This window comes from Scomber japonicus, chromosome 22, assembly GCF_027409825.1.
Source record: "Scomber japonicus isolate fScoJap1 chromosome 22, fScoJap1.pri, whole genome shotgun sequence".
NCBI classification, from domain to species: domain Eukaryota; kingdom Metazoa; phylum Chordata; class Actinopteri; order Scombriformes; family Scombridae; genus Scomber; species Scomber japonicus.
Window position 1 is genome coordinate 27,328,087 of NC_070599.1, and position 144,179 is coordinate 27,472,265.

The 144,179-nt window shown below is 37.9% G+C and overlaps 8 protein-coding genes and 3 long non-coding RNA genes across 13 annotated transcripts; 5 read left to right on the forward strand and 6 right to left on the reverse strand.

Annotated features, from left to right (window-relative positions):
• Positions 1-16,582: 16,582 nt before the first annotated feature.
• On the reverse strand, positions 16,583-20,151 carry LOC128384188 (uncharacterized). 2 transcript variants are annotated; one of them, XR_008324063.1, is made up of 3 exons: positions 20,090-20,151; positions 17,517-17,606; positions 16,583-16,773 (listed from the first exon to the last, which is right to left on the reverse strand). It is a non-coding gene; the product is annotated as an uncharacterized LOC128384188 (long non-coding RNA). The 2 variants fall into 2 exon arrangements; XR_008324062.1 differs by lacking the exon at positions 20,090-20,151 and adding an exon at positions 19,015-19,103.
• Positions 20,152-20,743: 592 nt separating this feature from the next.
• Positions 20,744-22,764, reverse strand: LOC128383658 (Fc receptor-like protein 5). The gene is made up of 5 exons (XM_053343248.1): positions 22,734-22,764; positions 22,054-22,089; positions 21,177-21,449; positions 20,859-21,098; positions 20,744-20,766 (listed from the first exon to the last, which is right to left on the reverse strand). Exons 1-5 carry the CDS (start codon positions 22,762-22,764, stop codon positions 20,744-20,746), a joined length of 603 nt encoding a protein of 200 aa, XP_053199223.1.
• A 31,834-nt stretch (positions 22,765-54,598) lies between these two features.
• Positions 54,599-55,201, reverse strand: LOC128383659 (Fc receptor-like protein 5). The gene is made up of 2 exons (XM_053343249.1): positions 54,973-55,201; positions 54,599-54,894 (listed from the first exon to the last, which is right to left on the reverse strand). The coding sequence occupies exons 1-2, from the start codon at positions 55,199-55,201 to the stop codon at positions 54,599-54,601; spliced, it is 525 nt and encodes a 174-aa protein (XP_053199224.1).
• Positions 55,202-62,784: 7,583 nt separating this feature from the next.
• On the forward strand, positions 62,785-67,388 carry LOC128384147 (sodium channel subunit beta-3-like). 2 transcript variants are annotated; one of them, XM_053343736.1, is made up of 3 exons: positions 62,785-62,955; positions 64,561-64,917; positions 65,756-67,388. In XM_053343736.1, the coding sequence occupies exons 1-3, from the start codon at positions 62,895-62,897 to the stop codon at positions 65,977-65,979; spliced, it is 642 nt and encodes a 213-aa protein (XP_053199711.1). In that variant the 5' UTR covers positions 62,785-62,894; the 3' UTR covers positions 65,980-67,388. The 2 variants fall into 2 exon arrangements, with proteins under 2 accessions (XP_053199711.1, XP_053199712.1); XM_053343737.1 differs by lacking the exon at positions 65,756-67,388 and adding an exon at positions 65,251-65,571.
• Positions 67,389-75,798: 8,410 nt separating this feature from the next.
• LOC128384151 (sodium channel subunit beta-3-like) lies at positions 75,799-77,726 on the forward strand. Its single transcript, XM_053343740.1, has 3 exons — positions 75,799-75,882; positions 76,633-76,989; positions 77,327-77,726. The coding sequence occupies exons 1-3, from the start codon at positions 75,831-75,833 to the stop codon at positions 77,521-77,523; spliced, it is 606 nt and encodes a 201-aa protein (XP_053199715.1). The 5' UTR covers positions 75,799-75,830; the 3' UTR covers positions 77,524-77,726.
• A 3,075-nt stretch (positions 77,727-80,801) lies between these two features.
• Positions 80,802-82,422, forward strand: LOC128383660 (Fc receptor-like B). The gene is made up of 5 exons (XM_053343250.1): positions 80,802-80,967; positions 81,099-81,134; positions 81,700-81,963; positions 82,042-82,281; positions 82,418-82,422. Exons 1-5 carry the CDS (start codon positions 80,940-80,942, stop codon positions 82,420-82,422), a joined length of 573 nt encoding a protein of 190 aa, XP_053199225.1. The 5' UTR covers positions 80,802-80,939.
• Positions 82,423-82,595: 173 nt separating this feature from the next.
• On the forward strand, positions 82,596-86,429 carry LOC128384191 (uncharacterized). Its single transcript, XR_008324066.1, has 5 exons — positions 82,596-82,688; positions 82,845-82,922; positions 83,924-84,013; positions 85,903-85,955; positions 86,271-86,429. It is a non-coding gene; the product is annotated as an uncharacterized LOC128384191 (long non-coding RNA).
• Positions 86,430-90,054: 3,625 nt separating this feature from the next.
• Positions 90,055-97,274, reverse strand: LOC128384189 (uncharacterized). Its single transcript, XR_008324064.1, has 3 exons — positions 97,259-97,274; positions 90,298-90,377; positions 90,055-90,261 (listed from the first exon to the last, which is right to left on the reverse strand). It is a non-coding gene; the product is annotated as an uncharacterized LOC128384189 (long non-coding RNA).
• Positions 97,275-97,354: 80 nt separating this feature from the next.
• Positions 97,355-98,595, reverse strand: LOC128384146 (selection and upkeep of intraepithelial T-cells protein 7-like). The gene is made up of 3 exons (XM_053343735.1): positions 98,491-98,595; positions 98,027-98,383; positions 97,355-97,826 (listed from the first exon to the last, which is right to left on the reverse strand). The coding sequence occupies exons 1-3, from the start codon at positions 98,552-98,554 to the stop codon at positions 97,588-97,590; spliced, it is 660 nt and encodes a 219-aa protein (XP_053199710.1). The 5' UTR covers positions 98,555-98,595; the 3' UTR covers positions 97,355-97,587.
• Positions 98,596-110,438: 11,843 nt separating this feature from the next.
• Positions 110,439-121,192, forward strand: LOC128383662 (Fc receptor-like protein 5). The gene is made up of 9 exons (XM_053343251.1): positions 110,439-110,553; positions 111,115-111,150; positions 111,566-111,826; positions 111,905-112,144; positions 112,202-112,363; positions 118,691-118,726; positions 119,240-119,275; positions 120,561-120,821; positions 120,900-121,192. The coding sequence occupies exons 1-9, from the start codon at positions 110,523-110,525 to the stop codon at positions 121,190-121,192; spliced, it is 1,356 nt and encodes a 451-aa protein (XP_053199226.1). The 5' UTR covers positions 110,439-110,522.
• Positions 121,193-125,143: 3,951 nt separating this feature from the next.
• Positions 125,144-131,156, reverse strand: LOC128383663 (sodium channel subunit beta-3-like). The gene is made up of 3 exons (XM_053343252.1): positions 131,102-131,156; positions 125,339-125,668; positions 125,144-125,256 (listed from the first exon to the last, which is right to left on the reverse strand). Exons 1-3 carry the CDS (start codon positions 131,154-131,156, stop codon positions 125,144-125,146), a joined length of 498 nt encoding a protein of 165 aa, XP_053199227.1.
• Between the last annotated feature and the right edge of the window lie 13,023 nt (positions 131,157-144,179).

Here is a 144,179-nt window from a genome sequence, read left to right on the forward strand (position 1 = left end):
TTTGATTATTTTAACCCCGCCTACATGTTTGACCTTTGCTTTGTGATGTCATCAGGCCATCATCACTACTATTATAATTACTATAAAAGTTATACGTGTCATTAATATTGGGTTCTTTTGGATGCTGCTAAAGGGAACTTTTTCACCCTCATGCAACCGCCTGAGCGTGCGCGTGTGTGAATGTGCGAGCGAGCATATGCGTTTGTTTTTGGGTTAATTTAGAATCATAATCTGAACTTTGTTTCACTTTATAAAACTGATTTTACTGTTTTTTTTTCTTTTAATCGTCTGTTTAGTTTCGTCCTTTTTAAAATTCTTGAACCCTCCTCACAGACTGGCCCCGCCCCCTCCCCCCCCCAGCATCTGTGACATCATCACAGCATGACGTCAGGACTGTTGAGCTGAGGCAGACGTGATGACATCATGGATCCAGCCCAGCTCCTATTGGCTCAGTAGTAGTTGTGTCTGTTGTTTTTTCGTTGTATCAGGAACCAATCTCAGGCTGTACCTGCAATAAACTGTCAGTAAGAATAAAAAGTAAACGTGACTCACCTCGTTCTTCACTCAGCTGAGTAGTGCAGCGACGGAGAGATCAATGCACTGAAAATGAAGAAAGCAACAACACAGCATGAAAAACAACCACGTTCTGTCCCCGAGGGGCAGCTGGGTGTATAAAACAGAATAAAAACACAAAGCACATCAATATGAAAACATCACATAAACACTAACCTGTTTCCATATGATACCTGTATGCGTATAGTAATAAGGTGTCTGTGATTTGGGTGCTCAGGTCAGCGGAGGATGAAATAGTTTGTTTTTGCTGCACAGAGTGGTACAAATAAGATCAGAAGATAGAAGTAGGTTCATCTGGTCCGTAGCATCCAGGCGGGGAGTTCCTGTCCACTGAAAAGAAGCCAATGCGGAAGTAACTTAGAGCTGCATTCTATCAAAAGGCCACCAGGGGGCGACCGTCTCTATACAAGTCAATGGAGAATTCACCAACTTCTCACTTGATTTCTAACCTCAGTAAACGTTTTCAAAATGTGTTTATGGTCTCAATCGCTAGTTTAAAGCCTTCTTCAATGCAGTATGATGTTCATTTGGGACATTTTGGCCTCCCTGATTTTATATGTGATGATAAAGCAGGGTATGCATTAGGGCGTGGCTACATCCTGATTGACAGGTTGATTGACCAATGTCCTCAAGATCCAGCCCTCTCAACCAATCGCTGCCTCCCCGCTCCGCCATTGGTCCCGCCCATACGTCCGTCCATGACTCCGCCTCATGCCCATATAAGTAGAATCCGTGTTTTTATTTTTCCCAGCATGCACCTGAAATTTTCAAGATGGCGCTGCCTAGATTAGATACTATTGGCTTCCGAGCAGCAGTCCACAAACCAATGGGTGACATCACGGATGTGAAGTCCACTTCTTATACACAGTCTATGGTAGCTTCTCATATTTGGGGTTCCTGAATGGTAGAAAGAAAAAAAAATATATATCTCAGACAATACTTTATCAGATTATTTGTTAACTCTAATGATCACATTCCATATATATTACTATTAAACCCCATACTACTGTCACAGATGCCTTAATGAAAAGTTAATAAAAATATGCTGATAGTGTTTAACAAAAAACACTGAAATCTATCTATCTATCTATCTATCTATCTATCTATCTATCTATCTATCTATCTATCTATCTATCTATCTATCTATCTATCTATCTATCTATCTATCTATCTATCTATCTATCTATCTATATCAGCATGAAGCAGGACATTATAAGAGCAATAACTAGCAGCAGTATAAAATGTCGATGTGAGACTTTCTGCTAAGTTTAACTGAACATTGTAATTTACGTTACTCTACGTTAAAAGACAAAAGCATCCAGATGTAAAAGGACTCAAAGGCTGAACACAAAAATAAGGTTGGTGAGATTAAAAATATTCAGAAAAAAAAAGGAGGAGCAGCGGTCAGATATCAGCTAACACACTTCCTGTCTCAACCACTGTCAATCAAACACACACTTACTGGTATCCAGAATGTTTCCTCCCTCTTCAGTTCCTTATTTTCTCCCTTCAGCAAAGTCGGTCAGTCTTGAGCTGAGTGTCTTCATCAAAATGCAGCTCTTCATCGTCCTTCTCCTCTTCTTCTTGTTGTCTGACGTTGCTATGGTTGCAGCGGTGGCCGGTTGTCTCAGTGGCAGAGACAAGGACCACCGACCGCAGGAGAACTGCACAGCGGCCGGTTACAGCGACGTCACGGCCGAATTCGAAGTCACAACTAAGGTAACGGTCAATTCCAGCTACAGACTTATTAGAGCTGATACGATTAGTCGATTAATCAATGAAGAATTCACTGATTCCAGCTCACTAGATGTGAATATTTGCCATTTTCATACTTCTAAGATTATAAAATGCTCATCTTTGAGTTTTGGATTGTTGGTTTGACAAAACAAAACATTTTGAAGAGTGGGGTCTCTGTGTGTTTGGGCAATTTACTAATATTTTATGAAACGCACTGTAGATGAATTGATCATGAAAATAATAGTTAGTTGCAGACTTACTTTTCAGACTGTGGTTGTGTTAGATCACTCAACACTGATCAGAAGAAGCATTTGACTGACGGAGGAGACGACAGCAGAGACAGAAGCTTCCTGTTTCAGACAGATAAACGACAATCTGACAGCTCTATATGCTGCAGTCTGACTTAACAGGAACAATGAGAGCACATCTCTCCCTGCACCGGCCCGTACGGTTTAGGATCGTATTGCCTCCCACTCATAACATGGGATGTGTGGTTTAAAAGGTCAGGGAGAGTTAGAGCTAACCCATCAAGCTCACTCAGGTCCGCAGACCAGTTAGTTCTGGTTGGTTCCATCAGCGCAGCAGCTTCAGCCTTGTTTTAAGGCTTTTATCATTTTGATTGTACAGTACTTTGGTCAACTGTTGTTTTTAAATGAGCTTTATAAAAACCTTTGACTTGATGTTGAACAAAAGTTTTTCTTCTTTCCAGGTTCTGTTGTTTCCCAGCAACGTGTTCCCCAGTCTGTCCTGGTCGTCCTTCCAGATCTTCACTGAGCTCTATGAGATCGACCTCACTGGAAATCAGGTGTTTGTCTTTCTGCAGCTTATAAAATAAATTAATATTAAATGACGACTAATAAATGAATTGATTCTGTTTGTAAATTTCTTCATTTTTGTGTTTTGTTATTCCTGTTTAGTTGTGATTTTATCTTTTTGTGTATGTTCACAACTTTCTGCATCTCACTAGGTTCCAGAGGTGACCCCCAGCTCGGTGCCGGTTCTGCCCACCCTCAGCGTTCTCCGGCTGGGGTCGAACCGCCTGACGTCCCTCTCTGACGGCTCCTTCTCCGCCTGTCCTGCTCTGACTGAACTTCATCTGGGAAACAACGCCATCAAGTCTCTGAGTGACCAAACCTTCTCTGGACTCAGCAAGCTGGAGGTTAGCATGTTAGCACCAAATTATGGAAATATAAGATTTTCTAAAATCCTGTCTCCAGCCCTGCGTTAAGGAAACATTACATCAGTATTTAGGACAGGTATCATGTTTCTAATTTCAGAACTTGCATCATGACTGAAAATGGAAAATCAGACTGAATAAGAATGTAGCATGTTAGCTTAACATTCAACCTAGAAAACACTATAATGTCTGAATGCTAACACTTTCCTGTCCTACCTTTCAGATCCTGGACCTGTCGTCCAATCATATCAGGGTGCTTCCCCCGCTCCTGTTTCAACCCCTTCTTGCCATAGAGACCCTAATCCTGGAGAACAACAAGGTGGGGGAACAAACACACTACGTATATCTGAAACAATCATTGTGCAAAATGAGAGAAGGTTCAAAGTTTTATTTCATCGTAGCTGACCAGTGGTCAGCGCCGCAGCAGGTATTAACACGCTGGTCTGAAACTGGCAGCTCTTCAGTCAGAACGGGAAGCTCCAGGTCTGAAACGTGAAGCAAATGTGTTCGTAAGAATGCAGTTTTATGTTCTCTGCCACAAATTTTAAGCTATACAGCATGATGTTCAGTTTGTACATTATAGCTCCATTTAGAGTAAATAGAAATAGGCGAGGCTACCTTGTAATTGACAAGTTGACACCACAGTGACTATGTTGACATTACATTCTATAATCCCAAATTAGAATAAGAGTATAGATGTAACATCAGTGTTTTCAGTTCATAAAATATACCTAACAAGTGTCCTTATAAATTAGCAATAGCATCGAGCCTGAACTTCAGCGCAGGATTGCGCACAATTTAATTGATTACCGCAAATCCAACACTTATAATGCAAAGTAAAATCCCCCTATATGAAGCATTTAAGGGGGAATTCCCCCCTATTTTAAAAAATGAATTTCAGGCCCTGATTATCACAATTTGCCATAGATGGTAAATGCACTGTGCTAACCAAGTTAGCAGCTAGCATTATCTAGCTGCTCTACCCTCTAGACAAATAAGGTCACTTCTGGTTAAAAAACAAACAAGATGGCAACGATCAAAATTAACTTACTTGAGGCTTCAAAGTTGGGGTCCATAAATTAGTGGGTGACATCACGCTGGCTGTGTCCATTAATTTTCGTACAGTGTATGAATCAAATGTATCTGGAGGCCTTTTTAAAGTCAAAGTCTCAGGGTTTCTGTTTTCCTTCCAGATCAAAGTGGTTCCAGACAATTGGTTCAGCCCAAAGGAGGAGGTGCCATACGTCTACCTCTCGGCCAATCCCTGGGCATGCTTCTGTTCGCTTGGTTATTTGCGGAAATACCTCGACGAGTATGACTACAACATCTACGTCCGGGACGGCCCCAACATCATGAATGAAGTAGAGAGTGTGGTGAGGAACACAGACTAAAAATGAGTAAAGATGCCTTTATACGGTTTATCACACTGAAAGACGTCTCTAATACAGTCTGTCAAACTGCTCGATATCAGTTTGAGACTGTCAGATCGAGAGATGAATGTGAATTGCAGTGATGAAATGGAAATGACAGAACCAGTGAACGAGAGCAGAGGTTGGTTATTTCGTAGTCACGGGTCGTAGCCACAGTCACATTAGGTGCCTGACCGATCACCTGTTTTGATTTGCACCTTTAATTTTAATATGTTTAAAAAGTGTTTCCTTTTGTCTGAGGTGTAAAAGGAGTTTTGTGGATAAACCGACTGAATGAATAAATGATGACGTACATGTTGAGGCATCAACTGGATAATTAGCACCAACTGCTTTTTATCTCCTAATATTCACAGAGTAGGAGTGGGTGGAAAAAGGCATGAATTAATAATAAATTGTTCGGTTAAAATTTGAACCACATTCGTATGGAAACTTGACTACTGAGAGAATTTAGTCTCATATTTCGGACTGTCTTTGAAAACTGCACACTGTCCATCGGTGGATAAGTTTCTCAGTGACAAACAGGAGAACTGACAACCAAATATTTCAGCATCTTTCTCTAATGAAGGTCAACTCTTGTCTCAGACATGTAAGAATCAGTGTAAAGGCGACTTAACGGTAACAATAAACAGATGAAGTGAAAAGAAACATTTTATAATTGTGACCACTTCCATGTGAAGCTTGACATCTAGTGGTGAAAAGCAGCAACTGTTCTTCTCTGAGACCCAAGAGAGTCTGTAACTGAAATGATGATAGGACTGGATGTTTCTGAGGAGTTCTTGAAATGTTTCTTTTGCTGACTGGTTTTGTGATGGCTGCTTGTATTCTGCTTTTCAGGTGTGTGACTCTCCACAATCTTATAAAGGTAAACCTGTGGTAACTCTGGAGGAATCTGACCTGTGTTCAGCTGGGACAGAATCAGGTCCACCTGGAGACTTCGACCAGCTCGCAACTACCTATCTTCCTTACGCGGATACTACCACTGCTGCCACCACAGATATTCCCACTACTTACAGTCATACTACTGCTCCTGCTCCTACTACTACTACTTCTGTTCATACTACTCCTCCTCCTCATGCTACTTCTCCTACTGCCCCAGCTACACCATCCAACGTGTACCATGAAGTATTCACAACGTCCTGGTACCATATCGTCACCAGTTACATTGAGTGGTCAGAGGTCAAAAGTGAGGTGTCACGGATTGGGTCACAGGCTTCATCTACTCGTCCAACTTATCCTACCATCCAACCAACAACTGAAAGTCTTGATTACACGACGATTGCTGCTAAAAGACAGACAACGCAAGCTGCTCCTACGACTGTACCATCAACAACGCCAAAAGTCCAAGTAGCTACAACAACCGCCGCTACTGAGGTAACCACCGTGTCAGCCCCCGCGTCGACCCCTTCATGGGTGATCGCTAACGTTGCAGGTGACCAGCAGCGTAGACGCATCTTTGGTGCAGCTGCAGGCGTGTTCTGTTTTTGGCTGTTTGCAGGAGCCTTGTTGCTATGTGTGGCGGCAGTGGTGTGCATACTGGTGACTGTGGCGAGGCTCATCATCTGGTACAGGAGGATGTACAAACCACTGAGTGCGATGGTGGCGAGAAGAGGAAGAGGAGGAGGTGAGGGAGTGAGGCTGTTAACATACTGCACAAGGGAGGAGCAGGAGGTTGCAGCAGCAGCAGCAGCAGCAGGAGGAGGAGGAGGGGTGATGGCGCTCTATCGCTCCGTGCTGTTCATCTCCAGAGAGGAAGGAGAAGCAGAGGAGAAGGAAGGCGGAGGGAGGAAAGTTGTTACTCTGGAGCCAGCAGGAGGAGGAGGAGCAACAAGAGAGGAGGAGAAAGAGGGAGGGAGGGAGGAGAGAGGGGTTTACAGGAAGACAATATACCGTATGGTAAGCAAACAGGAGGAAGTAGAGGGATGGACGGATGAGATGGAGGAGCATCAGGTCAGTGCAGAAGATGGAGGGAAGCAAGGAGGAGTCATGGAGGCTGGAGGAGTATCCAGGAAGCGCTACAGTGTGATTCTGAGAGAGGAGAGGGAGGAGGCAGGGGGAGGCAGGGAGGAGCAGAACTGGGTGGTGGGAGGATGGGAGGTAAAGAGAGGAGATGGGGAGGAGGAGCCCAGGAGCAGCTGGGGGGAGTGGCTGGCTCATTACTTACCCAGCATGCCTTGGGGAGTGACCTTACCTGAGGATGAGGGAGCTCAGTGATGTACCGCAAATGATCTCACATCTTTGATCTTCAAAGTCCTGCAAAAAAACCCAAAAAAAACTCAATTATATTTATCTTTAAATTCATATAACAGAAGTGTGTAAAGAGCTGATTCTCTATATTTATCGTATTGTCAACAAATCTCATGATTGTATTCAAACCAACAAAGAGTGGATCTATTAACAAGTGGTCAAAATGATGTGTTCACTCTTTATAATGAAGGACTAAAGAGTTTGGTTATCATGTTTTCAGAGTAGTTCTGTTTTAACCCTTTATAGGACACTCATTGAAAGGAAGGAAGGAGGGAGGAAGGAAAGGAAGGAAGGACGGAGGAAAGAAGGAAGGAAGGAAGGTAGGAAGGAGGAAAGAAAGAGAAGGAGGGAGGGAGGAAGGGAAGAAAGAAGGAAGGAAGAAGAAAGGGGGATGGAGGAAGGAAAGAAGGAAGGGAGGAGAGAAGGAGGGAGGGAGGAAGAACAGATGGAAGGAAAGGAAGGAAGGAAGGACGGACGGACGGAGGAAAGAAAGAAGGGAGGAGAGAAGGAGGGAGGGAGGAAGGACAGATGGAAGGAAGGAAAGGAAGGACGGAGGAAATAAGGAACGAGGAAGGGAGAAAGTAAAAGAGGAAGGGAAGAAAGAAGGCAGGGAGGAAGGAAAAGAAGGAAGGAAGGATATTTTGGGATATTTACAGAAGTTACCAAATATAATTATTTGCCCAATAAAGGGTTAAGGCCGACGCTACTGAGCATGTGCAGGAACGTGGTTCTGTTTTCAGCTTCACCAGCTTGTCGTGCTGCAGATCACAACCTCTTGACTTTACACTGAAGTTATACCAGTGGAGATTCAGTTCATGTGCCTTAAACTTGTACTCATTTTCTGGAAGTTTATTATTTAAAAGTTGATTTTTAGGACAGTTTGCTTCGGGGGTGGAGCGATTAGGAACGATCTCACTCCTGGAGGCGGCACATTGAGATTATATAACAGCTAAGGAGTGTTTGCTGTGACATAATCACAAGATACCTCCTCAAAGAGTGAGTTATAGTCTTTACAAAATGGCTACCAAATATTACAATATAGAAATCATCATTACAACCCAATAAAAACTGATTTCTTCCTGGCTGCATACTGTGTGATAATCTTTTAGTTTCAAGTTGCTTGCTGTTATTAAAATACATCTTTTCTTAAAAACAACAAATGTTCAGTTATTGTTCCTTCTATAAAGATGTGATGAATGTATGTTTCTTGTATCAATGACCTGCAGGGGTTTTGTATATGTTCTTGTATTGCTTATCTATCTAAGTTAAGATTAAACATGTGTCTTGGTGTTTGTGATGTGCCTCCATCTATGTGCTGCTCTACAGATCACAACCAATCAGATCAGGCTCCATTAAAATGTCAAAGAGCACCAGCATCAGGAAATAAACTGCAATATTCTGATCATTCATATTTCATGGTTTAACATTAACAGATATCACAAACAATGAATTAAATCAAACAATGTTGGAACTGTTTCTTACCAAAATCCTGAAAACTTTCTATAACTTGACTCTAAACTTAAAGTTTTAATTCATTTCACAGGGTTCAGATTAAACTCACACCTGCTAAGAAATCAGTCTGCTTGTGCCGCTTGTTTTGACTTTTTAGGCCACAATAGTAAAACCAAAAAGAAAAAATGTTGGTTTTATTTGTTTTTCTGCGATGATAGCTTCAGCTACATTACTGTAACTGACTGACAGGTTAATGTATGAAGAGCTGACAGTTGGAGAATCCGTGTATCATTCGTTCTTTCTATTTTCGATTGGAAAACAAAAATCAAATAATGAAAAATTGACTGGTTATTTTGTTTTTTATTATATAAAAAAAAAAAAGCCTGGTTTTTCATATTTCAATTTTAGGCTCAGATCAAAAATACGAAATGGAAAAACGGGCAACAGGACTGAATTTGATTTTAATATTTAATTGGTCAGCCATGGTATTGTTTCGAGGATCAAAGTGTGTGACTCTAAAGGAGGAGCTGAGAACGTGAGGGGGGGTGTGGGAATGTGTGGGGAAGACAGGAAAGGGTGACAGCGTGAGAAGAAGTGACGGATGACCAATTAAATATTAAAATCTAATTCAGTCCTGGTGCCCGTTTTTCCATTTCGTATTTTTGATCTGAATCTAAAATTGAAATATGAAAAAACAGGAATTTTTCGAAAAATAGAAAGAACGAATGATACACAGATTTTGGAGTGTAATTATTTGGCGTCACCATAAACTGGATCTGTGAAAGAGGGACGTGGGAAACAAACTAAGCAGTGTGATGAGCTCTAAATGTTGTGAAGTGTTAGTTATAATCAACACGATGATGAAACAAGGGAAGAAATGTCTCACTGTCATCTTTCTAAAGCTGATGAATACACATCATCATGGTCTACTTGTATTAGTACTGTGTGATGATGAGCTTTATGTTTGTGCTGGAGATGAATGTGTTGTTATAAGGGTTAGATTCATTCCACCAGCCTGTGTGATAATAACTTTGACTTGGAAAGACCTGAAGCTGCTGTTTCTTGTAGTGTTATAGAAGTAGAACTGTATAACAAGCTCTTCTCAGTAAATGTTAGTGTCTCACCTCTAGTGAAGGACTTCTGTTTCCTCCTCAGTGGCACCAAACTGCTGACAGCTGACCTGAAGTCAGACTAAGAGGTCGACTCAGTTCCTCTGAAATAAAGACACGGAGAGATAAGAAGAAAAACATCCACACAAACAGAATAATATCAATGTTCTTCAGATTTTCATATTGGTAAAGGAAGTGCTGGGTTCAGTTAAATAGAAGCTGTCATGGATGAATTATAAGAACTGGACACAGGACTAAACATGGCACCTGCATGAGGCAAGTAAAGGTTTGTTCCTGCATTATTAAACCTACTGATTATGTGCAGTCGTGTTTCCCAAAAGTCTCCCTTACAAATGCCTGAAAATATAAATACTTTTCGGGCAGCAGGAGGATTTTTTGCTGCAATACCACAAATAGCCACCGGGGGAAAACTGTCTGCAAGGCTGAGTGACGGCACCATGTCCGGCTCTTTAAATACATCCATGGTCTCAATCTGGGACGTCCTGGGGCACACACACATACACCAGGTTTATTAAGTTGATAACTATGCTCCATTTATTGTATTGTAAGTTTAATAAAACCTTTGTGAGTAAAAAGTCACACAAAAAAAAAAGGTACTTAAACAACTTGTTGAAGATATTTTCTGCAGTGTCCCACATCACTCAGTATTTTGATGTTTCTGACACATTAGATTTCTTTCCAGTGAGATATTACTCAGTTTACTTTTCTGTTATAGTTATATTTAAAATATAAATCAAGTCTACTGTTTTTTTTTTTATAAACAACTCTAAAAAACAGTTTATTTAGTAATGAAAAAGAACCAATAAGAACATTGATAAAGAATATAAAACAGTAAGCTGTATTGATCGAATCCTAAGAAAGCGTCCACAGGTGTGACTGATGAATGTTAATATGTTGATACAGGTTTGGTTAAGTTTATGAAAAAATTATGAAATGATCATAGTAATGGAAGAATATTACTGAAAAATCTAAAACACAGCTAATTAGGCAAAAGACAACAAGAAGAGGTTTGAGGGTCATCTAATAATCTTATAACTTAATTAAAATGTATAAATGCATGTTGGAGCCTGTTAGAATGAAGCTGATGTGACTAAAAAGCTGCAACTTGTGTTTAATGATGTTAAAATTGGGCAGCAGATGAACAAGATAAAGACAAGAGCAAAGCTAAGACACTAAGAGTTTCCAGGATGTTACATTTAAGACTTTTTAAGCCACTTTGATCTGATTTGACACTGAAACAGCTACACAGTTCATAGAGAAACCACCAACTGTTACTTACCTGGACACCGTCAGCTGCTGGATGTCGATGTATTTCTGTTTTAAAACCCCACAAACAGCACGAGACACCGTAGAAACAGCAGCAACCTGGATAATTATACACAGACACAAAGAAGAGACCATATTATATTATACAGGGAATATTAGCTTTTTCTGGCTGAATAAATATTAATGCATCATATAAAAAAGTAAATAAATGGCAACAAGAATACTGAGCTTTCATGTTTAAGTGAGATTGATTCAATATTCAAGAACTTTATTTGCCTTTTGTGCTTGTGCACATAGTAACTCTTGTGTGGTTGTTTGTTCAGAGAGTCAAGTTAAAAAGACACCCAAGAAAAACACATAAATCTATAAAACATATACTTCTCTAGAAATAAAAAGAAAATGCGTAAAACCCTATATAAAAAAGGGAAAGTGAGAGCAGTGTAAATGGCACAAAACCCTATATAGAAGATTGCACTTTAAATTGCACAAGTATTTTACACAGGCCCAGGAGACAATATAATATAATAAAATATAATATAATATAATATAAAATGAGGTAAGGTGAGGACAGGACATCAGCTCAATCATTTAATTAGTAAAATAGCTTAAAAAGCCAATAAAAATAGCTGATAAAGACCTGATCAGCCACAGTCAGTAATCAATACTTAAAACACAAATTAACAAACCAATAACTCACATTAGTCAATCTCATCATACTTTAGTAGTAGTCTAGTGTTTCTGTAGTGGTGACAAAACGTTAAATAGTAATATGTAAATGAGTAGTCTGAACTAAGCTGAAGCTCATGTGCCCCATTACACCAAACTCCCTTTAAAAAAATGACAAATTAACAATTAATTACGTGTCCGCAAAAAAACACATAACTCTACTAAAACTATATAAAATGTTTCATGTGTCAACAGTCTTTTTGTCAATTCGGCATCAATATAATCCATAAAAAAGCTAAAAAATCTGTGTACAAAGCTTAAGCTTCAGCTCGCTACCAGCCTCCGTTGGTAAACTGCGTCGTTTTAGCGGGAGAAACAGGCGAGAAAGAGAGAAGAAAGGTTCATAAATTAAAGATTAATCATTAATAACGTGCTGGTTGATGAATTAGACAAACGCCGAATTAAACACACACTCATGAAACTGTTAATTCATCGTCTATCATGTGTTTGACGCTATTTGAGGAGTTAATAATGTCCTGTTTAAAGTTTAATGAGACTGAAGCCGTCATTAAAAGGCGGTAAGATGACTCAAACTACTATTAAAATGCGGTTAAAGAATAAAACCAAGCATTTCTAGATCTTTTAGGACTTTAAATTCTGTTGGACAAGTGAAAAGACATCAAGGAATAAAGCCGCCTTTGAAACGTAAAAACTACAACCGTCATTAAACACCATCTCAAGTCCTTTTAAGGCGCCTAAACGGTATTAAATCCCTGTTGAACGAGTAAAACCATTTTTAAAATGCTGTTAACAGACTAAACCCTTTTGTTAAAATGGTGTTTAAGCATTAAAACTGTTACAGAAATGCCGCTCAAGCACTTAAACAGCGATTGAAATGCAGTGATTTGTGTGACGTTATAAGAAAGCTAACTGAAAAACAGTCATTTTTCAAAGAGTCCAGTCTAGTCTTATCTCAAAATATATCTACCTGTCACCAGAGTGGCTTCACGCGTGATAAATGTCAGTAAACTCATATTAATATTAACTTTAAAGCAGAAGTTACCTGGAGCTCGGCAAGAAGACACTTGACTGAAAGGTGGCTGATATGTTTGTAAAGGGCGGCCATCTTTAACGGTTCTTTGTAAAATGGCGGCTGTTGGTGTTTGGCGAAGATTTTTGATTGAAATTAAATATTATTTTATGTATGTAAAATATATATACTATATTCATATATATTAATATGTTATCAAATTATATTCAGATGTCTGTCACTCATATTTTTATTTATTTAGCCTATACTTATTTTCTTATTTACTTTCTTGAAATATTTTATTTATGAGCTGTAATATCTGATTGTTTGTATATTCTTTGTTTATTCTATTGTATATTCTGTCCAACAAAAAATAAAGAATCTTGAGAAAGGGAACCCAAACTGTGGAAAAAAGAGGAGGAAGGATTTATTTTCACCTCTGCAATAACTTGATAGTTTGAAATTAATATGAATTTTTGTGTTTTTTTCTGGTTTTATTTGCTTGAATGAAGCTTATTGCCTACATAAACACTGTCATTCCCATTGCTTTTCTTGGCAGTGTAACAAATTACTCCTCACCAGGCTTATTTCAAGTGTAACTGTAAATTTATTGAGTCTTGAGAAATAAATAAAAGACTCAAATGTCATAGATTTTTGAAAATACTGTAGCCTACATATTGTCCAAATCTCAGGATGATATACAGAGATGTGTCAGTTTAGGATTACATTTTTAATTTTGTTACAAATTTGCAAAAGTTACACAACAACAAAAACAACATGTGTTAAAATTAGAAAACAAATGCAGTAAAAGAGAATAAAAGACAAAAATGACAAGTCTCACGTAAAAGTATTGGACCAAGAATTGAACATTAATTAGGTTAGGTCTTCCTTGTGGAAGTCTACAGACGTCTCAAATCTCAACTAGAATTCTATTGGTTTTCATCTGCTGCATAATAAACATAATAACAAGAGACTGAACTGCACACAATATGGAAAAAAGAAGAAATACAAGTATATGACTAGATTAAAATAAATAAACCAAACAGATCATAGAAAACCAAACATTATGAATGCATGTCTCATTAGCAGCCAGCAGGTGGCAGCACAACAGAAACAGGAGTTTCCGCATCATCATCAGAGAGACAGAGGAAGAAGTACTCGGATACTTTACTGCAGTTGAAGTGCATATATATTATGAGCTTGATGTAGTTCAAGTATTGCAATAAAAGTAGTGGTTTTGGTTTAAAAACAATAAATCTTAACTGACATCCTGATTACAAATTTAACAGAAGAGAAACACAAAAATGAGTGAGGTTTGTCCCAGAGCTGCAGTGTCTTAGTGATTATATTATCATCATGCTGCTACACACAATAAAAACCTGTTTGAATTTTAATCAACAATAATTTTAATCTGGAATCTGAACTAGTTTCATCTGACGTATGTTTCTAATTTTTGGTTGTTTAAGGTGTTTTCTTTTTAGCTCTAATTTTAGAATGTTATTATCAAAATATAAAGTTTTAATGTGATATATTAACCTGTAATTCCAGCAGCGTTTATGATCCTACCTGTGACCAGCAGGTGGCAGCAGAAACAGCTTGATGTTTGATTCAAATCTTAAAAGTAATTAGAGTTCCTAGTATTAACAGTCTTATTTTTCTGTTTTATGATTCAGTTCAGTTACATGATCAGGTTCCTGTCATATCTAAACTAAAAGAAGCAATTAACGATCAATATTATCGATTACAGCTGTAACAAACAGCCACAGTTCTGACTACAGACCTCATCATCTTTCCATCTCGACAGTAAGAGGAAATCTGAAAGCTGAAGACTTATTTTCAACTTTCCTTCCTTGTTCCTTTCTGAACTTTTACAGCCTTTCATGCATATGTGGTTTCATGAGTATAACATACATCTGTGGACATCATTAATACCGGCCTGATCGATATTTATTTCATCACATTCATTTTGTAGATGTCCAAAGTAACTTACGTTTTCACATATTTTACTTGTAACCTACTAATCGAACAAACCTCTGCAGCTCTCTGACATTTAACGGTATTTTACACTCAAACCCAACAAAGTCCATTTATATTATATTATTTATTTATATGGAGCACAATTAAATAGCTACACCAGACAAAAGTGCTTGACAGAGAGATTAACATTATGGCATTACTTGGTTACAATCAAACAGAAACACAGGATCATAACAACAGATTCATAAATGTGATAAAATTAGAACATCAACAGCATTGCACAAACAAATAAAATCCAATCAAATAAAACCAGTGTGTGGTCAGCAGGTGGCAGCACATCACCTCATCAGTAACAGAGGAGCTTCAACATGATCATCACAGGAAGTAGTACTCAGATACTTTACTGCAGTAAAAGTACCAACACAGCAGAGTACAAATACTCCATTACAAGTAAAAGTCCCGCATGAAATATTAGACAGGTTTTAAAGATATAAATGGAGGGGAAACAATTCAGATATATAACCTGGTGCCGGTCCATGCAATGTTATAAAAACATGGAAGCGAATCTTAAAAGCAATCTGGACTTCACCAGTAACCAGTAATAAAGGCCAGTACAGGGGAGATGAGGTTTCTCTTCTTGGTACCAGTGAGGAGTTTTGCTGCTGCTTTTTGAAACAGCTGCAAGTGAGATCGGGCTGACTGATTCCTACATAGAGAGAACTTAAGTATTCAAGCTGAGAGGAAATAAAAAAGGTGAATTATAGTCTCCAGATCTTTAACGGACAGGAATGACTTTATAATAACTCTGTGACTGATGTAAGATGGAAGCAGCCAGTACTGATAACTGAGGGCATTGAATGTGACTGTGGAGTCATCTGCAGGCCTGAAGATTAGGACCTTAGTTTATTCAGTATAATCAAGGATTTTATGTATTTAAGGTAATTTAGGATTGAGTAAACACTGCATGTAGGACGAAGTTTCAGTGGGAGGTACAGCTGGGTGGCACTGATGTAACAATAGTAAAAATAGACCCAAAAAGAAGCATATACAGAATAGGGATTAATATGGAGCCTTGTGGTACTCCACAGGAGATGTGCAGAGAGCAAGAGGACAATATTAATTATTACCAAGGCTTACTGTTCTTGGAAGTAGGAGGTTTGTGAGAAAAAGTGAAGAATTTGTACTTACTGACTATATTTATAGTAGAAAAAGATTAATTACATGATGATTAAACAGTTTCTAAAATAAACCAGATGTTTTACAGACTGAATTTTCTTCATGTTTCATTTTTAAAGAATCAAAACTCTTCACACACTCTGTGCTGAAGCTGCTGAACGGAGCTCCTGCTGTTTGTAGTCTGCGGTTTGTTGCACTGCAGAGCTACAAATACACAGGTAGTGAGAGATGCGTGTTGATTGGTTACCCACAAACAAACCTGAACAAGTTAAATTTTCCATCTGAAACCCACAGAAGCACACGGACAAAAGAAACTAGACCAACGTTTATTGATCCAGTAAACAAGTTAATGCTGCAGCAACAACAGCATGCTACAAATATATATTACATATTATACATATAAATAACAGTAAAGTTAACTATAACCCTAAGTGCAAACCAACAAGCTGGTCATCACTAGATCACAAACATCTTAGTAAAGATGTGTTGCTGTTTTACTGTTTTCACTTGATCAACAGTGATACCTTAATGGATACAAGGTATTCAAATATGAAGACGGTCTTTGACTGAAATGTTGTGTTGAGCAAGTAAAGACAGTGTGTGATCGCTCTCTTTTTCACATGAGGCTACGTCACCAACCCACCTGCGAAGATGACAGTTTTGCAACAGTGTTTTTGATGACTGTTTATTCACTAAAATATCTGAAAATGAAACTCTTTGTTTTTCTGTTGCTGCCTGAGTGTAATTTAGTGAACAACAACATGAAGTATATGAAATCTATAAATGAATGTACTACTGTCTGAGGGGCTCTGGAGACCAGTAACAGGCCAGCTGGACGTCAGTGGTTGGACTGGTGTGAAGGTGTGGAGGTCTACCTCAGTGAAGAGTAGACAACCTCTGGCTCTAATGGAGACACTGAACACACACAGTTCAAACTATATGAGACACAGTTGTAGAAAAAACAAAGTTGTGAAGTGTTTTTAGTTTATATATAATATTAGCTCCTACACTTTCACAATGAAATGGTGCTATATTCTGCATTTTGAATGTTAGTATTGTTTTTTTGAAAATGAAAACACATCATGATAATTTATCCTCTGCAGGTCACAGAGCTGTAAAACAGTGATGTCACTCTGTCAGACTGAGTGCTGAAGCTTCATATTTGACTCTCTGTCCGAGTTTTAGTCTGAGAATCATTTTCAGCTCAGTTCCTGGAAGCGTTTCTGAGAATCTCGATGAATAAAGGCTCAGATATTATCACACATCAACCCACCAACCCTGACGGCCACACCGCCACTTTCCACTACGTAAACACTACTTCCTGTGTCGTCTGTAGATGTTGGTGTTTGTCTTATTAGTTTGAGGTGAATTGTCCAACATGAACACAATACAAGTGACAGAAAGCATGCAATATAAACTCATATGTTCTTCATACAGCCATGTGTGATGTAACTGATCAAGAATATGAGCCTTAAAATTATATCTGGTAATTCACAAAAAATATGCAAAAAAAAATCATTTTAATAGCGTCTCGTAATAGCTGTATTATCTTTAACCCAAAACTAGAACTGGTTTGGACATTTTTAGTATGTAGTCAGACTGTGGTTAGCTTAGCTTAGCATAAAGACTGGGAAATAGGAAAGGTAAGACAGAAGTACCTCTCTTCCTGTTTGATTTGACGACTATTTGTCCATAACTGACGTCTTCTGCTGTTTTCACTGCTGAGTAAACTGCAGCTGGATCACTCTCTGGAAGATAAAACACATTCATATTAACCAGGACTGTTAATGTACATTTAAAATGCATCAGAGTATTTAGATGTAAATGTTTTTCATGTAGCATTATATTCAGATTTAATAGCCACTACAAAGCAGATGGTTTATTTTCTATCTTCTTAACATCAGTTCTTTGAAAATGACCAAGTGTAACTGGAAAGTTTTCATCTGAAACAGGAAACTGGACGACCTCAGAGCTGCTCGCTGCTATTAAAACACGTTTGCACTTTAACCACAAGGTACTAGTCAGACAAACACATTGCCCCCACCCATCAATCACACTGTAGTGAGAAACCTCACCAGCTTCATACTTCACTTCACTGGAATCAACAACAAGAAGTGGTTTTATATGCAGAATTTAAAAACACTGCAGAAGAAACTCAGCCGAGGGCCGTCGGACTGCTGAGTCCATCTCCTCGGTTACACCCAACCCTCGACCCTTTATAATGAGCTATTGTTTCTATGTGTCATTTTTCACCTCAACTCACTAAAACATGTCAGTGAATCACAATGAACCTTTATTATCATTAATACACACCAGCCTGCTGCCAGTAATACCAAATGTGGATTTGAGAATAGTCCCCAGTAAATGCACTATTTCCTCCTACAGAAGAACGACATCAACCACCTCTTACTGGAAAGGACATTGAGGGTTTTTAAAAAAATGAAAGTATGTATTTGTGAGTGTTCAATAGGAACCGAGGACACAAACACAGGATAGTGAAAGATGGACTAAAACACTATTGGTTCTGATTTAATGGCTGTTAAAAAATATAGAATAACACTAGATTACTTGTATATTTCACTCTATTTAGTGTGACAATAAAGAGTGGAATTAAAGCAAAATTCAGGTGATTTGCTATAGGGTTAGGGTTAGGGTACAAATCTCATGTTTGGATTTTTAATACAATTCAGTGTTGTCTGCCTTACACAGAACTACTCTCTGCAGAGCTCAGACACTAAGACGCTCTAACCTCCTATCTAAACTGAACCGTTAGTAATAACCTGACAGACTGAATTCAGGGTGAAACTGTGTCTGAAGTTGGACCCAGAGCAGATGTTTGATTCTCATTGGCTGTCTTTCTAGCTTGGTGGGGTCTTCCAATAATCACCATTGGCTGATGGGAAGCCAGTGAGGGATCTTTGAGAGCACTCCTGTTAAGCACTTTGTTTTAAAGAGTTGTATAAATAAAGTTAGGAAAGCCTCACCGGCTGAGTGAATGAGATGACATGTTTGGTATCGATGCCATGAATGTGTGTTATGGTTAATTATAGAATCTCACCATGGTTAGCGTAGCTTAGCATAAAGATTGGAAGTAGGGGGAACAGTTAGCCTGACTCTGTTCAAGGTTCAGAAATAAAGACAGAAGAGCAGCTTTACCTCTCTTCCTGTTTGATTTGATGACTATTTGTCCATAAGTGACGTCTTCTGCTGTTTTCACTGCTGAGTAAACTGCAGCTGGATCACTCTCTGGAAGATAAAACACACACAGAAAACATTACTGACAGCACTACAACTGATGTAAGTATACTAATAGTATATATACCACTGCAGTACTAATCACCATTCAGAACTATTTAAGCTCTACAATCAATAATATTGCTACTTTATGTATAGTATGGTTGGAATATTAGAATATAGATGAAGTGTAGCAGCAAACATCAGTCCTGCTGCTGTGGAAGAGAAACTAACACATGTGACACATTTATTTATTTATTTAAAGCTTCTAGCTTTTATTAAAAGAATGTGTTAACCATGAGATGAACATGTCTGCATGTCACACGGTTTACAAGATCATTAACGTTACAGCTGTCCATTAGTGTAAATATTAAGATAAATGAAATAAAATATAAGAATGTTTGTGTCATATGAAGCTGCAACAATCAAAATGTCATAAAAAAGTAAGAAGGAAGTTCTCTTCATGTGATTATTGATCACGTAATAATGTTTCAATAAAATATGATTATAGTTAGATAATGAGCTGAGTATATGGACGTGTGCTAATATGTACATTTATAAACTGTTTAGATGATAAATGCGTTTTCAGACTCTGCAGTGAAAGGTGTGCAGGACAAACTGTCTTCATCAGAAACAGGAAGTTGGACGACCACAGAGCTGCTAGCGTCTGTTCACTGATTCACCACAAAGAACAAAACACACTGAGAGCACATCACACTCTGTCATTGACCAGAAGAAACCAAACTATTGTCTGAGACTTCACAGACTAAAGAAGATTAAATATGTTTTATTTAAATGTATCATGAAAACTATGTTAAAAGGTTCATGTTACTGTTCAACATCTAACGTATGGAAATATATAAAATGTGAAAAACTAAATAAATAAAAATGTGACTGACTGAAGGTTACTCTCAAAACCCAAATTGGTCCTCACAAAGATACACACACACACACACACACACACACACACACACACACACACACACACACACAGTACCTCCACTCCGTCTGATTGGCTGCTGACGTGATATTTTGACGTCACTGTATGTGATGTCATCAGTGATGTCATCTTCTCCAACTTCCAATTCAGCAGTGGGAAGATAATCTTATAATTATATGAGAATAAGAATGTTATAGAATATTTAATTTAAAAAATGCTTGAATTTGTACTTTAAATGTGTAAATAATTTGTATGACAAAATATATTTTAAATATTATCATTCACATCAACAGAAACACAAACAGTAGAATGACTTCATAATAAAAAAATAGTTAATTTTCACAATTTTGGAATCATTTATTCTCACAAACTAATCCTAAAAGTGAAATATTCATTGTAAAGTCTGTCTGACCTTCAGGTTTCCTCTGAACACATCGTCTCACCAGTAGAACCAGTAGAACCAGTAGAACCAGACCACAGACAGGTGGAACAGACCACAGCACAGAGAGATGAGGAGAGGAGGATGATGAAGGAGGAGAGGTAGAGGGGAGGGGAGGTAGAGATGTGGTGGGGGGTTTCCCTGAAAGGAAGCAAAGCTAATTATTAAAAGGACATACATTTGTAAAATGTATAGGAGCAGTGAGCAGCCACTATGCAGCAACGGTGATCAACTCCAGATCTATGTCATTGCAGTTTAAGTAAATAATATAATTATTGAGACTGAGGTTTTGAAGCTGAAAGAATGAGTGAAAACATAGTAGATGTTTTATGTTGTTTTTTACCTGCACATAAACACATAATATATATAAAGCTTTAACTTCCTCACCTGTGACAGAGATCCAGCTGGATGGAGACTCTCCATGACCGCTGCTGTGACACTTGTAGAGGCCTTCATCAGACTTGGAAACATGGTGGATGGTCATGTGACCTGCAGGCTCAGTCCTGATGAGGGAGCCATCTTTATAGAAACCAGCTGGGAGGTTGGAGGTCTTTGTTTTACAGTGCAGAGTGACATCATCTCCCTCCATCACAGGGAGGACAGGACTCTGCAGGATCACTGGTCCACCTCAACACAGAGACAAACTACAGCATTTCATCATTTACACTCAGCTTCATCAATACTAACTCCACAGTCTGATCTTACCAGTGACAGTGATGTTGATGCTGTTACTGGTTGCTCCCTCTCTGGACTCACACCAGTAAACTCCACTGTCTGAGGGGAATGTTACACTGATTTTACAGGAGGAACCAGCTGATATTCCCCAGTCAGCATCACACTCTTTCCTGGTGTTTCTGGTTGTGTTCCTCCTCAGCTTCCATCCAGCAGAGCTGTCGTCCTCCTCACATCTCAGAGAGACAGCTTCTCCTTTAAACAGCTGAGATCTGCTGGGACTCACAGTCAGAGAGGCTGAGAGGGCTGAAATGACAAAGTGGTGATATAAAAAAAAAGAAAAAGAAATATTATATATTTGTTTGCATTTTAAGCATCAGTCTGGTGATTTTCTATATTTGTTTTCTTATCAATAAATCTATGGCACAGAGGAATCACACATATACCAGGCTTTGATACACACACAATACTTGTTAGTAAATCAATTCATTGTTGGTTTGGATCCAAACATGAGATTTGTTGATAAGAAGAAGATCACCAATAACCACAAATCACTGCTTTAGAAAATGCTATTAAGTGAAAGAAGAAAGAAGAAAACTCCTGAATGTACATTCAGGAGTTGGTAATTAAAAAAGTACAAAGCTGTATTTAATAAAAAAGAGTGTAAAGTCATTTTCAACCAATGAACAGTTTATCATTTCTATGTTGTTAAGCACATAGCATATGTGTATACCATAAGATGTTGGGAATGAGTGAAGATTCTTTTATTAAACTCTTCTCAAAACAGACAATAAAAGCATTTGAATAGAAAATCATCATAAACAGAAGAGTCGACCCTCTAATACTTCAGCTTCCAGGTCCTCTCAGACAGAATCAGTGACTTTCAGACTGACAGAAGAAGTTTACTAACCTCGGTTTGTTGTGCAGCACAGCAGTGAGCTCAGACCTGAAGAGAAATGACACAAAGACCTCTATGAAGTTGAGCCTTTTCTCATCACATATAAACAACACATTAGCAGGAATATATTTGCTAAATTAGGACACTCTCAGTTGCAGTGTGGGCTGCCGGTCAGATGATCTACTTGAGGAAGAAGTTTTTACAGACTGCTGAAGACTAAAGAGAGAACAAATTGACACTTTTCGAGAGAAGCTGTAACTTAAAATAACTAAAGTCTAAAAGCACACATGCCATTTATTGTTAATACAAAAAAACAAGAACAAACACATCATACTAAAAATAACACTACATGTAGTCTAGCTAGTCGAAATGAAGTCATCAACTCCAAGAACTTTTTAAATAACAAATTATTTAAATTTATATTTTTTATAGATATATGAATGTATGATATGAAGACAGATCAGACTGAGTACATGTTGTTCATCCTGAGTCTCGAAAGATCTTGTTACAAAAACAATTCAATAGTAAATTAGTTTATCTGCTGACAAAAATACTTAACAGCAGGTTGTTAAAGGTTCATTTTCAGCTCAAATTCTCAGTTTGCTCTGAACGACTCGTGAACATTCAGCATTGTCACTGTGATGGAAACGTTTAAAAAGTTCATGAAACACAAACACACAGATTGTACTTACAGAGCAGAGACTGCAGAGAGGTTTTCATCATTTTCCTGCTTCATGATTTGTGTTCAACCTCTTTATGTTTCTGACAGTGACATGTAAAGCCCGCCCTCTTCCTCTTCTGGTGCTACTGACACGCAGCTATACAACTGCTGCTTATTATAACAGAGGGAAGATGCAAGTTAAGTAATTAAGTCAAATTAGTCTAAGATGACATGAACACACAAAATATGTTAAACAGTGAACTAGTTAAATTGAACTTTTCCTCCATCTATCATCAACCTGAGAGAACTTTTTGACTCATCATAATTGAGAAGAACAAAGTCTGCTAGCAGACAACCAGCGGACCAGGCAGTCTGACATAAGGCCTGCTGACCCGGACCATCCTCACCCCGCCCGGACCTGCGACGCTCTCTGAGATCTTTCACTTGGTGTGCATAAGCGTGGTTCTGAAGACAGATAGCTGAGACCCTCCATCGATGAAAGTAGGATCCAAATATTGCATTAATCAAGGGTTGATGTCAGATCGGGTAATTCAAATTTTCTTTAAAAGTAAAACTCAGTAAAACTTATAAGTTTTATAGTTTCCATCTAACTTTTCATCATCATCATTCATTCAGTATTTAATCCTGATTATAAAATGCATACTATAATCTATTGACACAGAACACAGGATGTATTATTCTGGCTTTGATATGACATCAGCTTGATTCATTAAAACCTGAAAAGGATTAATATGATCAACACATAGTTATTCTACTTATTCCATTATAGATAATTGATCAGTGTAACACTTTCTCACATTAAGTAAACATTTTCATACCAAAATTTGTGTTTATGAAAGGAGATATTATAATCACAGTTCTTCAAATACACATTTATCTATGATCGCTGTAATAGCTGTTACAGTGGAGGTCTCTTTAGGTAATTGATAATAATATAAGTAACTGGTATTGTTTAAACCATACTTTTCACTAAGATGTTCTTATTTAAGTTTTTAACACTAATTTTCTCACTTTCAAGCTCTGTGTGGTTTCAGGAGACACAGAGGTGGAACTTAGGAATGTACCTTATAATTAATGACGGTCGAAGGACGATTATTTTCTAAATGCATGTGTCTTTGATTTCTCTGTTTACAGTCAGTGTTATACACAGGATAATAATGCAGTTGGGAGAAATTGACTAACTAGATTTACTTGCCTACTTCAGTACAGTCTGAGGTACTAGTACTTTACTGTAGTACAGTTAGAGGTACTTGTACTGTACTGTAGTACAGTCTGAGGTACTAGTACTTTACTGTAGTACAGTTAGAGGTACTTGTACTTTACTGTAGTACAGTTTGAGGTACTAGTACTTTACTGTAGTACAGTTAGAGGTACTTGTACTGTACTGTAGTACAGTCTGAGGTACTAGTACTTTACTGTAGTACAGTTAGAGGTACTTGTACTTTACTGTAGTACAGTTTGAGGTACTAGTACTTTACTGTAGTACAGTTAGAGGTACTTGTACTGTACTGTAGTACAGTCTGAGGTACTAGTACTTTACTGTAGTACAGTTAGAGGTACTTGTACTTTACTGTAGTACAGTTTGAGGTACTAGTACTTTACTGTAGTACAGTTAGAGGTACTTGTACTGTACTGTAGTACAGTCTGAGGTACTAGTACTTTACTGTAGTACAGTCTGAGGTACTTGTACTTTACTGTAGTATTTCCATGTGAGGTACTTTCTACTCCACTACATTTATTGAACAGCTTTAGTTACTTTTCAGATGCAGATTTGACACAATGGAAAATATAACAAGCTTTTAAAATACAACACATTGTTAAAGATGAAACCAGTCAGCAGTGTGTAGTCGGCTCACATTTCAGATGTCTATGAGTTGTTAACAGCTCCACCAAATACTGATTCTTCCCTCTAAACTTCTCACATGCTTTCATTTCAATAAATGTTCAGATGATCATACTTATACACATACTTTGTACATCTAAACTAGTTCTAGTTTTGGGTTAAAAATACTACAGCTATTATGAGATGCTTTTGAAATGAATTTTTTGCATATTTTTTTCTTTCTGTCACATGTATTGTGTTCATGTTTACCTCCAACTAATAAGACAAAAACCAACATCTACAGACGACACAGGAAGTAGTGTTTACGTAGCGAGGTGGAAAGTGGCGGTGTGGCGGTCAGGGTTGGTGGGTTGATGTGTGATAATGGGCCTTTATTCATCGAGATTCTCAGAAACGCTTCCAGGAACTGAGCTGAAAATGATCCTCAGACTAAAACCGAGTCGAACAGAGAGTCAATTATGAAGGTAAACTAGCTAACTGTACATAAAGTAGTGTAAACTAGCTAACTGTATATAAAGTAGTATAAACTAGCTAACTGTATATAAAGTTGTATAAACTAGCTAACTGTATATAAAGTAGTGTAAACTACCTAACCGTATATAAAGTAGTGTAAACTAGCTAACCGTATATAAAGTAGTATAAACTAGCTAACTGTATATAAAGTAGTATAAACTAGCTAACTGTATATAAAGTAGTGTAAACTAGCTAACTGTATATAAAGTAGTGTAAACTAGCTAACTGTATATAAAGTAGTATAAACTAGCTAACCGTATATAAAGTAGTATAAACTAGCTAACTGTATATAAAGTAGTATAAACTAGCTAACTGTATATAAAGTAGTGTAAACTAGCTAACTGTATATAAAGTAGTATAAACTAGCTAACTGCATATAAAGTAGTGTAAACTAGCTAACTGTATATAAAGTAGTATAAACTAGCTAACTGTATATAAAGTAGTGTAAACTAGCTAACTGTATATAAAGTAGAGTAAACTAGCTAACTGTATATAAAGTAGTATAAACTAGCTAACTGTATATAAAGTAGTGTAAACTAGCTAACTGTATATAGAGTAGTGTAAACTAGCTAACTGTATATAAAGTAGAGTAAACTAGCTAACTGTATATAAAGTAGTATAAACTAGCTAACTGTATATAAAGTAGTATAAACTAGCTAACTGTATATAAAGTAGTATAAACTAACTAACTGTATATAAAGTAGAGTAAACTAGCTAACTGTATATAAAGTAGTATAAACTAGCTAACTGTATATAAAGTAGTATAAACTAGCTAACTGTATATAAAGTAGCGTAAACTAGCTAACTGCATATAAAGTAGTATAAACTAGCTAACTGCATATAAAGTAGTGTAAACTAGCTAACTGTATATAAAGTAGTATAAACTAGCTAACTGTATATAAAGTAGTGTAAACTAGCTAACTGTATATAAAGTAGAGTAAACTAGCTAACTGTATATAAAGTAGTATAAACTAGCTAACTGTATATAAAGTAGTGTAAACTAGCTAACTGTATATAGAGTAGTGTAAACTAGCTAACTGTATATAAAGTAGAGTAAACTAGCTAACTGTATATAAAGTAGTATAAACTAGCTAACTGTATATAAAGTAGTATAAACTAGCTAACTGTATATAAAGTAGTATAAACTAACTAACTGTATATAAAGTAGTGTAAACTAGCTAACTGTATATAAAGTAGAGTAAACTAGCTAACTGTATATAAAGTAGTATAAACTAGCTAACTGTATATAAAGTAGTATAAACTAGCTAACTGTATATAAAGTAGCGTAAACTAGCTAACTGCATATAAAGTAGTATAAACTAGCTAACTGCATATAAAGTAGTATAAACTAGCTAACTGTATATAAAGTAGTGTAAACTAGCTAACCGTATATAAAGTAGTGTAAACTAGCTAACTGTATATAAAGTAGTATAAACTAGCTAACTGTATATAAAGTAGTGTAAACGAGCTAACTGTATATAAAGTAGTATAAACTAGCTAACTGTATATAAAGTAGTGTAAACTAGCTCCACCTCCAGCAGCTACAACAGTAACGTGCTGCTCTAACACTGATGCTTCACTATTAATAATCTAATGATGTCATATAATAATATATCACTACTTTTACTGTAATACTGCATACTACATCACTATAAAACTGCAGTACTTTTACTGTAATACTGCATACTACATCACTATAATACTGCAGTACTTTTACTGTAATACTGCATACTACATCACTCATAATACTGCAGTTCTTTTACTGTAATACTGCATACTACATCACTATAATACTGCAGTACTTTTACTGTGATACTGCATACTACATCACTATAATACTGCAGTACTTTTACTGTAATACTGCATACTACATCACTATAATACTGCAGTACTTTTACTGTAATACTGCATACTACATCACTATAATACTGCAGTACTTTTACTGTGATACTGCATACTACATCACTATAATACTGCAGTACTTTTACTGTAGAATTGATTCTTGAAGCTCTGTCTTTGAAAGCATTAGTTTTTTTTCTCATTGCTTAGGAATTATATTTGAGACTAGGTCAAACTAAACCATTAAACATCTCTTTCAAGCTATTCTTGGAAAACTCTTCAAACTGTTTAAAAAAATGTGTTTTGCATCAATACAGTCGCACAAACCATATTTTCCCCTAAGTGCAGGGCAGCAAACTGTCAATACAAATACAAAGATATATATACATTTTTTTCAAAATGATCGAATATCCTCAAACAACAAAAGTGAAGTAGAAGGGAAAAAAATGTGTTAGAAAAGAAAATAACAAAAAAGAGGGGTCTGACTATAAAACTTTATCCACATCACAACATAGGGCTCAAGCTGATTTGTCAGTGAACTGATTTTCAAAAAGTGTTTTCACATGTCACAGTTAGTGTTTATACATTCAGAAAAAACACTGTAAGAACATAAAGTAGAGATGCACGACAGCCTCCTGTGGCCGAAATGAGCATTACAACATCAAACACTTGGAAAAATGATGACGACAAATCACTCGTCAAAACCCTTCGTCAGTTCAGATACAAAATGGATCATCAAAACTTTTTTCTCTCACATGCAGTGAAGGATCGTAGTATGTCTTCCACATTATGTAGCTGGAGGTGACTGTAGTCTGGAACAACCTTTAATTCTCAATATGAATCAATAACTGATCAATGTTTAGTTTGTCTGTTTTCTCTGGAAGTCATTGATCATGTTGATTTTTAGGTCTGTAATTCACATAAAGCCAAACTTGATGTGTATTTTCTTCTCTGCATCAGCTGTAAAAATGTTTTAACTTCCAACATCTGATTGTTTTAGATGTAAATTGTTTCAGCGTGTTGACAATCATACTCAGAATCTACTCATCTCTTTAAAATGAGTTTTGGTCTTTATTGTTATCATTATTTGTATCCTCCAGGAACAATATGGAAATGAGTTTTTATTAAACTGAAGTTATGACACAAACAGTAAAAGGAAACCTGATTATTTACTGAGTGCGTGGAGCTGTGGAAAGCAGGGTGGGGACACAGCCTGAGTTAGCACCGCCCTGCTGAACTCAACAAGAGACTTCCTGCTGCCAATATTCCATTCACCCTCAAACCATCAGAGGAGAGAACATCAGCCCACATTTAAATTGAGCACCAATTAAAATCTGAATTTGTGCTCAATTTAAATTTGGTCATTTTTAGCTGATTTTTTTCTCTCCTCTGAGACTTTGAACTGTTGAAGGAACAGTTTCTGTCAGCTTGTGAAATCTACTCTGAAATCAGACTTTGTGTTTGAAGTTGGACTGTACGACTAAACTGGACTTAATTTGAGGGCTTCCGCGCAGAGTGAAATATTACAACTGAGAGAAGAAGAAACAACAGATGCTGGTTCTATGGCTGCGTCACTGAACACTGCACTGTTCCTCTTCTTCTGTCTGCTGCAGTCTGGCTCCGCTGCTGGTAAGCTGTGTGTGTGTGTGTGTGTGTGTGCTAGTTCTTAATTTAAACTGTGTGCAACATCTCAGATATAATTAAAAAAAAGCTGAAATCAGCCATTAAACAGTCACTACAGTGCTGTTGTTTCCAAGGAATGTGAAAGAGAACGTTTTTCATATTTTGTCATTTCTGAGCTGTAGTTATGATGTGGTTTACTACAGTTAAAATTGAGCTTTGTTTCCACCGCCCGACAATATCCCCAGTCGAAGTCAGCAGTTCTCCGCCCTGCTGAAAACAACCTGAGCTAAGCCCTGCTTCCCCGCCTGACGGTTTGCCAGAACCTCTTTGAGGCCGTCCGATAATCCTTCCTCCTCCCATGGTCTCACCGAACTCCTCCCACATCCGGGTTTTTGCTTCAGCTTCAGTTTAACAGCCTCCTTTACTGCTGGTGTCCACCAGTTGAAGACCTCACGTACAGACTCCGCCAGACGCTCTCTGTTCTCCCTCACTACTCGTTTAGGCTTCCCAGGTCTGTCCGGCACTCTTCCCCACCACCTGATCCAACTCACCACCAGGTGGTGATCAGTCGACAGCTCCGCTCCTCCCTTCACCCGAGTGTCCAAAATATACGGCCGCAGGTCAGATGATACAACCACAAAGTCTGTGTTCATAGAGAAGTGAAACCTCATTGTATTTTATTAACTATAAATATTTATAATATTGTGTCCTGCTGTATATTTACTGAAGGAGACTCATTGAATTGTGATATCAATGATCATGTGATCAGCCTCTGTGAGCTGAACAGCAGAGGCAGGTTTAGATAACAGAGACAAAGATGGAAACCTCACAACCAATAATATTCTTCACTTTGTTTGTTGGATCGCGCCCCCCACTGACAGGATGGTGACAGATTTTGTGGAGACAGTAATTGTTGATGCTTCACCTTTTCATTTTTTAATGTCTTGATCATTTGTGCTGTGTTCATGCATATGGCATCACATTCTCCAAGGAAATTCCTTTTAATGTTTTTTATTTTTATTTCAACCAATCACTTATAATAGATTTATAATAATCTGTGTCCTTAAGAACAGAGTGTCCCGATTAAAACTACATTACATCCACACAGGAAGTAATGGACCATTAATGTGTGTTAATGGTTCATTACATGATAAAGTGTGAGCTGGTCAGCTGCTCAGCCCAGTTTAACCAGAGAGACTTTTCTGATCTACATCAGTGGTTTAGATCCTAAAGTTAAACTGGAGCTTTGTTTCCACACTGTGTGACTGTCAGACTGGACTCCTCCTTTCCTTCCTTCCTATCCTCCTTTCCTTCCTTCCTTCCTTCCTTCTCTGTGTGACTGTCAGACTGGACTCCAGCATTAGAGCCAAACCTCCACTTCACATCACAGCAGTGATGCTGATGAGTAAAATGTTGCTTTAACTCACAGGAACCATGGTCAAAACCAGAGTCTATATCATCTATATTCATATCTACTATATAATGTAGAGCTGCCACATGTTTCCATCAACAACACTAATGGATGGAACTGCCTAATGTAGTGAAACTCATCTTTTATTCATCCTTCAGAAGTTAGAAATGACTCACAGAATGTGCAAATAGAAGAGTTCAGTTCACCTGTATTAATAATAACAGCAGATTCTGTATTTATGAGCAGTTTGAAATGACAAACATCACATTTTATACCAATACTGAACATTCACTTGTTTTACTTTTAATGATGAAAATAAAAAGTGAAGAATTTTAAAGCTGATTTTTCTCCTCTGGATGTTTTTTATTGTTCTTTAGACCTAAAGATAACAGCACAACCTGGAGATGATGTCCCTCTGCCATGTCAAGCTCCAAATAACATCACCGTATCAGCTGTCGAGTGGATCAGATTTGACCTTGAGAGACTCGTCTACTTGAAGATAGGCAGGCACCTGAACACAGCAGACCAGGATCTATCTTATGTGAACCGTGTGCAGCTGAAGGACGATGAGATGAAGAACGGTGAACTGTCTCTGATTCTGAAGAACGTGAACAACAACGATGAAGGAACATACGAGTGTCGATATGTAGAGGAGAGTGGAGGACGCTGGAAGAGAGCTGATCAGAGGAAACTCATCAGCATCGTCCAGCTGGATGTTGAAGGTGAGTTTGTAGATGTGAGAAATGATAGCTCCACATTTGGACAGGAGTATGATCACATTTTCACAGTTCCACATGTTTTGTTCTTCAGGCTTCAGCACATTGACTTGTAAATAAAATAATGGATACCACATTAAAGTCTCAGCTTTAATGTGACTATTTTTACATCAGTATAGAAAGAACTGTGAGGGAAATAAAACCCTTTAACACAAACATGTGGAACTGTCCAAATACTTCTGGACTGTACCTGACAGCTGATACCTCACACCTGTTTCTGCTCTGTGGGTCCAACAGGTGGAGACCCAGAGGATGGAAAAGACAAGCGTCAACATCTTGGAGTAATTCTGCCAGTTTCTCTGATTGTCTCTGGTCTTGTTGGTCTTGCTGTTGGTCTTGTGATCTCCAAGAAACGTAGAGGACGTTCAGAGAATAAATCAGACCTGCCTGTTGATGATCCAGATGTTCTTTAGCAGAGAGTGAAAACAGTCAGAAAAACATCACTCACATCATCTCTGCTATTCAGGTATAAAAACCCCACTGAAATTCAATACTGTATCAACTTCTACTATCAGGTGAAACGATTAAGAAAAGTAATGTTAGAAATCTTGTTTCAGTTATTTTGGGAGGTTCAGGTGTGACTTCTTATTTAACCCCCTCCGTGGATTGCCACCTTATCGTGGTGGAGGGGTTTGAGTGCTCAGAGGATCTTGGGAGCTTTACTGTCTGGAGCTTTCAGCTCCTGGTAGGGTCTCCCCTGGCAGATTGGTCCCATGTGATGAGTGAGACTGAGAGCAATCCATAATAACTTAAATCAAGAAGTTACCCTGAAACTAACCTCAATATCTGACTTAAGATTTCACTCTTGGTAGATTCACAGAAGTGCCTTCAGCTGATTGGTCAGATTCTTCAGAGTCTTTTTAAAATGTGTTGATGAACTGTCCGTCTGACAGTGACGGAGCTTTCTTCATCACAAAGAGAAAAATCATCCAAATGTAAAAGAAAGTAAAGTTTAAAAAGACAAAACTGAAACTTTGTAATGAGATTAAATAATAAATAATGTTAAACAACACTTTTTAAAAGAAGTTACAAAGGGCTTCATGAAGCTAAGAATTAGCAGAAAAAACACAAAAACCTGAACTAGAGTAGATCCAGTAAGAAGAAGCAGTGAGGTTAATGCATGAAAAGAAAAAACTGAGTTCAGTAAAAAAAGTTTCTGCTTTTTTTCTGATTGAAATCAAAAAGCTTGTTTTAGTCAAGGTAAATGTTCTGTACTTATAAAGCTCCTTTCTAGTCTTAACCACTCAAAGCGCTTTACATTACAACTTATTCACTCATTCACACACATTCATACACTGATGGTAGGAGCTACCACACAGGGTACCAACCTGCTCATCAGGAGGAGATTAACCATTCATTCTCATTCACACACCTTTAACTCAGGTTACAAAGTGTTTCACATGGAGATGGACTCACAAAGAAAAAGAGAGAAACAAACATCACACACAAACAAACACAGAAAGCAAACAGCTGAGGATTTAAAACACGTAGAAAAAGAAATGAAATATAAATGTAGATTAATATCAGTAATAAAACTCAGCTGTAAATGTTTGATTTAAATATCCTGAAAACAAACAAACAGTGTGAAGCTTCTTCATACTTTGATTCTCAGCTCGTCTGATGATGATTCAACATGTAAAACTCTCAACTATAAATATCTCTATGTGACTGTAAATAATCTGAATTTAATGAACTTTGTGGAGAAAAATATGAAATATAGAATTCTGTGTTCAGATGTAAATTAATAATGTGAGAAATGATTGTGATTTTTATATTCCATTGTTTCAAATGTAAAACTCTGAACTATAAATATCTCTACATGGTTAAAAAGAAAGTTTCTTTGTAGAAACGTGTTTATAAATGAGTTCAATTTAATGAACTGTGAGGAAAACGCCACAGATTTGTTGTTTGGTCCAAATCTGAATTAAAGAATGAAATAAGTTCCACACCAATCTGAAAACCCTTACCTGACCAGTAACCTGTGTGTGTGTGTGTGTGTAGGGTTTTATTCTGGGTTTTATTTGCACATGGAAATGAACTATCAGCTAAACAAAGCATTTTTCCTCTTTCTGGGTTAATGTTGAATAGCAGTGTATATTATTATTGACTGTTTGAATTTATCATTAATGCTTTACATATTTGTTTTTATGTAAAATAAATAATGGTAATAATGTTTAAACAGTCTTGTCTTCTGTTTGATTGAAATACTTTAATATCTGTGACAGAAAACATTTAGTTTATTCTGCAGGTGAACTTTTGTTGCTGGGTTAGGGTTAGGTTCTTCACATTGTTTGTTAAAGTGCTCCATGAACAAAAGGGTCATATTTTATAAGAATTAAATATAGTTTTATTCTTACATGTAGTTTTATAATGTGATGAGATTCAGCTGCAGAAGTGAATCTATAAAAGGATCTACCAGGAACTCTCTGAGCCGTTGATCCTGTTGGTTCACATCTCATCTTATAACCTGCCAGTAAAAACAAGTTCAAAACTAAACACACCTGAACCTGGCAACGCCTTCAGCTCACGTTGCTTAAACACAATCCAACATGTAATTATCTCCTCTGATAATCTTTAGGGCTTTACTTATAACAGAGTTCACAGTCTGAGTCTCAAAGCAGGTTTATACATCCTGATAAAACTTGTTATAAATAATAAAATATAACTGTAACCTTTATAATCAATGAAAGGCCTTTCAGAGCAGTGTACATTCAGACTGTGGTTACATTCAGTGGGTGGAGCATGAGGTTTGATTTCCTGTAAACATGTTTCACCCTGTTCCTGTTCCACTAAACGAGGAAGTGCGTCAGTTCTTCCTCTTTCACTCAAACTAAAAGCTGTTTAAACTTTAACTCACATGATAAACTGCAGCTCATTTATTCAGCTCAGTCTTTAATGTTTTTCTATAAAGAAGAAGTTCTGACTGTGTTTCAGGGTTAGTGTTATAATATGATCCATCTGCTGTAGACAGATTCATCACTGCTGCTTCGTGTCGAGGGTTTGGATCAAATGACTCGCAACACAAAAGTCTCCCATGTGTCATGTTTCCCCCCGCGCCCTGAGTTACCACAAACTAAAACCTTCTACTGTCATGCATTTATAGACATGAACTCATGATGATGAGTCCATATAAAGTAAAGCAGAAGTGGAGCCGACCAGTCCAATCAGCAGAGATGTTTCCTGTTTCTGTGACTCTTTATAATGATCACAGTTTAACAGCTGCAGAAACAGTCAGAGTCTGCTTGTAGCTTTCTATCATCACTGTCTATAGTATCTATAGTATACATACTCATTCACTGCAGTTGAGTCTGTAACGTGCTGTGAACTCTGCTGTCCCACAATGCAATGTGCAGCACAAACAGACAAAGTTAAAGTTGGATTTATGCCTGTTTTAAATCAGCTGTCTGAGTCTTTCTGCAAGTAGAAACATGAAATGGCGGCGCAGGAGGGAAATGTTGTGGTTTGAAACTTAACAGAGCGGCAACTCCCTCTCCCTCTCTGAATCAGGAAGTCCTTTAGTCTGTCCTTTTTAATCGCTAACTGACTTTAAACAGTATTGGCAGAACCTCCACAGATATATTATCAACATAAATGTATAAAAATAGCACTAAAGGAAGAAATACATGTGTGTCTATTTACAAGTCATATATATAATGACATGTCTACATATAAATAGTGTGAACTTTAGAGGTTGGTTCCAGTTTACTATGAAACTAAAGCAGATTACTGTGATGTGATGTATTTACTGTGCAGAGGGTTAGGGTCAGGGTTAGGGTCTGGATCTGTGTCTTTCTCACAGGAACCATCATTGATTAGTTTTCTAGTTACTGATCAATACTTCCTGTATCAGAATATTCTGATCAAACTTAAAGTATTTCATTGGTCTAGAGCTGCATGGATTTTGTGATCAGTGGCTGTGGATCATTGAACCTTCATCTTTGCTTTATTTATCATATCAACACCAGTTTGATGTGTCATCTGCTGACTGTTTAGTGTCATGAAGACCTTCAGTCATGTTGTGTTTACTGTGTAAATGAAGAGAATCCATCAGTGTGTTGTATCATAACTTTGATAAGAACAGTTTCTATTTTGAAGTGTAACTCAAGGACAGTGGAGACGCAGTGTGAGACCCTGGTAGAGTTGTACTGGTTTCACTGGAAACATTAATAATATAGATTAAATATGTTTTAATGAAAAGAGTCACTCATTGTCTCCTCAGAGGGAAAACGGGCTTTCTATATCCAATATAAAAGAGGTCATTCAATAGGTATGCTTTGTATCAGGACAGCTGTGGTTTTAACAGAGCACCCCCCCCCCCCTTCCTCTGTCTGAATCAGGAAGCAGTTCAGTCTGTGCTTATGTGACTGCAGTTCATGGTATTTATTTATGTATGTTTTATATAAAATACCAAAGTTCAGATGAAGCTCTGACCTCAATACTTTATTAATACAATGCAGTTATGAAGCCATCAGTCATAGCAGTTGTGTGTTGGTGGTTTTGGTTCTGATGACACAAAAGTCCCGAGTATCAAACTCTCCTCTGCAGCGTGACAGTCATCACACGGAAATACCACTGTTCCACTGTGGTGAACACGACAATGTTCTGACTGTTCAAACTAAGATGGAGGCGACTGTCAACGTGACAGTTAACACACACTGACAGCCACGTTGACTTCCTGTTTTCTTGTTAGTGGTTTATTTGAAGCTCAGACTGCAAAGGTGTTACTTTTTGTTTCTCCAACTGCAGATGTGTTAACATGGAGTCTTTTAAACCTTTCTGTTCATTTCTAGCTTTATTTCATCAAAGATTGTCTCCTGTGAAGAGTCTCCACTCGACTCATTTAGCAGTTTTGTATCATTTTTCTGACTGTGTCCTAAATCCACGGCCTTGAGTCTGTCGTGTGTTTAAAGAGGAAAAGAGACTCAATTCAGACAGTTTGTAGACTAAATACTGTGGATTGAATCTCATCAAGAGAAGAAGAAAAACAGCTGTAGTCTGCTTCATTTGTTGTTTAGTGACTGACTGTCCATCTTTGAGTGTCTCTGGGCCCCATCTTGCACTTGGCAGCGTGGCGCATGTGTCTTTGTTAGTTTCCTGGTGCAGTTGTCATTTTCTCGCCCTGCGCCCACGTTGTCTAAATACCAAATGCACTTGCACCAGTCTGCGTGTCTATGTGGTCAGGTTCATTGGGGGCGCGTTGCTATTCTGAGGCAGAGGAAAGCGATTGCGCTACTGACCAAAAAAACCAGGTCTAAAGTCACTGGAGCATATGTTACTGTTATTAAAGGAGCATCGTCAAGAGTCCAATATGCTCCTAGATAGACGACACTGTGCCTGTTAACACACACATGCTAAACATCACTAATAAAAGAACCACAATGTGAATTTATATTAGGATGACAATCAACATATTAAAATAAGTCGCAGTGACTCCACTATGTATCAGAATCAGTCAGTGGCAATAATGATCAATGAAACTGTCAATGTAGTCATGTGACCAATCCTGGTAGATCCTCCATCAAACTAACAATCCGCCAAAGTGACAGCGCTCCTGGATATTAAAGGGAGATGACACTGGTTTAGTGCGTGTTACGCCCCAAAACACGCTAATGATTAATGAGGGGACTTAAGTCCCTTTTAGACCATGTGTCTGACGCACTGACCATTTTCCCGCCGTTAAAATAGCAAAAGTGGATTTTGATTTGGCCCAAACGCCATGCGCTATAGATCGTTACAATGGGGCCCTCTGAATTTGAGTCTCTCTGATTGGTCGATGTAGATCATGGAAACTTTGTCAGGTTATTTATTTATTGTGTCATCAAGTTTTAAATGTCATTTATTTATGTTTCAGTATCACGATGATCTTCAGATGACTCATGTTTATATGTAAAGAAGGAGAATCATATTACAACTGTGTAAGTGGAATTTTTCTGAAGGTTTTTCAGCTCACATCATCTGATCTGTGCTGATGTTTATGTATAATTAAACTGATAGCAGATCAGTCTGGTTAGAAATGAATCCTGTTTGTTTTTCACAGTAAAATACAGAAACTCAACATGAATCAGCCTTTCTGGACCAGAGCTAACATACATGACAAACTCTACATAGAACATGTTATCTACTGTATGCTGAAAATGTGACCTGATCACTTTCATCTAATGACATCAGTGATACATTCAGCAGCAGATCGTCAGATTGAAAACAGAAACAGATTGTCTTCTCTTCCTGTAATTTGGGTTTTACTCAAAACACAACAGAAAGCAGACAGCTTCTGTTAGTCATACAAGGAGAGTCCAGATAAAATGTCCAACATCTGCTCTGACAGCTGCTGCATGAAAAGGCTGCAAGCAACTATTATTCTCTCCAATAATTCATTTTGTTCATTTATTATTTATATTTTCATTGAGATTATAAAATCCTGACCACTACAGACAGACAGAAACTTAACGTCTCTGACAAACATTAAAACACGAGGATGAACTTCTTTCTCCTCATAAACCTGATCATCCTGAAACCTGATCAAAGCATCATTTGAATTACAAACATGGAGGCAAAGTATTTGCTCTCAGTTTGAATATCTGACCTCGTCTGTCCTGAGGGAGTGATTATATCTCTGGGTGTTGGCGGCGTTTCTGGTAACCGAGAACAAATTCTTGACTCTCTGCCAACATACTCTGCCAATAAGAGACAAACATGTTTACTGATAAAGAGAACAAAACCGAAAGGAGAGACCGTTTTAATAGAAATAAACTGCTTAGTAGTTACTTAAATACACATTTGAGGTACTTTCAGATATAGCCTATTGGATTCAAGTATCTCCAAGTTGACCCACTGTAGCCTTCATCTATACCTAACGACAGTTTAGAGGAAAATATAGTACTTTTTATTCTTCACATATATAACTTAAACTTAAACATTATAGATTAAATTACTCAACTGCAACTGACCAACTACAACAATAATGCTCTGTCTATACATTCATATATTAATATCTGAATTAAAAGTCATTATTTTGGAACATTTTCAGTGTTTCTACTTTCATGATCTGATTCTTCATCTTCTATCAACACACTAACACGCGTAATGCTGTTCCTATGTTAGATATAATAGTCTCATTCTCTATTGTTCAAAGAAAAACAAGCTCTAACTTGCTAGACAGGTGTGTTTTGGTGTGTTTATGGCAGTAGTTCTGTTAGAGCACTCAACCTTAAAGTTTGAAGTTCATTCTCCAGAGCTCAGTAAATACCACAGATCACATGACAGATTGTAACATGTGTGTGATACTTCATTATTTTCAGTAGATATGTATTAAATCTCCTCACTGAGAGCTGACATCATGTTACATTTACACTGAAAACTTAAATGTACGACACATCATGAACGCAGCTCAACAGTTCTGTTTTCTCTGAAATCACGTGACAGGAGCTGTAGAGGATGTTGTTGTCTCTCTGTGTGTTTTGGCGCCATTTTGTTCCCTGAGAACAGACTCTCTGCCAACATACTGAACAAACACACTAATCATGTTTACTGATCTGATCACACTGGGAAAATACAGAGAGCAAAAATGAGAGGAAAGGAAGTTTTAGGGCTTCCCTGGATGTTTGAGAATAGTTTGAAGAACATTTTAAAACTCTGAATAAAAGAGAAGTGAAAACAGTAAGTATCATTTCACAGAAAACGAGAGAGAGAAAGAGAGAGAGAGAAAGAGAGAGAGACAGACAGACAGACAGACAGACAGAGAGAGAGAGAGAGACAGAGAGAGAGAGACAGAGAGAGAGAGAGACAGGCAGAGAGAGAGAGAGAGAGAGACAGGCAGAGAGAGAGAGAGAGAGAGACAGAGAGAGAGAGACAGAGAGAGAGAGAGAGAGAGAGACAGGCAGAGAGAGAGAGAGAGAGAGAGAGAAGCTCTGTAACTCAACCCCCAGAGACATTCAGATAGAGAGTTAATATTTATTCTCTATCAGTCATTTGTGACCTAATACTACTGATTATTCACCCTCAGTAAATCCCTCTGTGTCCTTGTTTTAGTAAAAGTGAATCCAGAGTTTGAAGCTGCTCAATGAGACACTTATATAAGATTGAAAGGTCACACAGGGTGGCTTTGTCTTTGTGTTGTGAGTTCAACCACACCCATGAGGAAAACTTCAAGCTTCAACCACACCCGCATGTACGATACTGCAAGCTTCGGTTTTATTTTCTTGTAATTGAAATACTTCAGCTGCCAAACTCATCAACTTTTTCAACATGAAGCTACATGCTCTGTATTTCATTTCAATATCATTTTGGAGTTTGTCCAATTAAAGGTTTCATAACTCATGTTTACTTGCAGGCAAACATGCAATGAGAGAGTTTGTCACGTGTTCATGAAAGGTTGTTTCAATAGTTTGATGCATGAAGATATTCTCTCTGCTGTTTAGTCGACCTGTTGCAGATCAGTGTTCTCACAGCACTGATGATGCTTCTTCTTCTTCTGCAGAAATTATACACATATTTAATCCTTTTGTAGATTAAAGGTCAGACATTGAAGTGGAGCTGACGATCATCTGCTGTTGTTTAAATAGAAACTCCTGTGCTGCCACCTGCTGGCTGTATTTTATATCATAAACACTGAGAGCAGCAGTCCAGTTTACAGACACTGAACTGAACATCAGCAGCAGCTTAGCAAAGCATTTTATAATTAACATCAACAGTCCTGATGTCTAACTACAGTTTAAACCCTTCATACCTTTAAATATCAACAATTAATAAAGAAACAAACTGATGATAATAAAACATCGATGTCATTATTAGATATGAGAACATTTTTATTGTGTATTTTGGTTTTATTCTAACAATAATGTTCCAACATGTTTCTGAAGACAACAAGAGAATCTGCTGCTGATCAAGGCCTCGTTTCTTATCACTGAGCTGATTGAACCAATATATTCTACTACTGAGCTTATTAAATGATCAAATCCATCATCACGTCTTTCACGATTTAAAGGTTTATACAGGAGTGACTGCAGGGCACGATACATACATCACATTATTCACTACTAAAGGACAGGTTCACAAATTAATGTCTGCCTTAAAACTACAGCGAGGAGCTCATATCAGTCATTCATGACTTAAAATTAATAATTATCCATCCGCAGTAAGTCTCTCTGTGTTCTTGTGTTTGTCAAATTCAATCCAGAGTTTGAAACTGCTCAAAGAGACAGAAGAGAATTTATTTAGTTGTGTCAACACTACCTTCAATATTTTGAATATGGGTGCGCCTGGATAACATTCATTAAATACACAAGTACTCAGATCCTTTACTGCAGTAAAAGCACCAATACATGGAGTAATGTACAAGTACTGCATCATTAATACATGGAGTAATGTACAAGTACTGCGTCATTAATACATGGAGTAATGTTAAAGTACTACATCATTAATACATGGAGTAATGTTAAAGTACTGCATAATTAATACATGGAGTAATGTTAAAGTACTGCATAATTAATACATGGAGTAATGTACAAGTACTGCATCATTAATACATGGAGTAATGTTAAAGTACTGCATCATTAATACATGGAGTAATGTTAAAGTACTGCATCATTAATACATGGAGTAATGTTAAAGTACTGCATCATTAATACATGGAGTAATGTTAAAGTACTGCGTCATTAATACATGGAGTAATGTTAAAGTACTGCATCATTAATACATGGAGTAATGTTAAAGTACTGCATCATTAATACATGGAGTAATGTTAAAGTACTGCATCATTAATACATGGAGTAATGTTAAAGTACTGCATCATTAATACATGGAGTAATGTTAAAGTACTGCATCATTAATACATGGAGTAATGTTAAAGTACTGCATCATTAATACATGGAGTAATGTTAAAGTACTGCGTCATTAATACATGGAGTAATGTTAAAGTACTGCGTCATAATACATGGAGTAATGTTAAAGTACTGCATCATTAATACATGGAGTAATGTACAAGTACTACATCATTAATACATGGAGTAATGTTAAAGTACTGCATCATTAATACATGGAGTAATGTTAAAGTACTGCGTCATTAATACATGGAGTAATGTAAAAGTACTGCGTCATTAATACATGGAGTAATGTTAAAGTACTGCATCATTAATACATGGAGTACTGTTAAAGTACTGCGTCATTAATACATGGAGTAATGTACAAGTACTGCGTCATTAATACATGGAGTAATGTACAAGTACTGCATCATTAATACATGGAGTAATGTTAAAGTACTGCGTCATTAATACATGGAGTACTGTTAAAGTACTGCGTCATTAATACATGGAGTAATGTTAAAGTACTGCATCATTAATACATGGAGTACTGTTAAAGTACTGCATCATTAATACATGGAGTAATGTACAAGTACTGCGTCATTAATACATGGAGTAATGTTAAAGTACTGCGTCATTAATACATGGAGTAATGTTAAAGTACTGCATCATTAATACATGGAGTAATGTTAAAGTACTGCATCATTAATACATGGAGTAATGTTAAAGTACTGCATCATTAATACATGGAGTAATGTACAAGTACTGCATCATTAATACATGGAGTAATGTTAAAGTACTGCATCATTAATACATGGAGTAATGTTAAAGTACTGCATCATTAATACATGGAGTAATGTTAAAGTACTGCATCATTAATACATGGAGTAATGTTAAAGTACTGCGTCATTAATACATGGAGTAATGTTAAAGTACTGCATCATTAATACATGGAGTAATGTACAAGTACTGCGTCATTAATACATGGAGTAATGTTAAAGTACTGCGTCATTAATACATGGAGTAATGTTAAAGTACTGCGTCATTAATACATGGAGTAATGTTAAAGTACTGCATCATTAATACATGGAGTAATGTTAAAGTACTGCATCATTAATACATGGAGTAATGTTAAAGTACTGCATCATTAATACATGGAGTAATGTTAAAGTACTGCATCATTAATACATGGAGTAATGTAAAAGTACTGTGTCAGTGTTAGAGTAGCTTGTTCCTGTCGTAGCTGCTGGAGGTGGAGCTAGTTTGATCTACACAGTTTTCTCTGATATTTGGTTTTTGGTGAAATGTCTTTTTGTCCTCTGTCATCACTGGTCAATATCATCTCATAACCTACAGAAATGAAACCATGTGAAGTGTTTCGAAACAACTCATCAGTTGTGTTTCAGATTAGGGTGTGTCATTATTCAGAGAAACCTCAATGTTGAGACTAGCCAACATGTTTTGCATTTAGTTTTAATAACATTTTGGAGTTTGTCCAACTAGAGAGAAGTTTCATAACTCATGTTTACTTGCAGGCAAACATGCAATGAGACAGTCTGTCACATGTTCATGAAAGGTTGTTTCAATAGTTTGATGCATGAAGATATTCTCTCTGCTGTTTAGTCGACCTGTTGCAGATCAGTGTTCACACAGCACTGATGATGCTTCTTCTTCTTCTGCAGAAATTATACACATATTTTATCCTTTTGTAGATTAAAGGTCAGACATTGAAGTGGAGCTGACGATCATCTGCTGTTGTTTAAATAGAAACTCCTGTGCTGCCACCTGCTGGCTGTATTTTATATCATAAACACAGAGAGCAGCAATCCAGTTTACAGACACTGAACTGAACATCAGCAGCAGCAGCTTAGCAAAGCATTTTATAATTAACATCAACAGTTCTGATGTCTAACTACAGTTTAAACCCTTTATACCTTTAAATATCAACAATTAATGAAGAAACAAACTGCTGATAATAAACTGTAAACGTCATTATTGTGTATTTTGGCTTCATTCTAACAATAATGTTTTTTTTTTTCCATCTGTCTGAAAAGCTGAAAAATGTTCCTGAAGACAAGAAGAGAATCTGATCACGGCCTCGTTTCATAAACACATCGTCATGCAAAGATGAAGGTAATATTAATGTTGAATGAATGTAAATAACTTACGGTACTTACGGTGGCCGGGAAGTGCACAACATTACAAAATGTCAAACACTTTTACACAGTTTGAGACTAACTTACATTTTGGAAACATTTTAAACAAAACATAAAACAGAATTACCGTGTGGAGCGAAGTGAGCGGCGACAGTCTGTACCACCAGTATGTTTACTCAGCTGTTATATAAATAATAATATATACTATACGTCTATAATACAAACTAGCTGCTAGCTCTCATGCTGTGTTTTCTTCTTCTCTCGACACTTTCACCTCTCGTCTCTCACTGACTCCACAGCACCACCTGGTGGCGGAATTTATACAACGTTTTACTCATGAATTGACCAACAGTAGGCTATAGCGTATATTTGTTTCTTTGTAAAAATGTACACAAATACTTAATAGAAGGCTTTTGTTATGGATTAATTTTCAGCATTTAACTCAAAACACAAACACACGTTACTGTGCAGAGAGGTTTTCATCATTTTCCTGTTTTATTATGTTTCTGTCACCATGTCAAGTCCTTCCTCTTCCTCTTCTGCTGCTACTGACACGCTGCCGTAACACTGCTGCTGGTTTCAAATCATTAAAAACTATGATAAATAATAATAATGAAATATATTTAAAAAAAAACAAGAATTATTTTATTCAATGCTAATAATATATCATTAATAATACTTGATTCAACCAACATGTGGATCGTCAAACAACACGGTGGTGACTCAAAGTGGAGGAAAATCAGCCCATATATTACATCCATGACAAAAGACTGAGGCTGTAGGCTGAGAGTCAGGCTGGAGGATAACTACATGAGAAACAGGTTTGGAGCTAGCAGGTGAGCAACAACTTCAGGTGCTGGAAGCTCAGCACATGAATGTTCCTGGGCGGGCAGTAGGGGGCGTAGTGGAACCAGGCAAGGAGAATAAGGTGAAGGACAGGCAGAGTACATTACATTAAAACTAGGGCTAGCAAATGATTAATATTTCTTTAATTGCGATTCATCGCTGAATTTCAATAGTTACCAGTGTATCTTGATTGGGAATCAAAAGAAAGTTACTTTATGAACTTTGACTTTGAATAAATGTAGATAATTATGAATCAATCATTGATCAATGTTTATTCTGTAAGTCATTGATCATGTTGATTTTTAGGTCTGTAATTCACCTCAAACCAAACTATTTCTTCAGCTGCAGAAATGTTTCCATTTAACTTCAACATGTGCTGAAATTAGTTGTTCTTAACAGTTTTGTGTCAGTTAGAAGGCCAAAAATACTGGAAATGGTTTATATGCTAAAGTAGATCTGAATATTTTGGATACACAGTGTTTAATGTGTAGTTGAGTGTTGATGTTAAAGATTATAACAGCAAATGAAAAGAGATATATTTATTGTTTTATAGTTCATTTTTTAATGTCCTTCTGTATTATAATTTGTATCTAGGACCAATATGGAAATAAGTGATTATTAAACTGAAGTTGTGACAGAAACATTTACAGGACGTGTGATGCAGAGTGCAGCAGTTAGTGCCACCCTACTAACAACTAAAGAGACTTCCTGCTGGTAATGTTTCATTCACCTTCACATCGTCAGAGGAGAGAACATCAGTCCAGATCTAAACTACTGCACCACTTGTAGACTGAATTAATGCACAACTTAAACCTGCATTTTCATTTATTCTAGTCTTTGTGTTTTTCTGGTAACTTTTAGCTGATTTTTTCTCTCTGAGACTTTAAGCTGATCCGTTTCTGTCAGCTTGTGAAACCTTCTCACTCATTTTACTGTACGACTAAACTAAACCTGAGGACTTCAGTGCAGAGTCTATTTTACAAAATAACTGAGCACAGCAGATTCTGGTTCTATGGCTGCTTCACTCATCACTGTGCTGTTCCTGTTCGTCTGTCAACTGCAGTCTGCTTCTGCAGGTAAGATGATCGTGTGTGTGTGTGTGTGTGTGTGTGTGTGTGTGTGTGTGTGCGTGTGTGTGTGTGTGTGTATGTGTGCTAATAGGTGAACAAGTGAATTACTTTCCTTTTGTACTCTCTGTATTAAGCACCATTTATTTTGTATATAATCAATATTTATTGATTAGTTCTTAATATTAACTTTGTGCAACATCTCAGAAATAATGATCAGAGTAAGAAAAGCTGAAATCATTAGACAGTCACCACAGTACTGTTGTTTCATCTGTAAATGTTCTGTGTTCATACAGAAGTAAAAGCTCATTGTATTTATTGATTGTAAGTATTGATAATATTAATATAATCTGTTGTACATTTACTGAAGGATGGATGTTTTTTATTGTCCTTTAGAGCCAAAGAAAAAACATTCACTACAACAGATAACAGCACAACCTGGAGATAATGTCACTCTGCCATGTCGAGCTCCAAACGTCATCATAGTAGCTGTTGAGTGGATCAGATCTGACCTTGAGAGACTCGTCTACTTGAAGGAAAACGGGCACCTGAACACAGCATACCAGGATCCATCTTATGTGAACCGGGTACAGCTGGAGGACGATGAGATGAAGAACGGTGAACTGTCTCTGATTCTGAAGAACGTGAACAACAACGATGAAGGAACATACGTGTGTCGCTATAAAGAGAAGACAGGAGGACGCAGGAAGAGAGCTCTTGATTTCAACTTCAACCCCAACTTTATCTTCAACCTGAATGTTAAAGGTGAGTTTGTAGATGTGAAAAATGATAGTTCCACATTTGGACAGGAGTATGATCACATTTTCACAGTTCCACATGTTTTGTTTTCGGGTGATTCTAGGATCAGAACTTGACATTCAATGCTCAGTGTTTCCCACAGAATTTTGAGAGACTTTGGTGGGTGGACCTCAATCTGACCCTCTAGGAGAATATTTTTTGTACATTTTTAAGTCAAATGCAGGAACGTGCACATGATTATAGAGGGGCAGGGGCTCAAAGTCAGAAAAGGACAGCATGTGCTAAAAAAAATAAAGTGCTAATAGAAAGGTAACTACTTAGCTGTGTGTCCTGTGTAGGTGAAAGTGATATGAAATTGCTCTTTCTTTTGTGTCAACAAACTATTGTCAACATGAGTTCATTCACATTATCAAAGTCACAATAAACTTTATATCTAAACCTCAGACCTGTAGTGAGGGAAATATGATATTCTCTCTCTCTCTCTCTCTCTCTCTCTCTCTCTAGGCCCAAAGAAAAAACATTCACTACAGCAGATAACAGCACATCCTGGAGATGATGTCACTCTGCCATGTCAAGCTCCAAACAACACCAGCATAACAACTGTTGAGTGGACCAGATCTGGCCTTAACGGAACTGTCTTTCAATCCATGACCAAAACAAAACACGAACATCCATCTTATGTGAACCGGGTGCAGCTGGAGCACAATGAGATGAAGAACGGTGAACTGTCTCTGATTCTGAAGAACGTGAACAACAACGATGAAGGAGCGTACGTGTGTCTCTATGAAGGGATGAAAGGAACTGATCCGATTAAATTCATGAGCATCGTCCACCTGGATGTTGAAGGTGAGTTTGTAGATGTGAGAAATGATAGTTCCACATTTGGACAGGAGTATGATCACATTTTCACAGTTCCACATGTTTTGTTCTTCAGGCTTCAGCACATTGACTTGTAAATAAAATAATGGATACCACATTAAAGTCTCAGCTTTAATGTGACTATTTTTACATCAGTATAGAAAGAACTGTGAGGGAAATAAAACCCTTTAACACAAACATGTGGAACTGTCCAAATACTTCTGGACTGTACCTGACAGCTGATACCTCACACCTCTTTCTGCTCTGTGGGTCCAACAGGTGAAGACTCAGAGGATGGATACTACAAGTATGGATTACTTGCATCTGTCATTCTGAATGTTGTTGCTGTTGTTGTTGGTTTTGTGATCTACAAGAAGCTTAAAGGACGTTCAGAGAATAATTCAGACCTGCCTGTTGATGATCCAGGTGTTCTTCAGCAGCTTCAAGAGAAAAAACAATCTATAAACATCACTCATAACACCTCTGATACTCAGATGTAAAAACTCCACAGAAACTGAAAACTGAAAAATCAATTAAAGTAAAACTGAAGAAAAGTAATGTTAGAAATCTATTTTCAGTTATTTTGGGAGGTTCAGGTGTGATTTCTTATTGAACCCCTTATCATGGTGGAGGGTCTTCATCACAAAGATAAAAATCATCAAGACAAAATCATCAACTCAAAACTTTGAAAAAAAGACAATTAAAACTGAAACTTTGTAATGAGGTTAATAATAAAAAGAATTCACAAAGAGCTGTCCAAAGAGAGAAACCTGAACTAGAGTAGATCCAGTAAGAAGAAGCAGTGAGGTTAATGCATGAATTAGTGAAACAGAGAAAACTAACAGAATAAACTGAGTTCAGAGAAATCGATTGTATAAAAGTTTGTTTTTAAGAAAGATTGAAAAGAGGAAACAGACGAGCTTTAAAAGTAATGATTGAAATATAAAATCAAATGTAAAACGTTCAGGAAACCAGAGCAGAGATGCTGAATCAGCAGTTATGTGACTCTGATTGGACTTTATGAGTCATGTGACCGCAGCACAGATTGATTCATTTGAATGAAAAAGAATAAAAATATGTTGTTTATATTTAATATGAACAAAGACACAAAGTTCATCATCCAGGAATATTCCTCAGTTGTTAAAGAGGAAAAGTTTCATTTCTATTTGATTCTGATAGAAATCAGAAAGTTTGTTTTAGTCAGTAAAACTTTCTTTAACTCAGGTTACAAAGTGTTTTACATCGAGATGAACTCACAAAGAACATATAAACTTGAAATATATTTACTTGATTTTATACATTGTATTTGATTTTATTCTTTTTTAAATCTTTGTCTATTTTTCTTTTACTATATACTAGTTTTACTATTTTGAAATGATTATTCTTATTTTCCGTTGTTTCCTTTTCTTTCCTCTTTGTTTTTTTGCTCTGCGCTCCTCTTATGTTTATATGAAGCAAGTTATGATTATGTTTATTATTAATAGTAGTACAGTAGTTTGTTTTTCACTCATAATCACTGTTCTTCTGTTCATGTTCTTCTGTTCAAGCTTGAATTTAAATGTTTTACTGTTTGAATTTACTGAGGTAAGGTTTTTGTTTTTAACAAACTTTTTCTGCAGTGTTTGAAATAAAAAGGAACAAAGCAGAATTTCATTGTACTGCCATGTAATGATAATAAAAGCTTTGAATTGAGTTGACAGTTTGTTAAAGTGTTTAAAGTAAAACCATCTACTGTGATGCATGTTACACATGAAGTTACATCAAACACCTTTAATACAAGTTAATGTAGTTCAAAGTGTTTCAGTCTACTGACAAACTGATAATGAGACAGACCAAGAGACAACATGAAGAAAAGAAATAAAAGCAACTTGAAAAATAAAAACTGATACCACTGCACACAAGAGAAAAAGGATGATAATGTTTAGAAAATTGAAATAATGTACGATAAATAATAGAAAATAAAAAATAAATAGAAAATAAATAAATAGAAATAAGAGAGAAAGTTACTTTAGTTGATTCAGTGTCAGAAATGTTTGTTTTCATTCTCTTGCAGCTGCTGAAAAAGTAAAGAGTAAAAAACTAGGTTAAAATAGATTAAAAGGACAAAAGTAAACATGAAATCAGACAAATCAATAAGATAAAATGTATAGAGTGATGATGATAATAATAATAATAACAAAATCACATAACAATAAAATAAAATAGAACAAAAACTGTTACAGTAAACCAGATGAGTCAGTTTCACAGCAGATAATAATATAGTTTAAATATGTTTTAATGAAATCATAAATTAACAGAGCCACTCATTGTCTCCTCAGAGTGAAAAAAAGACACCAGTCTGGGCCTCTCTCTCAGAAGAGACTACAAAATGGAGGAGCAGGAGGGAAACAAGGTTTGAAAGTTCTGTCTTTAACAAAGCTGCACCTCTCTCTGTCAGTTCAGATGAAGCTGTGACTGTTGTTCTATCAGATTGATCTGAACTCAATACTTAATCAATACGATGCAGTTATGAAGCATTATTCATGTCAGTGAACTCGTTTCAACTGTGTTTGTGGTTTTAGTTCTGATGACCCAAAGGTCCTGAGTATCACCTCTGCAGCATGAGAGTCCTCACACGGAAATATAACCGTTGCACTGTGATGATTGTTAACGTGACATTGGACAAACAGAGAGCCGGATTGAGTTCCTGTTTTCTTGTTAATGGTTTACTTGAAGTTGGTTTACTCTAACAGCAGATGTGTTAACATGGACTCTTTCACTTTCTGTTCATTTCTAGCTTTACTTCATCAAAGATTGTCTCCTATGAAGAGTCTCCACTCGACTCATTTAGCTGCTTTGTATCATTTTTCTGACTGTGTCCTAAATCCACGGCCTTGAGTCTGTCGTGTGTTTAAAGAGGAAAAGAGACTCAATTCAGACAGTTTGTAGACTAAATACTGTGGATTGAATCTCATCAAGAGAAGAAGAAAAACAGCTGTAGTTGGCTTCATTTGTTGTTTACTGACTGACAGACTGTGTATCTCTCTCAGAGGAGCCATCTTTGATGAGGTCATGTTTGTTTCCTAGTTTCAAGTTTTCCTCCTGATCCTGATCCTGACTGTATCAGAAGATTCAGCTTTGTTCTGTTGGTGCTGAAAGTCCCTTATATTGGTCGATGTGGATCATGGAAACTTTATCAGTTTATTCCTTTATCTAGTTAACAGATTTGAATGTCACTTATTTATATTTCAGTATCATGATGATCTTCAGATGATGAAAATGAAAGAGAGCAGTAGCTCTTTAACTGCACCCACAGAGACATTCAGATGGTTATTTAACTTTGAGTATCTCCAAGTTGGCTCACTTTATAGCCTAAATCTATGACAACTGAGAGGGAAATATTCTACTTTTTACTCCACTATTTCTTTGGGATTTTTCACAGATGAACAGAAAGGAGAATATAAAAACAATAGAAAGTAGTTGTGAGTGATCACCTTTATCTGATGATGAAACTTTTTGATCCTGATGGGAGTGGTCTCTAAGATGACAAAGCCCCATGCATAGGGAACGAGCCCTGAAAGGTTTGATGAGTGTGATAATGATGTGACTCATATGCTATGACCTCCACAGTCACCACATCTCAATGGACGTGGTAAACAGTGTTCTCCATCATCATTAAAACACTAAAAGAGTGAATATAATTTGGAAGAAAGGTTCATCCCTCCAGTAGAGACTCTAGGATCAATGCCAAGGAACAGTAACGCTGTTGATTACGAGACATGGTTATCAGTCTGTATCATCTGCTGTTGTTTAAATAGATGCTCCTCTGCTGCCACCTGCTGGCTGTAATATTTATCACACACACTGGTAGCAGCAATCCAGTTTGAAGGCACTGAACTGAACATCAGGAACAGTTTAGCGAAGCATTTTAGTTCTGATGTATAGTTTGACATCATTTTAAACCCGTCAAACCCTGAAAATATCAACAGTTGATAGAGAAACAAACTGCTGATAATAAAATGTAAACGTCATTATTAAATCATTTATTGTGTGTTTCATTCTGACAATAATGTTTTTTCATGTGTCTGAAAAGCTGAAACATGTTCCTGAAGACAACCAGAGAATCTGATCACGGCCTCGTTTCATAAACACATCTTCAGGCTAAGATGAAGGTAATATTCATTTTATATTATGTAAATGTTAATGATGTATATTAATGTAAAAAAAGAACTGAATGTCAGTATTTTCATCCCCTAAAGGAAACATTTGTCTATGTCCCATCAGATCATTAGTACAGTGAATAAGCCAATATAAATGAAGAATATTCTTTGTCTTTTAACTTTTACTCTCTTGTTTACTTTACTTTACTCTGCTGCTTTTTACTTCTAATTAATAAAATGAAACTGACGACTCTCAGTAATGATCACAGATTATCGAGTGACTCCTGAACAGTCTTAAGAAGCTGCAAGAGGAACCAAAAACTACACGTTTTTATTGTTTTTGTTCATTTTTAGGTTTATCTTCAATGCAGATGTTTTTTGTTGAGTAACATTAAAACTATAACTCACAAATTAATCAAACAACTCATCTGTCAATTTGTATTCTATAAATTAATCTGTCTTAAGTCTGATTTTAATCTTCTCTCCAGTGTTTATGATTTAAGAACAGCTGATTTTTTAAAAGTCTTTGTTGTTGTAATAATCATTTCAGCCACAAGAGGCAGAAGTGCACCACATGTTTTAAACAGGACTAAAAGCATTCAAGTTTTCTGTCAGGTGAGTTTTAATTTCTCCATTCACTCTAAACACAAGATACATATATAGTGTGTTAGGGCTTTATGTAACATAACTTTATGTCTTGTCATGTTTATTTTTTGGTCACCTGGAAGAACCTGGAAATTGAATGTTTTTAGTCCTATAAAGAAGATGGATTAGAGGTACACTACAGCCTCTTGTGGCCAAAATTATAAATAATAACATCAAACACTTAATAAATGATCCTGACTTGGCAAAACCCCTTTTCACCTGTTTTTTAAGTCATAAATACAGAAGAGAAACAGTTTAGATCAGACTTTTTTCTCACTTATCTTCAGGGCTAACGAACTTGGACTGCAATGTGTGACCAACTCCTCATTTTACCAGAGATAATACAACTATTATTTTGTAGAGCAAATTAGTATTTTACTGTTTTCCCAATTAACTGATTGAATGTTCCATCTGAAATATTTTCATATCAAACAGTAATGTTTTCAAATTCCATTATGCTCAACCAAGAGTAAAAAAAGCTAATAATTAATTCCTGAGCATATTTAGGTTTATTGGACAATCGTTGCAGTTCTACATTCAGTTACAGCTGTTCTTGTTAGAGACTCAAAAGGCTGCAGTTTTGTTAGACAAACGTCTGATGAAATAAATAACATATGTACAGAAGTCTGCAGCCGGCAAACCAGCAGCACGACGTCAGTGGTCAGACTGGTGTGAAGGTGTGGAGGTCTTCCTCAGTGAGGAGTAGACGATCTCTGGCTCTGGTGGACACTCTGAAAAAACCCACAAAGAGTTCAGAGAAGATCAGACGCGGTAGTCCAACTTGAATTTTATTGTTGGAGGTTGTTTTTTGTCAGTTTTGAGTGCAAGGATTGCAGTAAACAGCTAGCCTGCCTCTGTCCAAAGGCAACACAATCCACCTACCAGCTCTGTGAATGTTGTTTGATAAAGTAGGACAAACGCATGATGTCAGTTCTTTTCAAGCTTAAAAGACATTATGGCATTACAGCTGGAGACGCTGCACAGCCAAACACATGTATCTCTCATCAGATTATTCACTATTAAAGCACAGGTTCACAATTTAAAGTCTGCCTTAAAACTTCAGTCAGGAGCCCACATTAACTTTGTTAGAGGTAATCATTCCTCCTGTTCATACTGGCCATTAAGAGATCCTTCCCTAATGGAGTTTCAGTGTAAGTGATGGAGAACAAAATCCAGTCTTTAGTGTAAAACTGTATTTAGAGTTTCTTACCTGTCCTACATCTGCTGCTGTTTGGTTTGATGACTATTTGTCCATAATAGACGTCTGGTGTTCCTTCTATCACCGAGTACACTGCAGATGGATCGCTGTCTAGAAAATAAAACACTGTTATAGGACAAGTTCACAATTTTTCAAGTGTTGAAACAACAGTCAGGAACCCAGATGATTCCTCCTGTTCATACTGAGCATTAGATCCCTTCATAATGTTTACAATGGAAGTGATGGAGGACTAAATCCACAGTCCTCCTTCTGTGGAAACATGGATTTAAAAGTAGATCTGAAGCTAATATGAAGCTTCAGCGTCCAAATGAGTCAAACATCTTCATCTTCTATGTTTCAACGTTCCAGTGTTTTTAGTTCTTTTTGTTACTATACTTCCACCACAGCTCAACAGGAAACACTAAGAGGGAATCTGATGCTAAAACGACTGTAAATGTGTCAGATATCACTGATATGACTAACTCACACTGATGAAGCTCAATAGAAGATTATCAGATATTGAAATGACTGTGTGGAAACACTGATACAGTCTCTTTTAAGAGTCAGTATGAACAGGATGAATGTGGACACCTGACTGCTGGTTTAAGACACGTTAAAACAATTGAAAGTTTTCCTTTTATAATGCAAACCAAGAAACATGTTATGCAAAAAACAAAACCCAGAACATTAATACAACTATAATAAAAACACACTGACATCATTTTTATCATGTAAAAACAAGATAAAGGAAATCATGCTGCAAACAAAAGTGTGAATACTCCTGTGAACTTTTAACACACTGCAGTGCAAGAATGAGGAGGCCCAACTCAGCAGGAAGCTGGATGACCACAGAGCTGCTTGCTTCCGCTGACACACTTCAAATAATAAACAGCCAGCATGTGTTGAGATGTTAGAAAAAGCTTCTGTTAATGGTCAAGTTGAAGTATTAAGCAACACATTTCATTAGTCATTTGCTCCACTGTTGATACAAAAATGTAGATATTAGCTGCTGTACCTCTCATCTCGTTGGTTTCACAGCTGACATCATCTTTTCTCACCACTACTGAATAAACTGGACCTGTGTCGCTCTCTGGAAGACAAAATGAATATTAAACTAAATATTATTACTGCAACTGATACATGTGCTGAATATTTGTAGCAGTAATAAGGCTAATAATGACTAAAAAATAATAAAATGGTGGTAAATGTGTTCAGTAAAGACAAGGATGATGTTACACATTATAGAGACTTAATGTGAATATTTATTGGTTATTCACATTAATCAAATAGCATTTAAAGTGTCAGTAATAGGTTTTAAAGTAGAGTAGAGTAGCTGCCCTGTGATTAAACCAGACTGAGACTAAATTCAACTGAAGCGTTTTTAAGAGGAAACAGGAAACTGGAAGGTAGCAGCACGTCTGCTAACTCAGACCACAAAGTAAATTTAGACATATACATTAATGTGTAAGATGAAACGGATGAGAGTCAAAGTGAAAACTAGTCAACAACAAGTGCAAAATATGAAACGTTGAGTGAAAAGTCACTTTGTAGATTTTAATACACACAAAGAAACATAACTTCTGTTTATATAAAAGACAAAATATGGAATATAATATTACTAAGTATGTAATAATATAATATAACTAATAATTGCATGAACACTAAACCTGCCTGTGACATGTTGAGTTTGATGTCCAGGATTCGGTGTCTGAGCTGCAGGTTTCTTCCGGATGCATTGTCTCACCAGTAGAACCAGTAAAACCAGCAGAACCAGACCACAGACAGATGGGACAGACAGCAACAGCAGGAGGAGAGGAGGAGAGGAGGATGAGGATGTGGTGGTGGGTTTCTCTGTAATAACCAAGAAATTATTAAAAAATTACTATAAACGATTGATTTCACTGGTTAGAAAATACAAAAAAACAAAAACAAAGTCAAACAGAAGATTAAGTCGTTAATTCTGAAGAACCTTAAACTTCATGACTCACATTCAAAAGCCTCAACTTCTGTCTAGAAAAGCTGAGTCAATCATTGTTTCCTTTCTGGTCTCCATCTCTAAATTCAGATTTGAAGACTTATATTCGCTTTGATGTCTGCTGTGTGGGCGTTGAGTGACAGCTGTGAATGAACTGAATTGCACATAAATCATAACTATATGTATCTTTAAGCTCCTAAAGCTTCTTATGAACTCCCCGAATCAACAAATGATGGAAATTCCAGATGTAGAGTATGAAATAAGGAAATAGGAACTCAGAGTGTCTTTGATGCTGACCACATATTTTCCATGTGTGTGTTTGGTGTTTCGTTGTTCCTTATTGGTGCAGAAACCAACTTCAGGAGCAACAGCAGCTGAAAGTCTCATTTTTACTGACAGTCAGTGGTTTGACCTTTCACCTCGCTGGATGTCAGTTCACTGTAACGTTACTGCTTCTTTGGCTTGATTTGACTTGAACTTCCTCACCTGTGACAGAGATCCAGCTGGATGGAGACTCTCCATGACTGCTGCTGTTACACTTGTAGAAGCCTTCATCAGACTTGGAAACATGGTGGATGGTCATGTGACCTGCAGGCTCAGTCCTGATGTGGGAGCCATCTTTATAGAAACCAGCTGGGAGGTTGGAGGTCTTATTTTTACAGTGCAGAGTGACATCATCTCCCTCCATCACAGGGAGGACAGGACTCTGCAGGATCACTGGTCCACCTCAACACAGAGACAAACTACAGCATTTCATCATTTACACTCAGCTTCATCAATACTAACTCCACAGTCTGATCTTACCAGTGACAGTGATGTTGATGCTGTTACTGGTTGCTCCCTCTCTGGACTCACACCAGTAAACTCCACTGTCCAGTGGGACGATGTGGCTGAATTTACAGGAGGAACCAGCTGATTCTCCCCATTCATCACACTCCTTCCTGGTTTCTTTGGTTGTGTTCCTCCTCAGCTTCCATCCAGCAGAGCTGTCGTCCTCCTCACAGCTCAGAGAGACAAACTCTTCTTTAAACATCTGAGAGCTGCTGGGACTCACAGTCAGAGAGGCTGAGAGGGAAACATAATGAACTGTTTAGTGCCTTAAAGAAAACATCTAATCATAAAGTTCAACATGATCTCTCAACATATGTATCAAACTGATGGATCTCTTCCTTAAACTTGACTGTCATGTCTGATCCAACACATATTTCAACACCTTGTAAGTTAAGTTAAGATTTAAAATGGTAAGAAGGACACAAAACACATCTTCATGTCATCATATCAGTGATATCTGACACATTTACAGTCTTTTTAGCATCAGATTCCCTCTTAGTGTTTCCTGTTTCTCTGTGGTGGAAGTATAGTAACAAAAAGACTTTGCTACTAAAAACACTGTAACGCTGAAACATAGAAGATGAAGATTTGACTCATTTGGACGCTGAAGCTTCATATTAGCTTCAGATCAACTTTTAAATCCTTGTTTCCACAGAAGGAGGACTGTGGATTTAGTCCCTCATACAATTTTATACAGAAGAACAAACATGGACGCTGTTCATCGAAGTGATGATGTCATGCAAACGTCAACATGTTGCTTCATCAGCAAATTGTCAACAGAAATAATTCCTGGCATGACATTAAAACTTTCTCTTTCATTCAAAAAACCTGTCTCCATCAGTTACACTGGGTTCCTGCTGATTTGGTGGCAACAAAAAATAATAAAATGAATCAAGTTAAAGGTGGTTTGTAGAGCAGCACATCAGTGAGGTCAGCACTGCAGAGACATGAGGACACTGATTGGTTTGAGATTTACAATGAATCAATTAAGTCTGGAGCTCCTGAATATTGATGGACAAAGTACTGAGATCTTTAGTAAGTTAAATAAAACACCACAATGACAAAAATACTTCTTACTTCATATGAATACTGATCATTACATCATCATCATTTACATGTAGCCAGCATATATTGTCTAATAATACATAAAAGGCACAGTTGAAAAAAGGTTACTGACTTTTAAATAGTGAATATTTGTCTCTGAAATGTATTGAAGTTTAAGTACAAAGTAACATCCATGTATACTCATACATGTGTGCAGCACTGAGAATAGAAGTTCACATTAAATGAAGCACCAGGTTAGTTCATGCAGGAAGTCACAGATGGAGCTGTAGTCAGCTGACAGTCACACACCAATCACAGCCATTCTCACAACAAGGCTGTTTATTTAAATATATCTCCTATAACACTGATGGTGCGTTCCAGTTGTACTCAGAAGTTGGAATTTCCGAGTTCCCAGTCGGAAATTTCAACTGGAACGCTCCCTGAAGTCAGATTTCTGACTTGGTCGGTCTGGAGAACGTCACCAGCCCCGACCTCACATTCTCACATGACGGCCCGTGTGCATCAACAGTGTGAAAGTTGTACTAACATCCTGTTTATTCACACTTCTGTCTTATTTGTGTCTCATTAAATCAGTCGTACAGTACATGTCTCAAACATGTACAACTGCCTGACATGCCTCAAAGGTCAAACTGGAACTGATGTCTTGCCTTGGGCCCACTCTTGGTTACATCAGGGGGTTTCTGTTTGGTACTCCCTGTGTTAGGCTGCAAACCCGGGGGGAAAACATTCATTTGTCACAATAAATCATTTGATCTATGATGAAGGTTTTTCCTGAGTGAAGTTGGTGTTAAAGTTCTGTTGCAAACTCCAACTATCAGCTAATATTAGATCAAAAGATTAATTATATGAATTATATTTACTAAATCTCTGTCTTCAACAGACTCCAATATGAAGTTTGTCAAGACAGGATGTGCTTTGTGGGAGGAGGTGAGAACGTAGTCAAACTGTTCTGAGGTTTGTTTGCAGCCTCGTCCGTTAAATGTAAATTGTGTGGTGAAATATTTCTCATAAGTTTCTCATAAGCTCTTCTGTTAAAGATGCATCTTTATAAAAGAAGAATCACATCACGTTTTTCTTTTTCTTTTCCAGAAGTAATTCTGCAAATACTGAACAGAGAATTTCTCTTTGTTCATCATATCTGTCAGCACTAATGGAAAGTAATTAAATACATGCACTCCAAGTATCGTACTACTACAACTCTAGTATAATTTTGAGATACTTGTATTTTACTTGAGTATTTCCACTTCCAACTACTTCCCTCTGGCAGGCGATACAGGACAATTCAGTCACACACTACAAGACTGAAAAACAGCTTATTCCCCCAAGCTATTAAACTAATGAACACGGCCTGATCTCCTCATCACACACACACACACACACACACACACACTGATTGTGGCCTACTGTTATAATGAGAATTGCTACTGTTTGCACCTTTTATATTGCATATTGCACTTTGTTGCTCTTTTAGATTGTTAATGTTGTATTTATGTCTTAAGTTGTTTTTGATTGTCTTAAATGTTGTTATGGCTCATAGGGAGTGATATCTAAATTTCATTATATTGTTGTCTGACCCTCAATATAATGACAATAAAGCTACTAATCTCTTATACTTCTGCTTTATATTGCTACTGTTGTCAAATGCTGTTCATGAGGGAATGGTGGGTCTCTTTGAATAAATTAAAGGGTACGGTCCAGACTTGCTCTATGTGAGATGACTTTTGTTGTGATTTGGCGCTATATAAATAAAGATTGGTTAACTGACTTCCACTCCACAACATCTCAGAGGGAAATATTGTACTTTCTACTCCACTACATTTATTTAACAGCTTTAGTTACTTTTCAGATGCAGATTTGACACAATGGAAAATATAACAAGCTTTTAAAATACAACACATTGTTAAAGATGAAACCAGTCAGCAGTGTGTCATCAGCTCACATTTCAGATGTCTATGAGTTGTTAACAGCTCCACCAAATACTGATTCTTCCCTCTAAACTTCTCACATGCTTTCATCTCAATAAATGTTCAAATGATCCAATATTTCAGCAAAAATCAAAGATTAGAGAAAAAGTCCAAAAACTGAAAGCACATTTCTATACTTTTATTGCAGAACCTAACTGCATCAAGCTCATAATACTTAATAATGATAATGTAGTATTGTTTACATACATTACATTACTGTATTGGTATTTTTACTGCAGTAAAGGATCTGAGTACTTCTTCCACCGCTGTCTGTCAGTAAAGTTACTCTCTTTACTCCTTATAGCTCTTCAATGTTGCCTGTTTTCCTAATATCATATTTCATTTTACAATGTTTTATAAAGCAAATATCACTCACTCTATTTCAGACCCGTTAACAATGTAATGATAAAATGTGAACATTACGATCGTACTCACAGAGCAGCCGCTGAAGAGATGTTTCCTCCATTGTACTACACTGATGTTGTGACATTGACTCACTGTTCAGTCTCAGCAGTTACACCCTCCTCTTTCCTCTGTGGAGGTGAGTGTGGTTCTGTGGTTTTATCTTCAGCAGTTTACAGGAAAAAGGTAGCTCAGATATGAAACAACAGTGGCTTTAAAAAGTGACACAAAGAAAAGTAAAATGGTCTTAAATGAAACAGGTTGGTTGTTTCAGTCTGCAGGGAGACCCATGAACAAACTAACCAGCCATTTTCACCACATACTGATTAAAGTCAGACTCGTGCTTTGTTTGCGTCTGGTGTCTCTCTGTGGTTTTCTGCTGGTGGGAGAAGACGCGAGAGGAAGCTGCAGTGAGAGACTGAATGGAAAAAATAAATCACAGATTAACTGAATAATCTGTTATTTAATTATCCTCTGGTTGATTTTCATGATTGTTATTGAGAATATAATGCAGCATTTTCAAAAGGTCACAATGTGAACTAGGAATATAAAACCATATTTCTATCATTTCTATCGTTTCTGAGTCAATTTCTACAAACAATCAGTTTATTTTAAAAAAGCAGTTTCAGTTCTGTTCTTGGTTCATGCACAAACAATCTGGCTTTTTGAATATCATTTTGTGCTTTTTTTCCACTAATGACTAAATGCTGAAGTCCAGTTGCAGCTTTTGAACCAGCAGCAGAACTGCAGAGTTTGGTTTCCGCTGCAAAGTGTGCAGAGAGATGCAGAACAACAAATGACACCGCCGTTATCAATCTGTCTTCAGTGCCTAGAGGCCCTTCCTCGAGCTCAACATCTCTATCCGTGAGTACCAAAAGTTATACTGTCACATGAGGAGAAAGCTGAGACCAAATACTTTGATGTATGTGAAGGAACGATGGAGCTGATTAGTTTAAAATGCTCTTTATTCAGTACAGGAGGAACAAGTTCATGGTTTTATTTATTTAGACTTTAATAAAAGTAAATACAAGACTGAAGACGACCTGACAAACAATTTAACTGTGTGGAAGCAGTGCTGGACATTTAATCAAGTACTTTACTGCAGTACAGTTAGAGGTACTTGTACTTTACTGCAGTACAGTTAGACGTACTTGTACTTAACTGTACTATTTCCATGTGATGCTACTTTTTCACAGGCTTTCATTTCAATAAATGTTCAAATGACTCATTCAAGTATCACACTGTGGTTACTGCTACTTTTTTCTTTGCTGGTATGACAGTAATCTCTCTGCCATAAATCCTAATTAATGTTATGTTTTATGGTTATTATTGAGGTTGTGGTGGGTGCTGGTGTTGTGCTGAAGAGTGTTATACTGAGAAGTGTCCTAATATGTGATGAACAATGTTATATGGTCAGTAGAATTCAAAGGAGACTTATTGTGCACATTTCCTGGTTTACATGTATTTCCTACAGCTCTACCAGAATATCTTTGTATAATCTACAGTTAAAACCTCCTTATGTATCCTATAATGTCCTGATGCCAGTGCGATGGGAAGCAGAACAGACTCAGGTAACACTGGACCCTGGATTTTGACTTTCAGGGAGCATTTGACAGCTGAGATAACAATCACAGGAAGTAAGATGTGTCTCTTTAAATGCGGCTGCAGTCATGTGACATTATGAGTCACTCCTCCTCCTTCACTGCTTGGTAATACACTGGATCTGTTCTCTGGATTGTAAATGAGGAAAAACTTTACTCTCATGGCGTTTTCTGCGTTATTCCTCTTTTCTCTGGCTCCTTCCTCTGCTGGTAAGCTGTTCATTTGTTTCATTCATGCATGTCAGTGTCGTTACTCAGACTGATGAATACACACACACACACACACACACACACACACACACACGAGGTGAGCCGTGTGTTTGAATGGGGTGGTGGTGTTTTAATAGAAGGGACACATTTGAGAGTGAAAACGTGAAGCTTTATTTTACATTCAGATGAAGTAAATGCTGTGGAGATATTAGCAGTAAATCACTGGCTGATACCAACATGTTGGCCGGTCAGTCACGTGAGTCGAGCTGTATAGCGGAGTATAGATGAAGTTAGCTCCGCGGCTAAAGGTAGCGACACCCACAGATGACTTTGTTCATATCTGACGTGAGTTTTTTTTAAATGTACTTATTTTTAATTCGTGTGCACTACAGCTGTTATCTTAATAAAACACCTCAGAGGAAGTATTAATGTGAAAAATGCACAGACACACAAACTTTCTTCGGGTCACAGCTGTAATAGCAGCTCTATACTCCCCCTGCTGGAGCTTTGCAGTAACTACAACACTACTGCTGCTGTTAGTTTAACATTATACATAAAGCATGAGGAAACACAGAAATAACTATTATCACTCGTTAAACAACATTTAATAATGTACGTTATTCAATCAGTCTAATTTTTAAATTGTTTATGTAGGTAAAACTATACATATTAAGATTTCATTCTTTTGCCTTAAAAGTTATAAAAGTGTTAGAAGAAAATAAAAGTATACTAATATTCAGTATCTGCATGAGCATCAATTCTGGATAAAAACGATTGCAGAAATTACCATAAAGATATAGGTTTTTGTAAGTGGCTTTCCACTGTCACGTATGCTCACGTCTGTAATAGCAGCTCTATACTCCCCCTGCTGGAGCTTTGCAGTAACTACAACAATACTGTTGCTGTTAGTTTAACATTATACATAAAGCATGAGGAAACAGAAATAACTATTATCACAGCTCACTGCAGCTGATAAAACAACATTTAATAATGCACATTATTCAGTCTCTCACATTTTTGCGTTGTTTTATTTTGGTAAAACTATTGGTTCATGTTCAAGATTGAATTCTTTGGCCCTGAGAGTTATAAAAGTGTTAGAAGGAAATAAAAGTATTAACTCTGTATAAAAAAACTATTGCAGGAATTACCACAAAGATAAAGAATATATGATAAACTCTCATAATGCAGAGTAAAATAAAACCTAATCTCTGTCTTTATTTGTATGTCAAGCAAAAAAACTTAATTCTGGAGTTATTTCACATGTAATGCTTGTTCTTCTAATATCTCAAATGTATCCACCTGATAGTGGGGAGTAGATGATGCTTATTTTTAAAAAGACAGAAAGTGGGGTAGTGAAATGAAATGAAGAATTTTAAAGCTAACTTTTCTCCTTTGCATTTTTTTTCTTCTTCTTTAGACCCACAGCTGCCACAGATGACATCACATCCTGGACACAATGTCGCTCTGTCTTGTCGAACTCCCAAACATGCCATCAGAGGAGCTGTAGAGAGGACCAGCACTGCAGGCTTCTCTGTGCTGCAGGAGGATTTTTCATGCAGAACTTTTACTTGTTACAGAGCATTTTTACTTTGGATCTGAGTACTTCTTCCACCTTTGCGTGAAGATTTATCCTCACTAAGGGTTTGATAAGTCAGTCAAAAGGTCACTTCAAGGTTCTGAATGCTGATTGGATGGAGAGCAGGAAGAAGATGTCTGAGACTCACCGCGTGGCTCATGTAGCAAGTAGGCGTGGTGAGACACTGATCTCACTCAGCCGGTCCTCCACAGAGGGAGATCTACATATTCTGTCAATAAAGGCTGGCTGGATATTCTTCTCTGTCTGGATTTATATTCTCTGGAGTTTATAAAATGGAGACTTTGGTGATAAAGATCTCCTCGGACAACCAGGAAGACTGGATGTTCCTCCAAGATTGCCGGGAGCTGATACTTCCTCATTCATGGACTATAAACAGGTTAGTGGCTCTATATATATGATAATAATCAGTCATCAAGTGCAGCCGAGGGGATTTATCTGAGTTTATACCCTGGTCAGTGATCCAGCTTCAGTTTACAACATCACTGGACTTTGTTCTGGATTACAGAAAATAAATTACACAGAATAAAATCTATAGACATACTTTCACTGAGCACTTTATTAGGAACACCTGTACAAACTAATACAATCCAACTCAGCATCTTTGCTCCTAATCCTAATTTAAGGTTATGATTGAGGTTGTAGTGGGTGCTGGTGTTGTGCTGGACTGTGTTATACTGAGAAATGTCCTAATATGTGTGGACAACATATTTTATGTATGTGGTCAGTAGAGAGAGACATATTCTGCACATTTCCAGGTTTATATTTATATGCAGCAGCTTTACTGGAATATCTTTGTATGATCTACAGTTAAAAACTCTATTCAGTTTAATTTCCTGATGTCTGTAAAGGCTGAAGTCCTGGATTATGACTTTCAGGGAGCATTTCTGCATATTTGGAAGCTTTGACTGTGTTTAACATTATAGTAACAATCACAGGAAGCAAGATGTGTCTCCCTTTAAATGTAGCAGCAGTGACGACATAAGTCACTCCCTTCCTGTAGTTTGGTTATAAACAACAGCTGTTCTGTGGTTTGCAGAGAACTGAAACTTTGCTCTCATGGCTTGTTCTGCATTATTTTTACCTCTCCTCATCTTTTATCTGACTTCTGCATCTCAAGGTGAGCTGTGTGTGTATTTTTGTGGTTTTGTGTGTGTATGTGTGTGTGTATGTGTCAGATGTTGTTTCCGTGCTGTGTGCAGAGACAGAATAAGGAAATGACACTCCTCAAATAGTTTTTCAGCTTTTATAAGACTCTTGACGATTCAATGTAAACACACATACTTACATTTGGCTGTAATTGCAGTAAAATACATTCAGCAGTTTTGATGACTCATGGATGAAAAATGAAACTTATGTCCTATCTGTACAGCATCAGCTTATCAATAGAAAGTCACATTTCTTTACAAACTGAAGTAAGTTGATCTGTTATTTAATGTTTGATGGACTAAATTGACTAACAAATAGAAAACTGAGGCATAAATATTATTGTAAATATCATTTTTTATACTTTTGGGGATATATAACCATGAATACATAAGGAAATGTGTGTGTATGTGTGTGTGTGTGTGTGTGTGTGTGTGTGTGTGTGTGTGTGTGTGTGTGTATACAGTCAAGCCCGAAATTATTCATACCCCTGGCAAATTTTGACTTAAAGTAGCTTTAAGTCAAAATTTAACTTTAAGTTGTTTTTTTGACCGGAAATGACACAGGCGTCTCCCAGAAGACAATGAGACAATGTACAAGAGGCATCATTGTGGAAAGAAAAAAAATTTGTCAGTCATGTTTGACATTTGAACAAAAAGTGGCATGTCAAAAAAAGTCAAAAATTTGCCAGGGGTATGAATAATTTCGGGCTTGACTGTATATACCGTTTATCATATGTGTATTATGTGTATAGTCATTTGGGATCTAAAAACGGTCGGTGTTATAAGCAAATTCATTCGAACCTCTTTGGTCAGAAACTGCTCTTTTCTTTTTCTTTTTCTGCTTTGTCACTGTTTCTATTGGAGATGAAGAAGACAAGGACATTATGATTATTGACTTTATTTGAGTTTAATGACTGAAATAAACTAAACTAAAAATCTAGTCTTAACAGTTTATGCTGCAACTAGATGACTTTTATTCCTCTTCACATGAGCCGTAAAAGCAAAACTAAATGCAGGTCATTAAGTTCAACTCATTAAGTAAACAAAACTGAAAGTGTTGTTCCTCTGGGAGAAGCCCCTCACTGTTTCATTATTCCTATAGGATACAGTGAAATGTATATCTACACATCACTGCTGGTGGGAATGTCATACCAGACATCAGGTTTTAATGGTGTCTGGCGGTGATTCTTTTAATCAGTATTGTGTGAGCTTGAATGTAATGGATGTTTGTTTGTTTGTTAGTTCTGCGATCCGACTGAAATCACATTCATTCGACAGTATGAGAACAGTATGATTCTCTAACTGACCTAAATTTAGTCATATTGATTGAATGAATGTCTCTCATGAAGATCCAGCTAATAAGATAATAAAATAATAGAAGCCATAAAAATGTTATTCAGACTTTTTTATATTAGGGTTAAAATATATTTCTTAATAGTTGTTTTATTGTGAAATGAGAGAAAAGGTCTCTGGGGAAATGCTCCTTCAGTGTGTCTGTGTTTAATCTGCTAACAATAAGATGAATTCTTAAAGAGGTGAATTACTGATGTTTGCTTCCTGCTTTTCTGTTTGTTTAGATCAGCGAGAGATAAACGTGAAGCCTGGAGATAATGTCACTCTTCCCTGTCAGAGTCCCAACGATAAAGCCATCACACTGTTAGAGTGGAGCAGACCTGAGCTGAAAGAAGATGGTTACGTCTTCTTCTACCGTAACGACCGCTCATACGAAAGCTACCAGCATGCAACGGTTGTAGGTCGGGTACAGCTTAAAGACGCGTCCATGAAGGATGGAGACCTTTCTGTGATTCTGAAAAACGTCAACATAAACGACACCGGAATATACGAGTGTCGAATTATAAACAGCAACACAGAAGGCAGAGAGAGAGACTACACTGAGACGAAGCACGTCATCCATCTGACCGTCACTGACCCAGGTGAGTCTGTAGAGCTGAGTCATCCCTGGGGCTGTGACGATAACCGCATTATCGCAATACCGTGGTCATGTGATAGCTACTGCGGGGGTTGAGCTCATTACTGTCATTGCTGGTCTTTCTTAATAATGTCAACCTCAGCTGTCATATACAGTAGTCTAATGTATCTGTGGGCAAACTGAATCGAAAACAACTGGACTTGTTATATATCTATGAAGACCTCTTATCCAAGGGGCTTCGTCAGTTCTTGCGTGTCTGATCAGTCTGTGCTAGTCAGACGATTCAGTTGCCCAGAGATAACTTCAATCTGGACGAATGTGCTTGCACGTAATACAGGAGAGACGTAGGACAGCGTGATATGTTGGAGAACCTGTGGCCCAGAGAAAGCCGAGGGACACAAGACCTCAGCATCACCTCACGACAAGCTTAAAGTGTTGCACGAGGAAGCATACATTACAAGGTTTCAACGAAGCGCGGCAAGTGAGCCGACATCAGAGGTAAGCTAACCCCAGGAAACCAGATGTCCTGTCAATGTTCCTCGTTAGCGTTCGCTCCGTCCTCAGTAGACTACCAAAGACTGCTTCTGACCTCAAAATGCTGTTCCCTCATCTTCACTGAAAGGTACCTGAATTCAAAGTTCCCTACTTTGCAATCCAGCCAGCGGGCTTCATCACTCTCTAGTTTGGTTGCTTCATTGATAGGGGGGGGGGGGGGAGTGGGGGTCAGTAAACCGCTTACCTGCTGGGATACGTTGCCTCTACATCACAGTAAGAGCATATCGTCACAGCCCTAGTCATCACCTACCTGACAGCTGATACTCACACCTGTTTGTGCTCTGCAGGTCACACAGCTAGAAACTCCTGGACTGAAGGAGAAAAGGATGAAGGAAAGAAGGATGGAGGAAAGACGGATGAAGGAAAGAAGGGTGGATATGGTGGGACGGTAGTTGCTCTGTGGGTTACTGGTGTGCTGCTTCTTCTTCTTCTCACTGTAGCTGGTTTTATGATCATTAGAAGACGTACTGGAGCTGTGAAGAAGAACTCATACCAGCCTCCTCCTGATTAAGAAATCGTAGATCAGTTGGTGTTAAATGTCTCTTTACTTGTGAGTCCTTGTGTCCTACTGCTGTCACAGAGAGATGGAAACAACTTGTTTTAAAGGTTCAGTGCACTCAAATGACAAAATATGCTTTAAAACTGTCTGCATGGATACTTTTAATATTAATGTTATTATAAGTATCGATGAGCTGATTTCATTTCTTAATGGCTTCAAATGAAAAGGCAGAGCTTCTTTTAGGGATTCTACACTCTTCTCCATCAGTTGACTTTGATGCTCTGAGCAAAGCTATACAATACTTTATACTTTATCTGAATACAAAACTAAATTCTCAAAGTTCAACATGTTTAAAGTCGGTTACTGACCTCTCTGAGGCCCAAAGATCATCTATCCTCTATTCATCTATTTCTATCCTCCTCTGCAGATTGGGAGAGTCTTTCTGTAGTTCAACAGCTGATTGACTCACATTCATTTCTGGAGTCAAAATCTCTGCTGGTCTGTAGGTTAGCTTAAATTACTCATTAATGAAGCTTTAAAAAGTTATTTGTGTATTCTGTGACTCTCACTAACAAACCCAGTCATAGTGGAGATATGAGCATTACTTTAACATATAAGATTACCTAAATTATGTTTGGTTTCAAACATAATGCTACCCTCTACCCTCTACCCTCTAACATAAGCTATAAACTATACACTTTATCAAGAACTTTATTACAGTTATTATTTATATTTTAAGCTCATTGCAGCCAATCAGCTTCTGTCACTGCTGCTTCTATTATTTCCCCTTTTAAAATCATAAATCCAATCTCACTGAGAACGTTCTCATTTTAAAACACGGCAGTCAGTTTATATTAAATATGTGATAATATTCTTTTATGTCTCAAGCACTTTAACTTTCAGCTATATGTTTGGCAGGGTTGTAATGTTATATATTATATTAATATAAAATAACCTTATTAAATAACAAAATGTGATTAATTAATGAATAAGCTATAATATATAATATTTATTCTCTATACGCAGGTTCAGTGGTGACGATCATCACATCAGTCAGAAACAATGTTTAAAATGTGTGGAACAGAAATAAGAGACTGAGCCTGCAAATAGATAAACAATAATAAATAACTGAAGAAATGATACGACAGCAGGTCACATGATCATAGCACGGCTAAAGCACTCACGATTAAAAAAAAACTTAATCTATCAGAAGATTTGATTGTAATTAAAAATGTCTTTTAATTTCAACATTAACATTTAACACAGAAAGCACTTTTCAGGTAAATGTAATGATAATTATTATTAGTATCAGATGTATGAGCTACATCGCTTTCTTTTTTGTGTTTTTGTTTATGTTTAACTTCCAATTATTAAATGTATTATACTTGTAGCATGTTTTCTGTTTTAATAAAGGCTATATTCATAAAGTAGATGACCTTGATTCATGTTATATAACCATTCATATTTATAATCAGACTTCCTGTAAAGGTTGTTTACTGGAAGCTCAGCTGTCAAATCTGCTGAGCCACAGGTTTACAAAACAGAGTTCAGAGATCATGTCATGTCATCGTTTAGTCAAGTGTTTCTATCCAAAAGCCCCAGAATCAGCAAAAGGAAGGGTGTGTGTGTGTGTGTGTGTGTGTGTGTGTGTGTGTGTGTGTGTGTGTGTGTGTGTGTGTGTGTGTGTGTGTGTCTGTCTCTGTCTCTCTGTGTGTGTGTGTGTGTGTGTGTGTCTCTGTCTCTCTCTGTGTGTGTGTGTGTGTGTGTGTGTGTGTGTGTGTGTGATGGGTACAAGGTGAATGTCAACGAGATAAGCAAAGGGAACATTTTGTCCTAACAGAGAAGTCACAGCTGAAGTTCTTCTGACTTTTTAAATGTGGAAACAACATGGAAGCTACAAATAGGATGTTGCATTTTGTCCCACACTTGTTGCTGGATCGGTACTTTCCTTAAAGCAGTGATCACCGTTCCTGCTGCTGGAGAGCGACTGTCCCCACTTTAACACACCTGATTGTAATAATGAACTTGTTGTTAAGCTCTCTACAAGCTTCAGCTGCTTGATAACAAGTTCATTATTACAATCAGGTGTGTTAGCGTGTAGGTCTCCAGGAGCAGAAATGATGCTTTACCTGACTTGTTATCAGAGTTAATGCTAACAAATACCTTTTCTAAGTCATCTAGGTCACTTTACATGGACAGGGACTAACCGTTACAACCTAATAACCATATTTCAAATTAAAATAGTTTTGAAAAACAAAGGAAAAGTTTCTTGCCATCAACCAAACATTTACTTCAGTCTGTTTCATGTTCCTGCGTCTATGATGTCAAACGTACCAAAAATTTTACTGACTTTCCGAGTTATTGTTCTGACTTGAGGGGGCGTTCATGTGGATTTACCCACTCAGGAACTTCTAATGCGATACCAAATGAATGCCACATATATTCTGCAGTTTTAGGCAAAATTATGGTTTGAGTTAAGTGTTGAAAAAGGCTGACGGGTCATCTGAAGTCAGTGTTAAAAACCATTTAACCAACATATTTCTTGAACTTTGGAACAAAAGCACAGCAGACATCAGTCATCCTGTAAAGTAAATGAAGGGATGAATCAGATATTTCTCTTTCTGTTTTTCTTTCATCCCATGTGAAATAGAAACCATGGATTGTGTTTCTAACATGAAGAGAAAGCAGTAAAGTAGAAACTGAACATAATGCAGAAACCTGACCGTAATGATACTGATAGTAAAATGGAAAGAAAAACATCCATCTAAAACAGTCATAAAAAATAAATAAAACATTGAGCTGACAGACCAGATTCCAGACTCAGAGCTTAAAAGAGGTCCAAGTTGGCTCCTTGAGTCAGCAACCACAAGTTCTGATTATTACTGTTTTTATTTTGGCTTTGATGGTGACTCCTCTGCTCACACTCACAGCTACACTCACTCTATCTCATATATATTATAACAAAGTTATTTTAGTTATTCTGATTTAAAACATATTGCCAAAATAAAAGGAAATTACAAGAATCTTATATCACACAAATAGAACAACATACTTCTAATTTGATATAATAAATGTAGTGGTTCAGTGTTTCCCACAGACCTCAGTCCGACCCTGTAGGAGGTCCGGCTCCACCAACAGAACATTTTGTACATTTTTAAGTCAAGAGCATCATTCTGGTTTCACTCTGAGAGCATTCAGTGGTTATATCTAGAAATAAATAAATAAATTGTGGTTTAGTCATTTAACTGCTGGTTGTATAGATATAAATGATGATAACACAGGAAAGAAAATTTACCAGTTAATAAATGTTCCAAACAAACCATCAAAAAAGGTCCATATTTTAACTCTGAAACAAAGAAAAGCAGAAGTGATTGAGAAGTGAGTGAAGTTCAACTAGTTTATTATTGAGGAACCTATAAAACACCTTTTCCAGTAATTTTTTTCTACATTGTGTTTCTTCTAATAACTAAACTAACTGTCTGCTGGTCAGTAACAGACTTCCAGATGTGTTAGAAGTGGATCAGGATCAGAGTTGATTTATAGTCCAGATGGAAATAAAGAAGATCTCTCATTAAGACTTTTTAAAGTAAAGCAGCATAAAGTTTCACATTCAGAGGTTTGAAGCTGAGCTGCAGGTTGAGTGGAGGTGTGTGGAGAAGTTTATTAGTGCTGTTGAACGTAACCGCTGTGAAACTACCAGAAAATAACCTTTAATTGATCTGATTCAGCGGCGTTCTGACTGTCAGCGCCATAGACATATATACGTAAACGCCACGTTGACTGCTGCTGCCTACACGGCGGCCATCTTGGCACAGGGCCACTCGCTCCTGCAGTGCATTACGTCTACAGAGGAATGACGTGTTTGCACTATTAAAAGTGATTATACATCGGTCAATTATAATAAAAATTAATAAATACAATTGCTCAATTGTCAACATATATTCACACGGGAAAGATAGACCGACATAGATATACATGCACTACTGCCTCTGCTAGCCCTGTACCAAGATGGCGGCGCTTTAGGCACGCCTCTCCACAGTCAATACAGCGTCTATGTATGTCTATGATCAGCGCTCCCTCTCTCCATTCACTCTCTAGCTCGCTCCACCACAGCTAACACAACAGCGTCCTGTAGCCGCTTACTGACGGATAAACTCTGTCCTCCATTCAGGTTTTTTCTGGTACTGAGATCCACTGTAGTCTACTGTTGCCCGTCGTCACCACATGTGTGGATTTGATTGATCCGTTCATCCTGTAACTGATTCTTGCTCACTATATTGTTGCTGGTGAAGTTGACGATCACCTGGAAATGTCCTGGTGCTCCAGATGTGCAGTCTGCCAGTTGTTTTTTACAGAAGTGTAAAATACATCTGGTTCTGTTGGACCATCTGAAAACACACACACACACACACACACACAGAAATCATTTTGTCTGACTTTTGTCCTTTTTTTTACTTTTTGCTTGTACTTAGCTCCGTACAATGTTTTATATTATTTCGAGATAAGTCAGTTTGTATTAATATATTGCCACGCTCATTTGGAAAAGGGAAAAGTTAGAAACCACAGAAAGAGAGACCGAGGACGGATCCTTATTTCACAACAGACGGAAGATCTTTTAGTGAGGATAAACTCTGGCAAGACATTCTGGAGAAATCTGAAGCTTAGTCTGATTCATCAAGATCGGTGTTGAGTCAGTGTCCTTTGGTAAGAAGGCTCTGTATGCTTCAGAGACCAAGACACCGCTTTATAGATCGGATCACATGCTGATAATTAACAGAGTTGTATTTCCTTATTTTGGTTTTGTGCTTCCTCGTGAAAACTCAAAGGTGTCTGCTGCCCCCTGCTGGACACTGAAACACAACACTTCACTTTGTTTTCTGTGTTGTGTTTGGTTTTACTGTGACTTGGAAAATATATATTTAACAATTTTAACAGTTATTAATGACTCATGCTCAGTTCATTGCAAAGTATAAACTACAGAGAGTCTTATTTCATCATCTCACCAGAAAAAACAGCTGATTTATTTTACATTAAAAAGAGCAGCTGTACCTCTTCGGCTGTTTGGTCTGATAAATATTTGTCCATAAATAACATCTGCTGAGTTCACTGCAGCTGGATCGCTCCCTGAAAAATAAGAAAATATTATTATTATTATTAGTAGTATTATTGAAAGTACTATAATTAAGGCAGCATTTCTCCTTACATTTCATAAAACAACCAATGCACTCAGTTAATTTAAATATAAGGATGTAAGTTTAATGTAAATATTATTTATATTAAACAATAGCTCAGTTAGTTTGTGTAAAGTCCAATGTTTAAAGTTTAACAGTTTAACAGCAACATTTAATTAACTAAAAAACATTACATTCAATAAATGTGTACAAGTCTGTAAATGTTGAAGCTACATGAAAAGCTTCATGAAACTCTAACAGAGATATAAGAGCACCAACACATGAAACTATAACATCAGTACCGATGCTCTGTGTGATCGGCTGTCCATGTGATATTTCACCGTATATGTCATCATCTGTGATATTATCTTCTCCATCTTCTGCTTCAGCAGCTGGAATGAACCAAAACGAGTAACTATAATTGATAAGAAACCATTTAATGTACATACTGTTTACATTGTGTAATGAGCCAGTCTGCTGGGTACAGGGTGTCCGAGTTTGTCTTATTATGTTCAGTGTTTTGCACAATGAGACAAGAGAAATTAAATGTCATCGTATGGTCTAAAGTTCACTTTGAATTTCAAGGAAACGTGAATAAATCCCTAACCCTAACCCTAACCCTTTACTTAATGAGAATTTAAATTTGTAACATGAAATTAATAAGAAATGTGAAAATTACTTTGAAGCACATCAACAGAAATGTAAATCTATTCATAACTCAACACTTGTCTTTAAGTCCTTTTATTTATCATTAATAATCAGTATACATGCTGTAATGTGATCAGAAGCAGATATGTGTATAATATATTCCCTCCTGTGGATGCCTAGAAGTGGTTACTGCTGTATAAACAGATAATGAATTACAATATAACACTAATACTTGTCATTATATCTGCTTATACCTACATTATGGTGAATTATAAACCATACTAATAAGTGATATCCTTATTTAAATTGTGCTAAAACACTACAGTGAGAAACCTAATCATGTTTTTTTTTTACAGTGTAGATGTCTGACCTGCAGGTTTCCTCTGGACACAGCGTCTAACCATTACCACCAGTAGAACCAGTAGAACCAGACCACAGACAGATGGAACAGACAGTAATACTGAGAGAGCAGCAGCTGGAGGTGGAGGAGGTTTCCCTACAACGAAACACCAAATAATCACCAAAATCATTCAAAACAAAAGGCAAAAGATTAAATATGAATAAATAATACATTCACTGTTTGCCTTTTGTGTTACAGCGTGAATCCAACCTTCTAACAAGCAGTTCTGTTGGTGCCTGAAGAGGAATAATACTAACAGCCTGCTTACAACTGGGTTTAGGTAGAGTTCACACAATGAGGTCTGCTGAATCTCACCTGGTCAGGTAAATAAGTGGTGAAATCAAAGGTAACTTCCTCACCTGTGACAGAGATCCAGCTGGATGGAGACTCTCCATGACTGCTGATGTTACACTTGTAGAGTCCTTCATCAGACTTGGAAACATGGTGGATGGTCATGTGACCTGCAGGCCCAGTCCTGATGAGGGAGCCATCTTTATAGAAACCAGCTGTGAGGTTGGAGGTCTTTGTTTTACAGTGCAGAGTGACATCATCTCCCTCCATCACAGGGAGGACAGGACTCTGCAGGATCACTGGTCCACCTCAACACAGAGACAAACTACAGCATTACATCATTTACACTCAGCTTCATCAATACTAACTCCACAGTCTGATCTTACCAGTGACAGTGATGTTGATGCTGTTACTGGTTGCTCCCTCTCTGGACTCACACCAGTAAACTCCACTGTCCAGTGGGACGATATCAATGATGTGACAGGAGGAATCGGTTAATTCTCCCCAGTCGTCACACTCAGTCCTGGTTCCTCTGGTTGTGTTCCTCCTCAGCTTCCATCCAGCAGAGCTGTCGTCCTCCTCACAGCTCAGAGAGACAAACTCTCCTTCAAACATCTGAGAGCTGCTGGGACTCACAGTCAGAGAGGCTGAGAGGAATTATTGATAGTTTTATTCAGAATAATGTGAAGTAGAGGGCCCCATCATAAAACCAAAAGTAAGAGACAAATAAAGACAATTTAATTTCAGTTGGATTGCATCAGTTACATCAGCAGGACATTACATTCTGTATGTTGAGCTGTAAGGTGCAGAGATGAGTCATTATGTGAAGGTGGACTTCCTGAACTAGCCAAGTTTCAAATCTGTCAGGGCAAGATGTGAGATCAGTTTACGACTGTCATTGGACAAGTTTACCAACCTTTGTTGTCTCGACAGCAGAGCAGTGACATCAGCACTAAGGAGAAATGAAGCTTAGTTTTAGATTGAACACACAACCAGAGCAGATCAAAGTCTCTGGAATCAATCTGCAGCTGGAAACTCTGCTTTAAGGTAATAATGAAGCTGAGTTCCTCAGAATAGATTACAATAAAAGCCTGACCTCTCATGCTCAGCCCTGAGACGTAAAGTGATCACAGCTAACATTTTAACTGATCATCAACCTGTGAGTTAAAATCCTGTTTAGAGAGGATTTGTCTATGAACCTGTAACAACCCTGCAGTGAGAGCTGGGTGAAGCTGTAATGCTCAACCTGTTGTACTGAAGCAAGAAGCTGATGCAACATGATTTCAGTGACATGCTGATATGAGACAAGTATAATGTTTATATTATTCCTTTTTACATAATGACAGTCACCAAGTAGCACTAAATACAAGCTACATCTGAGGGTGATGGGAGTATAATGACTTCTGAAGATATTAACACCAAAGCTACACATTAAGTTACACAAAGTTGGACATTTCACAGAAACACATCTTATAGTTGTTGAGATATTTCAGTCTGAATCAAAGTGGTGGTCATTAGATCTGGATGTCATCTCATCTTGCTTGTAAACAGCATCTTATTCCTTTGAACGGTCCCACCACATGTTCAGATATCACTATTACTTTTATCAAACACATGCTATGAACTGAATTATAACTTATATTGTATACTCACAGAGCAGCCACTGAAGAGATGTCTGTCCCATCGTACCTCTGGGTGATATGAGCCTTTCACAGCATTTGAAGCCACTTCCTTCCTTGTGTTCGTGCCTTTAGGTGGGTTCCTTTGCGGAGTGAGTTTCTCTTCAGCAGTTTACAAGAAGAGGGGTTACTTAGTGGAATTTACAACAGAGATAAATGGCAAAGATTGTCTGCTTCATTTGTTATGGTTTGAGTCCAATAATCCCTTTAGAAGGAAAGGGGGTTCTTCACTACAGAATACTCCATCCATCCATCCATCCTCTTCCGCTTATCCGTATATACTGCATCTCTCTAATATGACTGTGGTTGATTTGGTCTAGTTTTTTTGACCATGTACAGAAAAAAGCATTAATCTCAACAAAAAGGGAAAAGATGCTCTGCACTAGAGTTAGCCGACAGCTAATTTCCATCTGCAGTCCTTGGTCAGGTTTTTAACCATTTCGTCATTTCCTCTCAGCAGCAACATGCATCTGTTCCAGAAACACAGCAGCTGGTAACCACACTGTGCTAAACTCCCCTAAGCTAACCACATGTGCCAAAGTTGATGATAACAGAAGATAGTTGACCTTTTATCACTCTGATATTCTGATCAGTTCCAGGTACAACTCAAGTAATACTGTCAAATGTTAAACTGTCATTTCTAAATAATGTTTGTATTTTCAGATCTGGGGAGCTACTTTAGTGAAGACATTATAACCAATAACCCGTGTGTTCCACATCTGTATTCATGTTCATGCTCTAATGTTAGAACCAACTTGTACATCAAATTGTACCACAGGATCACTACTCAGGTCTCAAGTTGGACTCAAGATTTGGTGACTCAACAACAACACTGCTGTCAGTCTTCTTCTTTATTCTGTCAATCTTTTCAACTCCAGAGCATGACTATGTATAGTTAGGTATGACAAGAGTCGAACAACAAACTTTTGGCCCCACAGGAGGTTAATCTGGTAGGACTCTGCCTCCAGGAGCTGATAGACACACAGATCTGAGTTTGTTAGTGATTATTGTTCCACCACAAGTCTCCAAAGCAGTTTCTTATTGTGAATGATCAACAGTGACTTCATGCAGCAGAGGACTGAAGCTGCTGCTGCTTTACTTCTTCTCGACCCCGTTTCCACACTTATATACAGCAGCAACGGATCTGAACACTTATGTGATTTTCATTTTTAAATTTTGTCAATTTTGTCTTGATAAAGGAAATGGAAGCTTGTGCTGAGCAGTGATCAACTAACCAACATTTACTTGATGAGAGTCTCTGCTGCCATCTGGTGGTCTGATCAGAGACACTTTCTGGGAAGCAGCCTGATTTCCCAGAAATCAGGCTGAGAGGGTGTTACTTGCTGACTCATAAATACATACCATTGTTTTAATTTCACTTTAGTTTTGTATTTTATGCTTTGCTCTTAGCTTTCTCTTGGCCTATTTTTCTGGAAATGTTTTGTTTTGTTTTTGTCAAATTTGGGAATGCAAACCAGATAAAGTCAGCAAAACATCATAGTAGTGGATGGGTGAAACTGCAAACTCCAGGCTGCAGTGCTTTACTGAAAGGCAGGCTGAAATCACATGACCTGCACCCTCACTCCCTATGACAGACAGGCAGATTCAGTTTCACTTTAGATGTTCCGATCTGTTGAAAGTCAGCTTCTCTGTCCTCCTGCAGCATCCTCAGTTATGGACTCTCTCAAAGGTCTCATGATGTTGTCTCTGATTTGTGTGTCAGAAGGTAAGTAGTGCCTGTGCGTGTGCATGTGTGTGTGTGTGTATGTGCATGTGTGTGTGCATGTGCATGTATATATGCATGTGTGTTTATTTCTGTACATTGGATAGAACTGTAAGATATGAAACAATCATTTCAGGGATCCTTCATTGTGGCTTTCAGTTTGCATGTTTATCTGTAATGGATTTAATGTCCTGTTTTCTATCACATGGATTACAGATTGTTTTGTATCTTATTATATTATATTCCTGTGTTCATTAAGCCATGAAGAAAACTAAAATGTTGAAATTGTGGATGCTTTAATGACGAGTGAAAATTATGACCTGATTTACTTAAAGGCGTGCTGAGCAGGCCTCTCCTCTAATCTCTGTGAGATGAGGGAGGGGCACGCACACACACACACACACACACACACACACACACACACAAGCTGAAATAACCATTTTGATGTTACATTAATGTCTATGTAGAGAGAGCTGCTATGAGATGCTATTAGTGGCTAATTTAATAAAGCTGTCTTACAATACTACGTCTGTTACATCAAGTTAAAAAAAGCACTTCATATCTTCTGTGTGAGATGTTTGAAAACCATCACGTGAAATATTTTGTGCAGTTGCGTTGAGTCAACAGATATCATGTGATATGAGCTTCATGTGAACTTAATCAGAATAAGCTACGAGGAGTTCTGACACTGGAGCTGTTTGAGTTTCAGTCTATCACTGATGATTTCTCTGTATTTTGACTGTTTTTGTTCAGGTCAACAGCAGATATCAGTGTCAGTTGGAGATAATGTCACTCTGCAGTGTCAAAGTCTCAAACATGAACTCATCACAGTGTTAAAGTGGATCAGACCTGAACTGAAGTCAAGTGGTTACATCTTCTTCTATCGAAACAAGCGATCATACAGAAGCTACCAGCATCCGTCTTTTGTGGACCGAGTGCAGCTGAAGGATCCAGAGTTGAAGGACGGAGACGCGTCTGTCACTCTGAACGACGTCAACCTCAACGACACTGGAACATATGAGTGTCACGTTTCAGTGAGAAACTCAGGACTTAGTAAGAGAGTCACTTCTGAGGTTACTCACTTCATCAACCTCACAGTCACAGACTCAGGTGGGTTTGTAGAGGTGGAGCGATGAGTATAAGAGCACAAATTACATGTATAATCAGAAGGAAACAGAATTCATATGAAAAGATTTGGAGACCTTTCATATACTTTACAGCAGCCACACAGGAAAGGGAAGGGTAAACACAAGAGAGTTTAAGGGAAGGTTACATCCTACTGTTGATGTAGTTCACATCTTTGTATGTATTCAATATGAAAATAATAAAAGGGTGTAGAAGAGAAACTGAGGTGAGGTGCAGCTGGTTGGTGAACCAGACATTTGCAGGTTTATGTTTTAAGTGCTGAAAATGTGTTGTGATGTTTTTCTTTTCTTTCTCTTTTCAGGTCAAACACGTGAAAGCAAGTCGGAGAACATTACCAAAGAAAACACAGAAGGAAACATATATTATGTTAAAGATGTAAGGGTCTCAAATGGTAGTGGTTTTGTTGTTGCTGTTGCTGTTGTTGGTGTTGTTGTTCTTGTTGTTGCTGTTGGTGTTGCTGTTTTTATGAAGAAATTCCAGACATGTAAGACGGGTTAAAGCTGGTGATGAAAAGCTGATCTGAAATGTCTCACATCTCTTTAGTTTCAGAATGTTGACATTGCACTTTAGAGCACCATATTACACCCGTTTATTTATTATTCATATTATTACACTGGTTTTATTCAACTGTGCAATTTTATGTGTGAATGGACTGAATGCGGTTATATATATGTTTTCATGTGCATTGCCTCTAATTTCGTTGTGCTACCTGTATAATGACAATAAATTTAATTGATTAAAATGTATGTATAATTAAAAATGTATGTATAAATCATGTTGTTCACATGTGTTCTTGCAGTTCACAGTCCTTATTAGATTAATTGTCTACATGCTACAAATAATAAAATATAATAAAAATCTGTTGACATACTTACTACTAAATATTTGAAGCAGTGCTCTGTGTGAAAGTTGATGTTTATTTCAGCTGTTGAACTTTGAAACCTGCACACAGGACATTAATATGAATTGATACATGTACATACAGGATGTGAAGTGGAAGACAACAGTATTTATGTTTAGTATCATGATTATAAGCCGTGGGGAGTTTGTGTCCACATGCAAATACTCCACCCAGGTCAACTGGAGGAGGCGGCGCTGCTAACAGTAACACCGTCACCTTCCACCTAATTTTTTGTGAAAAATATTTAAATAGTGGGTGTTAGTTGAATCTTTAGTTCCTTTTTCTTTTTGAGTTTACGCTTTGTCGATCTGCTGAGTGCGCATTTCTCCATGTTGATGGTGAAATTAACATTTGACCTGTAGCCTACATCATTACATTACATTTATTTAAGCTAATTTACAATAAAATAAATAATTTCAAGGGTTGTTTGGGATTGAATCGTATCAGAGAGGAGGAAGAGACTTAGTTACATCAGAAACAGGCGATGTTAGCTGTCTGCGAACAATAAACTTCCATACTTTGGTCACATGATGAGAGATGAGCAGACTTCAGCCACTGATGGAGACTCAGAGATACAGTTGAAATGACTGGACAAAGTCTGAAGGTGGAGTCTAATCCATGTGACTTTGAAACAGTGTCCAGAACAGAAAGAAGTCTTGTTCCTCTCTAATAACAGAAGTGAAAATGAAATAGTGAAGTTATTTAGATAGCGAGTCACATCCTCCTCCAGCTCAGTCTGAAGTGCTTTTCTTTAACAGTAACTTTGGTTTGTAGGACAACACTCATTTCTTTCAATCTGAACATGCTCTGACTCTAACAAACTAATAATTTACTTCACTATCAAAGTCTGAACTTCACAACACAAATTTGTGCAAGCATGTCATGACAACATCTGGGAAACTAAAGGCCTTGCAGTGGCTACAGTCAACATTCATGAATCCAACATCAGGAGAATATTGAACATCAACACTGTATGTGGCAAAACTGCAAAGAAAAATCCACAACTTTCTAAACAGAACATCTACAGTCTGTTCAAGTCCAGATGTTTAAACCAGAAGGCAACAGGAAAAATGTTGTGTAGATGTGTGAGATGAAATTAAACCTTTTTGGCTTGAAAGAGAAATGTTTTCACTGCATTCAAATATAAGATCCTCATTTCATTTGTGAAACATGGTGCTAGTATCATGGTTGGGTCTGCTTTGCTGCGTCTGGACCAGAACAGCCTTTAGTCATCCATGGAGCTTTGAGTTCTGAGTTGTAGCAGCAAATTCTACGGGCGCTGGTGCTCGATAGAATGAAACACGACAATGACCATAAAAAAACAAGTCACTCTACCAAAAAATGGTTAGAGCAGGAGAAAGTTAATGATTTTAAATGGCTGAATCAAATTTCTGACCTTAATCCTAGAAACTAGAACTAGAAGGCAGGAAGCCTACCACTCTGACTTGAGACTGTTCTGTATTCAGGTTAGACTGAACTTCCTCCAAGCCAATGTGCAGTGCTGATAAGCAGTTACTGGAAATGTTTAGTTGAAGAACTGAAAACTGGACTTAAATAAAGCGATGGTTTGGCGTAATTTCGACCTAGCTTCATATGCACCATGAGGTCTATCTAATCAGTGCCTCAGCCGTTCCTTTTCATTTGGTCGCAAATTAGTTAATTTAAATTAGGAATGAGTTTTTACTTGTTCGTGTCTGTAAGTGTGATGTGTGTGTGTGTAAAACAATGACATTTAGTAAAATATTCACTGATACTTTGTAATATAATGAAGTCAATCATCAAGCATTGATGAATTTTGGCCAGCAGATGTTGCTGTAGGACTCAAGTCTGACATCAAACAGTCAGTAGTAGTGTGGACTTACCTTCATTTCCTCTTTTTAACACAATAAATACTGGCTCCTGAGCCAGTTTTGTTTTGGTTACATGTAGTCCAGAGCTGAGACATCTAGCGGCAAAATTTAAGTACATCCAACAGTAATCTGAGGTTTATGTTTTTGATTTCTTATGAGCTTAGATTCCTGTTTCTTTCCTGTAACATGGTGTGACTACAGGAGGTTAGGACTGCTGACAGTGTGGAGAAGCAGCAGCACCAGGCTTGGTTTGTTTATAGGCTTTAAAACATGATGCATCACACAGCATGAAGTTTGAAGTGATCTGAATGTAATGTAGGTCAGACTGTGAGCTTTTGTTAGCAGCAGCACAACATTCATGAACCAACTGAGAGAATAGATCAACTTAGTAGAAAAGTCACCATGATGATATCTTTAAATAACAGCAGACTGCTTCATAGTAGCTCTGTGGTTGTGTGACTGTGAGCCACAAGCTGGCCTTCACACATGCTCAGATAGAGAGCCAATGGAAGAACAGAGGAGGCGGGCTGTAGGCTGCTACAACCAATCAGAAGGTGGCTGTACAAAAATAAAATGTTTGATTGGAGGGTTTAAATACATGTTTGCCAGCCTCTGTCATCACTGATGAACCCAGCAGTAAAGTTTATGTTTCTATGTGTTAAAATGGACTTTAAAGTTTGCCTCCACTGTAAAAACAGTGTTGTAGTTGTTGCTGACAGTGAGGTTGATCTCTTCACAGATGAATGTGCTTCCCTGCAGGCGTCTCCTTCAGTTTCCCTGCTGGTACAGACTGATCCGAGGGAAGACAGCATGAGGGAAGTAGAATAAAGACTCTCTAACACACATCTAGCACAGACGTCTCCACAGTGAATGAAACAGTGTAAATACAGCAGTAGTCTTCTGCTCAGTAAAAACAAACCTTCACACTGTCACTCACAAAGTCAATGAAACATCATGTTAGCAGTAATCTGTGAGATGTTGGAGCCAGCAGACTTTTAGTAACTTCATGTGTTTGCTGCTGATGTCTAATGTAAATAATTTAAAGTTCTGTAAATTAGTTTCCAGCGGAGTAAACCACACAGCAGCATCACACCTACAGAGGAAGGAAGTCGTGTTTAACTGCTCTGACAAACAAAGTCGCTCTCACATCACCGAGAGGCCGAATGGACCAAACATCTCTTCTGTGGCTCTGTGAGTACAATCTGAGAAGAGAGGATGAGTTATTCATTTAAATGACTTATATATGTATCTATTAATATATCACATCTGTGTAGTTTAGTGATGATTTGATGTGTTTCTGGTTTGTTCTTTTGTCTCTTTAGTTGTGAGCTCTCTGCTGTTCTGCACAACAAACCAAGGTCAGTAAACTTCTCGTCTGATGATGTAAAGCTGTTGAAGGGTCACTCTGCTGATGTCTTAATATGTATAAAGGTCTGGAAGTAAAGTTTCCTCTGAATGATGAAAATAAAGTGTCAGATTATTACAGGAAGTTCTCCGTTTATGTGACCAGACTGTTTTTCTTACAGCAGAGGCATTACTGTTCACACGTACTGTAAATGTTCCCTGATGACTTAAATACAACATTTAAATCAACTAATTAATAAATATGTCAGACAGATTTAACCTTAAATCATAAACAATGTAAAACTAGCATCTTCAACATCTGGCTAAAATGCATTAATGTTCCCTCCATCTTAAACGCTTCATGGATGATTTTTATCTTTATTCATTAACATTAAACAACTATGTGACACATAAAGTGTTTGAGTGTAAATATGGTGACACCTTCTGGTCATGCTTCACTGCAGCATTGAGAAACATTAACTGTATAACAGGATTCATGTTGTTGACCTACTGAGTGTTTCTGTGTTACATTAAATGACTCCTCATGTTGTTTCCTAAATATAATAAATCTCCTCTCAGCCTCTCTGACTGTGAGTCCCAGCAGCTCTCAGATGTTTAAAGGAGAGTTTGTCTCTCTGAGCTGTGAGGAGGACGACAGCTCTGCTGGATGGAAGCTGAGGAGGAACACAACCAGAGAAACCAGGAAGGAGTGTGGAGACGGCTGGGGAAGATCAGCTGGTTCCTCCTGTATCATAAGTCTAATAGTCCCCACAGACAGTGGAGTTTACTGGTGTGAGTCCAGAGAGGGAGCAACCAGTAACAGCATCAGCATCACTGTCACTGGTAAGATCAGACTGTGGAGTTAGTATTGATGAAGCTGAGTGTAAATGATGAAATGCTGTAGTTTGTCTCTGTGTTGAGGTGGACCAGTGATCCTGCAGAGTCCTGTCCTCCCTGTGATGGAGGGAGATGATGTCACTCTGCACTGTAAAACAAAGACCTCCAACCTCCCAGCTGGTTTCTATAAAGATGGCTCCTTCATTAGGACTGAGTCTGCAGGTCACATGACCATCCACCATGTTTCCAAGTCTGATGAAGGCCTCTACAAGTGTAACAGCAGCAGTCATGGAGAGTCTCCATCCAGCTGGATCTCTGTCACAGGTGAGGAAGCTAAAGCTTCAGCAGTGATTCATAGTGAGAGAACATTTCTAACTCTACTAACACTGACTAATGAAACTGGGACATTTATCAGCATTTAACCCAAAATTTAACATGTGATCATTTTACCCAAACACAGCTTAATGTCTAATAAACTGAACCAGTCTCAGTAATCTGATTACTTTCTGAACACTGAAATGAGTCAATATTAAAATATTAAAAATGTGTTTGTTTAATTTCAGAGAAACCCACCACTACCTCTCAATCTCCACCTCCTTCTACCTCTCCTCCTTCATCATCCACCTCTCCTCATCTCTCTGTGCTGTGGTTTGTTCCACCTGTGTGTGGTCTGGTTCTACTGGTTCTACTGGTTCTACTGGTGAGACGATGTGTTCAGAGGAAACCTGAAGGTCAGACAAAGATGTTTAAACTTGACACTAAACATTTAACTTCTCACTTTTTAAGATTTTTAAAAAATTCTGTTGATTTGATCAGTTTTCATAAATTAAATGTCATTAATATTCTTATTGTTGTAAATTATGTTTGATCATTTTGGTTTCTTCCAGTTGCTGAATTAAAAGTTGGAGAAGATGACATCACTGATGAAATCACATACAGTCAGCAGCCAATCAGATGGAGTGGAGGTAATGTGTTGTAGATGTGATGTTAGTAGAGTTAAACTTGTATCTTTGTGAGGACCTCTCTGGGTTTACAAAGTGGGGACACTGGGAAAGTGGGGAAGTTAATATTTTAATGTATTCATATGAACATTTACTAAGTTTTCATGATGCATTTATTCATAAGAGCAACAGACCAGTTTAGTTTCTTCTGGTTGATGACAGAGTGTGATGTGCTCTCAGGGTGTTTTCTGCTTTGTGGTGAATCAGTTAACAGAAGCTAGCAGCTCTGTGGTCGTACAGCTTCCTGTTTCTGATGGCGACAGTTTGTCCACATGCTTTATAAATGTGCATATTTTAATATAACTGAACATGGGGATTTTTACACCAAACTATTTTACTTTTATGTATTTCAGTTATATTTTTACATCTTATGTATAAACACATTTATAAATACCTTTTTAAAGTTACACATGTTCATCTTGTGGTGAACAACTAGTTTTAAGTTAGCAGCTCTGTGGTCTTTAGTTTTCCGAACTCAACACTATAATTGATCATATTTCCATTATGTTTTGTTCAGTCAAAACTTTTCAACATTTGCAAAAGTAATATTATGACTCTATTCTGGGGCAGAGGCAAAGACTCCAGATAAAGAACAAACCAGCAATGATAACAAAAAATACCATTTTTAAGTCAGACACAACATGACGAAGGGTCAACAGACTGAAACAGCTGAAAATAAGGCGCCCTGTTTGAGCTTGCCAAATGAATGCACAGAAGGAATCAGCTGATGATGCTCAATTTGTGAGCTTCTCTTCGTGGCTTGCCTGCACTAACACAATGCTTAATAATTAATAGCCTACTATACAAAAATAGTAACATTATTGATTGTAGCAAAGTCATAAATATTCTGCCTGCTATTTGTATCATGGCTATTGCGTTAGTAGTAATAAATACTGTATACTAACAGTAATGGTATCATCTGTACTCATGTCAGTAATGTATTTTATATGTGTTTTATCTTTCAGGGTATTATTCAGTTGTAGTTTACTCAGCAGTGAAAACAACAGAAGACGTCAGTGATGGACAAAGAGTCGTCAAATCAAACAGGAAGAGAGGTAAAGCTGCTCTTCTTTGTGGATCAACGCAAGCTACTGATATTCTTGCTTTTTTACCAATGTATATGTGTAGATAACAGCTATGTTATATATGATTATGAATTGTTACACTGGGGGGCAGTGCACTGAGTCTTTTAACTGTGTAAGCTAATACGTGCTGTCCATTTAGTACGTTTACTGGTTTACTGGTTTATTTGTTGACCTGTTCCACAAGAACCTCTAATGGGATCAAATCTCATTTTGCGCTTGCAGCTTTCTGCTCGTCCAAACTCTCCATTAAGACACAAAACCCTCATTTAAATACTGCTGTCTGCACCTGTTGTGATTGGTGCACTTATTAGTATCTAACCCATGAAACGTATGTTAATCAAACATACAATCTGCACACGCAATTTAGTACCCTTTATTTGGCCCTGTGTGTCCTAACACAATACTGAATGATCTAAATCGAGTCACTACTCTCCAAAGTTACAGTCTGTTCAGAACCAATCCCTAGTTGGGCTGCGGCAGCGGAGGGATACATTCTAGTTGTTACGGGTAGATTTTTACGAAATGAACCACATTCTGTGTATTTATGTTTACTGACCTCCTCATCAACTTTTCTCAGCTCAACTGGTGACATTTCTAAACAGTGTACATGATGCACATTATGACACATATTAGCCAGAACCCCCTACTTACAGGATCTCTCAAAGGAAATCTCAGGAGCATTTTTTTAACACAGTTGTTAAACACAGACTTGACCTACACTGTTAAAAAATATTAAGGGAACACTCCATCATCACAGTACCAAGTCAGTTAAACTTCAGGGAGATCAATCTTTCCATTCAGGAAACGCAAGTGATTGTGAATCAGTTTCAGTTGCTTTGGTGCAAATGAAAATGACAACAGGTGCAATCAGGAGGCAAAAGCAAGACCCCCCCTCCCAAATAAAATGGACTGGTTTTCCATGTGGTGTCCACAGACAGCTGCTCTCTGGTTCTTCTCTAGTTTGGTGTCCTCGTCACTACTGCTAGCATGAGGCGTTACCGCAGCCCAATCAGCTAGTCCAGCGCCTCCAGTAGGACACATCCTTATGTGGCTCCCAATAAGGTTTGCTCTGTCTCTCTGACAGACTGCAGAAATACTCAAGCTATCAAATCTGCAAAAATAGAAAAATATCACTTCAGACTTTTCTCAGAGGACGACTTGAGTAGTAAAAGCCTGTAACATCTACAGACCTACTAACACTACCAGAATGTATCCCTCCACCATTGATTAGAGAGGAAATTCAGTCCAACTCAGACTATTAAAGCCTGAAATATTAACTTCAGCTGAACTTTTTGTCTCTCGTTACTTATTGTGAGGTCTCATTCAAGAATTCTTCTGGGTTGGTATGGAGAGTAGGAAGAGTTACAGCAACTAAGACTCTTTTCCACTGAACTAGCTAAAGACAAAGCTCCAATGGATTCAAACTCAGTTTAAACCATATGGAATTTGATTTAGTTTAAACTGGTCGTTAATAAAGTTTTTATTTTAATTGTTTTTATAACAGTGCATATTAAACCACAGCAACAACTTCCTCATTTTGATTCAAGAGAAGTGAAGTCTGAAGCTGGTGAGGTTTCTCACTTCAGTGTGGTCTGATTTGAATGTGTGCCTGTTTTGTACCTTGTGGTAAAATGCATTTCAACAGCAGCGAGCAGCTCTGTGGTCGCCCAGTTTCCTGTCTCAGACAAATACTTTCCAGTAACAACTGGTCATTTACTTTTCAAAGAAGTGTTGTTAAGAGGCTGCCATTTGTAATGTCCATAATAAATATTACTATAATGTTGTGAGTGCTGTTACTACTCACAGTACATACAGTATACTAACAGACCTGGTTCACATGAATGTGTTTTATGTTACAGATTATGATCCAGCTGCAGCTCACTCAGTAGTGAGAAGAGCAGAGAGGAGAGAGGTAGGTTTAATGTTGGGTCTACTATACTGATACAATGAGTCTGTTATACATGGAAAATTAATACATTATGTTTAACGAAAAGAAAAATACAAGTACAGTACTAAAAAGAGAGATAGTATTATCATATAAATAACATTTACAATTAGCCAGAGTTCACATCTCATCACAGACCTGCAGTGAAACTTTGTCTTTACATGAACTGTCACCAAGATCTTCCCTGACCTCAACCCAACTGTAGTTACCATCAGTAGATGTTGGAAAAGACTTGTTTTTTCTACAACTGTGTCTCATATAGTTTGAACTGTGTGTGTTCAGTGTCTCCATTAGAGCCAGAGGTTGTCTACTCTTCACTGAGGTAGACCTCCACACCTTCACACCAGTCCAACCACTGACGTCCAGCTGGCCTGTTACTGGTCTCCAGAGCCCCTCAGACAGTAGTACATTCATTTATAGATTTCATATACTTCATGTTGTTGTTCACTAAGTTGCACTCATGCAGATTCATTTAGTGAAATGTAAAAACTTAAATTAATACATTTGTTGAAATATATTATATATGATAATAATAATAATATCTACTTTCAGTGTTTTAGTCCAATATAGCAACATGGCGTCAATGTTATTTTTCTGTTTGACATAATTATGACCAGTTAGTTGTTTTGTGTTTAATGTCCTCATGTTGCTGCAGCATTAACTTGTTTGCTTTAACTGTGGAGTACTTTTTTCTTTTGTCCGTGTGGTTCTGTGGGTTTTGTAAAGCTGTCAAATGGAAAATTTGACTTGTTCAGGTTTGGTTGTGGGTAACTGATTGACACATATCTCTCACTGTCTGTGTGTTTGTAGCTCTGCAGTGCAACAAAAATGCAAGACCCCCAACCGCAGACTATAAACAGTAGAAACGTCATGCAGCAGTGGGGAACTTTACACACACAGCTTCAGCACAGAGTGTGTGAAGAGTTTTGATTCTTGAATCAGTGAAACATGAAGAAAATTCAGTCTATAAAACATCTACTGGTTTATTTTAGAAACTGTTTAATCATCATGTACCGGTAATTCATTTTTCTCTACTTTTTTAACACAGTTACAGTTTTTGGGCATGAATATCTGATTGTGTTCTTTCAGTGATTATTTTAACCATTAATTGTGTGTCAGAGGGTCTATAATTAATCATGTTGCAGCAGATATAATCAATGAGTGTATTTACATGCATATTATTCTGGATGTGGAATTTATATTTATATTACAGGAGAGACCAGCTCTTGTATTTATTGAACAGTTTGAAATAAAATGTTGGACTTTGGTGAAAGATAAAAGCAACATTTCTTGACTTGACTTACTTACTTATCGAACTAGTGACTATTATAAAATGTAGGTCCGGCAGCAGGCTGATATTAATTATTGCTATACATGTTTAAGGAATATGATGCAACAAAGGAATGTGTATAAAGCTGTAAAAGTGCATTTAAAGAAAGAAACATGGAAGGAAAGATGGAAAATAAGTCTGCAGCTTCTAGAAGTCCTCAGTAACTTCCTCTACTGTCGAGATGGAAAGATGATGAGGTCTGCAGTCAGGGCTGTGGCTGTTTCTAGAGCTCTTATTAATAATGATTTATTGCTTCTTTCAGTTTAGATATGACAGGAACTTGATCATATAACTGAGGCAAGTCAATAAACAGAGAAAGAGGAGACAATTTAGAGAGCCTAGTGTCTGCTGCCACCTACTGGCAAGAGGTAGGATCACATCAGAACAGCTGAATTATAAATTATATGTCAATTAATGTTTTAAAAATTAACTATTTGCTCATAATCAATGATGATTAAGTGTTCCAAACAATTCTTATGTGATATATCTTCTACTGAAAGGTTTTTGATCAATAAATATATTCTACTGACTAGAATCAGTAGAAACACACTTTCATAAGTCCTTCTTCTCTTGTATAATGACAATAAAACTGAAATTTGAACCTCATTCAGAGCAGATTGTGTATTATTATTATCATTATTTCCTTTATTTATATCACACCTTTCTTAACAGAAGAACACACAGAGAGGGACAAAGGGTTTCAAGGAGGTCAGGGTCCTCATATCTACAGGACAAGCCTCCACATGAACCCGTGAGATGAGAGAGCACAAAAAACCCAGGAGCAGTTACGTTAGTGGATTCATTAATGGTACGTAAAGATTTATGTTTGCAAAGAAGACCTCACTTTACAGACTGGTGTGTGGGGAGTTAAAACTGAGGTAACTAGGTGCTAGACCATGCAGAGCTTTAAAAGGTAACACTAAAATCTTAAATGCAATCCAAAATTTGACTGGCAACCAATGAAGTGCAGCTAAAACGGGTGATATGTTCAGATCTCCTCGTACCAGTAATAAGTCTAGCAGCTGCATTTTCTACCAACTGTAGGCGATGTAGAGACCTTTGGCTGAGACAGGAGTAAAGGGAACTGCAGTAATCTAAACAATAGGAGACAAGGGCATTGACAACTGTTGGCATCCTGATAAGATAAAAATGATGTAATTTTAGAGATATTTCACAGGTGTGGGAAGCATCATTGCACAACACTGTTTACTTGAGCATCAAAACAGAGTTCAGTGTCAAATAAAACATGCATGTTTCTTGCGAATTGTTTTACATTAACTGAGAGAGAGCCAAGACTTTCTGGTATATGGGGGCCGACCAAGAGAGCCTCTGATTTGTAAGAGTTTAGTTGAATGAGATTCTGGGACATCCAGCAGTGTGTGTAGGATAGGTAGGTCTTGACTGAAGTCTTGACTGTGTTATGGAAATTCTGTGCTCTTGGTGAAGAATGAAATAGAGACTTCCGTCGGCCGACAAGGTTTTATTTTCTTTGCAAAGAAAAGGTCAATCAACAAGCGAGCAGTTTTAAAATGAACACAACTGTGAAAAGTCAAAGGATTCAATAAGAATCATAAACTGAGAAGAAAGAGGATGGGATAGGCATCACTCATGTATGTTGAAATCTTCAAGTACAATCATGTTGTCAAAGCAGTCGGTGATGAGGGGGAGGGGGAGTGTGGCAAGCCAAATGATGAAGAATAGACGGCCTGATAAGGTTGTTAATGATCACGCTACGAGCTGAGGAAAGACTCAAATTTGGCCTGGTTAAAAGTCAACTTATGGGAGTGTTTGCAACCACAGACACCAGCGAAAAGAAAGTTAGTTAGAAAGTTAAAGAGCTCCAAAATTACATTCAAGTAGAGAGTCTTCTCAGGAGACAATCTTCACAATCAAAAAGTAACACCAACTGTCAGGGGACAATTATGGCTGTTGGACTGTGTTTAAGCAGTGACTGTGTTGCAGGCGTTGCCAGGTACAAACCTCAGGTGGGTTAAGGTTAGGTGTTTTGTGTTGAGCTTGTCTGAACACGTATTGAAGGTAACAGAAGAATGTGCAGGATCAACAGCTCAGACAGTTCATGTTTAACAACTGTAAGTTTCTGCAGAACAGAAACTTACTGCAGCTGAATCTCATCACATTGTAAGAATAAAAATATATTTAATTCCTTTGAAACAATGTAGGGAAATTGCAGGAAAAAAAGAAGTCAAGTGACAACATGAATAAAAAATGTTTGATTCATTTTATTGTTTTGGAAATTTTAGAAAAAAATCTAAAATAGATCATCAATAATTTATTGCATTCTAGTGTTTTTATCTGATTTTATTAGTTTTTTAATTAAGACAACACGTCAAATCTGTCTCACATTATTAATATGATAAGATATTCTTTTATAAGTCCCGCGATGGGGAAATTTACATCTGAACACAGAATTCAATACATTGTATTTTTCTGCTCAAAGTTCATTTACAGACACGTTTCTACAAAGAAACTTTCTTTTTTAACACATGTAGAGATATTTATAGTTCAGTGTTTTACACTTTGAAATATCAACAGGACGAGCTGAGTATCAAACTATTAACAAACTCCACACTGTTTGTTTGTTTGTTTGTTTTAAGGATATTTTAAATAATTAAATTAAAACATCTTTTTCTTTGTGTGTCGATCTCGATGTGAAACACTTTGTAACCTGAGTTTAAAAAGCTGTATAGAAATAAAGTTTTACTAAAACAAACTTTCTGATTTCAATCAGAAAAAAGCAGAAACTATTTACAATCGATTTCTCTGAACTCTGTTTATTCTTTTCATGTATTAACCTCACTGCTTCTTCTTACTGGATCTACTTTAGTTCAGGTTTTTGTGTTTTACTGGTAATTCTTAGCTTCATGAAGCACTTTGTAACTTCTTTTAAAAAGTGTTGTTTAAGTAACATTATTTATTATTAATCTCATTACAGTCTTTTTAAACTTTAGTTTCTTTTACATTTGGATGATTTTTCTCTTTGTGATGAAGAAAGCTCCGTCACTGTCAGACGGACAGTTCATCAACACATTTTAAAAAGACTTTAAGAAGAATCTGACCAATCAGCTGAAGGCACTACTGTGAATCTACCAAGAGTGAAATCTTCAGTCAGATATTGAGGTTAGTTTCAGGCATCATGGGGAACTTCTTCATTAACTTATTCTGGATTGCTCTCAGTCTGGTTTATTATCTGGGACCAATCAGCTGTGAGAGACTCTACCGGGAGCTGAAAGATCCCACACTCCTCTGAGCACTCAAACCCTCCACCACCATAAGGTGGCAATCCTGAGTGTCAGAGATGTTATGAGTGATGTTTTTCTGACTGTTTTCATTCTCTTGCAGCTGCTGAAGAACATCTGGATCATCAACAGGCAGAATTGGCTTCTTCTCTGAATGTTCTTTACGCTTCTTGAGGATCACAAAACCAAGAAGACCAACAGCAACAAGAGCACTAATCAGAGTAACGGAAAGAATTACTCCAAGATGTCCATGCTTGTCTTTTCCATCCATTGAGTCTCCACCTGTTGGACCCACAGAGCAGAAACAGGTGTGAGGTATCAGCTGTCAGGTACAGTCCAGAAGTATTTGGACAGTTCCACATGTTTGTGTTAAAGGGTTTTATTTCCCTCACAGTTCTTTCTATACTGATGTAAAAATAGTCACATTAAAGCTGAGACTTTAATGTGGTATCCATTATTTTATTTACAAGTCAATGTGCTGAAGCCTGAAGAACAAAACATGTGGAACTGTGAAAATGTGATCATACTCCTGTCCAAATGTGGAACTATCATTTCTCACATCTACAAACTCACCTGTAACATCCAGGATGATGATGCTGATGGGTTCACGACTAATAAGAGATCTCTTCCTGCGTCCTCCACTCCACTCTAAATAGCGACACTCGTATCTTCCTTCATCGTTGTTGGTCACATTCTTCAGAATCAGAGACAGTTCACCGTTCTTCATCTCATCGTCCTTCAGCTGCACCCTGTTCACATAAGATGGATCCTGGTCTGCTGTGTTCAGGTGACCGTCTATCTTCAAGTAGACGGATTCCTTAAGGTCAGATCTGCTCCACTCAACAGCTGCTATGGTGACGTAGTTTGGAGCTACACATGGCAGAGTGACGTCATCTCCAGGATCTGCTGTTATCGGTGGGTCTAAAAAACAATTTAAAAAACCATCAAAAATCAGCGTTAAAATTCTTCACTTTTTATTTTCATCATTAAAAGTAAAACAAGTGAATGTTCAGTATTGGTATAAAATGTGATGTTTGTCATTTCAAACTGCTCATAAATACAGAATCTGCTGTTATTATTAATACAGGTGAACTGAACTCTTCTATTTGCACATTCTGTGAGTCATTTCTAACTTCTGAAGGATGAATAAAAGATGAGTTTCACTACATTAGGCAGTTCCATCCATTAGTGTTGTTGATGGAAACATGTGGCAGCTCTACATTATATAGTAGATATGAATATAGATGATATAGACTCTGGTTTTGACCATGGTTCCTGTGAGTTAAAGCAACATTTTACTCATCAGCATCACTGCTGTGATGTGAAGTGGAGGTTTGGCTCTAATGCTGGAGTCCAGTCTGACAGTCACACAGAGAAGGAAGGAAGGAAGGAAGGAAAGGAAGATAGGAAGGAAGGAAAGGAGGAGTCCAGTCTGACAGTCACACAGTGTGGAAACAAAGCTCCAGTTTAACTTTAGGATCTAAACCACTGATGTAGATCAGAAAAGTCTCTCTGGTTAAACTGGGCTGAGCAGCTGAGCAGCTCACACTTTATCATGTAATGAACCATTAACACACATTAATGGTCCATTACTTCGTGTGTGGATGTCTGATCACTAATGACGCTGCTGGACTGTGTTCCAGTAAGAAGTAAGAAGAGGAAACACACTCTCACACTGCAGGCTGCTACCTGTTACTACTTCCTGTTTGTGAAGATAAATCATCAGTGTTTCTAATTCTTCTCATCCAGTCACAAAGCTGCAGGTCAGTGTTGAGCATGAACACTGCTGTGTTAGTAAAAACACACAGCAGAATCTGTCACCATCCTGTCAGTGGGGGGCGCCAAAGCCCAACAAACAAAGTGAAGAATATTATTGGTTGTGAGGTTTCCACCTTTGTCTCTGTTATCTAAACCTGCCTCTGCTGTTCAGTTCACAGAGGCTGATCACATGATCACACATATTATAATTAAATGTTTGTCTCCTTCAGTAAATATACAGCAGATTATATTAATATTATTAATACTTACAGTCAATAAATACAATGAGTTTTCACTTCTGTATGAACACAAAACATTTACAGATGAAACAACAGTACTGTGGTGACTGTCTAATGATTTCAGCTTTTCTTACTCTGATCATTATCTCTGAGATGTTGCACAAAGTTAATATTAAGAACTAATCAATAAATATTGATTATATACAAAATAAATGCTGCTTAATTCAGACAGTACAAAAGGAAAGTCATTCACTTGTTCACCTATTAGCACACATACACACACACACACACACACACACACACACACACACACACACACACACACACACACACACACACACACACACACACACACACACACACACACACACATTTTACCTTCAGCGGCAGATATCAGACAGAAGAACAGCACAGTGATGAGTGGTGCAGCCATGGAGTGGTCCAAGTCCTCAAATTAAGTCCAGTTCAGTCATACAGTCCAACATTAAACAAAGTCTGTGTAGATTTCACAAGCTCACAGAAAAATCTACTAAAATGACCAGAAAAACATGAAGACCAAAAAACAAACAAACAAACAGAGAATTCAGATTTGAATTTGTGTAGGTGTTCTCTCTTCTGATAGTGTGAGGGTGAATGGAAAATTTTTAGCAGGAAGTCTCTTTAATGCAGCAGGGCGGTGCTAACTCAACACCCTAGCTCAGGGTGTATGAACCACTCTGCTGCACACGGCTCCACACACTCAGTGAATGATCAGGTTTCCTTTTACTGTTTCCTGGAGGATACAAATAATAATAAAAGTAAAGACCAACATTAAAAAATGGACTATAAAACAATAAATATATTCACAGATCTCTTCTCTGTCCATTTACTGTAATAACCTTCACATCTATAAACTCATCTTTAAAAATGTCTACACACTGAACGATTTTAGATTCAAAACATTCAGATCTACTTTGACATATAAACCATTTACAGTATTCTATTCAAAGAACTGATTTCATAATATTTAACATGTGGAAACATTTCTGCAGCTGATGCAAAGAAGAAAATACACTCTGAGTTTGGTTTGAGGTGAATTTGGACATCAAAAAATTATCAATGACTTACAGAAGAAACAGACAGACCAAACATTGATCAGTGATTGATTCATATTTATCTACATTTACTATACTGTTAAGAAATAAGAAAAAAAAATCCAGACCAGCTACGTACCAAATGTGGAAGAAGTACTCTGACCTTTCATTGTAGTAAAAGTACCAATACACCAGTTTAGAAATACTCCATTACACCCTCCACGATAAAAGAGCATTAGTATTATTAGCTAGATGTAGTTAAATGAAGGCCTCCTACCTCCTATGATCCTGCCCCTGAAGACCCCCAGCAATCCCCTTTCTGTGGGTCTCACCTTGGCATCTGTCTATCTGCTCTCCACTGGGAATGCCTCTGGTCATCTGGGTTCTTTCTGTCCGGTATCACAGTCCTCTGCTGGTCGGTACTCAGCTGCTTTGATGGGATGAGATGCTATAGGATTCATTTTAAGCTTTAAGTGTATATGTCACATTCTTCTTTTTTTTTTTTTTTTTTTTTAGATTATATGACATTTATATTACTCTTAGCCTTGTTGTCTTAAGGAAAATGTTTCAGCTTTTCAGGCAGATTTAATAATGACATTTAAGTTTTATTATCAGCAGTTTGTTTCTCTATTACCTGTTGATATTTTAAAGATTTGACGAGTTTAAACTGTAGTTTGACATCAAAACTGTTGATGTTAATAAGACAATGCTTTACTAAGCTGCTCCTGATGTTCAGTTCAGTGCCTCCATGATGTCTTGCTGCTATCAGTGTTTATGATAAACATTACAGCCAGCAGGTGGCAGCACAGGAGCATCTATATAAACAACAGCAGATGATACAGACTGGTGACCATGTCTTAGTAAAGTAATCAACAGCGTTACTGCTTCTTGTCCTTGATCCTAATGTCTCTAGTGGAGGGATGAACCTTTCTTCCAAAACATATTCCCTCATCTAGTGTTTTAATGATGATGGAGAATACTGTCTAACACGTCCATAGAGATGTGGTGACTGTGGAGGTCATAGCATATGTGCCACATCATTATCACGCTCATCAAACCTGTGTGTGGAGTATGTGTTTACTACATGTGTGTAACTGCTGCCCAGCACACAGTAAGTGTCTTTCATTCATACTGTCAGTGTGTAGTTGGTGCTTTGTGTTCTTATTCAAATGATGGTTTGTGTGACTGTATGGATGCAAAAACACATTTTAAAAGTGTTTGAAGAGTTTTGCCAGAGGTGTACACGGTCGCCCAAAAAGTTGGAATAAAATATTTTTTACCTCTTTCCATGAAATGATTGTAACAATGTGATGTATTCTGGATAGATAAAGTGTAAATATTCTCTACATTGTTTTGGTCAGTCTCATTGCACCTGGTCAAAGGTGATTACTGACAAAATTATTCCAACTTCATGGGCGACCGTGTGAATGTTTTGCTGGTTAATGTGTAAGGTTTTGCAAACTAGCCAATAGTTTCAAAGATAATGCCCCAGCAATCAGAACAAACTGTAATAGAGACTAAATTCTGATTAGGCATATCAATCAATGTCAGTGTTCATGCATTTTTCTTTCTGTGTTAGCACCCTTTTGTTTCCTCTCCTCTGTTAAAACTTGATTTGATGCCAAAACAAACTGGCAGAGATTGAAGGTTAAGTCATGAAATGAACCAGACACCTGCAGGAAGCTTATATACAAGGTTGAAGCAAATTGTTTCCTGCATTACAAAGGGCATGTAAGTGTGTCCCTACAGTAAACCGAGGAATAAAAATGTTAAATATATATATATTTATGTTCTGTGTCTTTACATTGAGTTCATTGTGCAGTTATTGCCGTATCAGGTTTTTACAATCATGTTTTCAATTGTACAAAGTCAAGAGGTTGTGATCTGTAGCACAACAAGCTAGTGAAGCTGTAAGCAGAGCAACGTTACTGCACATGGCTCAGTAGCGTCTGCCTAACACAGAACTACTCAGAGTCCAAACACATGAGCAGTTATTAGTCTTTGGAGACATTTCTAAACAAACGAACATGACCAAACTCTTCACATGTCACTCAGTGCAGCGGTGAGACTCACTGATTTTTAATAGTTTTTGGACAACAATGGAGGAAGAAGATATACCAGACTTTGATACATTTACAATACTTGTTAGTAGATCAGTTCATTGTTGGTTTGGATCCAAACATGAAGACAAATATAGAAAACCACCAGACATATCCTTTAAAATCAAATCTATTCTTATTAAAGTTTATCATACAACACACTGATGGATTCTCATCATTCACACAGTAAACACAACGTGACTGAAGGTCTTCATGACACTAAACAGTCAGCAGGTGACACATCAAACATGGTGTTGATATGATAAATAAAGTAAAGATGAAGTTTCAATGATCCACAGCCACGGATCACACACAAAGAGACACAACACAGAATCCATGCAGCTCCAGATCTATGTAGATTTAATTGTAAATGTAATGCTTTTTCTTCTATTTCTTCCTTTAGTGCTACTTTTATACACTTGGTTCTATTTGATTGATAGTTTAAAGTATTTCAATATGACTCAATACATTTTGTGTGTGTGCAATGTTGCATTTCACTGTGCAATCCTTTGTTGTACAACAGCAATAAAACTGAACCTTGGACCTCATTCAGAGCAGATTGTTAATATAATGTGATAACCATCTGTGGAGGCTCTGCCAAAAAGGTTTAGTTACATGTATTTGTGCTGCACATTGCATTGTGGGACATTAGTTTTCACTACAGCCATAACAACCTGCTCTCAGTGAGTGTGTAATAGATTTGGGATGCAGTGATGATAGAAAGCTGCTAAATGAAAGTCGAGTGGAGACTCTTCTCTCGAGACAGTCTTTAACAGGACTCTAGTAAAAGCAGAACGTTTTAGTTTAAACTGTGATCATTATAAAGAGTCCATGTTAAAGCAGCTTAAACAGGAAACATCTCTGCTGAGTGTCAAACAGGATCAGTGTGTTGGACTGTAACACCAGACTGACCATCGTCTCCTCTTCTGTTTTACTGTTATAGACTGAACATCATCATATGACTTCATCACAGGGTTACTATGATGACTCTAATGCTGGTAATATGATACTCAGATGGTGGAGAGGCCAGTAAATTTCCCAGTTACAGTTAAAGACCATAAACCATGCTTTAGTTTCTGTATGACATTCAAACATCAAGAAAAAACGCCTTTGATTATGACTTTATCACTAGATATAAAGGTTCAAACTGCACCTTGTCCTGGACATAATGAATAGATGTGTTATCTCAGTTTTAATTACAGGTAAGATAAGATACATGGATCAACCCTTCTGCAGAAAAGAAACTTACCACCTGTCACATTATAAAATTACATATAATAACATATTCAGTTATTATAAAATATAACCTTTTTGTCCATGGAGCACGTTAACAAACAATGTGAAGGACTTGGTGTATGTAATTTCTTCTGCTATAAAACACTTTGAGCTGCATTTCTTGTCTCTCTTGTCTATTTTTAAGTTTTGTTTCTTTTACATTTTGTCTTAATGATTTTTGTTTCTTTTTCTTCTTTCTTTCATTGTGATGAAGAAAGCTGCTGCATTGTCAGATGGACAAGAGCTGTTTTCTGTTTTTTTTAAATGTTTTAAACAAGACTCTGAAGAATCTGACCAATTACTTGAGGGTTTGGTTCAGGGCTCAATAGTAACTTAATAGTCACTTCTCTTGGATCTCTTAGTGTCACTCATCACCTGGGACCAATCAGCCATGGGAGACCCTACCAGGGGCTTAAGGTGGGGCCCATATTGCAACCCAAATTGAACCCTTATGTGGCCCACATTGGCCATGCTGGGTGTGTACCTATGGCCCTGAACCGAACTGAAATTACTGAAATAACTTTAAAAATAGACTTCTGAATGACTATTCAGTTTCTGTTTCTGGTTTTTATACCTGAATGTCAGCTGTGTTGTGAGTGATGTTTTTCTGACCCATTTCATTTTCTTGCAGCTGCTGAAGAACATCTGGATCATCAACAGGCAGGTCTGAATTATTCTCTGAACGTCCTTTAAGCTTCTTGTAGATCACAAGACCAACAAGACCAGCAACAAGACTAATGAGAGCAGTGAGGACAATCAGTGTAACTGGCAGAATTACTCCAGAATCTCCAGACTGTGAGTCTCCATCTGTTGGACCCACAGAGCAGAAACAGGTGTGAGGTATCAGCTGTCAGGTACAGTTCAGAAGTATTTGGACAGTTCCACATGTTTGTGTTGAAGGGTTTTATTTCCCTCACAGTTCTTTCTATACTGATGTAAAAATAGTCAAACTGTATATGATGACTGTAAATTAGAACACAATCCATTTCTCACATCAACAAACTCACCTTCAACATGCAGCTCAAAGACGCTGACGGGTTTATCGTTAATAGCAGCAGCTCTCCTCAAGCGTCCTCTTTCAAGCTGTTTATAGCGACACTCGTATGTTCCTTTGTCGTTGCTGGTCACGTTCTTCAGAATCAGAGACAGGTTACCATCATCCATCCGACCTTTCAGCTGCACCCGGTTGACATAAGATGGGTCCTGGTCTTGTGTCAGGGGGCGCCTGCCACGCTGGAAGTAGACATACTTCTGGAGGTCAGATCTGGTCCACTCAACAGCTGCTATGATCACACTGTTTGGAGCTCCACATGACAGTGTGACAGTCTGTCCAGGCTGTGCTGTTAGCTGGTGAGGCTGAGGACCTAAAAAACAATTAACAGAAATATCCAGAGGAGTGTTTACCTATCAGAACACACACACACACCTGTACACACTTCACACACACATACAGTCACATGATAAATCTTACCAGCAGAGGCAGACAGCAGTTCACAAAAGAACAAGAACAGCACAGTGTTGAGTGATACACACATGGCTCTTGACCAGCTCTAATTTACACTGTAAACGAGGAGAAACTGTTTTTAAAAACCCAAAAGACAAAGGCAAAAACAAAATAGTATTAAAGGAATCCCAGATTCGATTCGACTTACCAATTACATTTGAACTGATGTTTTCTCCTTGGATCCTGTGACACTGCTAAAAAGTAAACCTGAGTGTTTCAATATTAAGTCCTCTTATAGAGCAGCTGTAACAAAGGTCAAGATCCTCCCAGTCTGGGTCTGTTGACTCGCTGGCAGCCAGGGCGGGGATACAGTTCCTGATTTGTTTTCATGACAGGTTATCAGTCATAATTCTGTTTTAGGATAGCTTTCACAACCATGTACTACCTTTTTGTTTTTCATTCATTGTATCTTCTTCCATCAAGGGGGTTATGATTTCCTCCATAATGTTTTATTATTGTGAGAGTGAAATTCTGTTATGACGACTTAACTGTGTAAGCAGGTTTAAACATAACAGAGCAAACATATCTTTAACATGTCCTTGGCTTGTTAGTTTCCATTGTGGTAGTTGGGGTAGGCTGCCAGTTGTGTTATCATATTTTCTGCTGTTTTATTTAGTTAGGGATTTAAGTGATTGCCATTTGGTTTATTTAGTTTTTGACAGATTATGATTTAGTTGTTGTTATTTTGGCCTTGGACCAACACTGAAGTTCAAACTAGCAGTTATATATTTATCTATGTAAATAAAAACCCACTTTATGTCACGTTGAGCTTGGTTTGTCCTTGTGGCTGCTTGGGCCTGTTTTCATGTTTTGTCTCAGAAAGCAGTTTCACCAATAAGACACTAGATGTCAGTAAAGAAGAAGAAGGCCTTTCACATCTCCTCACTACTTAAACTGGACATATAAACATTGTATTTCAATACAGAAACAGATGTACCGTATCTATACTGGTATTACTGGTACTTTACCAGTACTACTATTTCAAGACTGCAGTCAGCACTTTTAGGTCTTAAAAGGTCTCAAACTGAATCTGCTACAACATTAAAACATACCACACACAGCATAAAGAAAATAAGAGTTAAGACAGAAAAGTTTTAGGCCTTTTTAAAGAGAGTCTGTTACGATCTGGTGAAGTTAAAACTCTGTAGAAATGGTTTTGTAACTCTTTCCAGCCTGGTGAGCATCATCATTCTTCATCTAAGGTTCTAACAAACCAGTGTTGTAAAGCTCAGACTCTGATAAAGAAGACTCCGATTTCTATTCTTTCAGGAAAAGCACGGCCTCCCAGACTCACACCTGATTTTCACCCCATCGATTCAAATCTGACTTTAGTTTCCCCTTCAAATGAATTGATAATCCTAGAGGTTCATATCCTTTTGCTACATACACATATGTAACATTGGATGATTTTCCTCAATAAATAAATGCACAATTGTAAGGTTTTGTCTAATGTGTCTCTCAATCAGCTAAACAAAGGGCTCAAAAACACAAGACCTATGAAGGAAGGGTAGTCATGTTTCTGTGGTTAAAAACACAGATGCTGACAGACACTCATGTTGCTCTTTATTTCCCTTCAGCTGGACCACATGCATGAGAACCAGCATCAGTGTAACCTGAGCTGCAGTTCAGGACGTCCAACTGTCAACACTGCTCAGACAGAAACCTTCATGTTGTGGTCAGTATAGGTGACATTTATCAGTTTGTCCTGATAGTGTTTATTATATTACTATAATATATTATAGTGTTTATTTACAGGCCAGCATGTTGACCACACGCATCACCTAGTGGTCAACAAGGTGAACTATAAATAAAAAGCCTTTTTTAAGTTATGAATGAGGCTATATGTGTTACCATCTCTATTAAAAATAATAAATGACTACCAGCACACTAATTAAAGGACCTGATAGATTGAGACCACAATGACTTGCTTCTAAACAGGGTTTGAATTACTCTGTGGCTTTCAGGTGAGCCATCCTTTACATGTCACATGCACGGACAGCTGCATGGTTGCTGTGAAAAACAACTATTTAGACACTATTTACTACTTGAACATGGTGTCATAACCATGGTTATTTGAGCATAACATCACACATTTTTTCAGGAACTGGGATGTAATGAGTGAATATACACAACAGTGACATATTTTACTGTTATTATTTATTTCAGGAACCTTGTTACATTTCCTTTCACTGTTTCTCTCATAACTCACAACCAGGCTGGCACTGCATCATTCTTCAGTTTAATAATAGGACTTATTTCTCCCACTCATTGAAATCAGGCATATCTAAACCATTCCATAAGGGCTGTGTACCTGCAGGTTTTTGTTCCAACCGATCTATTCAACCAATCAACTGTCTGAAGACTGAGATCAGTTGATTAAATGAGTCATGCCTGGTGTGCTCTTGCTTGGTTGGAATGAATCCTGCAGACACACAAACCTTTTATGAAGTAGTTTAGACATAACTGATTTAAATGGTCTATATCCTTTACAGACACATACAGATGTTTTAACAGTTAAACACAGTTATACAGAGTTTTTAAAATATAATTTATAGATAGTTTTATGTGTGACATGATTTCTACCTTTTTTCTGTTATAATAAGCTGCTGTATTATTTCAGTGTCTCAGTACCAGCAGAAGAGGAAGAGGGCGGGCGTTACATGATTGAAATGTAAGTTGTTGTTGAACACAAATCATTGAGCAGGGAAATGATGAAAACCTCTCTGCAGTCTCTGCTCTGTAAGTACAATCTGTGTGTTTGTGTGTTTCATTAACGTTTTTTAAAAACATGTCTGCTGTGTTGTTGAAAGTCTCGAGGTGCTTTCAGAGGAAACTGGGTAGTAAATAACAAAAGCCTGACAGTAGGCTTTTGTTCAAGATTCATTTTCAACATTTAACCTTATTTGTTTGAGTCAGCAGGATTAAATTAAATCAATGTCTGCAGTTTTTCTATCTTGGACAGTCAGAGTGAAGTTGTGGTATTCTTAGGGTGATATAAATGTGCTCCTGTTATTTGAATTGCGTGTACTGTATAAACTAGCACAGTCCCGCCTTGGACTTGACCTAATGACCTCACAGGCAGCTAAAACCCATAGGCACTATGAATCAATCAACTGACTCACAGTTTCTGCCAGGTATATTCCTGCTAATGTGGTGGCAAAAACATAATTTAGCTGCAATGAGAAAAAGGTCAACAATAACTTAAAGGATGCTGATCCAGATTGTTTCTGTCATAGAAAAGTTTGGATTGCTCAAAAATCACAGATGGACATAAAAAAACCCACTAAACATTGTTGATTGTTGAGGCAGTTGTAAAAACTGTACAATACATTAAAAAATCAGTCATAGTTATACACACAAAGGCCCTCTTTTCTCTGTGCTGGTCTGACACATTGAAGCTAAATAAGTTTTTATGTAAAGATTAGGAACACAGGTTAATATGAGAGGACATTTCCACAAACTGTTGGTGATCAATGACTTCAAACACATCTTTCTTTAGCTCATCTAGATACTTTATGATCCACACACTTTCTAAGGCAGCAGACTTTAGGATAATAACTCCAAACCACCGTCAGACAGAAGTAAGGGTCAAGTCCAGATAACTTCTCTAAATGTTCCTGATACCGTGGACTGAATTATAAAATCTGCTCCAGTTATAATTACATTACCTCCATTTCACTTTAACTAAATGTTCATATGTGATTAGAGCTTTGGTCCAGAATGAGTCTGGGTTTCTCAGGTTTCTAAAGTTGAGCTCTTTGTCATTTCTCTTCAGTTCTGAGCTCACTGCTGTGCTGCACAACAAACCAAGGTTAGTAAACTTCTTCTGTCAAAAGTTAGAGCTGAGGACAGAAGAGCTGGAAGTCTGACAGAGTTGGAAAGCTACATTTTTGCTTGTTTGTGGAGACTGTCTATCCAAATGCTTTTATTTTCTTTTTTGTTCTGTGAATCACTTTGCAATCCTGTTTTTGAAAAGTGCTCTATACATAAGGCTTGATTTACTTTTACATCAAGCTTCCAGCATTGTTTGTCTGGAGTCTGAAGTTAAAACCAGACTACAAGATTTAAGGTGTTACAGGTCGTCACATATGGAGTTTAACCAAAATTGTGATACTGCATGAAATGACTGCACATTTTTATTATTTTCTTTCCTGAGACTTTGTGAGCAGTTTTGACAAAAAATATGAAGGATCACCAGTTTGTCATTTCAGCCCTCTCAGCCTCTCTGACTGTGAGTCCCAGCAGCTCTCAGATGTTTAAAGGAGAGTTTGTCTCTCTGAGCTGTGAGGAGGACGACAGCTCTGCTGGATGGAAGCTGAGGAGGAACACAACCAGAGAAACCAGGAAGGAGTGTGATGAATGGGGAGAATCAGCTGGTTCCTCCTGTATCATCAGTGTAACAGCCCACTGGGACAGTGGAGTTTACTGGTGTGAGTCCAGAGAGGGAGCAACCAGTAACAGCATCAACATCACTGTCACTGGTAAGATCAGACTGTGGAGTTAGTATTGATGAAGCTGAGTGTAAATGATGAAATGCTGTAGTTTGTCTCTGTGTTGAGGTGGACCAGTGATCCTGCAGAGTCCTGTCCTCCCTGTGATGGAGGGAGATGATGTCACTCTGTACTGTAAAACAGACACCTCCAACCTCCCAGCTGATTTCTATAAAGATGGCTCCCTCATCAGGACTGAGCCTGCAGGTCACATGACCATCCACCATGTTTCCAAGTCTGATGAAGGCCTCTACAAGTGTCACAGCAGTCATGGAGAGTCTCCATCCAGCTGGATCTCTGTCACAGGTGAGGAAGTTAAAGTCTTTATACATATTATGTGTTCATGTGCAGTTTATTTGAAATCAGCTTCAAAACCTGAAAAGCAAATAAACATGAATGAAAAATATGTATCTAACAAACTGCATCAATCTCAGTTAATCGTCATACTTTCACTAAAATGAGTGAATGTGTCCATTATAAATATATCTGCTTTTAATAATTTCTTTTCTTTTCTTTTAGAGAAACCCACCACCACATCTGTGCCTCCCCTCCCTTCTACCTCTCCTCCTTCATCATCCTCCTCTCCTCATCTCTCTGTGCTGTGGTCTGTTCTATCTGTCTGTGGTCTGGTTCTACTGGTTCTACTGGTTCTACTGGTTCTACTGGTGAGACGATGTGTTCAGAGGAAACCTGAAGGTAAGACAGACTTTTACAATGAATATTTCACTTCCTATTAAAGTATTTACAAATTTACATTAAGATTCTTATGTTATCATATTACTGTTTTTCATTGACGCTGCTGAATTAGAAGTTGGAGAAGACGACATCACGTACAGTGACCTCAAAATATTGCGTCACCAACAACAGCCAATCAGACCAAATAGAGGTAATGTGTTTCACTCACTCACTGTAAATCACAATGTGTCTCTACGTCTTGCTGCTATGTTGTCAACCTAAGATGGAGTATCTGTGTGTATCTTTTGTATAAGTGCTGATCAAGCATTTCAAATTTCAAATTAGAAATAGTGTAAGCCGCATCAAATTTATATTTTTGGTGATTTGTGAATCCTGGGAGCTTTTTTGTTCCATAAAAACTGATATAACCTCATCAGTAGTTTTGAAGTTAATATTCTTATCTTTTTACATTTTCATATATTGAGCCATGTACATTACCATCAACCTTTTAATATCACATGACCTTTACATGAACCTTTAATATGTTTTCATGATGCATTTAAAAAAAAAAACATATTTCATTTCCTTTGATCTTCCTTTGGGTCTGTTTCGGTTGATGAGTGTGATGTGCTGTTGGTGCGTTTTGTACTTTATGGTGAATCAGTTAACAGAAACAGCTTTGTGGTCGTCCAGTTTCCTGTTTCTGATAAAGACAGTTGGTCCTGCAGAGCAAAGTCTGCAAAACAAACTCTGAACAGTTCATACATATTGTGCATATTAACAAACACCCATGTACTCAGCTTACATACTTATTCAATTCATGCATCTTAGGATTTACACTAATAAACATTTTTAAAATTAACAATCTTATCATTGGTGTGATGTGCTGACAAATGGACATGTCTCTTGTGGTGAACAGCTTCTTTTTATATATTAGCTCTGTGGTAAAAAAGCACCAACACAAAGCACCCACATAAATCAATGTGTCACTTGTGTTAGTTCTCTTTAACAGCAGCAGTGGCGTTAAACTAGAAATAACTGTCAAACTGTAAACTGTACTTCAAAAACTTCCGTTTTCAGCAAAAATGTTTACTGTTATAATTTATCATGTTGTATTATGTTCTTTTATAAAACTAAACAAAAGTAGTATAATTATTAATTGCAGTGTTATGAATAAGTTTGAATAGTATCTATATATTCTATTAGTATACATACATCAGTAGTGGTAGTATTGCTGCCAGCAGGACACTGTTGTATTAATTAAGGAATATATCACCCAGTACAGCGGATTGGCTCAATGGAGTGTTTTTTCCAGTTTTTGAACAACAGAGATTAAAAATTATAATGAAAAAGGATAATTAAAAAGAAAGTCTTTGCATGAGTTTGTGGGCAGGATATGACCGAGGACAGAGACTCTTTTAACACAGCAACAGCTTCTTGTTGTTGATTCCAGAGAAGTGAAGTATGAAGCTGGTGAGGTTTCTCACTACAGTGTGATTGATGGGTGACAATAGGTTTGTTTTGTACCTTGTGGTTAAAGTGCAAGCGTATATTTTAATAGCAGCGAGCAGCTCTGAGGTCGTCCAGTTTCCTGTTTCAGCTCAAAACTTTCCAGTTACACTTGGTCATTTTCAAAGAACTGATGTTAAGAAGATAGAAAATAAACCATCTGATTTGTAGTGGCTATTAAATCTCAATATAATGCTACATGAAAAATATTTACATCTACATACTCTGATGCATTCTTAAATGTACAGTAACAGTCCTGGTTAATATGAATGTGTTTTATCTTCCAGAGAGTGATCCAGCTGCAGTTTACTCAGCAGTGAAAACAGCAGAAGACGTCTGTTATGGACAAATAGTCGTCAAATCAAACAGGAAGAGAGGTAAAGCAGCTCTTCTGTCTTTATTTCTGAACCTTGAACAGAGTCAGGCTAACTGTTCCCCCTGTTTCCAGTCTTTATGCTAAGCTAAGCTAACCACACTCTGACTACATACTAAATATGTCCAAACCAGTTCTAGTTTTGGGTGAAAGACTCAAGCTACAAAACTATTAACAAATACTCTTGAAATGAAATGTTGGCATATTTTTGTGAATTACCAGATATCATTTTAAGGCTCATTCTTCAAACTGTTATCATTTAAAACAATCAGTTACATCACAATGACATGCCAACTATAGTGGAAGCAGAACTTATACATCAGCTATTTCTGCTGTATGAAGAACATATGCATTTATTTTGCATGCTTCCTGTCACTTGTATTGTGTTCATGTTCACCTTTAACTAACAAGACAAACACCAACATGTACAGACGACACAGGAAGTAGTGTTTACGTAGCGAGGTGGAAAGTGGCGGTGTGGCGGTCAGGGTTGGTGGGTTGATGTGTGATAATATCTGAGCCTTTATTCATCGAGATTCTCAGAAACGCTTCCAGGAACTGAGCTGAAAATGATTCTCAGACTAAAACCCTTCAGAGTCGGACAGAGAGTCAATTATGAAGCTTCAGCACTCAGTCTGACAGAGTGACGTCACTGTTTTACAGCTCTGTGACCTGCAGAGGTCAAATTATGATGATGTGTTTTCATTTTCAAAAAAAAAAACAATACTAAAATTCAAAATGCAGAATATAGCACCATTTCATTGTGTAAGTGGAGGAGCTAATATTATATATAAACTAAAAACACATTTGTGTATCAGAACTTTGTTGTTTCTACAACTGTGTCTCATATAGTTTGAACTGTGTGTGTTCAGTGTCTCCATTAGAGCCAGAGGTTGTCTACTCTTCACTGAGGTAGACCTCCACACCTTCACACCAGTCCAACCACTGACGTCCAGCTGGCCTGTTACTGGTCTCCAGAGCCCCTCAGACAGTAGTACATTCATTTATAGATTTCATATACTTCATGTTGTTGTTCACTAAATTACACTCAGGCAGCAACAGAAAAACAAACATATTTATTTAGTGAATAAAACAGTGAAATGTAAAAACTTCAGTAATAAGTGTATTTGTAAATCAAACAGATCCATTTTCAGATATTTTGGTGAATAAACAGTAAAATGTAAAAACTAAAACTAGAAATAAATGTATTTGTAAGGGTTCAGTAATGTTTATGAATATCTTTTCACTTGTTTAATCTTCCCTTAATTAAAGATCTTCATGGACACTCTGTTACACTCAGCAAGCACTTTATTAGGAACACCTTTACAATCTAATACAATCCAACACAACAGGTCTTAGTGGGTGGAGGTGTACTGGAGTGTCTTATATTGAAAAGTGTTCCTAATATTTTGCCACCTTCATGAATGTTACTGGAATGGATAAAATATTACGAACAAAAACTGAAAATATATAAGCTCTGAGAAAGTAGAATTAATGGCAGAGCTGTTGTGTTGCATTAGATTGCAGAGTTGATCCTAATAAACTGCTGCTAAGAAAAATGTAAATGTTTATAAAAGTGAAACTCAGACTGAAAAACAGATCCCCAAAGATGTCGACTGAAGTCAAAACTTCTTTGATCAGATTCAACTTTCTTGTCACTGAACAAGTTCAAGTATTTAACAATGTAATAATAAAGTACAGTAATGATGCCGACACTTCTACATTCACCAAGTACTAAACTAATAAATAACTGGAATCATGTAATGTACCATATTGGACAACATTCTTGTGCTTATTCATTGTCTTTGAGCATTTTCAGTTCATCCTCAGGTTTGCTCCATAAATTCAACCTTTGACAGAAATCAGAAATACATCTGTTTAAATTGAGTTTGAACACACAGCTTCCTTTAACATTATATATTCATAACTATAGGGCATTAAGAGGTATTCATTTATACTTTCAACTATATTATAATCGTCTCCCGTCTTCACTTTGTTCTATTTTGCCAACATATAACTCCATAAGACTTGTAAGAATAACCAGAGCTGTTAGAAATGAACTGAACCTCACACCTGCTGTTAACAATAACTACAGTCCAGATTATTGCAGTCAGGCTCCATCGCAGCCATCAATGTGAACACACTGTCTATGTCTCCATCTAGTGGTTGAAGTGTAGTACTGACACAGATTTACCCAAAGACGCTTCTTACTGGAGGTTGTGACCTTTCAATCTCACAAGTGTTACCTTTATTATGATACTAAGATTATTCATATAAACTTGGTAGTTGCAGATGTTTTATATTCATTTTCAAGCCAGAAATAAATACACTTAAATTGGGAATTAATCACATTAGAAATTCAGCCTCCTTTTTACAGTTTAAACATTTTCTCAGATATTTCTTTTTTTTTAATTATAAAAAGGCCCAGCAGCGCCACCTACAGGCAGACACACTATATTACACAGCAGATAATAAACAGTGTATTTCCTGGCAGTGAACAGAACTGCAGAGAGCTGTAGCGCCCCCAGAGGACGGAGGCTGAAATGTGATATAATAATACCAGATCAATACCAGAGTGATCATTCAGCATTAAAACTGTAGACTAAAACTCTTTTTGATTGACGCAGCAAATGAACAATGAAAATTGTTTTCTGTGAAATAAAAAAGTCAAATTCATTAAAAACTACACACGAACCCAAATATGATAAATGAATCCATCTTATCACCTTTTTTCCTGTTTCTGATCATTTGTACAGAATTATCTCATCCGAGTAAAATAACTAAAAATATAAAGTTAAATACTTGCAAATTGTTCTTTTTTAAAACAATTTTAATTAAAAGTGTCCCTAATGAGATAAATATAAAGTAAAATGACTATGTTTTATCACTGTTGCAATTTTTTAAACATTTGTCAGCGATGTGTCTGATCCGGCTGTACCTCTAACAGTACTACAGTAAAGTACTAGTACCTCTAACTGTACTACAGTAAAGTACTAGTACCTCTAACTGTACTACAGTAAAGTACTAGTACCTCTAACCGTACTACAGTAAAGTACTAGTACCTCTAACTGTACTACAGTAAAGTACTAGTACCTCAAACTGTACTACAGTAAAGTACAAGTACCTCTAACTGTACTGCAGTAAAGTACTAGTACCTCTAACTGTACTACAGTAAAGTACTAGTACCTCTAACCGTACTGCAGTAAAGTACAAGTACCTCTAACTGTACTACAGTATATTCCTCTTCTACTTCATTATTTTATAGTATTTGAAGGGTCTAAAGTATCAAAGTCTGAACTTCACAACACAAATTTGTGCAAGCATGTCATGGCAACATCTGGGAAACTAAAGGCCTTGCAGTGGCTACAGTCAACATTCATGAATCCAACATCAGGAGAACATTGAACATCAACACTGTAGGTGGCAAAACTGCAAAGAAAAATCCACAACTTTCCAAAAAGAACATCTACAAGACCAGGTGCTTAAACCAGAAGGCGACAGGAAAAATGTTCTATAGATGTGTGAGATGAAAATTAAACCTTTTGGCTTGAATGAGAAGTGTTTGCACTGTATTCAAATATAAGATCCTACAGGATCTGTCTGTGAACTGATGCTCAATAGAAAATGGGTCATGAAACAAGAGAATGACCATAAAAACACAAGGCAATCTACGAGAGAAAGGTTAGAGCAGAAGAAAGTTAATGTTTTGAAATGAAAAGTCAAAGTCCTGACCTAGAACTAGAAACTAGAACTAGAAACTGTGGAAGGAATAGACTGAACTTCCTCCAAGCCAATGTGCAGTGATAATAAACAGTTACTGGAAATGTTTAGTTGAAGTTGTTGATGCAAAGGGGGACCACATCTGCTCCTGAAAGTGAGAGTTCACATACTTTTGCCTCACTTCAGTCAGAGCTGGTGCGCTGAGCTGCAGTTCCTCTGATGTCCACTAGATGCTACTGTGATCCAACTGACTGTATTACAGTGAACAGAAAAACAACAGACACAGAGTCAGTAAAGCTGTTAGACTCATCTCATCCTATCAGACTGAGTCTTAACTGAAATGAAACAAACACACAATTGAAGCCTTTTGAATGGAGAGATTTTATTGGCTATGATTGTTAAAGAACTCTGCTAATAACTAAAAACACAAATATGTCAACTGGGAACAGATGGAGAGTAAAGACACACAACTGTAAATGGCTTCAGTCTCTACATAAACATTAGGAAATAAGGTTTCTTCCAAAAACGTCATTTAGTGTTTTCTAAACCTTTTTCCCCTCACAGCCTCACTGACTGTGAGTTCCAGCTGCTCAGCTCAGCAGAAACATATTAAATAGTAAGAATAATATGATACACTGTTAGAAACACAGGTTCTTTCAGCAGCTGACACAAACTGCATATCAAAGTGATCTCTCTACAGGGTTAAATCCAACCTCAGCATGATGCAGTGATGAGGAACATTAACGAGAGCTTTTCTGACCCCTGCAGGACAGTTTTGTTATTACAGCCATTAAGAAAAGGAAGGAGAGAAAAACAAATGTCCTCGGGAGAGTTTATCCAACCTTGAAGAGATTTAACGGTCTCAATAAATATATCTTAAATATCTTCATCACAGGCTGAAAATGTCTTAATTTAAATCTGTAAGATGCTTTAATAACATGAGTAAGACTCACTAACACACACTAGTTACTGACCACTTTCTCTATTTAATGTGAAATATTTATCCAACATGTTGGCTCAGAAATCATCATCCAAATGATCCTCTATGATCAGACTGATCATCATCATCATCATCATCATCATCATCATTGCTCATCTCTCTGAACAATACCTTTCATGCAAACTGCAGGAGACCAAACCACACGCTGCTGCACTGACCCACACAGAGGAAATGCTGGTTTTCACTGCTCTGACAGTTCAAAGTGTTTGAAGTCACATGCGTGAGAGGAACAATGAGACAAACATCTCTTCTCTACCTGCTCCGTGAGTACAATCTGTCCAAACTTCAATAAGTTCATGTTTAACATGTCTACTAATAACAGCTGGAAAGGTTCATAACTTCAAATATCATAAAATCATCTGGACCAATAAGATTTTATTGAGTAAAATATTTCTAACATTACTGATGGATGAAATTCATTGCGTTCAGAAAATATTTGTCACTTAACTCGAATGCAACCTTAAAGAACAGGAAGTAACATCACTAAGAGAAAACTGCATGCTAAGCAGTTAACGTGAATTTTGATGTTTGATTTGATGTGTTTTTGCTGCTCTGTGTTTGTTCTGTGTTTCCTGGTTTCCGGGTCTTATTCTCTGTTCTGACTGAGGGTCACACTAACTCCTGTTGTAGAGATTTATAATCATTGAACATGTTCTTAAACTACAAACTACTAAATTACTACTTAATACAGCTGACAGACATTAAAAATGAGAAAATCACAATAAACTCATCTTCAGTGTTTTGTGTGAACTCTTCTCAGTAAAGAGTTGTTCTGTGTGGTTGCAGTAAAACCTCAAACCAACCTGAGTGTCATTTCTCTTTAGTTCTGAGCTCACCGCTGTGCTGCACAACAAACCAAGGTTAGTAAACTTCTATCAGTCTGAAAGTCACTGATTCTGTCTGAGAGACCCTGAGAGGAAAGTTAGAGCTGAACACAGAGCTGGAAGTCTGACAGGAGAGATTTTAGAGTTTAGAGACTGATGATGATACGAAGGCACAAAATCAGAGAAATGTTAAATCTGACAGGTTGATGCTGAGTCTCTCAGTCTGCTCTTTACTTCATTAAAGTCAAAATGCCCCTCAGAGTTTGTCTCTGTAGAGAAGTTGAAGTCTTCAGAGTGTATTTACATTTTCAGGTGTGCCCTCTCATCATTTACAAAGTGTATGTCACTTATGTTCTGCTGTATTGTTAACGCAACAGTCTTGTTTACCACTGCTTCAAGACAAAATTAAACTATAATCATTAGTAATGACTTTACTCTGATCTCCTCTCAGCCTCTCTGACTGTGAGTCCCAGCAGATCTCAGATGTTTGAAGAAGAGTTTGTCTCTCTGAGCTGTGAGGAGGACGACAGCTCTGCTGGATGGAAGCTGAGGAGGAACACAACCAGAGAAACCAGGAAGGAATGTGACAAGTGGGGAAGATCAGCTGGTTCCTCCTGTAAAATCAGTGACATCATCACACTGGACAGTGGAGTTTACTGGTGTGAGTCCAAAGAGGGAACAACCAGTAACAGCATCAACATCACTGTCACTGGTAAGATCAGACTGTGGAGTTAGTATTGATGAAGCTGAGTGTAAATGATGAAATGCTGTAGTTTGTCTCTGTGTTGAGGTGGACCAGTGATCCTGCAGAGTCCTGTCCTCCCTGTGATGGAGGGAGATGATGTCACTCTGCACTGTGAAAATAAGACCTCCAACCTCCCAGCTGATTTCTATAAAGATGGCTCCCTCATCAGGACTGAGCCTGCAGGTCACATGACCATCCACCATGTTTCCAAGTCTGATGAAGGCCTCTACAAGTGTAACAGCAGCAGTCATGGAGAGTCTCCATCCAGCTGGATCTCTGTCACAGGTGAGGAAGTTACCTTTGATTTCACCACTTATTTCATCCACATGTTTACCTGACCAGGTGAGATTCTTTCTGCAGAAAAACCTACAACAACCACAGCCCCGCCCCCTGTCTCAGCTCCTCCCCGGCTTGTGATCAGACTGATCTGCCACCTAGTGGTGTTCTGTCCGTACTTCATCTCCACTCTCCTCATGGTGTCTTTATATCGACACAGACCCACAGGTAACACTCTGAATCATTCACTCACCTTACAGACACTCAGCAACAATCAATCAATCAATTTCTTTCTAACCTGCTCTGACAGGAAATGACCCACTTGTCTCCATGGCAACGCCCACCCAGGCTGAGAAGGTATTGGATGGTGACTATGATGACATCATCCCCTCCGTCACCACAGAGCATCACTTCTGAACTGAACCAATGAGTCGTCGTTCTGAAGCTTCGAGTCATGAATGAAAAACATCAGAGGAGCTGAAACGCTTCCTGAGGAACTCCTCATGTTCTAGTTTGACTTGAAGTTACAGAGAAGACAAGAAATAGTTTATATTTCTGTTGCTGTCTGTCTGTCTCTGTTCTACTAAAGAAAACATGTCATTATTTTCTGCCATGATGTTATAAACTTGTTTCCTTAAATCTGGTAAAATCATGTGCAGAGCAGCTTCACATCTATTAATGTCTCTACTGTTTGTCTTGTTGTTCATTTTATGACTTCATGTTTAGTTATTGATGTAACACCAGTGTACAAACATTTCTGCAGGATTAAAAAGTACATGATGATTCACAGTGCTGAGTAGTCTTTGAAACGACACCAAAGTAAGAGGTGGAATCTGATTCAAACAGATGGAAACTGTGTCTTCTATCACCTCACTCTCACACTTCTGTAATGTCTTTAATAATGTAATTTAACAATCTTGTTATTTCTCATATATATTTATATTAGGGCTGTCCGCGTAGGGCTGAGCACAACACGTTTTTTAAACAAATCGCATTAATCGTGCAGCTCACTGACTTGCTGACTCTAAAGCACTGCCACAGATCGCAGTACAAACCTCCGTAAACTGTGCAGCATGTGTTGGTATAGAAGGAGTCCTGCGACCGGTGTCTACCATTGGAGGCCTTGAATCAAACAGATAGTGTATTACTACTTCTATCTGGTTACATACACATGTACAAACTTGTGTTGAACTTCTATTGTTTCTAAACTTTGTGCGGACTCACATCCAACTGCTGAAACATGTATGAAATACATCTATCCAACCTATAACAGTATAACAGGAGTTAGCACCAGTAGTTTTTGTTGTTAGCATATTAAAGACAAAATATAAGCAACATGGAACAACAGGGATGTACAGGGAGTATTACGACAAAATTAAAGAAAAACAAAAAACACAAGCAGACAAAAACACATGCAAAGTAACAAAGAATATAAACACTAGATAAGCAGTAGGAAAAAAAAGGGAAAACATGTAGCAGCAGTAGCAATATTTTTCAGTAGGCTGGACGCTTTTTTGTTTTTAGCTACTTCACAGACAGAATCATAAATCTTAAGCTCAACATAAAATGAAGTTTCATTTGGAATAAATTGAAGAAATCTGGGTTTATGAATATGACCTAACAGACCCAGCAATAAATCATATCATTAATTTCATTCATTCATTATAAGATTTGACACTCAAAAATGAGACCATACGTTCTTTAATAATGACCAAGACCTTATGAGACTCCCAAATTAATAAAAAACATTTGAGTCCAAAAGTTAGTAGAATACAGGCATCCATAAAATAAATGAGAGAAAGACTTAAACTTTTCTTTACAGAGGGAACATAAAGGGGACACATCAGGTTTAAACTTGTTAAAGAATTAGTACCAGTAGTTACAGCCATAGACATAATAAAGATAATATTATGTCTATGGTTACAACCTATAACAGCAGTTTGTCCAAGTGGTGTTGCCGTACGTAGCTGTCCAAGATGGCGGACCCGACTGCGCATGTGCGACTCAAATCGGTAATAACATCCACACCTGCATTTTCTGCCAAGGTAAAATCTGACTGTCGGAGAGCTGAGTCATCATCAGTCTCACTCTCTTTTTGCTCTTTTGTTGCCATGCCAACATCACTGTCGTGTTTTTGTTTCTTTGCTTGTCCCGTTTACCCGAAGTTGTTTTCTACTTCCCGGTGAAGAAGCCAGTGAGCGTCACGTAGTGCACACTGGGTAATGTAGTTTAAGTGTAATGAATCTCCGAGAGACTCTCTGATAACAAAAGACAGGAAACGGTACTGTGAGCTTGTGAGAAGTCCCGGTGCACCAGTGGTTAACATGTAGAGGTGGCACTACTGTGTTCCGACCCACTTGAGGTACTGGTCTAAAGAAAGCAGCAGACTTTCACTCTCAGTCCTTCAGACACTAGAAAACCTTCCAGTGGTTTAGTTAAAGTCAGACTGTGTTTCAGCGCCACCTGCTGCTCATTAACTGCAGCTGCTGCTGTTCCTGCAGGTTCAAGTCTGTTCTTCATTGTTTTACTCACTTTGGATCAGTGGAGGAAAGTAACTAAGTACATTTACTGTAGTACAGTTAGAGGTACTAGTACTTTACTGTAGTACAGTTAGAGGTACTAGTACTTTACTGTTGTAGAGTTTGAGGTACTAGTACTTTACTGTTGTAGAGTTTGAGGTACTAGTACTTTACTGTTGTAGAGTTTGAGGTACTTGTACTTTACTGTACTACAGTTTGAGGTACTAGTACTTTACTGTAGTATAGTTTGAGGTACTAGTACTTTACTGTAGTACAGTTTGAGGTACTAGTACTTTACTGTAGTACAGTGTGAGGTACTAGTACTTTACTGTAGTACCGTTTGAGGTACGAGTACTTTACTGTAGTACAGTGTGAGGTACTAGTACTTTACTGTAGTATCGTTTGAGGTACTAGTACTTTACTGTAGTACAGTTAGAGGTACTTGTACTTTACTGTAGTACAGTGTGAGGTACTAGTACCTTACTGTAGTAGAGTTAGAGGTACTAGTACTTTACTGTAGTACAGTTAGAGGTACTAGTACTTTACTGTAGTACAGTGTGAGGTACTAGTACTTTACTGTAGTACAGTGTGAGGTACTAGTACTTTACTGTAGTACCGTTTGAGGTACTAGTACTTTACTGTAGTACAGTTAGAGGTACTTATACTTTACTGTAGTAGAGTTAGAGGTACTAGTACTTTACTGTAGTACAGTTAGAGGTACTAGTACTTTACTGTAGTACAGTGTGAGGTACTAGTACCTTACTGTAGTACAGTTTGAGGTACTTATACTTTACTGTAGTACAGTTTGAGGTACTTATACTTTACTGTAGTAGAGTTAGAGGTACTAGTACTTTACTGTAGTACAGTTTGAGGTACTAATACTTTACTGTAGTACGGTTTGAGGTACTTGCACTTTACTGTAGTATAGTTTGAGGTACTAGTACTTTACTGTAGTACAGTGTGAGGTACTAGTACCTTACTGTAGTACAGTTTGAGGTACTTATACTTTACTGTAGTAGAGTTAGAGGTACTAGTACTTTACTGTAGTACAGTTTGAGGTACTAGTACTTTACTGTAGTATAGTTTGAGGTACTAGTACTTTACTGTAGTACAGTGTGAGGTACTAGTACTTTACTGTAGTACAGTTTGAGGTACTAGTACTTTACTGTAGTACCGTTTGAGGTACTAGTACTTTACTGTAGTACCGTTTGAGGTACTAGTACTTTACTGCAGTACAGTGTGAGGTACTAGTACCTTACTGTAGTACAGTTTGAGGTACTTATACTTTACTGTAGTAGAGTTAGAGGTACTAGTACTTTACTGTAGTACAGTTTGAGGTACTAGTACTTTACTGTAGTATAGTTTGAGGTACTAGTACTTTACTGTAGTACAGTCTGAGGTACTAGTACTTTACTGTAGTACAGTGTGAGGTACTAGTATTTTACTGTAGTACAGTTTGAGGTACTAGTACTTTACTGTAGTACCGTTTGAGGTACTAGTACTTTACAGTAGTACAGTTAGAGGTACTTGTACTTTACTGTAGTACAGTTTGAGGTACTTATACTTTACTGTAGTAGAGTTAGAGGTACTAGTACTTTATTGTAGTACAGTGTGAGGTACTAGTACTTTACTGTAGTATGGTTTGAGGTACTAGTACTTTACTGTAGTACAGTGTGAGGTACTAGTACCTTACTGTAGTACAGTTTGAGGTACTTATACTTTACTGTAGTAGAGTTAGAGGTACTAGTACTTTACTGTAGTACAGTTTGAGGTACTAGTACTTTACTGTAGTATAGTTTGAGGTACTAGTACTTTACTGTAGTACAGTGTGAGGTACTAGTACTTTACTGTAGTACAGTTTGAGGTACTAGTACTTTACTGTAGTACCGTTTGAGGTACTAGTACTTTACTGTAGTACCGTTTGAGGTACTGGTGCTTTACTGCAGTACAGTGTGAGGTACTAGTACCTTACTGTAGTACAGTTTGAGGTACTTATACTTTACTGTAGTAGAGTTAGAGGTACTAGTACTTTACTGTAGTACAGTTTGAGGTACTAGTACTTTACTGTAGTATAGTTTGAGGTACTAGTACTTTACTGTAGTACAGTCTGAGGTACTAGTACTTTACTGTAGTACAGTGTGAGGTACTAGTATTTTACTGTAGTACAGTTTGAGGTACTAGTACTTTACTGTAGTACCGTTTGAGGTACTAGTACTTTACAGTAGTACAGTTTGAGGTACTTATACTTTACTGTAGTAGAGTTAGAGGTACTAGCTTTGAACTCACTGCTACTGAACACAAACCTGACTGTCTTCTGTGGTTCAATAACTGGAATGAACAATCTGTCATCTGCTTCCTGAAAGTTCCAAGATTCTATGATGTCATGTACTGTGATGTCATAAAGGTCATTTAAATGTACAAGCCAGCTCATTAGCATATTTTAGAACACTCACACACACACACGCACACACACACACACACACACAGAGATAGAGTTACATTCATTTTCTGCAAACTTACTCAAACCATAATCACTTCTTACCTAAACTTAACCTTTAAATTAACTTGAACTATTAACCCAAAGATCAGCATTTTACCACTTGGAGACACACTTTTGTCCCCAAATGCACAAGCTGACCCCAATCAACTGGTCCAACGTTTCAATACATGCATCACACCACTGTATATGTAATATTAACTTTTTTCTTCAACCCATATATTTCTCCATAAACTCTACTTATAATTGTAATAACCCTGTTTTCACACACAGCCGTGAGGTCATGAGGTCATGTCTCTAAAATCATATTTTCTTGTCTCCTCTCTCCTCAAGTGGTTTCCTTGCATCTCTCCAGGCATCCATGATGGCAGGGACTAAGACATAAGGTAAAGATGCAATTCAAGAGATTTGGGAAACAAGTTAGGAGACTTGAGATGTATCCAGCATCACCAAATTTAGCACAAAAAAGCCAGAGCAGCAGCAGTGTAATCACTAAAAATACACATAAATGAGAATTTTGGGGGAAACCTGCAGCTAATTAGATTTGGTGGACTCAGTGGGCTGATTTGAAAGGGAGATTGTTTGTATAGTTTGCTTCCTTTTGATCACTCCTGTTATCAGCAGCTGATGTTAGTGAATTGTTTCAATCTTACAAGAATTATTACTAAAAGACAAAAGACATTAAAAATATTGCACGTGTGTTTATTGTATATGTTCTCTTAATAAGCATTATCTTTAATACAATGTCACAATGTGATACTTATGTCACAAATCTACTAGAATTATGACTCAGTCACTGATAATTCTGATTAATCAGCCAAAACTGTGAGTTAGCACAATATTTGATATGTTAAAGCCAGTCTTATTGTGACATTATATAAGGAGATATATAATAACTGGTCGGCCGGAGTCTTTTTTTTTGTTTTAGTTATGATGTACAGATAGTACGTGGCCTAGATGAATAGAACTCTGTAACACAATATTAATAAATACAAACTAACTCAATAAACATAAGATTTTAAATCCACAAACATATTGTGTCAGTGTACTGTTGTCAGAGACAGAACAATGATCTGGGCTGCTGTCTGAGCGTCTCCCGTCTCTCCCTTACACGCTGCACGCACATGCACACTTTGAGCACTCACATACAAATAAGTAGGGTCTGCCAGCCGCCAAAACCTGACAGGAGTGAAAATGGATATACCCACGTTCCTCGCAACCAAAACAACTCCAGCTGCACCTTGCGTAATTGTGCAGCATTTGGAGTAGCCTACACCATTCAGAGCTCACAGTTACGAAATATACACCCCCCCCCCCCCCCCCACCACCACCACCACCATGTCCCAATTGTTGAACAATGCGCGCTAAAGTGCCCTTTTCAGTGGTGAGAATGCGCTGAATGTGACCTTTTTTTATTTCGCCCCGTCCTTCAAAAGGTCTGTGCACGCCACTGCTTGCAGGTGCTGCACAGGAAATGGTGGTTTTCACTGCTCTGACTTATGTAAGTGTTCAAAGTGTTTGAAGTCACATCAGTGTGAGGAACAATGAGACAAACATCTCTTCTCTGCCTGCTCCGTGAGTACAATCTGTCCAAACTTCAATAAGTTCATGTTTAACATGTCTGCTAATAACAGCTGGAAGGGTTCATAGCTTCAAATATCATAAAATCATCTGGACCAATAAGATTTTATTGAGTAAGATATTTCAAACATTACTGATGGATGAAATTCATTATGTTCATAAAATATTTATCACGTTACTCTAATGCAACCTTAAAGAGCAGGAAGTGACATCACTAAGAGAAAACTGCATGTTAAGCAGTTAACGTGAATTTTGATGTTTGATTTGATGTGTTTTTGCTGCTCTGTCTTTTTTCTGTGTTTCCTGGTTTCCGGGTCTGATTCTCTGTTCTGAATGTGGGTCACACTAACTCCTGTTGTAGAGATTTATAATCACTGAACATGTTCTTAAACTACAAACTACTAAATTACTACTTAATACAGCTGACAGACACATTCATTATTAGAAAGGTTGTTCTGTGTGGTTGCAGTAAAACATCAAACCAACCTGAGTGTCATTTCTCTTTAGTTCTGAGCTCACCGCTGTGCTGCACAACAAACCAAGGTTAGTAAACTTCTATCAGTCTGAAAGTTGCTGATTCTGTCTGAGAGACCCTGAGAGGAAACTTAGAGCTGAACACAGAGCTGGAAGTCTGACAGGAAAGAGTTTAGAGTTCATGCAAACATTGATATGAAGGCACAAAATCAGAGAAATGTTTAAGTCTGAATTTCTCTGCTCTTTATCATTTCATTAAAATCAAAATGCTCTTCAGAGTTTGTCTCTATAGAGAAGTTGAAGTCTTCAGAGTTTTTTTTCACACTCTCAGTTCACACATATGTGATCATCTTCCTGTCAGTTGTCGTGTGTTAGAGAAACCTGCTGCATTTCCTGTATAAATGTACACTTTACACCACTGTAATGGTGATACCAAGTATCACCATTACAGTAATATATATTTTAGTAGTAACACAGTAATATAACTTGATACATATAGTATTTCAGTAATATTATTACAGTTAGCTAATGTGTGTGGGTCTCTCTGCCTTGTCTTCAGCAATTGAAATGCATGTTTGATGGGTTGAGATCAGGTGATTGACTTGTCCATTGCAGAATATTCCACTTCTTTGCTTTAAGAAACTCCTGGTTGCCTTTACAGTATGTTTTGGGTCATTGTCCATCTGTACTGTGAAGCGTGGTCCAATGACCTTTGCTGAATTTGGGTGAATCAGGGCAGACAGTATATCCCAAAAACCTCAGAATTCATCCAGCTGTTTCTGTCCTCTGTCACACCATTAATAAATACTAGTGACTCAGTGCCATTAGAAGCCATGCATCAACCATCACACAGCCTTTACCTTGTTTTACAGATGATGTTTGATGCTTTGGATCATGAGCCGTTCCAAGCCTTGTCCACACTTTTTTCTTCCCATCATTCTGGTTCAGGTTGATCGGAGTTACATTCGTCCAGAGAAAGCTGTTCCTGAACTGAGCTGCTTTTTAGATGTTTTTTTTGCGAAGTCTAATCTGGCCTTTCTATTCTTGAGGTTCATCATGAATGGTTTGCACCTTAAGGTGAATCCTCTGTATTTGCTCTTGTGAGGTCTTCTCTTTATGGTAGACTTGAATAATGATATGTCTACATCCTGGAGAGTGTTCTTCTCTTGGCTGGATGTTGTAAAAGGGTTTTTCTTAACCATGGAAAGGATCCTGCAATCATCCACCACTGCTGTCTTCTGTAGACTTCCCTGTGGTCTTTTTGTGTTACCGAGTTCATCAGAACATTTTTCCCCCTCAGATTGTATCAGACTGTTGACATGTTGTTTCCTAAATATAATAAATCTCCTCTCAGCCTCTCTGACTGTGAGTCCCAGCAGATCTCAGATGTTTGAAGAAGAGTTTGTCTCTCTGAGCTGTGAGGAGGACGACAGCTCTGCTGGATGGAAGCTGAGGAGGAACACAACCAGAGACACCAGGAAGGAGTGTGACGACTGGGGAAGATCAGCTGGTTCCTCCTGTAAAATCAGTGACATCGTCCCACTGGACAGTGGAGTTTACTGGTGTGAGTCCAGAGAGGGAGCAACCAGTAACAGCATCAACATCACTGTCACTGGTAAGATCAGACTGTGGAGTTAGTATTGATGAAGCTGAGTGTAAATGATGAAATGCTGTAGTTTGTCTCTGTGTTGAGATGGATCAGTGATCCTGCAGAGTCCTGTCCTCCCTGTGATGGAGGGAGATGATGTCACTCTGCACTGTAAAAATAAGACCTCCAACCTCCCAGCTGGTTTCTATAAAGATGGGTCCCTCATCAGGACTGAGCCTGCAGGTCACATGACCATCAACCATGTTTCCAAGTCTGATGAAGGCCTCTACAAGTGTAACAGCAGCAGTCATGGAGAGTCTCCATCCAGCTGGATCTCTGTCACAGGTGAGGAAGTTACCTTTGATTTCACCACTTATTTCATCCACATGTTCACCTGACCAGGTGAGATTCTTTCTGCAGAAAAACCTACAACAACAACCCCGCCCCCTGTATCTGGAGCCCCACCCCCTGTCTCAGCTCTCCCCAAGCTTGTGATCAGACTGGTCCGCCACCTAGTGGTGTTCTGTCCATACTTCATCTCCACTCTCCTCATGGTGTCTTTATATTGACACAGACCCACAGGTAACACTCTGAATCATTCACTCACCTTACAGACACTCAGCAACTATCTATCTATCAATCAAGTTCATTTTGTTGTCGATGACTGACAACACATCACAACATAAGGTGATGAATTATCTACATTTTCTTTCTAAATTTCTGCTCTGAAGGAAATGAGCCGCTTGTCTCCATGGCAACACCCCCGCCCACCCAGGCTGACCAGGGATTGGATGATGACTACGACGATCATCACCTCTGTCACCACAGAGCATCACTTCTGAAGTGAACCAATGTGTCGTCATTCTGAAGTGAAGCTAAAAAAAAAGCAGATTTTGAGTCCTTCATGAATGAAAAACATCGGAGAAGCTGAAACGCTTCCCTGACGAACCACCCCCCAAAAAAGCATTAAACAGCTGCAGCTCCAATTTTAACCAGAACAAAGAGATCAGAGCACATTACTCCAGTTCTAAAGTCTTTACACTGGCTCCCAGTCAGTTCTAAAGTCTTTACACTGGCTCCCAGTCAGTTCTAAAGTCTTTACACTGGCTCCCAGTCAGTTCTAAAGTCTTTACACTGGCTCCCAGTCAGTTCTAAAGTCTTTACACTGGCTCCCAGTCAGTTCTAAAGTCTTTACACTGGCTCCCAGTCAGCTCTAAAGTCTTTACACTGGCTCCCAGTCAGCTCTAAAGTCTTTACACTGGCTCCCAGTCAGTTCTAAAGTCTTTACACTGGCTCCCAGTCAGTTCTAAAGTCTTTACACTGGCTCCCAGTCAGTTCTAAAGTCTTTACACTGGCTCCCAGTCAGCTAGAGAATACTGGTCTACAAATCACTGAATGGTTTAGGTCCAGAATATATAAATGGTGATTATATGTTAGTAAAATATAAACCCAGTAGAGCTCTGACAGTCAGATAGTAGAACTGAAATGAGCCTCAACTGTGAACATTTTTAAATCCAGGTTAAAAACGTTTATGACTGAGCTTTTTGTAAAGCACTTCAAAACGTAGTTTTATTTGCACTGTATGTTCTTTTAAATATTTTAAATCAAATCATTATGTCACATCCTGGTGTAGTTAGTGTTTTATTTTGAAAGTTATTCTCTCCTTGTGTATTTTGTTAGTTTTACTTCCTGCCTTAGTTGATGTGTTTCACCTGTCTTGTTTCACTCACCTGTGTCCTGTTCAGTTATTACCTCATGTCTATATAGGTTTTGGTTCAGTTCAGTCTTTGTCAGAGTCTATGACTATGTTCACACTGCAGGCCTTAATGCTCAAATCCATATTACACTATTAAATGTGGCCTGTCTGCGAACCGCGATGTGAACAGCTCACGCTCCGCTTAAAGACATCATTACAGTATTAATTTTCTTTCTCCCTTTTAACATCACCTGCTCACACACTGTTTTTAACATTAGACCATGAATGAAACTACCAGTAACTTCACCATGTTCGCTTCTGTAAACACTGTTCTGTGCGTGACGTCATTAATGATCAACCGTGTAATATGAACAGACAAACAAAAAAATTGAGAATATGAATATCGGAATTGAGCATATGTTCACAGCCGCAGGCCTTTATGGTCTAATGTCAAAAACATGTTTGTGAGCGGGTGATGTTAAAAAGGAGGAAGAGGAGAAAGAAAATGAATACTTTAATGATGTCTTTATGCGGAGCATCAGCTGTGTGTTGCTCCAGAATAACATCAAAGTCGCATGTCGCAATGCGACCTGACTGTTCAGATTGTGGTCGCATTCAAATTAATCTGTAATGTATCTGATTCAGTTTCACATTTCAAAGTGGACTGGATCCGATTTGGAAATGTGATTTGTGCTGTTCACATTGTCAGAAACAAATGAGATATGAGTCACATTAGAGCGAACAGTATCAGAGGACACATTTTTTTCTACAGACAGACAGTAGTGCTAGAAAGTAGCATCACATGAAAATACTACAGTAAAGTACTAGTACATCTAACTGTACTACAGTAAAGTACTAGTACATCTAACTGTACTACAGTACAGTACAAGTATTTCAAACTGTACTACAGTAAAGTACAAGTACTTAAAACTGTACTACAGTAAAGTACTAGTACCTCTAACTGTACTACAGTAAAGTACAAGTACATCAAACTGTACTACAGTAAAGTAAAATGTAAGTAAAAGTGTTCCACAGTTTGTATGTAATGTAATTCTGCATAAAGCTTCATTATCATAGCATAGCATCATGAAGGCACAGACTAATAACTGGAGTCAGTAAATAGTGAAACTGATAAAATGACAAACTGTCCTCAGTGAATCACAGCTGAGCAGCAACTGGTTCAAGTTCAGACATTCAGATACTTTAAAATGAAGAGAATCCAAACTGTCTACATTCATAAAGACTGAATTCATAGAAAGGAAACAAGCCTTTAAAAAAATAATATTTAATGTGTCAAAACATTCACAATATTAAAACCATATAAACAGAAGTCATGACTAAAGAATCATTTAGAAATGTATATTATATAAATACAGAATAACTGGAGCCTTTGGTGGGGAGACGGGTGGAGGAGGAAGAGGTGGTGTTCCCTCCTGTGTTAAAGATAAATACTGGACTTAAAGATAGAAAACTGGACCAATGAGGATTTGTGACATCACAACCAGTTTGGAGCTAATAATGGTCCAGTATCAGTTTGAAGCTTGCAGAGGCCTGTACTACGAAGCTGGATTTTCTCTTATCGAGGTAACTTCAGGGTTAACTCTGGGTTTTCCGTACTACGAAGCTGGTTCACTTCTTACCGGGGTAAATCACCATGGTAACTTATGCTGAACGTCTAACCTGCTCCGGAGCAGGTTATGTTCTGGATAAGAGATCAATGAGTATAAAAGCACCACCTCCTGACCAATCAGCTCTCTTAGAAAATGACCTGCCCATTCTTAAAAGATCCTGGCTGTCAACATTGGTGCGCGGATCGTGAGAGGAGCGCTTAGGAGAGAATGAGCTTTTAGTGATAGATGCAATTTTTTAATTGGCCAAAATATATATTTAAAAAATAATCCTTGAGGCACGTGGGGGATATTATTCTGTATGTTATACAGTTGGTTTGACATCATTCACTCAAATGGTTGAAGTATAATAGGTTTGTATTTTGAATGTTGAATATTAAACTAACTTAATGTGTCTATGAAAGGAAGGGCACTGAGGAAGCGATCTGCCCCAAACGTCTGTGCCGTAATAAAGTGACATTGTGTGATCAGAGTGCTGTCCGTTTATATTGTCTGATAAATTAATATTGTATGATCTCATGAATTTACACATTAACAGAGTCAGCTATTTTCTGCCAGCATTCCTTCCTGGCTTTTGCTGCATCAACAGTGTTGCTTTTGGTCTGGATGATGTGATTGAATTCTTCTTATTTATGAAGAATAATTGTCTGCTCCTCCATGGTAAAGTAGCTCTGCAGGGTTCTGGGTTCAATTACCGAGTTGATAACCAGCTTCGTAGTACCGCTTATCCTAGATTGTGAATGTCTGCGTAAGTCAACCCAGGTAACGGAGAGATATCCTGGGTATGTTAATCCAGCTTCGTAGTACATGCCTCTGGTCACAAACAGAGAGAAAGAGGAAACATCTGCTGTCCATCAGAAATATATTTACATCATTATAGATTCTGGGTTTTAATGAGGCAGAAGGATTATTTAAAAGTTTTAAAGTGATAATCATTTTTATGGAAAAACCACATCACACACATTATTAGGCTGCATATTAAATTCTGATAATAAAATGAGTCGTTTTGTACAGATGCTGCTTTTTTAAATGATTGAATTTTCAACAGCAGCAGCAACAAGAAGAACCACAACTGCAACAGACGGTTCAATTTTTAATCCAACATTGCCTTTAGTCTGAATGTTTCCAGATGTTTGACCTGCAGAACAGAAACAGGTTTTAGGTATCAGCTGTCAGACAGATGATGTTTCATCTCTACAGTCTCATCTGTACAAACTCACCTGAGTCTTCAACCTTCAGGTTGATGGTGTTCTTGAGTTCAGACTTGTTGTTGTTCACTGAAACTCGACACTCGTATGTTCCAGTATCCTTGGTGTTGGCGTTCTTCAGAGTCACTGAAACGTCTCCGTTCTTCATCTGTGGATCCTTCAGCTGCACTCGACCACAAAAAGATAGATGCTGGAAGGATTCAATTGGTTGGCCGTCTCTGAAGAAGAAGACGTATCCATCTGTCTTCAGGTCAGGTCTGATCCACTGTAATAATCTGATGGCTTCATCTTTGGGACTCTGACACTGAAGAGTGACATCATCTCCAGACTTCACTGTTTGCTCTGAAAGAATAAAAATAGAAAATTCAGAAAACAAAAGAGAACAAAAGTCAGTGATACTTTCATCTTTAAATGAACCTTTATGTCTCTTTAAGGACATTTTTTATTTTCTTGATTATTTGGGCTGTGTTCATGTTTATGGCATCACATTATCCAAGGACATTCTTTTTAATACATATGTATTTAATTTTAATCGTTCACCTATGTCTATAATAAAGTGTGTAGATGTTAGATCTTGAGAATCAGAGTCTCACTAAGAAGTAGTTCCACTATAATGTAGCTGATTGCTACAAGGCAACCATACATGTAAGAGTAGAAAGGAATGTGTTTGGTTATTATTAATGACTAATAATTATCCTAAATAATTATTAATGATTATTAAATGAAAGAATAATCACTTCTAATTATTAATATGGGGCACCACCAAGAATGTATCTGCACACACTTTAATTTTTCAATACACATATAAATTACACTCTGACACCAACACATCCAGGTCCTGTTGGTCTGCTATGCTTCATAAAACAGAACGAGCAGGACTGGTGAATTCTCTCAAAGGTAAAATACAGTTCAATCATGTTTAAATCTGGTGAAACACAAAAAAAAATTAAGCCCTGGTGTGAGACTTAAGAATTTAAAAACTATTTGATTTTCTAAAAACAATTTAATTTATTTGACAGTTAATAGATATATTGTGTTTTGCATGTTTCATAGCATAAAATTTCATTTTCATCTGGTTACGCTGATATAGTTATTTGTTCAGAAAATATAAGTAAGTGACAGATTCCTGGTTGATTGTGCATCGATTTATTAGTAATACCTTAAGGCTCCAGTAGGGGGAGTCGTGCTTCTCTCCCTCACTAACTTGCCTATTTTAAGGGCGCAACACAGGAATCTATGAAAGAGTCATTTTTGGCTGGAGAGTTAAATAATGTAGTTCTAATGAGTTTCAATGGGAGCTGAGAGGAAGTTCATTTTTTAATCTGACGCTGCACAAAAAAAAGGGATATATATATATATATATATATATATTATATATATATATATATTATACCAGAGTGTCTTAACTGGGAATCAGTCACGGCTCTGCTGCGACTCCCACACTCCAAAATGGTCCTTTGGTGGAGCTGAGGCTGGCTTGGCTGCACCTGGGTGTTTAGCGTGGAGGTGCTAACTCAAACTCCACGTACTCCGGTGGTAGTTAAACTCCGTTTGACACAGGTTGCATTTTACTTTTGACTTGTCAACTGAAGCGTCTGGAAGTGTTTTAAAGTTAAACAAGCCGTTCAAAAGTCCAGTAGCTCTCTTACTTTCCATCAGCGCGGTAGGTTTACTGCAGGAGGCCACTTCAAAGCATAGCGCTACAGCTAGAGGAGCCGTCTACGGGGGAGTAGAAGGGACAAAAAGGCTTGACACATTAAAATGAGATTTTTTAAAAATGAACGCGTTATGGATTGCATTAATCTAATCGCGATTAACGCGTTAACGCTGACAGCCCTAATATATATATATATATATATATCCATCTATATATATATATACATACATATATAGATGGATAAATGGATAGATATACACTGTAAATGCAAACATTGACCATACTTGAATAAACTTACTTACTTATTTATGGCAGTGTTTTACTTGCTTGCATTGAGTTTTCTGTACTTTTTACTGGCTTACATGTTTTATTTAATAATGTACTTGATTTTTCTGAGTGTGTAATACTTGACTCAAGTTATTGACGCTTGGCGTGTGTCTACCACCAAACCAAAGACGGGCAGCAGAATCTGATCTCAGTCCACTGAAGTTCATGATGGTTCAACTCTGATGTTGGTAAGACTAAAATGTTTTTACTGCAGGTTTGAATTGTTATAATAAACCATATGAATCTGTGTCATAAAATAGCCTCAGCAAACGCAAAGACAAGCTTAGTATGCCAGCTAGCTAACGCTAACACTTGCCCTCTTTGAATAGTGATTTATTTTTATTCAGGTGACATTAAAATAACGGCTTGTTAATAATACATTTATTGTATTTGATCATATTTAACTTTGATCTGTCAGTATTTTAATGAGTAGCTCTGCTCGTTGCTTCAGTTTCTGTTAAAATAGTTTTAGGTAGTTTTTCTTTCTTTGAGTGAAGAGTGTGAGTACAGGATGATGTATTACTGTGCACTGTAAAAACCTCTGAGGAAACAAACTGATGTGATAAATAATAATAAAGTGTACAAACAGGTTATGATCTTCATCTCATCATATTAACCTCTTTATGATTCATATTAACTTTGATACCGATGAGGAAGTCAAACTACGACTCTTTGTCTCACCGCCATTACAGGGCCATGAAAAAGAGACTGAAAAGCTGCCAGCAAGCAGATAAAATTAGTTTTTCTCGCCACAGTAAGTTAAACATTGATCAGTAACAGTAGGTGAAGCAGAGTTACAGTGTTCAGTAAATATAAATCTCACACAGCTTTTACCTGCAGAGATAGAACAGGACAGGAAATGAAATGAAGTAGATTTTGAAACTAACATTTTCTTTTCTTAGTTTCCTGAACAAACTTCATTTGTTGATGAATTCCAGACCAGAGACGCTTTAAACTGATGAGTTAAGAGTTGTACGTTTGGAAATGTGAGGTTTTGTATCCTTTTGTTAATCAATTTTAATCAGACATAATGTTACAACAATATGTTTTTGTACATGTCATCAAATAATGCAGAGCCAGACTGAGTGGTCATTGTGGTTTGAAGTGATGCTGTCTGATACAGACTCAAAAGGTCACCAGTAGGCTAAGACCTTAAATTCAACTTAAAGAGACAGAAGTGAGAGTATATCTTCCCTTCTCTGAAAGTACAAAAGGCCACGACAGCCAAGACAAGGAGGAAGGGTTACAATACGAGACAAGAGCGGGAAAATGTATCCACCGAAACTGTTCCATAGGAGGTTCAAGAGCTGCTGTGAGCCCATTTACAGGAAGTGACTCCAGATACATTTTCTATTTTGACAGATCACAGACCTGAAACAACAATAAACTTAAAGCATATGACAGGATGACATGTGATGTGGAAAACCCCCAAAGAAGAACAAAAGCATCCAGAGTGGGCCGATGGGGTTGTAGCACATAACATCACCCAGGTAAAAAGTATAAAAGGAATTAAAAATCAATATTCAGGGTTTCTTCTACAGGACTTCTGACTAAGTTTACAGCTGCTTATAATTCTTTGCTTTGTCAAAAAAACACTTTGATCTTTGAACTTTCACACATTGCCTGCATCACTTTCTTCAAATTTGAATACGACAGAAGTAAATCTTGATTTCTGATTATTTTGTCTTGTTGCTCCGGCCGCTGACTGACTGAATACTTTATTTTTCCTCCTGACGTTACGTTCGCTCGGCTGTTGGGACTGATAGTAAAAATAGAAACTTTCCCATATTTATAATATCTATACAACAGTACAGTCGTACAAACTTCAAACAGAGTCTGAGTAGATTTCAGATGTGGAATGGAGGTAACGTGTTGTAGATGTGATGTTAGTAGAGTTAAACTTGTATCTTTGTGAGGACCTCTCTGGGTTTACAGAGTGGGGACATTTAGGATTATGGGGACATTTAGGATAATCAGGGTTAACGACAGAACAGTTTGGTTTCTTCTGGTTGATGACAGAGTGTGATGTGCTCTCAGGGTGTTTTACACTTCAGTTCAGAATCAGTGAACAGAAGCTAGCAGTTCTGTGGTCGCCCAACTTCCTGTTTCTCCTGCACCTGATCTACATGCTTTATAAATATGTATGTTTTAACCCTAACCTCTGAATATGAGTATCTATCATTAAACTATTTTACTTTAATGTATTTTACTCAAACATTGTTATTGACAGGTTTATGTAATGTGATTTCTTACATTAAGTTCACTTCAGTGTTTTACCTTCAACTTTATCTTAGTTTTTGTTGATGAATCCTTTTAATATTCCAGCTTTATGTGTCACCAACATATTTTACATTTTATGTATAAATACATTTTTAAAGTTACTAATATTCATCTTGTGGTGAACAACTTGTTTTAATCAAAGTTAAAACTCACTACTTATATTTGGTCTCACAGCAGCAGAGGTGTTAAAAAAGAGAAAATTATTAAATATAACTTCTAACATACTGAAGATGACTTTTGATGTGATTTGGTCCAAGACTTGACCGATCAAAGTCATCAATATTTTATATGTTCAAAATATAAAGTGCACGCTCAGATAAGTGTCACTGCTCTCACTAATGTGGTACAGATATGACGCCACGTGTGTTCAGACACAGCATGCTGCGCTAGAGACTACCGGGTAGAAATGGACCTTAAAGATAAATGACGTGTGGTGTGGTGCCCCTTTCATGTGTAGATACACTAAACTTAACCCTACAGCCAGATGTTCCACACAGCTTTTCCTGACTTTAACCTCTGTAATGATCCTCATATTAACTATTATAGAGCTCACTCTGACAGACCATCAGATTGTGTTATGGTTGCTATGGATACAGGTTGTTCTATGGTTGCTATAGATACAGATTGTTCTATGGTTGCTATAGATACAGATTGTTCTATGGTTGCTATAGTTACAGGTTGTGCTGACATCAGAGATCTTTCTGGAGACATTTTTGAAGTCGACTTTCATTTTTTCATCTTGTACACGAACAGAATGAGTCTCTAACATGTTTTAATAAAATAACAATTTATATTTCTGTAAAAAATCTCATTTAGGCTCAATTAAGAATAAATCCATGTTTTATGTTGTCATGACCTCAAAGATGATGTGGTCTACAAAATGTATCAAGGAAGTAAACTGTGTGTATGACAGGGTGGAGTACGGAAACCTGCCAGTTTAATATAACTTTTTCTTTGTGAGTCGATCTTGATGTGAAACACTTTGTAACCTGAGTTAAACAAAGTTTTATCAGAAAAGTCTCTCTAGTTAAACTGGGCTCACTCATCATGTAGTAACCTCTCGTATGACTCAGTAACTCTGATAACGATGAGGAAGTCAAACTGTGATGGTCTCACCACCATGACGGGGAAGTGAGATAAAAAGTCTGGAAAGCTTCCAGCAAGCAGATAAAACCTTTACCACCACAGGTTAATATTGATCAGTAACAGGTTAATATTGATCAGTAACAGGTTAATATTGATCAGTAACAGGTTAATATTGATCAGTAACAGGTTAATATTGATCAGTAACAGGTTAATATTGATCAGTAACAGGTTAATATTGATCAGTAGCAGGTTAATATTGATCAGTAACAGGTTAATATTGATCAGTAACAGGTTAATATTGATCAGTAACAGGTTAATATTGATCAGTAACAGGTTAATATTGATCAGTAACAGGTTAATATTGATCAGTAACAGTAGGTGAAGCAGAGTTACAGTGTTCAGTAAATATAAATGTCACAGCTTACCTTCAGAGACAGAACAGGACAGGAAACATACGAGGAGAAACACGACAGCAGACATCTTTCTCTTCTTCTCTTCTTAGTTTACTGAACAAACTTCTTTAATGATTAATTCAGACCAGCGACGCTTTAAACTGATAATTACAGCTAAAAGTTTGGAAGTGAATCTTTACTTCTGGTAATTTTGCCTTGTCATTGCTCCTGCCGCTGACTGACTGACTGAATACTTTCGATTTCATTCACCTGTATAGTAGAGACGTCATGACGTAACAAAGTCACGTGCGCTCTGCTGTTGGGACTGATAGTAAAAATAGAAACATTACCATGTTAATAAAACTATAAACCTGTCAGTGCAGTTGTATTACAGTGATGTCTGACTGTCTTCATGTTGCAGATACTGAACCTAACTGACAGCTTGTGTTTAATGAGCAGCAGGAAAAACATTGTAAAGTACTTTAAATACAAATAAAGCATCTATTTACCAGAACTCTGTTATATTTGGGTTTATCTCCATTAATGATGAACTTTGAGCATCCTAATGTGAGGCGTTCTTATTACATTTGAACTATTTTAATATTACTAACTACTAAAACATGTGAGGAACACAGACCCTCATGCATCCAGAAGGAAACTCCTGATATTAATTTGACTGTTTTCATTCTCTTGCAGCTGCTGAAGAACATCTGGATCATCATCAGCAGGTCTGAATTATTCTCTCAATGTCCAAAACCAACAAAACCAGAAATACTTACAAGAGCAACAGCACTGTGGTGACTGTTTAATGATTTATTTCAGCCACACACACACACACACACACAAGCATTTTACCTTCAGCGGCAGATAGCAGTTGACAGAAGAACAGCACAGTGATGAGTGGTCCAAGTCCTCAAATTAAGTCCAGTTCAGTCATATAGTCCAACATTAAACAAAGTCTGTGCAGATTTCACAAGCTCACAGAAAAATCAACTAAAAATGAAAAACAGAAAAACATGAAGACCAAAAAACAAAGAAACAAAGAATTCAGATTTAAATTGGTATTGTCTGTCTGTAGTAGAGGAACATATTTTGGAACATGTTCAGTGTTTCTATGTTAGATATAATAGTCTCATTCTCTGTTGTTAAAAGAAAAACAAGCTCTAACTTGCTTGGCAGGTGTGTCTTGGTGTGTTTATGGGGGTAGTTCTGTTACAGCGCTCAACCATAAAGTTTGAAGTTCATTCTCCAGAGCTCAGTAAATACCACAGATCACATGACAGATTGTAACATGTGTGTGTGTACTTCATTATTTTCAGTAGATATGTATTAAATCTCCTCACTGAGAGCTGACATCATGTTACATTTACACTGAAAGCTTAAATGTACGACAAAACATGAACGCAGCTCAACATGAACACAGCTCAACAGTTCTGTTTTCTCTGAAATCACGTGACAGGAGCTGTAGAGGATGTTGTTGGAATAGACTCTGCCAACATACTGAACAAACACACTAATCATGTTTACTGATCTGATCACACTGGGAAAATACAGAGAGCAACACTGAGAGGAAAGGAAGTTTTAGGGCTTCCCTGGATGTTGGAGAATAGTTTGAAGAACATTTTAAAACTCTGAATAAAGACAGAGAGAGAACACCAGCCCAGATTTAAATTGAGCACCAGCTCCCAGGATCCTCCACAGTACAGTGGCAATTCATGAAAAACACTGCAGTCTTTGATTTTCAGTTTATTCAGGAGGCACATTTTCAAACAACCAAAAAAGCAAATAGGCCTACTCAGTATTGTACATATAGTAACATGAATTCAGATAAAGCAAAAATATATATATATAGAAAAAAACTGTAAACACAGAAAATCATGGCAATTGCTGTCACCTGAATGTCTCCGCAGGCCTGTTCCATTGCCTGCAGAAGAGGCATGCGGGCATGTGGTTGTCATATACACGCCATCTCCAAGCCGAAAAGAATTCCTCTATAGGGTTTTAAAATGGTGAGTAAGGGGGCAAGTATACCACTTCAAATTGATTGTGGTTGGTGAACCAGACTTGGACCAGAGCAGCCCGATGGAAACTGACATTATCCCATACCACCACAAACCTGGGCTGATCTGGTCTGTTCTGTACAACTATATTATGGAGAGCATCTAGAAATGTGAGTATATGTTGGCTATTGTATGGACCTAGTTTTGCATGATGATGCAGAAGCCCTCGAAGGCTTATGGCAGCACACAATGTGATATGTCCCCCACGCTGCCCCGGGATGTGCACAGTTGCCCTTTGACAAATTACATTACGACCCCGTCGTCTTGTTTCGCTCAGGTCGAATCCAGCTTCATCTATGAAAATGAATTCATGAGGCTGTGCAGCTCCATCCATGGCCAAGATTCTCTGTAACAAAAAAACAAATGACTACAGTGCTACACATACAGAACCCCCACCCCATCACGGAGGTACCTGTGTAGCTCTCCGAATGGATCCATGTGGTACTGATATGGTACATATTCAGCTGCTATTGGATTTCACCAATACTGTATTGTAAATGTAAAGGACAGTTACACTTACCTGTACATATTCACATCGAAGTCCTTTGACCCTGACACTGTTCCTCTCAAATGGGACCCTGTAGAGCTGCTTCATGGTGACGTTGTGTTTTCCCAAGATGCGTCTGATGGTGGTGATGCTCACATGGTTTATGTTGTTGAACATTTGCCTGTCTGCAAGTATTTTCTGTCGTAGCTGGTGGAGACGGATGGCATTGTCTGCCCTCACTAGGTCCACAACGCCAAGTTCCTGCTGTTGTTGTGTGAACAGGCGCTGGCGTCCTCCCCCAGAAGGTCTTCTAGTCATTCTAGAGAAATACAACCACAAATTCATCGGTTTTCTTCTTTTTCTTACAGTACTTTATTGTATATACTGTATCATCCACTGTACTGAAGCATATCAATATAAGTAATCATGGTATGTTTCACAAAAACTAGCATTAGCACTCTGCAATACCCTGTACACGTGATGTGGTAATGTGATATACTGTAGTACAGTGCTGTAAATACATATGAGTAGAAGGTAGAGAGGTGAAGACATACCTGTTTTCCAGTCGGAATGTTCTTATTATAGATGCCACTGTGAAGCGGCTTAGATGTGGGTGGACTCTCTGCTCAGCGTCCCTCATAGTCAGGCCATGGTTGATGACATGGTCCACCAAAGTTGCTCTTATATCATCAGAAATAGGGGTCTGTGCATGGCCTCTTCGACCTTGACCTTGACCTAGTCCTCCTCCTCCTCATCCTCTTCCTCTTCCTCTCACTCTCCCTCCATCCATGCTTGCAAAGTTCTTGAAATGGCTAAACTGAGGTAAATGCTTCAAATGTGCTTCAAACTATTCAACATTCCAACATCCAGGGAAGCCTCAAAACTGTCTCTCCTTTCAGTTTTGCTCTCTGTGATGGCTGCACTCACAGCCACACAACTGACTCAGTTGGTATCGCTCCCACTACACTTACACATTTCTTTTCCATTTAATTCATTCTTTTTCATCATTTAATTCATATTTTTCATTACAAAATTTCATAACACACATTTGGTTTATAAAGTATTCATTTTATTTCACATTTGGGAATACATTAGTTTTCTATTTGTAAGCGCGCACATTTAGTTAACTTTTGTAAAATCCTTAGTTCTAATTTGTTCTTTTTTTAAGTTACCAGTTTGGGGTTGCTGCTCCTGGAGACATCTGGCCACGCCCAGGCAAAGGATGGACAACAGGAGAAGGAGTAGTTAAATACCAGCCTGGGCTGATTGGGTTGTACCAATGTCCTGCTACTTAAAGGGGGGAACTGTTTATTTAGGAATTAGTTTATATTGATTTATTTTCTCTTTATTTGAATATTTAGTTAGGAATTTTTGGGTTTGTTAATATAATTGAGTTAATCTTTTTGGGGGGTGAATTATTGTAGTTATTTGTTTCATTGGTAGGTTTTGTTTGTTTGTTTGTCATCCCTATTGTATCATTTATGGTCTGATCAGCCAGTATATATGTTCCCCATGTGTTCATTTGTTAGGTCTGTTCTGTTAGGGTTAAGTTGATTATATTTGAGTTCTGTTTATTTTGACCTCTTTTATGGGCCCAGAACTTTATTTTGTTTTTGTATCATTTTGTAAACTTTTGGGTAAAATAAAAACCCTCATTCTTTAAAAACCACCTTGTCTCCTTCGTTAGCCAGCTTGGTCCCTTACATATGGTGGCAGTGGTGGGATCAGCCAGTCTAGGAGACAGGTGTGTTTTGTTTTTTTTTCTTTCTTTGTTTTTTCCCCCTCCTTTTTTGCCATTTTTGTGAGGCATGCAGCGTGGAGGAAAATCTAAAAGAGGAAATCGGGCAGGGATTGGAGAGACATATGTAGGACCAGAAGATCAGTTGAACGATGACACAGAGATGGAAGGTACAACTTTAAAGGGAGCATCAGGCACTGAGGGTGAAGAGGTCAGAGAGCCAACATTGAGAGACTTGACTAGTATTATTCAGGACTTCATGGGGAAACAGGAGGCCCGTGAATTGAAACTGAAGGAGGAGGCGACACGCCAGGAGCATCGCTTTAAAGTATTACAACATCAGTTTCAGTTATTGCAGCGGGAGGTGGAGGTATGAACATCCCCAGTACCAGAGCTCTCTTCAACATCTCCAGATCCTCTTGAGACTTCTGGGTCAGATGATCACCTGCAGGCCCAAGCCATAGCTCCATCAGTACCAATACATCCAGCTGTTGTCTCATCAGGTCAGTCCTGAATGTCTCATGAGCCCAGACTAGAGAAACTGACAGAAAATGATGATGTTGAACATTTTCTCATTACATTTGAAAGAATTGCAGCAGCATGTCAGTGGCCAAAATCTGACTGGGTTTTTCGGCTCATTCCACTGCTGACTGGTAAGGCCAGGGGAGCCTATGTTCATATGGATGTTGATGATTCTCTTGACTATGATATGGTAAAAGCTGCTATTTTGAAAAAATATGACATTAACCCTGAGACATATAGGCAAAGGTTTCGTTCCCTGGAAATTAGATGTGATGAGAGCCCCCAGGAGCTGTATGTGAGACTGAAAGAGCTGTATGGAAAATGGATTCAACCGCAAGGTAAAACAAGTCAGCAAATTGGTGAGATCATTATTATGGAGCAATACTTGAGAATGTTGTGTCCTGAGCTACAGGTTTGGGTAAAGGAGCATGGTCCAAAATCAGCTGCTGAGGCCGCCACTCTTGCTGATGTGTTTGTTGCTGCCCGGAAAAAGAGCCAGCCGTGGACTAATAATGCATGGCAGACTCAAAAGGACGCTTGCAGGCCTACACCTCAATACCACCAGAGGTCAACACCAGGTGTGGGTAAGCCTCCTGCAAGGGAGAATCAGCATGTAGCGTTGAGGTCTCACAATAAAATACCCACTTGTTACCTGTGCGGACAGGAGGGCCATACCAAGCCAATGTGTCCAAAGAATCCAGCTAAACTCACTCACATGTGTTATGTTCCTCGCCAAAATACTGACATTGACTTCAGGAGTAATCAGTCCCGGAAAATGACAACTGTCAAGATTAATGGGGAAACCCTCACAGCCTTGCTCGATTCTGGTAGTACGCAAACCCTGGTCCACAGGCAATATGTACCAGTTAACATGATCTGCACTCTTGAAACTATTCCCATTTGCTGTGTGCATGGTGATGAGAAGCCTTACCCCACTGCTGACATTTATATTGAAGTCCAAGGGCAGGTCTATCTGTTAAATGTTGGTGTTGTGGACAACCTGCCTTTCCCAGTAGTTTTGGGTGATGATTTTCCAGTGCTATTTGACCTGTTAAACTCCACCCAGAGTTGTAATGTTGCCCTCACCAGAGCACAAGCTGCCAAGTCTGCTGAGTTGGATTCCCCTGCCCTCAGTACCTTGCCATTCTACGGTGTCGAGCTGGAGACACAACCCGGGAAGTCTCGGAAGCCCCGTAGCCAGAGAAGGCAAGAAAAATTCCAGCGCACTGCTGTACAACCACCAGAGGAGGCCGCTCCAGACATGCCCCTTGGGTTTCAGGTACCCACTAACATAATTCAAATGCAGAAAGATGATCCAACTTTGTCCAACTGTTTACAGAGAGCTGGAGATGGGGAGCCAGGGGCAGAACCTGATGGTAGGAGGGAGGAGTACTTCCTGCAGAATGGTGTGCTTTACCATCAGCATGGCCAGGTTAAACGGCTCGTGGTCCCGCAAGCAGCCCGAGACATAGTACTTACCTTGGGCCACACTATTCCCTGGGCTGGCCACCTAGGGAAACATAAGACCACTGCTCGCATTAAGCGCCACTTCCACTGGCCAGGTTTACGCTCAGATGTGACCCAGTTCTGCAGGAGTTGCCCTCAGTGCCAAAAGACAGCAATTCGGGGCCCCACTAGAGCACCTCTCCAACCTCTCCCAATCATTACTACACCCTTTGAACGCCTTGGGATGGATATTGTTGGCCCTGTGGAAAAAAGTAAAACAGGAAATCGATTTATGTTGGTTATCACAGACTATGCCACCAAATATCCAGAAGTTTTCCCACTGAAGTCTATAAAAGCAAAAACTGTAGCTTTTTCCTTGGTTCAATACTTCTCCAGAGTGGGGTTCCCTCGTGAAATTCTAACAGACCAGGGCACTAACTTTATGTCAACCCTCCTCAAACAGGTCTACCAGCTGCTGGGCATTAAGAGTGTGCGCACCACCCCTTACCATCCACAGACAGATGGACTGACGGAGCGGTTCAACCAAACCCTCAAACAGATGCTCCGTAAGTTTGTCAATGAGACAGGATCTGACTGGGATCAGTGGCTTCCTTATCTACTCTTTGCCTATAGGGAGGTACCCCAAGCCTCCACTGGGTTCTCACCATTTGAACTCCTTTATGGTCATGAGGTGAGGGGACCTCTGACATTGTTGAGGGAGACCTGGGAGCTGGATCAGGGGAGGGAGGAGCCTGTTAATGTAATTTATTATGTCATTCAGATGAGAGAAAAACTGCAGCGGATGAGTGAACTGGCCCAGACTCACATGGTGGAGGCCCAGCAGTACCAGAAGACCTGGTATGACCAGTCAGCCAGACAGAGAAGCTTTGACCCTGGTCAAAAGGTTTTAGTCATGCTTCCAACCAGTGACAGCAAGCTGCTGGCAAAGTGGCAGGGGCCTTTTGAAGTCCGGAGGAAGCTGGGACCCACTACTTACCAGGTCTCCACTCCAGGGCATCAGCGGTCCAGTCGTGTGCTGCATGTGAACCTCCTCAAGGAGTGGGTTCCAAGGGCTGAGAAAGGGGCAGAGGTGTTGCTGATTCGGGCTGTGAGGGAGGAAGAGGAGGTGGATGACCAGTACCTGCCTTCACCAATATCCACGGACCTGGATTTGAGCCATCTCTCTGAACCCCAGCGATCTCAGGTGAAACCTTTAATCCTGATATATTTCAAGAATACCCAGGATACACAAATCTGGTCGAACATGACATTGTATTGAAACCTGATGTAGCTGTGAGGCGTATGAGTTACAGGATACCGGAGCGCCTCCTGGTGTCCTTGAAGAAGGAAGTGGACCTTATGCTTTCCCTGGGAATAATTCAAGCATCAAAAAGTGAGTGGTGTAACCCAATGGTGCTGGTCCCTAAGAAAGACGGAACAATACGATTTTGCATTGATTTCCGATACTTGAACTCTATCTCAAAGTTTGACTCATATCCCACTCCACGGATTGATGAGCGCCTGGGGAAAGCGAAATATCTGACCACCATTGACCTGTGTAAGGGCTACTGGCAGGTGCCCCTGACCCAGCGGTCTCGGGAGCTGACTGCATTCCGGACTCCCTGGGGGCTCTTTGAGTTCACAGTCTTGCCATTTGGGCTGCATGGGGCCCCTGCAACATTTCAGAGATTGATGGACCAGGTACTCTATGGGATGTCTGATTTTGCATGTGCATATCTAGATGATATTGTCATCTACAGCGCCACCTGGGAGGAGCACTTGGAACACCTGAAGGAAGTCCTTGGATGCCTGCAGTCTGCTGGCCTGACCATCAACCCAGCCAAGTGTGTCTTTGCCAGAAGGGAAACTGAGTACCTGGGTTTCACCATTGGAGGTGGGTTGATAAAGCCACAAGTTCATAAAGTCCATGCCATTGAATCATGTCCTCTCCCCCAGACCAGGAAGCAGCTCAGATCATTCCTTGGTATGGCTGGTTTCTACCATCGGTTTATACCCAGCTTCTCAGCCAGGGCGGCTCCACTGACTGATAGAACTGGCTCAAGATGCCCCAATCAGGTGCAGTGGACGGCTGAGGCAGTTGCAGCTTTCAAGGACATCCAGCAATCTCTAAGTAAGGACCCAGTTCTCCACAGCCCAGATTTTGATCAACCCTTTTTCTTACAAACTGATGCATCCGAGAGGGGCATTGGAGCTGTGCTTTTGCAGGGACCTGCAGGTGACAAACACCCCGTGGCCTACATCAGTCGAAAGCTTCTGCCCAGGGAGGTCCGCTACTCGACCGTGGAGAAGGAGGCATTGGCGATTAAATGGGCCCTGGACTCCTTCAAATATTACCTGCTGGGGAGGGAGTTCACCTTGGAGACGGATCATAGAGCGCTACAGTGGCTACAGAAAATGAAAGACACTAATGGACGAATCACCCGATGGTACCTTGCCATGCAGCCATTCCGGTTTACGGTGAATCACATCCCAGGCAAAGACAACTCCACGGCAGACTACCTGTCTCGCTGTTCTGGCGAGGACTTTTGAAGGGGAGGGGTGTGTGATGGCTGCACTCACAGCCACACAACTGACTCAGTTGGTATCGCTCCCACTACACTTACACATTTCTTTTCCATTTAATTCATTCTTTTTCATCATTTAATTCATATTTTTCATTACAAAATTTCATAACACACATTTGGTTTATAAAGTATTCATTTTATTTCACATTTGGGAATACATTAGTTTTCTATTTGTAAGCGCGCACATTTAGTTAACTTTTGTAAAATCCTTAGTTCTAATTTGTTCTTTTTTTAAGTTACCAGTTTGGGGTTGCTGCTCCTGGAGACATCTGGCCACGCCCAGGCAAAGGATGGACAACAGGAGAAGGAGTAGTTAAATACCAGCCTGGGCTGATTGGGTTGTACCAATGTCCTGCTACTTAAAGGGGGGAACTGTTTATTTAGGAATTAGTTTATATTGATTTATTTTCTCTTTATTTGAATATTTAGTTAGGAATTTTTGGGTTTGTTAATATAATTGAGTTAATCTTTTTGGGGGGTGAATTATTGTAGTTATTTGTTTCATTGGTAGGTTTTGTTTGTTTGTTTGTCATCCCTATTGTATCATTTATGGTCTGATCAGCCAGTATATATGTTCCCCATGTGTTCATTTGTTAGGTCTGTTCTGTTAGGGTTAAGTTGATTATATTTGAGTTCTGTTTATTTTGACCTCTTTTATGGGCCCAGAACTTTATTTTGTTTTTGTATCATTTTGTAAACTTTTGGGTAAAATAAAAACCCTCATTCTTTAAAAACCACCTTGTCTCCTTCGTTAGCCAGCTTGGTCCCTTACACTCTCTTTACCAGTAAACCTGCTTGTCTCTTTGTTCAGTATGTTGGCAGAGAGTCAGAGAGATATAATCACTTCCTCAGGACAGATATTCAAACTGAGAGCAAATACTTTGCCTCCATGTTTGTAATTCAAATGATGCTTTGATCAGGTTTCAGGATGATCAGATTTATGAGGAGAAAGAAGTTGATCCTCTTGCTTTAATGTTTGTCAGAGACGTTAAGTTGCTGTCTGTCTGTAGTGGTCAGGATTTTATAATCTCAATGAAAATATAGATGATAAATAAACAAAATGAATTATTGGAGAGAATAATAGTTGCTTGCAGCCTTTTCATGCAGCAGCTGTCAAAGCAGATATTGGACTTTTTGTGGCCTCTGTGGTCAACTTTCTGTTCCGTATTCAGTAAACCCAACTTACAGTACAATACAAAGTGTTTCTTAGTGTTGTAGTCAAGACCGCACCGACCGAGACCCGAGAGTACTGAGATCGAGACAAGACCAAGACCATATATATCAAAGGAAAATATACAGAACAAAACATCAAGATGTGAGTTTTCTTCAGTGTTGGGCACATTACTTTGAAAAAGTTATTAATTATAGTTACAAATTACTTGTCCCAAAAAGTAACTGAGTTACATCGATGTCAAAGTAATTAATTACCAGGAAAAGTAACTATTACGTTACTTTTTTAAAAATTGTTCAAATATGTCAAACTACTTGGCTGCTCCAATCAACAACTGGCCCAAAACACGTTCAAAATTAAATTATGCTAAAGAAATGTACTAAAAAGAAGTCTATAATATAATTGTACATGTAGCAGATGTGTATTCCTCAAAAAGCAAAAAACTTCTCTTAATATAACAATGAAAAATTGTGCTGGAAATGAATAAGTGAATAAAAAGGTCCGGTTGGGGGGGAGTGGGGGTGAGATTGGTCTAATAAGCAGCAACACAGAACTATCAGGACACTTTGCTCTCACACGCTGCATTGATAGTCCCATAAACACACACATGTGCCGGTCACTCTCACACTGACACCAGGCAGAAATCTTTACACTACCAATGATTTGAAGTTATTAGCTGTTTTTGAGAGGCTCCTTTTTCACTCTTACCAGTAGAGCATGGACAACAAGCCTATCAGCGCTGGTCTTGACCGGTCTCGTTAAAAAAAACCCAGAGTCCGCCCAGTCCGAGACTGACACAAGACCAAGAACCTCAAAAAATGGTCTCGAGACCAAGACCGATCTCGAATACTACAACACTACTGTTTCTGTTTTCAATCTGACGTTCTGCTGCTGAATGTATCACTGATGTCATTAGATGTAAGTGGCCAGGTCACATATTCAACATACTGTAGATAACATGTTCTATATAGAGTTTGTCATGTATGTTAGCTCTGGTCCAGAAATGCTGATTCATGTTGAGTTTCTGTATTTTACTGTGAAAAACAAACAGGATTCATTTCAAACCAGACTGATCTGCTATCAGTTTAATTATACATAAACATCAGCACAGATGATGTGAGATGAAACATTTCCACTTTCCACAGTTGTGATATGACACTGATGGGATTCTTCTTCTTTACATGTAAACACGAGTCATCTGAAGATCATCATGATACTGAAACATAAATAAGTGACATTCAGAACTAATGATATGATCAAAATACACATCGACCAATCAGAGAGACTCTCAGCACTAACAGAAAACTGATCAGAAACTCTTGATACAGTTATTGACGTATTGATCAATCAGTCAGTATTTAGAAATGTGTTCACTGACATGAATAATACTTCATAACTGCATCGTATTAATAAAATATTGAGTTCAGGTCAGAGCTTCATCTAAACTTTGGTATTTTACATAAAACACACAGAACTAAATACAATGAACAGCAGTTTGTTGTCACATGAGCACAGACTGAACTGCTTCCTGACTCAGACAGAGAGAATGCGGGAGATGCTGCTTTGTTAAAACCAGAAGCTTCAAACCACGTTTCTCTCCTGCTCCTCCATTTTGTTTCTGTAGTTACTGAGAGAACCAGACAGCTGTCCTGATATAAAACAGGTCTATTATATGAACCTCTGTTATATACTGGACAAGCCACCGTGAAGTCCCTGTTTTCACTCTGAGGACACAGTGAGTGGCTCTGTTATAATGTGTACATTATAATTTCATTACAACATATTTAAACTATATTATAAATGTGTCTGCTGAAGTTTCCAGTGAAACCTTCACAGAGTCTGAAACTGTGCTCGTTTGGTTTGAAGGGGTCATATCATGCTTTCTGTCCTTTTTATACTGTTATACTGTCAGATGTTAAAGAAATATTCAGCACGTCAGTAGTATGTATGTATGTATGTAGTTAAGCAAAGCTCTGTATTCTTCTACTACTCCAAACATGAACTATTCAAATAGTCAAATCCATCTGTACATATTGGAGCTGAATCACATCTGTGTTTGTTTTAAATGAGTTTGAACAGATTTTACTGGCAGGTTATAAGATGAGATGTGAACCAACAGGATCAACGGCTCAGAGAGTTCCTGGTAGATCTATTTATAGATTCACTTCTGCAGCTGAATCTCATCACATTATAAAACTACATGTAAGAATAAATACATCTTTAATTCTTATAAAATATGACCCTTTTGTTCATGGAGCACTTTAACAAACAATGAGAAGAACCTAACCCTAACCCAGCAACAAATGTTCACCTGCAGAATAAACTAAATGTTTTCTGTCACAGATATTAAAGTATTTCAATCAAACAGAAGACACACTGTTTAAACATTATTACCATTATTTATTTTATATAAAAACAAATATGTAAAGCAATCATAATAAATTCAAACAGTGAATAATATACACTGCTATTCAACATTAACCCAGAAAGAGGAAAAAAGCTTTGTACTCGATTTAGCTGATAGCTGATTTCCATGTGCAAATAAAACCCAGAGTAAAACCTTATCACACACACACACACACACACACACACACACACACACACACACACACACAAACACACACACATACACACCGTGAGACACACACACATACACACCGTGAGACACACACACACACACACAGTAACCATCGGCGGCCACTCGAAACGAGTATGACTGTCTTCTGCATGGGGTTGTCTACTAGTTTTCAGATTGGTGTGGAACTTATTTCATTCTTTAATTCAGATTTGGACCAAACAACAAATCTGTGGAGTTTTCTTCACAGTTCATTAAATTGAACTAATTTATAAACACGTTCCTACAAAGAAACTTTCTTTTTAACCATGTAGAGATGTTTATAGTTGAGAGTTTTACATGTTGAATCATCATCAGACGAGCTGAGAATCAAAGTATGAAGAAGCTTCACACTGTTTGTTTGTTTTCAGGATATTTAAATCAAACATTTACAGCTGAGTTTTATTACTGATATTAATCTACATTTATATTTCATTTCTTTTTCTACGTGTTTTAAATCCTCAGCTGTTTGCTTTCTGTCTTTGTTT

Bases quoted from the DNA above. Each gene is read 5' to 3' on its own strand.
- LOC128383658 (XM_053343248.1), bottom strand. From the start codon at position 22,764: ATGATGAAAACCTCTCTGCAGTCTCTGCTCT. The intron at 21,099-21,176 runs GTAAGATCAGAC...CTCTGTGTTGAG, and splicing joins CATCAACATCACTGTCACTG to GTGGACCAGTGATCCTGCAG. The intron at 20,767-20,858 runs GTGAGGAAGTTA...TCATTCTTTCAG, and splicing joins CAGCTGGATCTCTGTCACAG to CTTCAAAACCTCAGTCTCAA.
- LOC128383659 (XM_053343249.1), bottom strand. From the start codon at position 55,201: ATGTTTAAAGAAGAGTTTGTCTCTCTGAGCTGTGAGGAGGACGACAGC. The intron at 54,895-54,972 runs GTAAGATCAGAC...CTCTGTGTTGAG, and splicing joins CATCAACATCACTGTCACTG to GTGGACCAGTGATCCTGCAG.
- LOC128384147 (XM_053343736.1), top strand. From the start codon at position 62,895: ATGGCTTGTTCTGCATTATTTTTACCTCTCCTCATCTTTTATCTGACT. The intron at 62,956-64,560 runs GTGAGCTGTGTG...CTGTTTGTTTAG, and splicing joins TCTGACTTCTGCATCTCAAG to ATCAGCGAGAGATAAACGTG. The intron at 64,918-65,755 runs GTGAGTCTGTAG...TGTGCTCTGCAG, and splicing joins TCTGACCGTCACTGACCCAG to GTCACACAGCTAGAAACTCC.
- LOC128384151 (XM_053343740.1), top strand. From the start codon at position 75,831: ATGGACTCTCTCAAAGGTCTCATGATGTTGTCTCTGATTTGTGTGTCA. The intron at 75,883-76,632 runs GTAAGTAGTGCC...GTTTTTGTTCAG, and splicing joins TCTGATTTGTGTGTCAGAAG to GTCAACAGCAGATATCAGTG. The intron at 76,990-77,326 runs GTGGGTTTGTAG...TTCTCTTTTCAG, and splicing joins CCTCACAGTCACAGACTCAG to GTCAAACACGTGAAAGCAAG.
- LOC128383660 (XM_053343250.1), top strand. From the start codon at position 80,940: ATGGACCAAACATCTCTTCTGTGGCTCT. The intron at 81,135-81,699 runs GTCAGTAAACTT...ATCTCCTCTCAG, and splicing joins GTTCTGCACAACAAACCAAG to CCTCTCTGACTGTGAGTCCC. The intron at 81,964-82,041 runs GTAAGATCAGAC...CTCTGTGTTGAG, and splicing joins CATCAGCATCACTGTCACTG to GTGGACCAGTGATCCTGCAG.
- LOC128384146 (XM_053343735.1), bottom strand. From the start codon at position 98,554: ATGTGTGTATCACTCAACACTGTGCTGTTCTTGTTCTTTTGTGAACTG. The intron at 98,384-98,490 runs GTAAGATTTATC...ATTGTTTTTTAG, and splicing joins ACTGCTGTCTGCCTCTGCTG to GTCCTCAGCCTCACCAGCTA. The intron at 97,827-98,026 runs GTGAGTTTGTTG...TGGGTCCAACAG, and splicing joins CTTTGAGCTGCATGTTGAAG to ATGGAGACTCACAGTCTGGA.
- LOC128383662 (XM_053343251.1), top strand. From the start codon at position 110,523: ATGAGACAAACATCTCTTCTCTACCTGCTCC. The intron at 111,151-111,565 runs GTTAGTAAACTT...ATCTCCTCTCAG, and splicing joins GTGCTGCACAACAAACCAAG to CCTCTCTGACTGTGAGTCCC. The intron at 119,276-120,560 runs GTTAGTAAACTT...ATCTCCTCTCAG, and splicing joins GTGCTGCACAACAAACCAAG to CCTCTCTGACTGTGAGTCCC.
- LOC128383663 (XM_053343252.1), bottom strand. From the start codon at position 131,156: ATGTCTGCTGTCGTGTTTCTCCTCGTATGTTTCCTGTCCTGTTCTGTC. The intron at 125,669-131,101 runs GTAAGCTGTGAC...TTATTCTTTCAG, and splicing joins GTCCTGTTCTGTCTCTGAAG to AGCAAACAGTGAAGTCTGGA. The intron at 125,257-125,338 runs GTGAGTTTGTAC...TCTGTTCTGCAG, and splicing joins CCTGAAGGTTGAAGACTCAG to GTCAAACATCTGGAAACATT.